Genomic DNA, 144,179 nt, shown 5'->3' on the forward strand with positions numbered 1-144,179 from the left:
GGATTTTTCGACGCACGCTTATTGCTCCCCTCTCACCGCTCGCGCCTTAGCAACGGCGTAACTAAGGAGTGCGACATATCGTCAAGACCATGCGTAATACAAAAGTTATAAGTTATAAGTACTTTAAAATCTTTGAATTTTAAATAATAAATAAATTGCACAAATTTTTAATTTTACAGTACACATACGTTATAATATACGTAATAATAGTATAATAATTATTATTTAATTATGTAATAATAAAATATTACTTAATGTAATTATTAAAATGTAAAAAAAAAATTTCAATAACTTTTGTAGAATTATAAGACATTAAATAATTAGATTGTTTTATGACTCATGATCTTATAACTTTTATATTACGCACGGTCTTGAGACGATGTGTCGCGCTCCTTATTGTTAGTTACGCCGTCCGGCGGCGCCGTTGGTAAGGCGCGAGCGGCGGGAGGGGAGCAATAGGCGTGCGTCGAAAAATCCGGCCGAAAGTTGCAAGTAGCTGACAGCACTGTTCTAAGCTAATCAAAATCGGAGGGGAACAGCTCTATCACTTTCCTTTGAGTGAGATAACTTGAAGTGGGGACACAAAACTTCATGTTATCTTAGTCTGTTATCGCGAACTTTCTTTTCATCGGTTTTAGACTAACATTACTGTTACGGAATCTTGGTAGTATAAAAACGGACACAGTGCAAAACGTTTCTACACAAATTTAATGCTGTATTACTTCATTATTAAGCCGTGTAGTGTAAAATGCTGTCTTCACATACATGAGTGTGATTCGTATATACGTGTTTATGTCTTCGCATACATATGTAAACGTCTTCTTAAACAAAACTGTTTTATTAGAATCAAATTGGCAATAAACTTTTTTAAATTAAAAAGTAACTAAACTGAAAGTAATCTAAACTAATTAATTATATATGGTCTGTCATGTTGAACCATTTATTTTTATTTTAATAATCATTAATCTTACAAATATTTCAAACGTTGACAATGAAAAAAATGGAGATGGACGTATTAATGTTTCTTATCTTTGTGAGCCAAGTATTACTTATTTTTGGAAACGTAATTTTAATGCAGAATTTCTTCCCATTAAAAAATAAGAAGAAATTCATATGTGTCTCTGAAAATGATGGCAGTGCTCTTGTATGGAATCGTCAGCCGTCAACTCAGAAATTTTTCGAGGACGAGGGTAACATACTTACTTTTATTTTATTGGATAACTTTGCTCATAATCAATATTTAATATAATTTCTAAAATATTTTTTTGAAAAATATATATTGCTCGTTGGGTTAAAAAAACATTTCGGTAAATATACAGATAAGGGAAGACAACCCTAATGACCTTGACCATGGCATATGTTGTCAAGGTCATGACCCTGAGTAACAAGTTTTAGCCATCGTTCGCCCTTCGTTAAAAAGTTATAATCATAAAAAGTTTGTAAATATTAAAAGTAATAACTACACACACACACGCGCGCGCGCACGCACACACGCACACACGCACACGCACACGCACACATAAAATAACATACGCACATAATTTAATAACATAAAAAGGCTTTTCTTATTTTTGGAAACATCGAAGTCTTAGAACGAACATAGCAGATCTCCTGTGATAATTTTAGATTTTTTTAAAATTCAGACTAAAGTTTCATAAAGATTTCATAATGATTTCGGGGATACGATAAAATAAATTTAGTAGAAAATTTATTATGAAATCATGCATGCAGTTGTTGAAAAAAATTTTTTTTTGCAATTGGACGTTGTCAAGATTTATTGAGATGAGTTTTTAAACATTGTTTATTATAAAATAAACAAATATTTAGTAATAAATCCTGTATGCAGTGATAGAGGAAAGTCATATTAATAGAAAAATATTAGATGATTTGCTTAATTATAAATATTAGATTTGGTGATAGTAAAACCGTAAATCGTGGAACTCACAATATGAGACAATTAAAAATCCCCATTTATTATTGCATATTCTGACTTCCCAAAAATGCTTCCCAAATAATAAAGTTTTTCATTGAAAACTTTCGAACTATGAGGCTTGAAAGTTATGGTTTTCAGCATTAGCACTGAGTTTTTAAATTATTTTAAATAGAATAGATTTTGGAGAAAAATGTTACGTATAAAAGTTTTGAAATATCAAAAGAGCTACTTTATTGGTCAAGTAGATTTCTTGAGTCTGGAGCCAAATTTGAACCTAGTAAGATCTAAGTCGATAAAACCCATCTCATATGAAAAAATCTTTGTGTCTCATATCAGGAACCCTTTTTTTGAGTTAAAAAAATCGGCAATTTTGATAAAAAATTTTATATACAATAAAAAATAACTATTATTGTTTGCTAACTTTTAACGACAAAACTTAAATATATTTAATATAATTTGGATATAAAAATAGGAGTTAATGGTATAAATTAAATAAATTATAAGCATTTAAAAAAAGTTATCTTATAATAAGCAACTTTACCCTACTAAATAAAATTAATCATAAACCATTTGATGTTATATTACATTTATAAGTAGCAATTTTTTTATTATCAAATAATATTTCAGAGAGATTCAATATTTATGAGTCTAATGGATTTAAAAAGAATGATATAATGTGTGAGATGAATGCAAATAAAGGATGCTTAGAGTCATGGATTAAACGAGACTGGAATCTTACAAATTCTTTATTAACACCTATGGGTCCAGTATTTGATCAACGGTGGGAAGGTAAAAGCCTCGCAGGCAAAATATTCACATATATGTAGAATTTATTTAATGTTATAAACAAAATATACTATTATGGTAACTACAAAAAACATTCACTTAAAATTTTCAGAATTTCAACAGAACGTAACTTCTTACCCTAATGGATTCTATAAAGTTCTTAGAACTAATTTTAGTAACGAAATAAAGCTTTCTTTTTCCATTCGTGCGGTTTACGACGTTGATATATTAATTTGCAACGGCGAGGATATTTACAGAGATTCTTGCTATTGGATCATATTAAATATTGAAGACTATACACAATCTGAAATTCAAAAATGTGTAACAGAAGTCCCCGGATTCAATAAATCTAAGGATTATCCTGAGAAAGATTCAAAATGTTATAATCCAGAATCAGACAATGTAAATAAATTACATAATGTTTTGCTGCTTAAAACTATCTAATTCTCAATTTAGTACTGTGAAAATGTTTTTTAAAGCACATAGTAAATTTAAAAATAAATCAATTTAAAAACTTCCTAGACATATTTAAACATCATTCTAACAAGGGAACACCATAGTGTTATCTTGCAATTTTAATAAACATTAGATATGTCAAAATATAAGTAACAATAAGATATACGTTTTTTTTATAAATACTGAGTCGCTCATTAAAGTTTCGCCTAATGCAAATGGCACTGAACTGCACACAGCAAGCGGCAAGCATCGAGCAGCAGACTTCATTGATTGGCTGTTGCTCGACGCTTACCGCTTGCTGCGTGCAGTGTGCAATGGCATAAGGCAATATTGGATTCCGTACGCCAATTTACATATATATAAAATTTCCAAAGAATTTCTCTTATATTAAAGCTTCTAAACTCATTCTAAAAGCACAGCATTGTTCTATGTTGTAATTTCCAAAGCCAACTGCTTATTTTATACGTATAAAGTCTCAATTTCTTTGCGTAGCAAATGTTGACTAACTATATTTTTATACACCCAGAAAAAAGTTTCTTTAAGTCAAAAAATTTTTGTTTGACTCAAAGAAATTCGTACATTGCTATACGGTTAAAATACTAATAACTAATGTTGTACATGCATTCTGATAACTAATGTTAAAGAAACGATTTTATCAATTTAAACTTTTCTTTGGGTGTAACGTTTTTTTCGTTTTTCATATCAAATTGTAGCCACCACCCTTCGTTATTGTCTGTACTTTTATTCTGTAAGAGAATTTTTCAATCCGTGTCTTCAATAATAAAATTTGTCGATTCACGTATATAGACGACATCAGAATCGCCTTAAGTTGACGGATCAAAAAGGATAACAAATTTGATTTGGATGTTTTGGTTTGGAACAACCACAGATTTCGAAATGGCTCGGAAAAGCTTATATTAAATTCCTATCCAAAATTTTCATCAGGGTTAAACGTCTAAAAATTAGATGTTTAAAATTCAGACATCTAAAATTTAAACATCATTCAGACACCTAAAAATTAGACGTCTGAAAATCAGATATCTAAACATAAGATATCTAAAATTCAGACGTATAAATTTCAGAAATCTAAAATTCCAACTTAAAAATTTTTTTATTAAAAAAAGAATTGAGGTTTTAACAATAATAATAAATTTTAAGACGACATAATTCTCATCATACCAGTTTGTTAGCCATAGAATATATTCTACCAATCACTCTAAAAGTAGAAATTCATTGGATATATACAACAAACATAATTAAAAATTTACTGAAGAGAGAAAAGATGATGAGATAACAGCAAGGTCGTGAAATAATAAAACTAGTAACTAATACTGATAGCATACTGATAACTAATGTCAAAATAAACACTCTAAATTATAAAAATCACAAATTAATGATCCTTTGCATATTATACATACTAATAAGTGCCAAAAGGTTGCATAAACGGTTTATAAAATACATTTTATTTGAAAAAGTTTCCTTTAACAATTCTTTTGCTGCTAATACGCATTATGCAATGTTCATTAGGAGGATACAAAATGCAAGAACAGTCTTATGCTTGTAATGCAAATGGCTCATGATTATTTCACAACTTTTCTCTCTTTTTCTAAATGACAACTTTATATAACAAAATTAGACACACATTACGTAGCACACATCAAATTCAATTACAGTATTTGAGAATAATATTCAAGGCATTCGAGCTAGTTAAAATTAATTAATATCTTTTTGAAAATTATATGTACAAAAAGTATACTTATAAAAATTACTACTACCTGCAAAATTAAAAATCAGTTTTTTATAGAAACACTGATGTACAGTAACCATCTGACAATGTGTAACTGTAAGGAAGTAATTTTAACAGAAACTTTTATAATTTAACACGAATTATACAAGATATTAAGCTATCGCACTACTTCTCACGTACCTCACAAACCCTTTTCTCTACAATTTAAAAAAAAATGTTTTTTTATTTACGTTTGACGGTACTCGCTACAGTTTCGATGATATCCGGGTAAAAGAAAAAAACCTATTTCTTCAAAGGAATATTATATTATCTTATGTGCGACTAAGCACTTACAAAAAAATTTATGTCTCTTGTTTTTATTTATAATCGAAAAAAAACACTTGGTTATGTTCCCTTGAACAGAAACTTTAAAAGTCAAAATCCGCAACAGTTGTTGCGAAATACTTATGCCCCCCCCCGCATCTAAAATTATTGTATAATTAATACAGAACTCAGCGTTTGAATATATATGGCAAACGTTTGTTATTACATGGAACTTTGACATGGGAAAAGTAAATCTGTATGATACTGATAAGATCATTTTGACATATAAAGACGAGAAAAGGCAATTACGCTCAGACAATAATTATTACGTGTTCATTAGAAATGATAGGTCGAAAATGGTAGAAGCGCGATTTCATATATGTAAGTACAAACAATTTGATAAAAAGTTGCTGTTAATCAAAAGATGAATTTATATTAAATATTAAAGGCGTAAGAAAAAAATAATTTTATTCAAGAATATTTGTGTGTCTAGATGACTTTTTGCATACGACTGTTGAGAATGCAACTTTAACGAGTCCAGTTTTTCAAGTTTATGATGAAGTGATATGTGTACAACTATTAATTGGCCTTTGCGTTGAATGCGATGCACAAATAATATTGCGTGATTCCACGAACAATGCAATGTTAGCAATGGCAATAGTAAAAGGCTCAACAAAAAAAGCGGATCATGTCTTACCTATGTGGCAATCTGTCACTATCAAGAATAATTCGATCAACTATAGTAATTATAGTGTGATTATCCAATTAATTCCTAAACTCAATAATCGTAACTTCAATCCGCTGTGGGCGATAGCAAATGTTCGCCAGTGTCCTCTAAATGGTACGAATCTTGTATGTCTTATTATGTTCAAAATCTCCTTAAAGAAGTTATAAATCAAGTACTTTAGACATGCATCCAATAATTGTAACAGTTTTCCAGTAAATTAATTTTTTTATATGTTTAATCATAATACACGTGTATTGATTATTTTTAGAAACCTTGAGGAAAAATGTTATAACTTTTAAAAATTATGACGAATTTGTCGAGGAGCAAAACGTGATGTGTCAAAAATTATTTTATAATGAACATGCTGTCGTGAGTTCTACATCATACATGAAATCAGATATAAATCTTGGTAACTACTAGTATATATAATTGTTACTACATAATCAATATTACATAATCAATATTTATAATACTTCATATTTATTCAGTAAGTTAATTGAATAATTAGAAAAGTGGATCTAGAAAAATTATTTTGAAATAGAAAATAATTTTCCCAGATGCGTCAAGAAAATGCGTCTGTCCTCTAGGAAAAATTGGACCAAAGTGCTTAGTTTCTTGTAAAGATGATCTGTATAATGACTATGATTGCAGCGGAATTCAAATTTGTTACGAAGATGGTTGCATGTGTGATGCAGGTTTTACGGGGGAAGAATGTTTAGACTGTAAGTCCTAATACCAATTATAATGTACTTATTTACAAAATGTTTACCTGTAACTAATAAATTGAAACTTTAGCTTGTGATTCAAATACATACAGTTATAATTGCAAGAAAACATGTGGCTCATGTCTCTATAACGAAACACTATCTGGCAATCGGTGCGATACAAGAACTGGGAATTGCAATAACGGATGTAATAATATTAATACAGAATTTTACATTCCACCTTTATGTCAAACAAGTAAGTAACGATCTTTATGTGACACATTGCTGATGCTGTTTTTACATTGTACTTTCTAAATATCTATCATTGATTAAATACAAATAACAAATATGTCGATTATTTCACAGGCATCCAGAAGCCAAATGCACCTACACTCATCTCAATAAATGAAACAACTATTTGGGCCAATGTTTCTGTAACATGGAAAGGCGAATACGAAGAAATATCGATTCTTTATTCTTTTGTCATTCAAGTAACTCAGATACACACGCAAGCACGCACGTACGCACGCACGCACGCACGCACGCACGCACACGCGCATGCACGGGCGCACGCACGCACGCACGCACACACAGTAGAAAGGATTTGGAGTCAGTAAATACTATAGAATGATGAACCATGAGCTCCTTATCTTTACTGGCACCAACATATGCCGGCGCGCACACACACACTCGCGCGTGCACGCACACGTAGTCATCCACAAAAATTTATACGTAGCAATATACTTATATGAGCAAGCATACAAGTTCAAAATAGTGTGACATATGCGCCGACGTCATGAAAGAGACTTTCAAATATTTTTAATTCTGAAACTAAGCAAAGAAGTGTTCTAAAAATTGAGGTTTTTTATTAGTAATGCAAGTACTACACATATCAAAAATTCAAGCAAATCGACCAAACACGTTTTTCTCATATAAATCGTGCGTGATCCTTTGTGCTCAGCAGACAAAAGTACACAGAAAATAACTATTCACACTTAAAAAAAAAAAAAATGAACAAGTATTTTTGCATAAGGTGTATTACATAAAAAAAGAACAGTCTTTAAATTACTATAACTCAGAAACAAAAAAAAAATAAAAGTACAATTTAAAAATCGATACTTTTGGTGGCTTTAACAAAGTTTGAAAAAGAAAATTTCCCACCGATTCTACAACGTCATAAGCACCGTCAAAAAAATGACGTTTTTTTATGCTAATCTTCTCAAAATTGTGAACCAATTATCAAATTATTTGTACAACAAATTCGCGTCTAGCAAGCAAAAATACATAAGAATCACCATTCAATTGTTAAAATACAGAAATGCATGTTGCCCAATATAATTTAATAAAATTTCCAATCGATATTACAATTATTACAGGTAAAAGTTCACATTAGGAGAGCAGACTCTGACGATCTTGACCTTGACATATGTTATCAATGGGAAGGTACTGAGTGACATACAAAAGGTTTTGAGTAATGCTCACTTCTTATTCAAAAAATATTATGAAAGACAGAAAAAATAGTTTTTCTTAATTATTTCAGCAAATATTCATTTTACAAAAAATGTGTTAAATAAAAAAATGAAGCTTGTGATGAGCTCTACAAATAAGGTTCTATACATATTTTACCTAACTCCAATACTTAAAGGGGTTATAATCAAAAAGCCATTTTTAAAAAAATTTGACAAATTCAAATTTTTACATGTTGTACAAGGAACCCTTGGGCGGGGAAGGGGCTCCGCCCCTTCCCCTGCACCCCCACCCCGTATTTTTTCTAACCTAACCCACCCTGTCTCAGTCGGTCCACTAATAACGTGGTGGATGCGGGAAAGGATGGGCCATATATTCAAATCTAATATCGCAACATGGTCAATTAGATAACCTTGACCAAATTACAACGAAAATAGGATTAGGTTAAGTTAGAAAAAATTCGGGGGGGGGGAGCCTCCCCACCCCCCGCCCAAGCATTTACATTACAAAACAACTCAAACTAAAAAAAATTATTTTAAAACAGTTTTTCTACTATAACAACTACAGTATTGAAGTTAGGTAAAATATGCATATAAGAGCTTATCGCGAGTTTTATTTTTGTTTGACACATTTTTTTGTAAAATGAATATTTTCTGAAATAAGTAAGGAAAATTGTTTTTTTTTCTGTAATAATATTTTTTTAATAAAAAGTGAGCATTACTTAAAATCTTTTGTATGTCACTCAGTACCTTCCAATTGATAACATATGTCCAATTGATAACCTTCCAATTGATAACATGATCAAGGTCGTCAGAGGCGGCTCCCCTAATGTGAACTTTGACCTTATCATCTAATATTAGATAAATCAATAAAAAAGAGGAATAAATTTCATAATTTTTTTACAGGAACATAATAAAAATGTTCAACAATCATGGAACGAGTTATTTCGAAATATGACACAAGTGACAAAATATTTTGAAAACATGGAACCTGGTTTTACTTATCATATTCGTCTAAACTTAAATATTTCAGGTGTACAAATACACAGTGATTGGCAACTAGTTGAGACTAAATGCAATCGTGAGTTAATATTATTTTATTTTATACAATGTTTATATTTATTTGCAATTTAATTATTAGTAATTTATCAATAATTAATAAATAATCCCAGCAAATATAATGACTTATTAATTATGTTCAAAATATTTTTATGGTCATTGACATAAAATGATCCACAATATGTCCACAATATATTTTTACGTGATCTTAACGTTAAAAATAAAAATCGCTTTAAAATGCCATTTGTAGTAACGTAATTTGCATAACAAATTAATTAAGTTGAGTAAAACGGCTAATTGGTCAAAAGCGGATATTAATACTCAATAATAACTCTGGTCGACACCATTTTGGCCTTAAAGAAAACGAAGTCGATTCTGGTAGATTTTGATGCGCTGATTACGAATCTGGTCGCAAAAATGTCGTATCACGTCAAGTTTTTAAGATATTCTAACTTATAGGTGCAAAAAATGAGGTTTTTGCTTATCTTCCACGACTTATAAAATGTCTAACAATTTTTTTTCAGCAGCTTAATGTCATATTAAAGTGTAATTTTTACGCTTTCCAACGCATATTTGATTGCTATGATCCGATTTTTTTTCGCTGAAATAGAGCAAATTAAATTTCTTTCATTTTTTATCCTTTTGTGTCATATTTATTTGTATCGAACCGATTGTTTTGAAAATTTGTATTTGAGGGTTTTTTGAGTTTTATAAATCAACATTTTATAAGTCGTCAAAAATGGCCAAAAACCTCACTTTTTGCACATTTCAATTAGAAAATTTCAAAAACTTGACGTGATGCGACATTTTTGCGGCCAGATTAGTAATCAGTGCATCAAAATCTACCAGAAACGACTTCGTTTTCTTTAAGACCAAAAAAAATGTTGAATTTTTGTCGACCAGTGTAATTTTGGAAAAAAATTTATATATATTTACAAGTTCCCCGTGCTGCGCACCGCATGTTTATCGGACTTTAAAACGTTAGAAAAACAAGAAATGTAACACCACGAATTAAATTACTAGTCAATTTACTAATTTATGCCTTATTTGATGCCTTAAAAAATATTATTATATCAAATTAACATCAATTCGACGTAAATTCGATTTTATCATCATTTTTCACTGAAGTATATTATTAAATATATATTTCAACTAAATTTCAACTTTACTTTGACTTTGAATGACCTTTTAGTGTAGAAACGATAGTTAAATAATCCTTGATACACTTTCATCGTCAAATCGACCAAAATTTAAAAACTCGGTTATCGACATTTGATTCAATTACACATCAACCATACATTTTTGGCTGAGTAAACACAACAAATCATTGTTATCATGTTTGCCGAGACAATCATCATACAATTTATTATACATATAATTAACAATTTCATTATTTTTAACAAAACAAATTGAAATTAATAGACAAAATTATTATTATTTTACATATTTATTACACAGAAGCAGTTTACTTTACCATACTTTTACAAAATGTTTTAAAAAAAGTAGATAATAAAATAATGATAAATTATTTAGCTGCGTTTCTAAAGGCTGTCGCAATTTTATTCTTATCAAATCATAATAAAAATATTATTCTAATCTTTTTATCTAACCAAGTACATAATGCGATTATTCTTTATGCTTATAATGTAGCGGCTGAAAATTTCGATATAAAACCAGAAGAACATAACACAATAATTGATTTGCGAAACATCCCAAATGTATGTAGATATTTTATATTATTTTATTTCATTCAATTAGATTTTATTTAATCTTTGTAAAATCTTATTTTTATATTTATTATATTTAGAAAAAAGAAGTTTGTCTTTATTCTTTCTATTACAGCAAATATATTCATGTCCGGCAAAGTGGTACTATCTGGTAATTCACAAGATAGATAAGAATGAAGAAGTCGTTTCTACAATAGTTTCATCTTTTCTATATAAGTTTCAACCTTTATCATCAAACACTTCTTTTAATGTGATTATATCTCATGAAAATCACACGTTATTTTCCACGAAAATTCGTACGTTCGATGGCGTTACGTACGATTCAGATTACAATTGTATGTTAAAGAAAATATTTATTTCTGTATATGTTACGCATTATTGTGTAAATATTTAAGTTACATACAAATTATAAATAAATTATAAATAAATTTTACAAATATTCACAGACATAGCCAAATATAAAGGTATATTGTCGGCTACACAACTCGCCCTGATTTGGAAGCCATCAAGTACAGGAGAAATAGTAGCATATGAAATAAACTTAAAGGTAATAAATGTAAAACGTATGTAAGAAAATTGATTATATTAGTTAAACATAATTAAAGTCGTTTCATTGCATTCTAATATTTTTCAATACCTGAAGTAGATTTATCAACCATCACACAATTTCATAAAATCTGGTATATAAATCGCGCAAAATTTAAAATCACAAGCATATATTTAATTTCCAAATTACGGATTATTTTAGTTTTAAAATACTTTAAATTACGTGTTTTAATTAGATGGTTGTGTTAATTTAGGTTAATGAATACTATGGCTGTAGAAACTTAAACTTACCTACGCCGGATAATCCCATTATTAAAATGTCCACAACAGAGCCAGCAATCACAATTCAGGATTTACATCCGTACACATCTTATAGTGTGGAGGTTATAGCTCATCACTCACATCATTTCATCTCAATTGTAAAGACAATCTTTACAACAAAACCAACTGGTATATATATATTACATTATTTATTAAAATTGTTAATGCTACCGATAATACTAATTGTAATCCATTTAATTAATTATTTATTAATTTCAAAAATGCTTGTGGTAATACAACGGAGTCTTATGTAATACCTAAATGGATATAACAATACTAAACTTATTTAAATATAACGTTATTTTTTAAAATGTTCATTGTTTAAAAATACGTATACGTATAAATATAAGAAAAAAGGAAAATTAATGTTTTTATAGAGATACCATCAGAAGTATTTAGTCAGTTGAGAGTAGAAAACTGGGAATTATTGTGGAATCCACCCAAAAATTGTATGACAATTTCGGGACCACTAATGGCAAAAATAGTAATACAGGGTATTAGTGACGCTGTTAAAGATTTCAATACGATCAAATATAGTAATTCCTATAAAATCAATTTGAATGAATTATATCCAAAATTAAACGGTCTCGAACGATACTTAGCAACACTTTACGTAGTGAGAAACGACGGAAAGAAAAATACCACCGCTTATCAAAAGTTGGAGTTTGAAACTCCACCAGCAGGTAAATTTTAATATTCGTATATAGCAAAAATATTCCAGCAGAATATTCCAGCACTACTGAAGCAACTTTGCAACGTTTTTGATAAATATTGCAATATTACTAAAATATTCTATGTTGTTTAAGTTATTATATAACATTTAATAACGTTCCCTGTAACTTTAACGTAAACAAAATAACAGCTCCACACAAAGTAAGAAATTTAGAGATTGTCGAAATTGATACTCGTCAAATCATGAGGGCCATGATACACCTGCGATGGCAAAGTCCAAGTCCAACACACAACGGAAAGTTACGTAATTACGGTGTTCGGTTGAATAAATGGTCTGAAAGCTGTTGCCCAATTATTGAAGTTCCATTGAATGGAACATGTGAATTATGGGATGATTATATATGTACAGTTATAGAAAAAAACATAACTCTACGATACTCTACGATTTTTGATGAAATTAAGGTAAAATAACAGAGGAAGGCCGCTAATTACCAATATAAAACTTTTAAAGCAACAAATTGTATTATTGTCGGAAAATAAACATTGTATTTTATTAATGCTAATGAAAATATGATCTACTAAGATAATAAAAGAAATAAAAGTTTATAATTCATATATCCATGACTTGTTTCTGTTATATAAACATAAGTGAAGAACAAATTCGGCAAATGCAATGTTTTTATAATATTCTTATCATTTTCTTTACAAATTGCATAGTTTAAACAACAGTGAATAGAAAGGAAAAATACGAGTCGTAAGATATGAGTGAGATACAATGATGTCTCGTATAATTCGCGTTAAATTTTAAGAGCTACGTTAAAATTACTTCGTTATAGTCGATTTAGACATTATAGAATGATATCTCGTCATTAGTGCTCATAGCATTTACATAAAAGTTAAATTTTAAAATGGTGATTTTTATTGATGGGTACTCTCTATGTAATTTTGAGAAATATGTTAAATATTAATTTTTTTAATTTGTGGTCTAGCTTGAAGTCCTTCATTGTGACTTTCAAATAATGCAATTGAATTTAATATGTGTATAAATTCGGCATATCAATTATATTATGTAAGAGAGAGAAGTCGTTTTTTAAATGTGAGTCATTTGCATTATGAGCGTAAGACCACTATTGTGACTTTACAATTTCACAGTAGATGTTGCATAATGCTTTTTAGCTGCAAGCAAACTATTTTAAAGTTATTTTTTAAGCCAAAGAAATTATTAATAAAAAATTTTTCTTTAATAAAATATATTTTATGAAATATTAATAAAACCTTACTGTATTAGTGTGTAAAATCTATGAATTATCAATAATGTGATTTTTTATAATTAAAAGGGCTTTTTATGACATTAGTATTCCATGACTCACCTGCTACCTCACAAACGTCTAATTTTTTTTATATCGTCTGATAGAACTCAGTTGTATTCACATTTCTAGTTAGTATTTACATTTTCAGAGTGTTTGTTTAAGAAATATAATTCAAAAAAAGTGGTATGTTGGCATCGGCGATCTTCCTCTACTAAATTTCATCTACATACTTTATATACTTATAGTAAATATAAATAATTTATGTGATGTAAAATAACCAACAGAAATTAAGAGATATAAAACTTATTATAATACAAAATATATGTTATAGGTTTTTGCATACAACGTGAACGTCACTGTGCCAGGAGAAATAGATGTCATAATGCCTAATGAAACACCGAATACAAGTAAAATTTCAAGCTTACAAAATAATTTGTAAACTGAATATATTGTGAACTTTCAAATTCGAAATCATAATCGATATAATAAGTTAATATTTCAGATTATTATATATTACGATATGTTCTTCTCCATTTTCTTATTGCGATTAACATCTTTTTACTGAGAGCACTTACTTTAAAAAACAAAAATTGTTCTTTATTGTTATCATAATTGCTCAATCTATATTGTGTCCAATAAATAATTATTTTATTTAGTTTCTTAGTATATATTCACATTAAATTGTAAATTAAAGTAAATATTTTTCATATTACATTGTAGCGCCGGACGCACCTAGGAATTATGCTTTTACGATCAGCAATAACAGTGTGATTGATTTAAATTGGCTTCATCCTTGGAAGACAGGTCGTCATCTGGAGTTTTTTAGAATTCAAATACAAGTAATCTCCTCAAATCTGAGAAGACGCTTTTCTCAATCGTTCAAGAACGAAACAATAGAATATCCAGTGATACAATACATGCGTAAATACAGCAAACGATTGTATTTGTTCCCATCAACACGATACAAGATCCATATTCAGGCTGTAACAGTTGAAAATAAATCTAGCAGCACAAAGTTCGTGGAAATCAATACACCTTCAGCCATAGTTTTTGATGGTACTCTTGAGAGCATAAGAGATGATTCAATTTCCACGATATTATTAAAGATACCATCAGTTTCAAACGATACTCAAAACAGTATGATGCACATCATAGTAAAAGGGTCTAATAATACTTGCAAACAATTGTCTGAAATATCAGAGAATTTACGAGCGCTAGCAAGCGTGAAGACAAATGAAACGGCTTGGAAAGTTGCTGAAGTTTCGGTAAGAATACAAAAAAAATTGTGAATTATACGTATACACAAAAAAAATACACATATACATTATATATATATATATATAAACAAGAATGAGATACATCAAATATATTTGCAGTTTTCATAACACGTAGATAAAGTTTGATCGTAGAACCAAAGATACCGCGGAAAAATAATTTAATTCCCTCCATTTTTGCTTGAAACCATTTTGACGTATCTCTCACCTGTTGAATTATAATGGGGAATGTAAAAACGCTTTTTTCAGTCTGACTTGAAACTACTGGTTCCAAAACAAATCACCCCAACAGAATAAAGCCGTTTTTTAGTCAGAGATTTAAAGTTATGGGTCATGACCCACTGTGGTAGGATAGTAGTTGCGAATCGATGTTTAGTAATCGCAATAAATTTTTCAACTGTGACAAAAATCAAAATTGAATTTCGAAATAAACTATAATTATATTTAAGTCCTTATACATGAAAGTGATTTGTGTCGATATGAATATAATATTAAAAACATTCAATAGAAGTAGAAAATGAATGCAATCTTTACACATTATACCACATATTTTTAAGAAACAGATATATAAAATTAAAAAAGACGTGAAATAATGTAAACAAATAATTTAATTCGTTTATTCGCTTTTTTATAATCTCTAAAGCTAAAAAGATTGTTCGCGAGTGTTTGCCATTTTAATAGATAATTCACGATCGACATAAGATTGAAAAACTCTGATTTAAATAAATATCTAGATAATTATACAGATAATGACGATGATTGTTCAGAACCAAATATCTTTGCTTTTGATTGTGACAGACAAAAGAGTTAGCTGGTGGACAATTCAGGGTTGGCGACAATAAAACTTACGGCAATGGAATCAATTGCCCATTAAAACCTGATTTTTATGAGATAATAGTTATCATAACCGAACAAAATTTAATTATGACTTCAAAATCGATCACTGTTGCATTGATCGATAATGTTCCACCGATGCATTATGAAGCGTGGCTAATTACCGTACCCATTATATTATTCTTCATCCTGACAGCAACAGCATATTATTTGTACCGAAGGTATAATATATTATTGTATATTTTTTGGATATTGTTCCTATATCTGTTTATTAATATCTAGTATGTAAGTGTTTTATATACACTCTTTGACAAATGAGTTACGCACAGCATAGGCCTTCTTTTTAATTTTCCCACTTCACTTTCTATTGTAGAAGCACCTAAAGAAAAATCAGCTTAGGAAGATAAAAATAAAGCTTTCCATTTAGCATCTCTTAAGAGGATGCTAAAGTAACAGAAGAACTTCCTCGACGTTAGTCCTACAGATTATTTTTCGAGCGAGACCAGGCTATCGCTCTTTGTCCATCGCATAGATCTAGCTTTGTTTTTCCATTACTTCGCCATCTGCGAAAAGACCTATTAACTACTGTTTGGTACCATACTGCTCTGTTCATGACAGTTCAGCTTCGCTGAGCGGAATGTGTATGTGGTAAAAGCACATTAACATATCTTTTTTGTTAGGCGTTTAGTCGTATTTTCACATGGTCAGTGTTATTTGTGCATTTTCTGAAGTGCGCTCTACTATCATTTTGTACGTACAAGCTACACAACTTCTGTATTAAGATAAAGTTAACCACAGGTGACAATTATACGAGTGAATTTTTAATGATTTATTAATTTTTGTTCGATTTTCTTGTAAAATTGACCAGAGCGCATCTTCTTTTCACGCATACTTCAATTCTAAAAAAAGTTTTGTGATTCTGTAACGCCAATTCAAATATTTAATGCATTGTAAATGTCGGTAATTCGTGATATTTTAGCATCCTCTTAAGAAAATTAAAACTTATTTAAAAGTTCGATGTACGCATAAACTGTACAAAATAATAAGATCAAAAGTAAGTAAAAATTAGTTAAAAATAAAAATGTTATATATGTCATATATCTGTTAATTTTCATTATATTCATTGTGAGAAAAACGTGTATAGGAAAGTGTTGTCAAATGCGTACCACTTATATTACTTTTTATTATATTTTGCCTTTCGTGATGTTTTGGATGCAAATCAAAGTCCAAAATTGTAGTTCAACCATCAATTATATGTCTAACTTTTCAGCATGTAATAATAAATTAATTTATTATAAGATTTCTGTAACATGCTGCAAAAAATATGATTTAGAAAACTGGTTATCCAAAGCATCCCTGTAGTCTCTTAAATCGTATGGTTTTCGAAAATGTTAATTAAAGTACTTACAAGTATAAGGAACTATTAACTAACATTTATTTTATAAATAATTTATTGAAAAAAAAATCAAATATTCAATATATAACAATAAATGAAAGATAACACTGCACTTAAACTGACGTTAATTTATTTTTATATTATATTTGTATTCACAATTACTAATTTCACTAATATCACTCATTACTCTTACATTAGTATCATTTCTTTATAGTAAAATGTGTGTATTAGGGAAATCGATGCAATTAAAAATACCGATTTAATTTTATAAAAATTATATATACGTATTAGGTATACAATAAATGTAAAATATTCTGCAACAAGTGTTTTTATAAAATTATAACACTTTTAAAAAAAAATTGCATAATATATTATTAGCTATATAAGTTTATGAAAAATTTATATCAGATATATCTTTTCTGAAATGCTGATAGCATGCACAAAACAAAATAAAACCTGTTAAATTTTTGTGTATACTACTTATTTTTCATTTACTATTTATTTTTGTCATTAAATGTTGATGATATAAAGTAAAATGTAAAATGAAGAGATACCCTTTACAATACTGGAACGCATTCAGTAACTCTTTCCTATGTACACACATACATGACGGACACACTTGTCTTTCTTCAGCATGACATGCTACTAGTCGCAAATTACGTCTCATGTAGCATTCAAATATAAAATTAAAAACAAATCATGTATTATATATGTATATAAAAATCATAAAATTAATTTGAAAATAATTGCAAACAGTCCGTTATCTTTCGCAATATTTTATGCGTCCGATTTTGCTATGTTGCAAATTCTTGAAAAGATTGGTGTATTTACAGAGTTATAATATTTAAAAATCAACAATTCTATACCTGTGCGCAACCTTCTTTTGTTAAACAATGTAGAACTTAAGCTGTTGAAAGTATAAATTAAATTATGATAGGACACAAATTGAGTCTGCTACAATTATACATAAAATTTTTGCAGAAAAAGACAACAACGAAATGAAGAACAAAAGAACAATGGAACAGAATTAATGGAAAATTCGCATCATTATGAAAGTATATCTTCGGTGCGAGCAAGTAATCCAGCGTTGGTAATTCCGACCACGCAAGACAAAGAAGAGGAGACGGAAGTGGTATCATTGATAAAGGTGGAAGATTTTGAGAAATATGTCAAACAAGCGATACAGTCAGGATTACTGGATAAGCAATACAAAGTAAGTTCTTGACTTTCATTTTAATTGTTGAATTAAAATAAATTGTCTTCCAAAGATATTCGGAAAATTTTACAATTGTACGATTAATTTTAAATGACGTCAAATTTCAACGAATAGAATTTTCAAATTTTGAGCAGAATGAAATTATTTTCAATACTTTAAATGGCTATGCTAATTTATAATTATGTAACAATATGATAACAAAATTTTGCGATATTTTCTGGAGACGTTTTTAAAAAAAAAACTAACCCAGCCATGTAATAGGTAAATTTTCGCTCAACAAATGTAGAAATTGATACAAGAATCTTATTGCGCATAAGAAATATGATCATGAACTGTTTATCATACTCATGTAGTAACATATTAATATTAAATTAATATAGGCGACAAAACAGGTGATGAAGAAATATACGGATGACACTTCCTCCGATTACATTAACGCTACATACATCACCGTAAGTTCTGAGTCTTAGTAAGGGTAACATAACATTGAAATAACAATTGTTATACTTTTGCATTTATTTGATGTTTAAACTACAATTTTTTAATTTGATTGATAATTAATTATTCTAAAAGGGTTATAAAGAAGAGATACGTTATATAGCGATACAAGAACCTGAATCAAATACTGTCACCGATTTCTGGCGTATGATTTGGCAGGAAAACGTTCTTATTATTTGTATGTTGAAAAACGTAATCGAAAATGGAACGGTAATTCTTTTGCTTGAATAAAATTAAATTCTTATCTTTTTACATAAATATCAAGCTTAATGATTTTTATAGACAAACTGCGAGCAATATTGGCCAGATATTGACAAGAAGATGAAATACGGTGACATTACTGTATTAAACGAAAAGCAAAATATTTTCGCTTATTACTCTTTTAGAACATTCCAAGTGACTTATGGAGAGGAAACTCGAAAGGTACCAATTTTTTAAAATAATTCGACACAAAACTATTATTAAATAATATATCCACATCATATAGATAGAACATTTACATTACATGGCTTGGCCTGACTATGACGTGCCATTAAATACACATTCAGTTGTCACATATTTAAAGAAATTGTTAGCGTTATCACCAAGAGATGGATCCGTGGTAGTTCATTACAGTGGCGTTGAAAAAACAGGGATTATCATTTTGTGCGACATTTGTCTCCGCCGAGCAAAGGCCGAGGAGGTAATAATGAAATTTCGTTTAATAATTTTTGTAGTAATGCCATTTCGATTGATTAAACAAATCAAATATTCACTTTAATATACGGATTGTTTTAATAGTCATAATTAAATTGTAAATGAAATTGTAAGGTAGTCGATGTTCTCGAAGTAACGGAATTCATTAGAAGCAAACGAGATAACATGATTAATATGCAGCAATATCTCTTTGCGCATATGGTGTTAGTAGAATGTTTGTTTCTCATTCCAACTACAGTCCCTTGTAATGAAATGTTAATTACGCGAATCAAAGAATTGAAAGAACAATCACCGGCTCTTCAGCAAAGGTTTGACTTAGATGTTCTATTTTAATCTTTATCTTCGAGCTGATTAAGCTAATGTTAAAAAAGTTGTTTATCATTCCATAATTAGATTACAGGACACTGCATGGCAAGATAAAATACTACGACAAGGTACGTCTCCCTTATTTTTCTTGGAGGGTAATCGAGCCAAAAACAGGTTTCCAAATTTAATTTCAAGTTTTTCTGCATACATTGATTTCTAAACCTTTAAAATACTAAGTTTTGACTATTTCTGTGATGTGCAGATCATAAAATTAAACTAGTATTTTGTGTAGTGATCAATCTTAGAGATAATATTGTAAAAGCTTTGAACGTATTTAGAATGAATTAATCACCTTTTTATAGATAAAATCAGTACAGTATATTTGAAGAAATACCCGGCATCGGACAAAGACAGCGATTATCTATATGTTGTTTATGTAGACGGAGTAAAACTTCAGAATCACTATCTAGCTACACAGCTTCCCATACAATCGACGATTAAAACATTCTGGCGAATGATTGCCGACTACAAGGTTGAACTTATTCTCATGCTACAACCGCCAGATTTGCAGGATCCTGTACGTGCATTTTTTACATATTAATAAAAAACAAAAAATAGACTACAATTGCAGAATATACTCTCTAAATCTAAATCAATGAAATTTTACTCTATTGCAGTGCTAAAATTATGATCAGTAACTAATTATAATAGTCATTTAACGATTTCAATTAAGAACAGGGTCTTCTCACTAAATTGTAGTGTTTCACCGAAAGACGCATATACTATTGATTGATGTAGATATAAGTTTAAAAATCAGACTATTTACTATTTTTCAGTGGGTAATACACTGGTTCCGATTTAGAGAATAAATTATATACTTATCGCAAATATTGTGGTCATTTTTTAATATTTTTGAATTTATGCGTAATTATTTAGAAAAAATAGATAGATAATCGAGAAAATTTATGGATTATATCAAAGTCAAGTACGACAAAGTTATCATAAAAAAAAATTAATCAACATAAATATTTTCATACGTACTGTCTAAATCAGAATGTATTGTTCACTGAAAAACAGTCTAATTTTAATGTTATTTATAACTATAACTATATCAGTCAGTGATATATGCATTTCACGGATTTTGGTCAGTGAGAGTATCCTCTTTTTAATCAGAATCATTGTAGGACACTAAATAGTCACTTGCCGTTATAAATACTGCAAATCAGTAAGATTTTACTGTTTTCTATTTAGAGAGTAAATAAGATTATTTATCTTTAAACTTTTTTTTAGGCTTGTTGTGAGATCGCTCCTACAAGCGGTGAATTTAAACTAATCCCATATTTGCATATTACTGCAAAAGAAATCGTGAAAGAAAAATATTATACATCACAAAAATTATTGCTCGTTGATAATTCCGAGGTACATCAAATCAATACTATAACTTTACAGTTCCTATTTGCCATTACCTACACTACGTGATGATCCTTTATCGCAGGAACCTCCAAGAAAACAATATGTGACTATAATGTGTTTAACGGAATGGAAACCTGGAAGAAATCAACCACTGCCCCCAGTTGGGTCGATGGTGACGTTTTGGCAAGCAGCTGAAAATATAGCGAGAATCAGTGGACCCACTGTTACACTTTGCCAGTAAATAATAAAATTTTATTTTATGTGTACAATGTAGAGATGTGCAAATTCAAATCGATACAAATCATAATCAAAATTTGTTCGGTTCAATTTCGTTTTCCAAATCTAATAAATCTATAATCTCGAATCGTCAACGAATCGATTTTAAATCTTTCTGCTTTTAAATGTTTAACATATTAGTTTATAAAATCTGCATTTTATATTCTGGTCTTCACTAATAATTTATTAATTCATAAATTTTCTGATATTTAATATAGCATCCTTGCGTAACACAAATTCTTTGGTGAAACATTTGTTAAAGTAATAATTTCCTCATTAAAAAAAAAAATTTGCAACATTATTTATAACATATTATTATGTTCAAAACAACACGTAATGTAAATTTGGGAAAATGTGACTAAAATTCGATTCACATTCGAATTGGAAAGATTATGAAGAAATTCATATATGGTTCGATATAAAAATTTCAAATTTAATTCAATTTAATTTCAAGCATATTATAAGAGATATGATTCGATTCGATCACAAAGATATTTGATTGGCACATTATTGGTATAAAATTATTTAAATTTAGGGAAACTATTACACTTCATGTTTGTTTTAAGTAATATAAATTGTTTTATATTTTACTTGAATTTTAATTCTTTTATTTTAAAATAATCAATTCAGAAGTAAATTATTGTACCAATTTTTCGAATTACCTATTTAATTCGTGTTTTCAAATCAATGTTACTTAAAACTTTTAAAAAGCAAAATAATCTTTCAGTGACGGAATAACTGGATGTGGTCTCTATCTAGCATTGAGTTTCTTGTTGGGACGAATGGTTGTCGAAAAAGAATGCGATGTTTATTTAGCGGTGCAATCTGTCAAACGGTCAAGAAGAGATTTTGTTTGTTCTCTGGTAATGTATCAATTTCATAATAGCAAAAGGAAATATTGATAAGAATCTCATCGATACAAAATTGTAATCATTTCTCCGGTGATACAACAGATTATAAACCTGGTATTCATAGTCAATTCTTATATTTAAAACTGACCTAAATACTAATATCTCTTAATATATCATCAACCAATCACGCAGACAAACTATTATCTTCAAATATTACTTGACGATTTTCAAATAAGGTTTGATTATGAACACTAGTCTATTAGGAAACTTCAGAAACACATAAATGGTTAAAAAGTACTTATAAATTTTTTTTTAATCTTTAGGAACATCTGGAATATCTATATGATGCTGTGGAGGCTGTGTTTTAGGAGTTTTTCGTAAGCTATGCAAAATTTTTTGTAAAGCAAAAATAATCAAGCTATATTCTTGCATACACATACAGCAATGCTTCGACATAACATCATGCACAAATCATGTGAATATTCATAATAAAATCTTTCGCACTACGAAGAGGGTGAAACAAGGTTTGTCGAAGACTTTCTTCAATAACTACAAAGATGTAATCGTACTACCGCGACATCGAAGATCATAGTGCAGAATCTGCCTGAGAAAAAAGTCCACCATGTGAAGAAAATAACAATGTTTTAGCTATATTTGAATTATTTTTTAAAGTTTAACATTTCTTTTTATTATATAATCATAATCAATTATTGATATCATCTATACTGATTGTATAATTTACTGAAATTAAGGAAAAGCAATTACATTTCTTAATACATTGTTTCACACAAGAATTGTTTATGAAATTCTTGTAGCAATAATTTAATAAATAATTTATAGTTTTAACAAATCTTAAAAAATAATTGTAAGTCCATAAAAAAGTTATAAACGAAGAAGACAAACATAGTATTTCACAAAAGCATATATGTATAAAGTTTATGTAAATTTTACAAATTTTTCTTATTGGCAAGCTTATCGATGCAATACTGGCAACATTGGAACGATTGTGTTCGATACTTTTCCTCATACCGGGAATGTTTTTGATTAATCAACTTTAGAACATTATCGATTATTGCATTTCTCAATAGTATGCGACAAAATGAACGATCAATATTTGAATAACATCTAAACTATAAGAAGACTAGTGTTTATTGAAACCGATATGAAATCCCCATAAACTTTCCTTAAAATCGTCCTGCAATGTAAGGAATGACAGAGAATAACGCAAAAAATTGACGCGCGTTAAATCTTGTTCAAGCCAATGATAGCTGCAATCCTGGTTATGGGAGATAATTAAATAGAGTTAAATAGATAAAAAAAGATTTAAAAAAATAAAAATAATTATTTTTATAACAATACAATTTCCTCGTTACATGGTTAAGATTGTATATGTGTCATATTTTAAAACTTTATTTTAAAAATTTAAGAATAAAAGTGGGTTTTGATATTGCCATCTTTAAAATGATAAATAATGAATAAAATTTAAGCAAATAATTATAATCTGCTGTATTGATTGTGAAAAACTTGACAAAAAGTTGTTAATAATGCGTTAAAAATGTAATAACAGTCGTTGTTGATGCATTTTCATTAGTACTGCGTTATATTTAGGTATGTATATTACGCCTCAAAACATTACCAAAAATATAAAAAGTTCATAATGTTTGTAATGTAATGTAATATTAGAATACATGTGTAAAATTTGAGAATAATTCTCTTATTGTTTAAAAATTATTCAGTCCTTTATTTACTTTTGACCCTTATGTAAAATCGCGTTTTGCAGTATTTAATACAAATTTGATGTGGAAATATTATTACAAATTAAATCCAAATTTTTATATACTAATAAGACTGTAATACATAAGTATTTCTGCAAACATTTATTTAGATCTATTTACTTGTTTAAAAATTATTTAAACCTACATAAAAATATGATCATTTTTATTACAAATATTGTTCTAATCAACCTTAATTATTTCTTATCTTCTTTGCAGTTGGTTTAAGAACCAAAATTCCGGCACTTGCGACCAATTTTTTTATCGCTGATTAAGAAAAAAGATAATAAACTTAAAAAACTTTTAATTTTTAAATTTCGATAACTCATATTGCATGTCCAAAATAATCTTACATGTTTTAATAAGAAAACAAACGTATTAATACATTATTATAGCTAAAGTCTAGGTATTTAAATTTTTTATTCCACGAATTTTCCAGAATAATTAAGACACAATCGCGCCAAATGATGCGTAGGGAAGAGAATCCGCGTCTCTTTACGCGAGTCAGTGACTTCTGAGCAGCTGATAATTAGCTGACTTTACTTGCTTTTCAAAACATGACTCTTTCACTCAGTATGAAAGTCCCGTTATAATTATAGATTACTCTTTCACATATAAAGCAAACGTATATCAGAATCTTCGCTCATAAGTTAAATTTTATTGCTAGCTGCAGAAAGAAATTGGTTCAGTGCATGACTTTGTCATTGGATCATTTGAAAATTGTTACGACAGAGGATCCCCATAAAGATACGCGAAACAAAAAAAAAACAATGAGCAGTTTTTGATCATTGCTATTCGCATACTATTTTAGAAGAAATATAAAAACGTAATTAGAAATGTTACAAGGTTATTGTGTTGGGTGTTCAATATTTATTGGCAAAACGAATACGGAGGAAAGCTCCTCATAATTCTGATACACGCATTCAAGATGCAGCGCATTAGAACGCATGCTGCACGCTCGCCACTATGATGCCTTCTTCCCTCTTGCACAACCTCGCGCGATAGTCTCTTCCGATCTCAATCTCGATACGATTGATACGATCGATACATCGAGGTCACGCGAGTAACTTAAAGAGATTATACTATATTTTAAGGATCGCATCTTACAAAAAGATAATTCATTCAATGACAGACATTACTTTTTACCTTCAAATATCTTTTTATGATCGAATGAGAAATTATGTAGAAGAATACAGTATAAATTCTAAGAAGACCGGAAATCGTAATACAAATTAAAATAATGAATATGGCATTACTGGTCGAAAACAGTTCTGAATGCTCAATCCTTTCTATGTAAATTTATAAAAATTTACGAAATTCTCCTAAACTGCCCGTGTAATATTGCTAAATTTAAAACACAGCACCAAAGATATAGACACCAAAAATAGTCCTATATTTATGAAGTTTTTTCTCCGAATATATTAAAAGTAGCAGAAGGGTTTGTACTAATGTTTTACACATAATTTTGTTAATAAAATGTAATCATTAAAAAATGTGAAAAAAATTAAGGATATATCGCCTTTGGCATTAGGCATATTACAGCTGCTGTAACTGTTCGCGGTACCAGCTGTAGAATCAATGATTCGAGAAACTATATTTTATTTTAAAAGTATTGATATAAAATAAGTTACATAATACTAACAAGGAAATACAATACGAAGTATTCTTCTCCAATTTTAACAAGTTATAATTTTTCAAAAATTACCCTGCATTTTTTATGTAACTTTGTTCATATATTTGCCAAAATTACATAGTTTCAACCAATTATTACTACTATTTTACTTTTTAATCGTTTAGTAGAAGATAGAAACTAAGGAAAATTCGATTGAAAATCATCTTACGGTGTATCCTTTAATAGAAGCATAAAACGCAAAAGAACCCCACAATATAAAAGAAATAAAAAATTACAATATGGAGTAAGGGTTGGTACTTTTCTATGTAGAATAATTAGAGGATTATTGTGTAAAAAAATCATGTGTTTTAAAAAAACGATGATGACTTTTATCTACAGGGTGTTTAATAATTAATGATTAATCTCTTGCATGTAAGTAGAATGGACCGAACTGAGTCGAAAAGTCCTGTACCATTTTCCAAAATTCGCAATAGTTAACGAGTTATAAATTAATAAAAATAGCCGAATTAATCCCGCCCATCGCCAATAAAAGCGCGCGCTCGACGTTGCTGAGCGCGCGGGGTGTGATGTTTACTAGCGGCGATGGCCTTTACAAGAACGGCGTGTAATGCTGGGCCCCCGCTTTGAGTCGTAAATGTCCTCCGTCATTCTTATCGAAACGAAGATCATCGCCGCTAGGAAACATCACCCCCTCGCGATAACGTCGAGCGCGCACTTGGATTGGCGGGATTAATTCGGCTACTTTTATTAATTTATAACTCATTAATTATTGCAAATTTTGGAAAATGGTAGAGGACTTTTCGACTCAGTTTAGTCCATTTTACTTACATGGAAGAGGTTAATAATTAATTATTAAACACCCTGTATATCCCTAAAAATTAATTTTTTAAAAGAATAATTTTACCACTATTTGATTTGGGACTATACAAATTGGAAAACGGCGAAGCAATTAAAAAAATTAAACCATGGACTTTAGCTTCTAGATTATTTATTCTTGAACTTCAGGCCGTTTCGAGAAAACTGTTTGCGATTTGCGTCAATGTAAAAGTTATACACACTGAAGAAGACTCCGTAGAGTCGAAACGTTTTGTGACAAGTTATTAATAAATACAATTTATTTCTTTATATGAACACCTAGAATTTTTTGCTCGTCTTACTAGCCTCACTCATTAATGTGAATTTATCACTATTTGTTAGAGACTCTTAAGGACTTTCGTCTGAAACATTTTTCTATATTTTTCAAATTTTTCAAAATATTATCTGTAGCAATTAAATTGGCAATTAAAATGTAACACCCTATATAATAAAGTAATAAAATATCAAGAATATTTTCTATTTCTATTAATGACAGCCTTGACATTGATAGCGGTACAAATCATTTTTATATACAAAGTTTTAATAATAGTAGTTTGTTTCAAAATGTGATTTTCGTTTCTACTGTCAATGCAAATTTTTCGTGAACCATACTTTGAGAATCCTTAACATAGAATTACTTTTTCTTCACATGTCTGACACATTTAAATGTAACATCTCCCAAACAACACGAAATCTATAATCTGTAATACGTCCTTAAGACTACTTTTAAAAATGTATTTGAATAAAGACTTCTTTTAGATGACTAAAGATGTCTTATTACTCGACTTCAGGTTATCTGACAAGGAAAGTTACAGATGTGTCCCCCTTCGATTTTGATAAGCTTTGAATATGTTGTATTCTAAGTCAAAATAAGGGACACGTATTTTTTTATACGTGCCCATTAGGGGATGTAACATCCCTTTGAAGAAAATCGATTTTCTTCTTTCGAAGCATATATCGTTGAAATTATAAGAGAAAAAATGTTCTGATTAAAAGTTAAATGGCTTGAGAAGTACCTTATAAAAATAATGAAAAAAATTTTTTGTTAATTTTTTATACTTTTTTCCACCACTTACTTGTTTTTTTCAAAATTTTTATTTCTCTTTATAAGTAAAATAAAGCTTATTTTATTACAAATTCAACGATGTATGGATAAAGTTCTGTCCCGACATTTTCCCAAAATAATTAAAATCGTCTCTATAGGCTGGTTTGCGCACCCGATCGTGCGCTACGGAAGTATTCCTCTCCGATTTTGACGAGCCTTTAATACGTTGTAGTACAGATCAAAATAAGGGATATATGTTTTTTTTTTATACGTGCACAATCTCAATTTTAGGAGGTGTAACATCCTTTTGAAGAAAATCAGTTTTCTTCATTTAAGGCATATAGCGTCAAAACTTTAAGAGATAGAAAAAATATTCTAATTGAAAGATTTTGCTTATTAAAAAAAAAATAATAAAAATTTTGAAAAAAGATAAGTGTTGGGAAAAAACAAAAAAATTTTTTTTAATGTTTTTATCATTATTATAAAATATTTGTCAAGACATTTAACTTTTAATCAGAACATTTTTTTCTATTTCCTATAGTTTCGACAATATACGCTTCAAAAGAAAAAAACCGATTTTCTTCAAAGGGACATATCACCCCCTAAAAGTGAGATTGGGTACGTATAAAAAAAAAAATACATATCCCTTATTTTGATCTGTACTACAACATATTAAACGCTCGTCAAAATCGAAGGACACTTCCATAGTACACGGACGAGTGCGCGTAGCATGCGTTATGGAGTGGTTTTTAATTATTTTTGGAAAATGGAAATGTCGCAACATAACTTTATCACATATCATTGAATTCGTAATAAAATAAGCTTTATTTTACTTATAAAAAAAATAAAATTAAAAAAAATAGGAAGGTGGTAGGGGAAAGTATTTAAAAAATTAAAACAAATTTTTTTATTACTGTTATAAAGTACTTTTACAGCCATTCAACTTTCATTGAGAACATTTTTCTTTATCTATTATAGTTTCGACAATACACGTTTCGAAAAAAAAAACCAATTTTCTTCAAAGGCGTTTCACCCCCTAAAACGGGCACGTATAAAAAAATACGTGTCCCTTATTTTGACCTAGAATACATATTTAAAACTCATCAAAATCAGAGGGGGACATCTCTATCACTTTTCTTTGAGTGAGATAACCTCAAGTGGGGTCATAAGACTTCATGTTATCTGAGTCTGTTATCGCGAACTTCCTTTTCATCGGTTTTAGTCTAACATTACTGTTACGGAATCTTGGTAGTATGAAAACGGACACAGTGCAAAACGTTTCTACACAAATTTAATGCTGTATTACTTCATTATTAAGCCGTGCAGTGTAAAATGCTGTCTTCGCATACATGAGTGTGATTCGTATATACGTGTTTATGTCTTCGCATACATATGTAAACGTCTTATTAAACAAAACTGTTTCATTAGATTCAAATTGGCAATTAACTTTTTTAAATTAAAAAGTAATTAACTGAAAGTAATCTAAACTAATTAATTATATACAATAATTACATATGGTCTGTCATGTTGATCCATCTATTTTTATTTTAATAATCATTAATCTTACAAATATTTTAAACGTTGACAATGAAAAAAATAGAGATAGACGTATTAATATTTCTTATCTTTGTGAGTCAAGTATTACTTATTTTCGGAAAAGTAGCTTTAATGCACAATTTATTATTCAAAAGTAATAAGAAATACATATGTGTCTCTGAAAATGATGGCAGTGCTCTTGTATGGAATTCTGATCGGCTTTATAATTCTGTCTTCGGAAAGGGTAACATACTTACTTTTATTTTATTGGATAACTTTGCTCATAATCAATTTAATATAATTTCTAAAATATTTTTTAAAAAATATATATTGCTTTGCTCATTGGGTTAAAAAAACATTTCGGTAAATATACAGATGAGGAGAGGCAGCCCCGATGACCTTGACCCTGGCATATGTTGTCAAGGTTATGACCCTGAGTAATGTCCAACAAGTTTTAGCCACCGCTTGCCCTTCGTTAAAAAGTTATAATCATAAAAAGTTTGTAAAAAATAAAAGTAATAACTACATATGCCCACACCCACGCACGCACGCACGCACGCACCCACGCACGCACGCACGCACGCACGCACGCACGCACGCACGCACGCACACACACATACACACACATGCATATAAAATAATAAACGCACATAATCTAATAACACTTTTCTTATTTTTGGAAACATAGTTTAAGAACGTAGTTTAAGAACGAACATAGAAGATCTGTGATAATTTTAGATTTTTTTAAAATTCAGACTAAAGTTTCATACAGATTTCATAATAATTTCGGGGATACTGCCCCATGATTACAATAAGTATACCCATTAGTTAAGAATTAAAGCATCGACCGATTTTTGTCTACAAAAGATGCTTTTTCGCCTACTGTATATCGCTTGCTTTGCGTCTAGTAACAACACAGACAAAGATATTGGGCGCTTGATGTTCTGAAAGTTGTTGAGATTTTTCACGCATCAAAAATTAAAAAAAAAAAAAATTTTTTTTCTCAAAAAAAAACAAAATGCATTACAAAATTTTTTTTTAAATGGAAGATAATTATAAGTATTCAAAAACAATTTTTTTTCAGATTTTTTTATTCCTTCCATTTGATCTTTCAATTGTTTAAAAAATTGTTACAAAGTTTATTATTAAATGGATTGAGAAAAGAACGATATTTCTTAGAGCACTATCGGCGTGCAATATTTAAAAAACTTTTTGAGAGATTATTGATCCGCTTTACGTAGAATAGCTCTTATAAGTATATCAAACATTTTTTTTTTTTTACATGTATATTAAAATTGTCATCAAAGTTAACGCTCAGTTTTTATACTGCGTCAGAGTAACGAAGGCTTTTACTTTTTATTTATCGCACATTTTGTTTTGTTACAAAATATCTTTAGTACCACTTTTTCGATTTTCGTATTGGAAAATTCTTTTCTTTTCAGTTTTTAACAATTGATTCTAAAAAATTAATCAAATTTGTTGCATTACAACTTAAATTCTAAGCAGTAGAAAAAAATGCTAGATCAAAAATATCCGAGTGTGAGTAAATACAACTTTTGAAATGCGGTCATTAAAACGTGGGCATTGAGTGATAATATGTAGGATAAAGTCGCCCATTAAGGGATAGGTTCCTAATATAAAATAGTGAGGTTTCTGCTACATGAATAAACGCATATGGTTGGTACAATCGTAAACATATAACTCTTGTAATGAAATAAATTTAGTAGAAAATTTATTATCAGATCATGCATGCAGTTGTTGAAAAAAATTTTTTTGCAATTGGACGTTAAGATGAGTCTTTAAACATTGTTTATTATAAAATATACAAATACGTAGTAATAAATTCTGCATGCAGTGATAGAAGAAAGTCATATTAATAGAAAAATACTATGATTTGCTTAATTATGATTTGCTTAATTATGAATATTAGATCTGATAATAGGGATACCGTAAATCGTGAAACTCATAATGAAACACTTAAAAATCCTTATTTATTATTGCATATTCTGACTTCCCCAAATGCAATAATAAAGTTTTCATTGAAAACTTTCGAATTATGACGCTTGAAAGTTGTGGCTTTCAGCATTAGTACTGGATTTTTAAAATATTTTAAATAGAATAGATTTTGGAGAAAAATGTTACGTACAAAAGTTTTTGAGTATCAAAAGAGCTACTTTATTGGTCAACTAGATTTCTTGAGTCTGGAGTCAAAATTTGAACTTATTAAGATCCAAGTCGATAAAACCCATCTCGTGTAAAAAAACCTTTGTGTCTCATATCAAAAACCCTTTTTTGAATTAAAAAAATCAGAAATTTTGATAAAAAATTTTATATACAATAAAAAATAACTATTACCGCTTGCTAACTTTTGACGATAAAACTTAAATATATTTACTATAATTTGGATATAAAAATAGGAGGTAATGGTATAAATTAAAGAAATTATAAGCAATTAAAAAATATTATCTTATAATAGGCAACTTTACCTTACTAAATAAACTTAATCATAAATTATTTGATATTATATTACATTTATAATTAGCAATTTTTTTATTATCATTCAATATTTCAGAAATCAATACTGATGAGTTTAATGGATTTAAAAAGAATGAGATAATGTGTGAGATGAATGCAAATGAAGGATGCTTGGAGTCATGGTTTAAACAAGACTGGAAACTTACAAATTCCTTATTAACACCTATGGGTCCAGTATTTGATCAACGATGGGAAGGTAAAAGCCTCGCAGGCAGAATATTCAGATATATGTAGAATTTATTTAATGTTGTAAACAAAATATACTTTTACGGTAACTACAAAAAAACATTATAAATTTTTAGAATTTGAACAGTATGAAAGTTATAACGAAGATGAATTCTTAGAAGTTCTTAGAACTAACTTTAGTAACGAAGTAAAGCTTTCTTTTTCGATTCGTGGGTCTTACGACGTTAATGATATATTAATTTGCAACGGCGAAGACATTTACAGAGATTCTTGCTACTGGATCATATTAAATATTGAAGACTATACACAATCTGAAATTCGAAAATGTGTAACAGAAGTACCCGGATTCAATAAATCTAATCCTGAGATAGATTCAAAATGTTATAAACCAAAATCAGTCAAGGTAAATAAATTACATAATATTTTTGATGCTTAAAACTATCTAATTCTCAATTTAGTACTGTAAAAATGTTTTTTGAAGCATTTATTAAAATTAAAAATACATCAATTTAAAAACTTTCTGTCATATTTAATCATTATTCTAACAAGGGAACATCATAGTGTTACGTTGCAATTTTAATAAACATTGGATATGTAAAAATATAAATAAAAATAAGATATACGTTTTTTTTTTATAAATACTGAGTCGCTCATTAAAGTTCTACAGACTCTCATTAAAGTTCAGCAGACTTCATTGATTGGCTGTTGCTCGACGCTTACCGCTTGCTGCGTGCAGTGTGCACTAGGCATAAGGTGATATTGGATTCCGTACGCCAATTTACATATAAAATTCCCGAAGAATTTCTTTTATATTAAAGTTTCTCATTCTCATAGACTCATTCTAAAAGCACAGCATTCTGTTGTGTGTTCTTTGTTGTAATTTCCAAGGTGCCAACTGCTTATTTTGTACGTCTCAAATTTCTATGCGTAGCAAATATTGACTAACATAACTACACCCAGAGAAAAGTTTTTTCCAGTCAAAAAATATTTGTTTGACTCAAAGATATTCGTGCATTGCTATACGGTTAAAGAAAAATTTCTTTGGTCTAAAGAAATTTTTTGATTGCTCTTTTTATTAAAATTGAAGAAACAGTTTTGTTGTGCAACGCAATTTTTTTTAAACAAAAGAAATATATTTTTAAAACCAGAACAACTAAATTATTTTTTACATTTCTGTCAACAGTTTCTTTGAATTAAATATTAATTATTTGTTTGAATTAAACAAATAATTTATTTACTTTTATAAAGGCTAATAACGTCATTTCATGAAATCAAATAAATTTTTATTTTCCGCAAAGGTATTTTCATTTCAACTTAAAAAAATCATGTTAAAGAAACGATTTTGTCGATTTAAACATAACTTTCCTTTGGGTGTAATTTTTCTTCGTTTTTCATATGAAATTGTAGCCACCATCCTTCATTATTGTCTATATTTTTATTCTGTAAGAGAATTTTTCAATCCGTGTCTTCAATAATAAAATTTGTCAATTCACGTATATAGATGACACCAGAATCGCCTTAAGTTGACAGATAAAAAAGGATTACAAAGATTTGGATATTTCAGTTTGGAACAAACACAGATTTCGAACTGCCTCGGAAAAGCTTATATTAAATTCCTATCATCAAAGTTGGACGTCTAAAAATTAGATGTTTAAAGTTTAGACATCTAAAATTTAAACTTCTTTAAAATTTTTTTATTAAAGAAAGAATTGAGGTTTTAACAATAATAATAAATTTTAAGGCGACACAATTCTTATCATACCAGTTCGTTAGCCATAGAATATATTCTACCAATCACTTTAAAAGTAGAAATTTATAGGGTATATAGAACGAACATAATTAAAAATTTACCGAAGAGAAAAAATGATAAGATAACAGCAGGGTCGTGAAATACTAAAACTAGTAACTAATACTAATAGTATACTGATAACTAATGTCAAAATAAACACTCTAGATTATAAAAATCACAAATTAATGATCCTTTGTATATTATATACACTAATAAGTGCCAAACGGTTTAAAAACTATATTTTATTTGAAAAAGTTTTCTTTAATAATTGCTTTGCTGCTAATACACATTATGCAATGTTCATTAGGAGAATACAAAATGCAAGAACAGTTTTACGTTTGTAATTCAAATGGCTCATGATTATGTCACAACTTCTCTCTCTCTTTCTAAATGACAACTTTATGTAACAAAATTAGACACACATTATGCAGCACACATCAAATTCAATTACAGTATATTTAAGAATCATATTCAAGCTTTTGAGTTAGTTAAAATTAATGTTTAATATCTTTTTGAAAATTATGGGTACAAAAAGTACACTTATAAAAATTACTACTACCTGCAAAATTGAAATTCAGTTTTTATAGAAACACTGATGTACAGTAACCATCGAACAATGTGTAACTGTGAGAAAGTAATTTTAACAGAAGCTTTTATAATTTAACACAAATTATACAAGATATTAAGCTATTGCACTACCTCTCACGTACCTCACAAACCCTTTTGTCTACTATTTAAAAAAATATGTTTTTTTATTTACGTTTGACGATACTCGCTACAGTTTCAATGATATTCGGTTAGAAAGAAAAAAATCTATTTCTTCAAAGGAATATTTCATTATCTTATGTGCGACTAAGCACTTACAAAAAAATTTGTGTCTCTTGTTTTTATTTATAATCGAAAAGGAACACTTGGTTATGTTCTCTTGAACAGAAACTTTAAAAATCAAAATTCGCAATAATTATTGCGAAATATTTATGCCCCCCCCCGCACCTAAAATTATTGTATAATTAATACAGAACTCAACGTTTGCATATAACTTGACGTTTAAATATAAATGGCTAACGTTTGTTATTACATGGAACTTTAACATGGAAAAAGTAATTCTTTATGACACTGATAAGATCATTTTGAGAAATAAAGACAAAAAAAGCCAATTACACTCAGACAATAATTATTATGTGTTCATTAGAAATAATGTTTTGAACGGGGTACAATTGCGACTTCATATATGTAAGTACAAACAATTTGATAAAAAGTTTCTGTTAATCAAAAGATAAATTTATATTAAATACTAAAAGCGTAAGAAAAAAATAATTTTATTCAAAAATATTTGTGTGTCTAGATAACTTTTTGCATACGACTGTTGAGAATGCAACTTTAACGAGTCCAGTTTTTCAAGTTTATGATAAAGTGATATGTGTACAACTATTAGTTGGCCTTTGCTTTGAATGCGATGCACAAATAATGTTGCGTGATTCCACGAACAATGCAGTATTAGCAATGGAAATAGTAAAAGGCTCAACAAAAAAACCGGACCATAACTTACCTATGTGGCAATCGGTCACTATCAAGAATAATTCGATTAACTATATTAATTACAGGGTGATCATTCAATTAATTCCTAAACTCAGTAATCGTAACTTCAATCCGCTATGGGCAATAGCAAATGTTCGCCAGTGTCCTCTAAATGGTACGAATCTTGTATGTCTTATTATGTTTAAAATCTCCTTAAGAAGTTATAAATCAAGTACTTTAGACATGCATCCAATAATTGTAACAGTTTTCCAGTAAATTAATTTTTTTATATGTTTAATCATAATACACGTGTATTGATTATTTTTAGAAACCTTGAGGAAAAATGTTATAACTTTTAAAAATTATGACGAATTTGTCGAGGAGCAAAACGTGATGTGTCAAAAATTATTTTATAATGAACATGCTGTCGTGAGTTCTACATCATACATGAAATCAGATATAAATCTTGGTAACTACTAGTATATATAATTGTTACTACATAATCAATATTACATAATCAATATTTATAATACCTCATATTTATTCAAAAAGTTAATTGAATAATTAGAAAAATAGAAATAAAAAAATTATTTTGAAATAGAAAATAATTTTCCCAGATGCGTCATACTGTCCTCCAGGAAAAATTGGACCAAAGTGCTTAGTTTCCTGTGAATCTGATCTGTATAACTTCGATTGCAGAGGAACTCAAATTTGTTATGAAGATGGTTGCACGTGTGATGCAGGTTTTTCAGGAACATATTGTTCGGACTGTAATTCATAATACCAATTACATAATACCAATTACATATCGTACTTATTTACAAAATGTTTACCTGTAATTAATAAATTAAAATTTTAGCTTGTGATTCAAATACATACGATTATAACTGCAGAAAAACATGTGGCTCATGTCTCTATAACGAAACGTTATATAATAATCGGTGTGATACAAGAACTGGAATATGCAGTAACGGATGTAATAATACTAATACAGAATTTTACATTCCACCTTTATGTCAAACAAGTAACGATCTTTTATGTGATGCACATTGCTGATGCTGTTTTTATATTGTACTTTCTAAATATCTATCATTGGTTAAATACAAATAACAAATATGTCGATCATTTCATAGGTATCGAGAAGCCAAATGCACCTACACTCATCTCAATAAACGAAACAACTATTTGGGCCAATGTTTCTGTAACATGGAAAGGCGAATACGAAGAAATATCGATTCTTTACTGTTTTGTCATTCAAGTAACTCATACACACACACACACACACACACACACACACACACACACACATTTAAAATATTATCTTTATAATATTATTTAAAGTTATAATAAGAATTATTAAGTTATGATTTATTTAAAGTTAAAATTAGTTAGATAAAGGAAAGACAGATCAAAAATCGAAATTGATTAAAATAAAAAATAATTTGGGAATTTAGGACTGATAAAAATGTCAAATAAAACATTGTCAAGCCTGTGACAGTCACAGCGATTCTTTATATTCGTATTCATAAAGTTGCGTTCAGCAAAAAAAGCAACTTTGCTACTATTATAAAATTCATTAATATGATTGGTTTTTGCTCTAAGTTTTTACCGGCTCTAAATGTATAAACTAATCATGTTAAAAAATTTTACAGCAATCACAAAGCTGCTTTTACTGCTTATTGCAACCATAGTCTTTCCTTGAGAAACAAGGATTTTTTGTCTCTGTTCAGGCCTGAATTGTGCCGGTGAGTTATTGAGAAAAGCTCGATAGGCTTTAAATAAGGCTGCATGGGCCGGCATAAGCTTAAGAACATTCACAGATCAGTCATTGCAGGTCGACGAAAAGCAAAATGGGAATCGGATATGTTCGGCCACAAACTTGATAAAATTCCATATTTTTTAGAAAAAGTTTGGGTCAGTTCTAGAAACTGATATTTTCCGATAAAAACTAATCTTCTTTTTATGAAAAACGATAGAGTAGAAAATCGATATTTTTTAAATATTTTTTATTTATGTTAATTTTTTTACTTTTCAGTTTTACTGCATTACTAAGAATACAGTACTGGAAATTTATTTTTAAAAGTAATGACATTTTTTTATTCATTGGTTTAATTAAATTAAATTTTAATAATACATATTATTGAGCCGATCTGATACAAACATCAGGCCAAAGATATCTCCCTGTCTCTGTCTGTTGCGTCTTGTGTACGGTAAAACATAATACGCGAAATAAAGACAAGAACAAAAATACTTATTTCTCAAGGAAGAACTACATATATATACGAATATTAGTTCTGTACAATAATGTTTACTCTCTTCAATTCTCTCTTCTCTTCAAAAGAGAATTTTTTAACTTTTGTAAAGTTGGCCACTTTTTTCAAAATTTGAAAAAAAATAAATACAGTTACGGTTACCCCTTGAAAAGTTCTAGAGTTTTCGATCGATTAAAAAGAATTCCGTTGATTAATGCAATAAAAACACCATTTGGAAAAACGGGATCGAGGGAGGGGAGCAACTTCACAATTTTGCAACTTCAGAGGGCTATAACTTCTTCGTTGTCAACTTTAGCACATTAGTTCATTAAAGATAATCAATGGAACTTTTTGGGTGGCTATCAGAATGGCCTAAAGAAATTGCAAAAATTCCCAAAAAAATTTTTCGAAGAATTTTTATTCTCTATTTTTTGAAAATTTGGTGTGCTGCCATGAATTCTGGTAGCCCCTCGAAGAGTTCTAACGATTATCCTTAATAACTGAAGCGCTAAAGTCGAAAACAATAGTTCTAGCGCTGTGAATATTCGAAGAAAGAAATTTTCAAAGTCCATATTGGAAAATTTTTTTGCGGATATCATCAATATCTTCCGAGTTTTGGTAGTTTCTCAAAAGAGTTCTATCGATTATCTTTATTAATAAAGTGTCTTTATTAATAAAGCTCCAGTTGAAAACAAAAAATTATTTTTAATTTGCATAATTATTTAGTTGCCACCCCACCCCTCTCCCGGTTTCGTCAAATGGTGTTTTTATCGCTTTAATCGACGGAACTCTTTTTTTTAATCGATAGAGAACTCTAAAACTGTTCGGAGAACAATCGGAACTGTGCTTATTTTTTTCAAATTTTGTAAAAGGGGAGCCTACTTCACAGAAGTAATATTTTAATGTTAACATTACGTATTCCCATTTAATAAATGTGTTTGTGACCGATGAATATGCGGGACACACAGTTCAAATAAGGAGATTATAAAAATTATCATTCAGCACTAAGAACCGCTATGACTGACATAGGTCTTTTAACCTAAAGTTTAAAAAATGATTTATTATTACGTATAATCAAATTAATACGGTACGTTTCAACTTTACTTAATTATCATCCGCTGATGAACCGAAAAGTAGATACATAAACTTCAAAAACCCAAAAACAGTAAAATATCGGAATAAATAAACAAAGTTATATAAGTTGCTAATAACACTAGACATAAATTATATTGGGCAATAAAATTTTATGATTTCTATGTATAATCGTAAATGTGAAAATCATTTCCGACGTATTTTTGCCCACTGAATACGAAGACATCGACTAAACTTCGCTATAACATCAAAATTTTAAGAGAAACGACAATTTTGAGAGTTGTACTTGGTCTCATAATGCCATTTTTCCTAGGCGATAACCAGAAAATAGATGTAAACCTGATTTCTAGACTTTTCTGGACTTCACTGGACAACATAGACTTCATCGGAATTTATTATGTTTTATAATATAAAAAATTTTTCTTAAAAATAGATAATCAAAAATTTTAATTATATTATTTTTTTTTATATTTTACATAATTTTATCTTTGCAAAACGGTGCAATCAAAATTTTTGATGACGTTTTTTAGAGACAGCATTGTATGATCTCTGACAATTGATTTCAATCAAAAATTCATTACAAGAACTAAAAACTTCAAGTAGCCACGATAGAATTCATTGGATTTCATCGGACTTCACCAGACTTCACCTCAACATTATGATGTAATCTTCGAACAACAAAAAATCACGCACGATTTATATAAAAAAAACGTGTTCAGTCAATTTGCTTGAATATTTATATGTGTAGTTTTATATGTTGCATTCCCAATGAAAAATCTCAATTTTTAGATCATTTCTGTCTAGTTTCGGAATTAAAAATATTTGAAGGTCTCTTTCATGACATCGGTTCATATGTATATCTACACTAATTTAAACTTGTATGCTTGCTCATATACAAGATATAAAAAAATGTTTGAGAAGTACCAATACCTTTTAATTAGGGAATTACCGATACTCTTACATTATATCTTTTATTTTCTTGTAGTCGATTTCGAGAACTTTTTAAAACACTATAAATAAATTTATTTTCGTTAAGTACTTTCCGAGTTATGATGCTTAAAAGTTACAGTATACTGTAGCTTATAAGCCTCACAACTCGGAAAGTACTAAAATAAACTTAACTAAAATAAACTTATTTTTAGGGTTTTGGAAAGCTCTTGACACCAGCTATTAAAATCTTGGAATCAAAAATAGGGTATTCCATTTAAAAAAGTTAATATGATTTTGATGTGACCTTGACGACGCCATCCAAGGTCAAACTGATAAAATCCGTAAATAACTTTCATGATCCTATATAACCTCTCTAAATTTTAATTTTCTATCTAAATTCGTTCAGAAGGAAGGAGGATGTACCCGGACTTGTATCGCACCCTGTATGTAAATTGGTACGTATGAATGTCCGAGCGCGCAGACACACGCAAACGCGCGCGCAGGCTCATGCAAACGCGCGCGCAGTAGAAAGGGTTTGGAGTCAATAAATACTACGTGAATGACAAACCATAAGCTCTTTATCTTTGCTGGCACAAACATATGCCCGCGTGTGCACACGCAGTCATTCACGAAAATTTATACGTACAGTATACATATATAAGCAAGCATACAAGCTCAAACTAGTGTAGAAATATGAGCCGACGTCATGAAAAAGACCTTCAAATATTTTTAATTTTGAAACTAAACAGAAATGTTCTAAAAATTTTTTCATTAAAAATGCAAGTACTACAACATATAAAAAATTCAAGCAAATCGACCGAACACGTTTTTTTTATAAATCGTGCATGGTCCTTTGTGTTCAGCAGACAAAAGTATTCTATTCACACTTAAAATATCTATTCACCAAAAATACCTACCTCTATTAAGCTGGACCCCCCACCAGCGAAAATCAAGTTTGCACTAGGTCAAAAATTTAGTGCTATTTATGTGCTAATTTGTTCCTCTAGTCCGGATTTTTTTGCTCAAGCCGTTTAGCAACATTTAAAAAAAATGGGGGGGGGGGCCAGCTTAATTGCAAGCTGGACCCCCCCATAAAAAAAATGTATATACTATATATATAAAATATATATATAGTAGCCCCTAGGCAAAAATAAGCACGCTAGAATTTGTTGCTAATTTGTTGCTCTCATATAAGACCAAAATAAATATAAAATTGTTTCATAAATATCATTATGCGTGGAGCTCGCGCGCCGCGCTCTATCATCCGTCACCTTATCTCGAAATAATTTGCTGCTTGTATAGTATTATATTAAATGATAATAAGAAATCCTACTACTAAAATAAATGCAACTTCGGAATTAGTTGCTAATTATAACTTGTAAAAAATATATTTGTTTATGCGAGGCGCGTGCTTTCCACGCACAAAGTAATTATTTTCAACAAGTTACAGCTAGCAATAAAATCTTAATCTTATACCAAAATGATCGTTAGACATCCTACTACTAAAAAAAATAGATTTTGGATTTAGTTACTAATTATAACTTGTAAAAAATATATTCGTTTATGCGAGGCGCGTGCTTTCCACGCACAAAGTAATTATTTTCAACGAATTGAAGCGAGCAAAAAAATCAAAATTATATACTAAATGATCGTTAGACATCCTACTACTAAAAGAAATAGGTTTTGGATTTAGTTACTAATTATAACTTGTAAAAAATATATTTGTTTGTGCGAGGCGCGTGCTTTCCACGCACAAAGTAATTATTTTCAACAAGTTACAGCTAGCAATAAAATCTTAATCTTATACCAAAATGATCGTTAGACATCCTACTACTAAAAAAATAGATTTTGGATTTTGTTACTAATTATAACTTGTAAAAAATATATTTGTTTATGTGAGGCGCGTGCTTTCCACGCACAAAGTAATTATTTTCAACAAGTTACAGCTAGCAATAAAATCTTAATCTTATACCAAAATGATCGTTAGACATGTTACTACTAAAAAAAATAGATTTTGGATTTAGTTACTAATTATAACTTGTAAAAAATATATTCGTTTATGCGAGGCGCGTGATTTCCACGCACAAAATAATTATTTTCAACGAATTGAAGCAAGCAAAAAAATCAAAATTATATACTAAATGATCGTTAGACATCCTACTACTAAAAGAAATAGGTTTTGGATTTAGTTACTAATTATAACTTGTAAAAAATATATTTGTTTGTGCGAGACGCCTGCTTTCCACGCACAAAGTAATTATTTTCAACAAGTTACAGCTAGCAATAAAATCTTAATCTTATACCAAAATGATCGTTAGACATCCTACTACTAAAAAAAATAGGTTTTGGATTTAGTTACTAATTATAACTTGTAAAAAATATATTTGTTTATGCGAGGCGCGTGCTTTCCACGCACAAAGTAATTATTTTCAACAAGTTACAGCTAGCAATAAAATCTTAATCTTATACCAAAATGATTGTTAGACATCCTACTACTAAAAAAAAATAGATTTTGGATTTAGTTACTAATTATAGCTTGTAAAAAATATATTTGTTTATGCGAGGCGCGCGCTTTCCACGCACAAAGTAATTATTTTCAACGAATTGAAGCGAGCAAAAAAGTCTAAATCATATACTAAATGATCGTTAGACATCCTACTACTAAAAGAAATAGGTTTTGGATTTAGTTAGTAATTATAATTTCTAAAAAATATATTCGTTTATGCATTGTCAATCGATCTAGATGGGTCGGAAAAATCGGGTAAAGCTAAACAAACCATAAACATTGAAAAAAAAAGCAAAACAAGCAACGGCGCTGCGCACCGGGCCTTACGGCTACGTGGCAACGTACGACACGACAAGTCGCCGCGCAACACGGAACAATAGGAACGCAAATAACAAAAAAAAAAAAAAGTAAATAAACCGTGCCTTGACTACATCTACGAAGACTCCTTAAATAGTGTTAGTACCGTATTCACAAATAAAATTTACTGACAAGTTTGCGATAAATATTACAACACGAAGCACGCATTACACAGATAACTAAATTATCACTAACAATTTCCATTTAGCAACAATTGAAGAAATTACACATTTAATAAGACTTTATCTAAGGAACATTTTAATATAAAATTTATGGGAGCCTCAATTTTGTTAAAGATCGATAAAGCGTGGCGAACATTTTTGGCACATAAAAGAATATTTCTTTACAAGTTATAATTAGCAACAAAAACAAAACGTATTATTTTAGTAGTACAATATCGAACGATTATTTAGTATATGATTTTGATTTTTTTGCTCGTTTCAATTCGTTGAAAATAATTACTTTGTGCGTGGAAAGCGCGCGCCTCGCATAAACAAATATATTTTTTACAAGTTATAATTAGTAACTAAATCCAAAACCTATTTTTTTTAGTAATAGGATGTCTAACAATCATTTTGGTATAAGATTAAGATTTTATTACCAGCTGTAACTTGTTGAAAATAATTACTTTATGCGTGGAAAGCACGCGCCTCGCATAAACAAATATATTTTTTACAAGTTATAATTAGCAACTAATTTCGGAGTTGCATTTATTTTAGTAGTTGGATTTCTGACTATCATTTAATATAATACTATGCAAGCAGCAATTTATTTCGAGATAAGGTGACGGATGATAGAGCGCGGCGCGCGAGCTCCACGCATAATGATATTTATGAAACAATTTTATATTTATTTTGGTCTTATATGAGAGCAACAAATTAGCAACAAATTCTAGCGTAGTTGGTTTTGCCTAGGGGCTACTGTATATATATTTTTTTTTATGGGGGGGTCCAGCTTGCCATTAAGCTGGACCACCCCATTTTTTTTTTAAATGTTGCTAAACGGCTTGAGCAAAAAAAATCCGGACTAAAGTAACAAATTAGCACATAAATAGCACTAAATTTTTGACCTAGTGCGAACTTGATTTTCGCTGGTGGGGGGTCCAGCTTGATAGAGGTAAAATACCTATTCACACTTAAAAAAAAAAGAACAAATATTTTATCACAAGATGTATTACATGAAAAAAGAACCGTCTTTAAATTACTATAATTCAGAAACAAAAAAAAAAAATCAAAGTACAATTAAAAAGTCGATACTTTTTGGTGGCTTTAACAAAGTTTGAAAAAGAAATTTTCCTGCGATTCTACAACGCCATAAACACCGTCAAAAAAATGTCGTTTTTTATGCTAATCTTCTCAAAATTATGAACCAATTATCAAATTGTACAATTTGTACAACAAATTCCCGTTTAGCAGGCAAAAATACATAAGAATCACCATTCAATTGTTAAAATACAGAAACGCATGTTGCCCAGTATAATTTAATGAAATTTCCAATCAATATAATTATTACCTAATATTAGGTAAATCAATAGAAGAAAGGAATAAATTTCATAATTTTTTTACAGGAACATAGTAAAAACGTTCAACAATCATGGAACGAGTTATTTCGAAATATGACACAAGTGACAAAATATTTTGAAAATATGGAACCTGGTTTTACTTATCATATTCGTCTAAACTTAAATATTTCAGGTGTACAAATACACAGCGATTGGCAAGTAGTTGAGACTAAATGCAATTGTGAGTTAATATTATTTTATTTTATACAATGTTTATATATATTTGCAATTTAATTATTAGTAATTTATCAATAATTAATAAATAATCCCAGCAAATATAATGACTTATTAATGATGTTCAAAATACGTATTTTTATGGTCATTGACATAAAATAATCCACAATATATGTCGTTTTTACGTGATCTTAACGTTAAAAATAAAAATCGCTTTAAAGTGCCATTTTTAGTAACGTAATTTGCATAACAAATTATATTTAAGTTGAAGAAAATGGCTAATTGGTCAAAAGCGGATGTTAGTGCTCAATAATAACACTGGTCAACACCATTTCGTCCTTAAAAAAAGACGAAATCGTTTCTGGTAGATTTTGATGCGCTGATTACGAATCTGGCCGCAAAAATGTCGTATCACGTCAAGTTTTTAAAATATTCTAACTTAAAAGTGCAAAAAATGAGATTTTTGCTTATCTTCCACGACTTATAAAATGTCTAAAAATTTTTTTTTCAACAATCAGCTTAATGTCACATTGAAGTGTGATTCTTACCCTTTCCAACGCATATTTGATTGCTTTTGTATAATATTCTCGTTATTATCAAACTCATTTATTTCTATATTATTTTATTTAAAGGCGTTAGTAACATTTTCTGCTTTGATTATTCGCGGCATGTGAAGCCATTTTTGTGTTAACCAGCGCCCCTAGATTCTAGGGGAAGCGACGCTATATAGCGAGCGTTGAGTGAACGCGCGCTCTCTCTTCAGCGTCGTCTCCCGTGTAATGCACATCAACGTTGTCGAGCCAACAATCCGTTGTAAGAAAGTAATGCTCAAATATACTGTTTTTCAAGCTAACGATTGCAGTAGCATTAATCATTTCTTGTACAGCTTTGATCCAATTTTTTTTGCCGAAATAAATTGCCGGTGCCCATTTCAAATGTATCAAATGAAACCGTTGATCAAAACAAGCACACAAATTCGGTACAAATAAATGTGACACAAAAAGATAAAAAACAAAAAAAATTCCATTTGCTCTATTTCAGAGAAAAAAATCGAATCATAGCAATCAAATATGCGTTGGAAAAGGTAAGAATCACACTTTAATGTGACATTAAGCTGGATGCTGAAAAAAATGGTTAGACATTTTATAAGTCGTGGAAAATGACCAAAAACCTCATTTTTTGCACCATTAAGTTAGAAAATCTCAAAAACTTGATGTGATACGACACTTTTGCGGCCAGATTCGTAATCAGTGCATCAAAATCTACCAGAAACGACTTCGTTTTCTTCAAGGCCAAAAAAATGTTGAAGTTTTGTCGACCAGTGTAATTTTGAAAAATAATTTATATATATTTACAAGATTCCCGAGATGCGCGCCGCATGTTTGCCGGACTTTAAAACGTTAAATAGAACAAGAAATGTAACACCACAAATTAAATTACTAGTTAATTTACTAATTTATTTGATGCCTTGAAAAATATTATTATATCAAATTAACATCGATTCGACGTAAATTCGATTTTATCATCATTTTTCACTGAAGTATATTATTGTATTTGAACAAATTTTAACTTTACTTTGATTTTGAATGACCTGTTAGTGTCAAAACAATAGTTAAATAGTCGTTGATACACTTTCATCGTCAAATCGACCAGAATTTTAAAATTCGGTTTTCGACATTTGATTCAACATCACATCAACCATACATTTCTGGCTGGATAAACACAACAAATCATTGTCATCATGTTTGCCGAGACAATCGTCATACAATTTATTAGATTACATATAATTAACAATTTCATTATTTTTTACAAAACAAATTGAAATTATTAGACAAAATTATTATTATTTTACATATTTATTACACAGAAACAGTTTACTTTCCCATACTTTTACAAAATGTTTCAAAAAAGTAGATAATAAAATAATGATAAATTATTTAGCTGCGTTTCGAAAGGCTGTCGCAATTTTATTCTTATCAAATCATAATAAAAATATTATTCTAATCTTTTTATCTAACCCAGTGCATAATGCGATTATTCTTTGTGCTTATAATGATGTAGCGGCTGATAATTTCGATATAAAACCAGAAGAAAATGGCACAATAATTGATTTGCGAAACATCCCAAATGTATGTAGACATTTTATATTTCAATTAGATTTTATTTAATCATTATAAAATCTTATTTTTATATTTAATTATATTTATAAAAAAGAAGTTTGTCTTTATTCTTTCTATTACAGCAAATATATTCATGTCCGGAAAAGTGGTATTCACAGTGGTATCTAGTAATTAACAATATGAAAGAATTCGTTTCTACAATAGTTCCATCTTTTCCATATAAATTTAAAACAGTCGTTTCTACAATAGTTCCATCTTTTCCATATAAGTTTCAATCTTTATCATCAAACACTTCTTTTAATGTGATTATATCTCATGGAAATCACACGTTATTTTCCACGAAAATTCGTACGTTCGATGGCGTTACGTACGTTTCAGATTACAATTGTATGTTAAAGAAAATACTTATTTCTGCATATATGCATTATTGCGTAAATATTTAAGTTACATACAAATTATAAATAAATTATAAATAAATTTTACAAATATTCACAGACATAGTCGAATATAAAGGTATATTGTCGGCTAACACACAACTCACCCTGATTTGGAAGCCACCACATGAACTGAATGGAAAAATAGTACGATATGAAGTAAACTTAAAGGTATTAGAAATGTAAAACGTATGTAAGAAAATTGATTATATTAGTTAAACATAATTAAAGTCGTTTCATTGCATTCTAATATTTTTCAATACCTGAAATAGATTTATCAACCATCTCACACAATTTCATAAAATCTGGAATATAAATTGCGCAAAATTTAAAATCATAAGCATATATTTAATTTCCAAATTACGGATTATTTTAGTTTTAAAACACTTTAAATTACGTGTTTTAATTAGATGGTTGTGTTAATTTAGGTTAATGAATACTATAGCTGTAGAGACTTAAACTTACCTACGCCGGATAATCACATTATTAAAATGTCCACAACAGAGCCAGCAATCACAATTCAGGATTTACATCCGTACACATCTTATAGTGTGGAGGTTATAGCTCATAACTTACATCATTTTATCTCAATTATAGATACAGTTCTTGAGACAGAACCAACTGGTATATGTATATTACATCATTTATTAGAATTGTTAATGCTATGAATAATACTAACTGTAATCTATTTAGTTAATTATTAATTAATTTCAATAATGTTTTTGATAATATATCGGAGTTTTATGTAATACCTAAATGGATATAACAATACTAAACTTATTTAAATATAACGTTATTTTTTAAAATGTTCATTATTTAAAAATACGTATACGTATAAATATAAGAAAAAAGGAAAATTAATGTTTTTATAGCGATACCATCAGAAATATTTAGTCAGTTGAGAGTAGAAAACTGGAAATTATTGTGGAATCCACCCGAAAATTGTATGACAATTTCGGGACCACTAATGGCACAAATAGTAATACAGGGTATTAGTGACGCTGTCAAAGATTTCAATACGATCGAATATAGTGAAAACTATGAAATCAATTTGAATACATTACATCCAGAATTAAACGGTCTCGAACGATACTTAGCAACACTTTACGTAGTACGTAATAGATGGAGTGAGGAAAATACCACCGCTTATCAAAAATTGGAGTTTGAAACTCCACCAGCAGGTAAATTTTAATATCGTATACAGTAAAAACATTCCAGCAGAATATTTCAGCAACTGAAGCAACTTTGCAACGTTTTTGATAATGTTGCAATATTCCTAAAATATTCTATGTTGTTTAAGTTATTATATAACATTTAATAACTTTTCCTGTAACTTTAACGTAAATAAAATAACAGCTCCACCCGAAGTAACAAATTTAGACATTGTCGAAATTGATACTCGTCAAATGAGCATCATGATACACCTGCGATGGCAAAGTCCAAGTCCACCTCTCAACGGAAAGTTACGTAATTATGGTGTTAAGTTGAATGAACTGTCTGAAAAATGTTGCCCAATTATTGAAGTTCCATTGAATGGAACATGTGATTTATGGGATGATTATATATGTAAAGTTATAAAGACAAACAAAACTCGATACGGTTCTAGGATTTTTAATCATATTGAGGTAAAATAACAGAGGAAGGCCGCTATTTACCAATGTAAAACTTTTAAAGCAACACCTTTTATTGTCGGAAAATAAACATTATATTTTATTAATGCTAATGAAAATATGATCTACTAAGATAATAAAAGAAATAAAAGTTTATAATTCATATATCTATGACTTGTTTCTGTTATATAAACATAAGTGAAGAACAAATTCGTTAAATGCTTTTATGTTTTTATAATATTCTTATCATTTTCTTTACAAATTGCGTAGTTTAAGCAATAGTGAGTAAAAAGGAAATATACGGGTCGTAAGATATGAGTGAGATACAATGATATCTCGTATAATTCGCGTTGAATTTTAAGAGCTACGTTAAAATTACTTCGTTATAGTCGATTTAGACATTATAGAATGATAACTCGTCATTAGTGCTCATAGCATTTTCATAAAAGTTAAATTTCAAAATGGCGATTTTTATTGATGATTACTTTCTATGAAATTTTGAGAAGTACGTGAGATATTAATTTTTTAAATTTGGTCTCGCGTGAAAGCCTTCAATGTGACTTTCAAATAATGCAATTGAATTTAATATGTGAATAAATTCGGCATATGAATTATATTATAAAATCTATCGTTAAATGTGAGTCATTTGCATTACGAGCGTAAGACTACTATTGTGACTTTACAATTTCACAGTGGATGTTGCATAATGCTTTTTAGATGCAAAAAAATTATTTTAAAGTTATTTTTTAAGTCAAAGAAATTGTAACGGCTTGTGCCGTTGCATATGTGTATGCGTGTTAATTTGCTGATTGAGACCCGTGCTGTGACAGGAGGCGAAAATGATTGAGACCTTGATGGTTGTTATAGCTGAGTTTTAATTGTATCACCTTTACAATGTCGAATAACGTACAAAGAAAAACGAACAGAAAAATAACTGTGAGAATGCACGCACGCATCGACGCATCGACAAGACGGACGAGACAAGAGAGTTACGTTAGCAGACGAAGAAGGATCCTAATGTTAGCAAGCGAGAGTGGGGGGGCGCAGTGCGCAGGACCATTCAAGCCAGAAAGATTTGAGAACGCAAAAACGGCGCGAAGGAAAACTGAAGAGACACGCGTAGCGAACAGAAATTACTAATAAAAAATTTTTCTTTAATAAAATATATTTTATGAAATATTTATAAAACCTCACTATATTAGTGTGTAAAATTTACAAATTATAATTAATATGTGATTTTTTATAATTAAAAGGGCCTTTTATGACATTAGTATTCCATGACTGCCCTGCTATCTCACAAACATATACTTTTTTTTTATATCGTCTGATAGAACACAGTTGTATTCACATTTCTAGTTAGTATTTATATTTTCAAAGTGTTTGTTTAAGAAATATAATCCAAAAAAAGTGATATGTTGGCATCGGCGATCTTCCTCTACTAAATTTCACGATATTTTTTATATTTATAAATAGTAAATATGAATGATTTATGTGATGTAAAATAACTAATAGAAATTAAGAGACAGATATAACACTTATTATAATACAAAATATATATGTTATAGGTTTTTGCATACAACGTGAACGTCACTGAGCCAGGAAGAAAAATAATCATACTTCCCAATGTGATACTGAATACAAGTAAAATTTCAAGCTTACAAAATAATTTATAAACTAAATATATTGTGAACTTTTAAAATCATAATCGATATAATAAGTTAATATTTCATACTATTATATATTACGATTTATTCCTCTCCCTTTTCTTGTTGCGATTAACATCTTTTTACTGAGAGCACTTTAAAAAACGAGAATTGTTCTTTATTACCTTTATTATTATGTGAAGCTAGCACTCCAAAGTAAAAAAAAAAAATATTTTTTTTAGAGTGCCAGCTTTTTTTCTAATAGTTCTATAGAGCTTGATAATTTTTAGAAATAGTTCCAGCGATTAAACAAAAAAACAAATTTTACAAATGGGGTGCCAACTTCACATTGGCACCCCAGTTTCGAAAAAATTGTGTTTTTTTTTAAGTTCCCAGTAGTTTTTGAATAGTTCTATAGTTCCCTATACTTTTTTTTCAATAGTTCCGTTTTATTTTCAAAATTATGGAACTTTGAAAATTCACTCGGCCCCTACAAAGTACGTAAAACTTTTGTAATTTTCACTTTACAGAAAAAAGTTATTTAACTTTTTTTGAGCACTCAAAGAGTGCTATTCAGCACATTGACAAAAAAAACCGAAACTCCGAATTTTTAATTATTTGGTACTTTGAAATTTTTCGTGGCGGACTCTACTGAGTATGTAAAATTTTTGTAATTTTTACTTGACAGAAAAAAATTATTTAACTTTTTAAGAGCACTTAGGGAGTACTTTAGTTAAAGAAGTAATAACGTTAATGTAAATGTGATAACTTAAACTACACTGAGATAGAATTTTATTATTATTTGTTACTAAAATTTTTAACTTAAATTTCTAATTTTTTCTTGAGTTCTATTTAGCCCTTCCTGAGTGCTCTTAAAAAGTTAAATAACTTTTTTCTGTCAAGTGAAAATCACAAAAGTTTTATGTACTCAGTAGGGTCAGTCACGAAAAATTTCAAAGTACCAAAAAATTAAAAATTCGGAGTTCCGGTTTTTTTCTTGAGTGCTGAATAGCACTCCCTAAGTACTTAAAAAAAGTTAAATAACTTTTTTCTGTAAAACAAAAATTACAAAAGTTTTACGTACTTTGTAAGAGCCGAGTTATAAATTTCCAAAGTTCCATAATTTTGAAAATAAAACGGAACTATTGAAAAAAAGTATAAGAAACTATAAAACTATTCAAAAACTACTGAAAACTCTAAAAAAATATAATTTTTTTTGAAAATGGGGTGCCAACGTGAAGTTGGCACCCCATTTTTAAAACTTGTTTTTTTGGGGTTTAATCGCTAGAACTATTTCTAAAAATTATCAAGCACTATAGAACTATTAGAAAAGAAGCCGGCACTCTAAAAAAAATATTATTTCTTTTATTTTGGGATGCTAACTTCACACGGGTTTCTTTATTGTTATCATAATTGTTCAATCTATATTGTGTCCAATAAATAATTATTTTATTTAGTTTCTTAGTATATATTCACATTAAATTGTAAATTAAAGTAAATATTTTTCATATTACATTGTAGCGCCGGACGCACCTAGGAATTATACTTTTACGATCAACAATAACAGTGTGATTGATTTAAATTGGCTTCATCCTTGGAAGACAAGTCGTCATCTGAAGTTTTTTAGAATTCAAATACAAGTAATCTCCTCAAATCTGAGAAGACGCTTTTCTCAATCGCTCAAAAACAAAACAATAGAATATCCAGTGATACAATACATGCGTATATACAGCAAACGATTGTATTTGTTCCCATCGACACAATACAAGATCCATATTCAGGCTGTAACAGTTGAAAATAAATCTAGCAGCATAAAGTTCGTGGAAATCAATACGCCTTCAACCATAATTTTTAATGGTACTCTTGAGATCATAAAAGAAGATTCAATTTCCACGATATTAATAAATATACCATCAGTTTCAAACGATACTCAAGACAGTATGATGCACATCATAGTAAAAGGGTCTAATAATAGTTGCAAACAATTTTCTGAAATATCAGAGGATTTACGAGGGCTAGTAAGCGTGAAGACAAATGAAATGGCTTGGCAAGTTGCTAAAGTTTCGGTAAGAATACAAAAAAAATAGTTGTGAATTATATGTATAAATAGAAAAAATATATACATATACATTATATATATATATAAGCAAGAATGAGATAAATCAAATATATTTGCAGTTTTTATAACGCGTAGATACAGTTTGATCGTAGAACCAAAAATGCTGCGAAAAAATAATTTAATTCCCTCCATTTTTGCTTGAAACCATTTTGACGTATCTCTCACCTGTTGAATTATAATGGGGAATGTAAAAACGCTTTTTTCAGTCTGATTTGAAACTATTGGTTCCAAAACAAATCACCCCAACAGAATAAAGCCGTTTTTTAGTCAGAGATATAAAGTTATGGGTCATGACCCCACTGTGGTAGGGTAGTAGTTGCGAATCAATGTTTAGTAATCGCAATAAATTTTTCAACTATGACAAAAACCGAAATTAAATTTCGAAATAAACTATAATTATATTTAAGTTCTTATACATGAAAGTGAATTGTGTCGACATGAATATTAAAAATATTCAATAGAAGTAGAAAATAAGTGCAATCTTTATACATTATACCATATATTTTTAAGAAACAGATTTATAAAATTAAAAAAGACGTGAAATAATGAAAACAAATAATTTAATTTGTCTTTTCGCTTTCTCATAATCTCTGAAGCAAAACAGATTGTTCGCGGATGTTTGCCATTTTAATAGATGAACTACAATCCACATAAGATTGAAAAACTCTGGTTTAAATAATTATCTAGATAATTATACACATAATGACGATGATTGTTCAGAACCAAATATCTTTGCTTTTGATTGTGACAGACAAAAGTGTTAGCTGGTGGACAATTCAGGGTTGGCAACAACAAAACTTACGGCAATGGGATCAATTGCCCATTAAAACCTGATTTTTATGAGATAGTGGTTATCATAACCGAACAAAATTCAATTATGATTTCAAAATCAATCACTGTTACAGTGATCGATAATGTTCCGACGCTTTATGAAGTGTGGCGAATTACCATACCCATTATATTATTCTTCATCCTGACAGCAATAGCATATTATTTGTACCGAAGGTATAATATCTTATGTTATATTTTTTGGATATTAGTAATATTGTTCTTATATGTGTTTATTAATATCTAGTGTGTAAACGTTTTATATACACCCTTTGACAAATGAGTTACGCACAGACATAGGCCTTTTTTTTTAAATTTCCCACTTCACTTTCTACTGTAGAAGCAGTAGAAAGTGAAGTGGGAAATTTTTTTAAATTTAAAAGAAAATCAACTTAGGAAGATGAATATAAATCTTTCCATTTAAATGATTTAAAAAAATGCTAAAGTAACAGAAGAACTTCCTCGACGTTGATCCTACAGATCATTGCAGATTATTTTTCGAGCGAGACCCTATCTCTCTTTGTCCGTCGCATAGATCTGTCTTTGTTTTTCGATTATTTCACCATCTACGAAAAGATCTATTAACTACTGTTTGGTACCATACTGCTCTGTTCACGACAGTTCAACTTCGCTGAGCGGAATGTGCATGTGATAAAAGCACATTAGCATATCTTTTTTGTTAGGCGTTTAGTCGTAATTTCGCATGGTCAGTGTTATCTGTTGCATGTTTTCTGAAGTGCGCTCTACTATCATTTTGTACGTACGAGCTACACAACTTCTGTATTAAGATAAAGTTAACCTCAGGTGACGGTTATACGAGTGAATTTTTAATAATTTATTAATTTTTGTTCAATTTTCTTGTAAAATTGACCAAAAGGCATCTTCTTTTCACGCGTACTTCAATTCTAAAAAAAGTTTTTGTGATTCTGTAACGCCAATTCGAAGATATTTAATGCATTGTAAATGTCGGTAATTCATGATACTTTAGCATCCTCTTAAGAAAATTAAAACTATTTAAAAGTTCGATGTACGCATAAACTGTACAAAATAATAAGATCAAAAGTAAGTAAAAATTAGTTGAAAATAAAAATGTTATATATGTCAAATATCTGTTAATTTTCATTACATTCATTGTGGGAAAAACGTGTATAGGAAAGTGTTGTCAAATGCGTGCCACTTAAATTACTTTTTATTATATTTCGCCTTTCGTGATGTTTTGAATGCAAATCAAAGTCCAAAATTCTAGTTCAACCATCTATTATATGTCTAACTTTTCAGTATGTAATAATAAATTAATTTATTATAAAATTTCTGTAACATGCTGCGAAAAGTACTATATGATTTAGAAAACTGGTTGCCCAAAGCATCCCTGTAATCTATTAAATCGTATGGTATATTTTCAAAAATGTTAATTAAAATACGTACAAGTATAAGAAACTATTAACTAATATTTATTTTATAAATAATTTATTGAAAAAAGAATCAAATATTCAATAAATAAACAATAATTAAAAGATAACTGAACTTAAACTGACTTAAATTTATTTTTATATTATATTAGTATTCACAATTACTAATTTTACTAATATCACTCATTACTCTTACATTAGTATCATTTCTTTATAGTTAAATGTGTGTATTAGAGAAATCGATGCAATTATAAAAATACCAATTTAATTTTTATAAATATTATATATACGTATTAGGTATACAATAAATGTAAAATATACTAAAATAAGAGTTTTTTTTATAAAATTAAAACACTTTAAAAAAAATTGCATAATTTATTATTAGCTATATAAGTTTATAAAAAATTTATATCAGATATATTTTTTCTGAAATGCTGATAACATGCACAAAACAAAATAAAACCTGTTAAATTTTTGTGTATACTACTTATTTCGTGTGTGTGAAGCTGGCACATCATTTGGTGGAAAATCACTAAACATTTATTTTTCAGCAAGTGACATCGAGCACCAAAGTCGCAATTAATTTATTATAATACTATGATGTCTAAGGAACATTTTGATATAAGATTTTTATGAGCACCAAATTTTCTGATGATCTGAAGAGTAAAATTAGAGCGTGGCACGTGCCCTCCGCGCATAAACAATTTATTTTTCAGCAAGTGACATCGAGCACCAAAGTCGCAATTAATTTATTATAATACTACGATGTCTAAGGAACATTTTGATATAAGATTTTTGCGAGCACCAAATTTTCTGACGATCTGGAGAGTAAGGTTAGTGCGCGGCGCATGCTCTCCGCGCATAAACAATTTATTTTTCAGCAATTTGCAGTGAGCACTTAATTTAAAATTGATATATTTTTGATACTTCGATGTCTAAATAACATTTTATATAATTTTTACAAGCGTCAAATTCGACGATCAGAGGACTGATTTTTTGCACTATCGGACAGGAATTAATAATTATTATTTTATTAATAACTTTGAATCCTGTGGTATTATGATTATTTTCATTTTCCACGTTATTTTACTACCGAAAACATACAAATTTAGTGGTCTGTAAGTATTGTTCTCCAAGATCGCAATGCTGCGCTGGGTTTATAGTGATGTTTTTTTAAACAATTATTAATTTTTAATTTTTTTTTAGGGGTTTCTTTGAGCACTAAATTAGCACTAAATTCTAGTGTACTTGTTTTGTGTTTGTGACGACTGTATATATTTTTTTTATTATGGAGTGGTCCAGCTTGCCATTAAGCTGCACCCCCCTCCTTTTTTTTTTAATTACTGCTAAACGGTTTGAGCACCAAAATTCGGACTAGAGTACTAAATTAGCACCTAAAAAGCACTAAATTTTTGACCTAGTGCAAACTCGATTTTCGCTGGTGGGGGGTCCAGCTTAATAGAGGTGAACTCTTCGAAAAAGACCTCATCTATATGTGTGGAAAATCGGCTTTTTCGGGAGTTATTAATTTTTTGTTAATTAACTAATATCGGAATCGTCCGGAACTCTTCGGAACGCGCTTTGGTATGTGGAGAACTGTAAGAAAAATATTTTTTCGTACACAGAACTCTTCGAAAAAGACCAGCACCTCACCTATATGTGCGGAAAATCGACTTTTTCGGGAGTAATTAATTTTTTGTTATTTAACTAATATCGGAATCGCCCGGAACTCTTCGGAACGCGCTTTAATATGTTGAGAACTGTAGGAAAAATATTTTTTCGTACACAGAACTCTTCGAAAAAGTCCAGCACCTCACCTATATGTGCGGAAAATCGGCTTTTTCGGGAGTTATTAATTTTTTGTTAATTAACTAATATCGGAATCGCCCGGAACTCTTCGGAACGCGCTTTAATATGTTGAGAACTGTAGGAAAAATATTTTTTCGTACACAGAACTCTTCGAAAAAGACCAGCACCTCACCTATATGTGCGGAAAATCGACTTTTTCGGGAGTTATTAATTTTTTGTTATTTAACTAATATCGGAATCGCCCGGAACTCTTCGGAACGCGCTTTAATATGTTGAGAACTGTAGGAAAAATATTTTTTTGTACACGGAACTCTATTATATAGTATTATAACATAAATGTTTTATAATAATTTAAAAAAATAAATAAATAAACTATGTTAAACGCTGGAACTCTTTCTAGAACTCATATAGAACTATAGATCTTTTAAAATCCTACAAGAATTCGGTCTGGAAAATGTCGTAGGACAAACTGAGGTGCTGCGTGAACCTGGCACCTCACTTTGTCCTATGCGTTTTTTTCGCTTTAAAGGCCAGAACTATTTGTTTTATCTATCAGGAACTGTAGAACTATTGAAAATAAACTCAGAACTGTCAATGTTTAGTGATTTTCCACCAAAGGATGTGCCAGCTTCACACACACACTTATTTCGCATTTACTATTTATTTTTGTCATTAAATGTTGATGATATAAAGTAAAATGTAAAATGAAAAGATACCCTTTACGATACCGGTATGCATTCAATAATTCTTTCCTATGTATGTACATACATACATACATGACGGACACACTTGTCTTTCTTCAGCATGGCATGCTACTAGTCGCAAATTACATCTCATGTAGCGTCTAAATATAAAATTTGAAAGAAACCATGATTTGGTATGTATATAAAAATCATAAAATAAATTTAAAAATAATTGAGCACAGTTTGTTATGTTTTGCAATATTTTATGGTTCGATTTTGCTATGTTGCGAATTCTTAAAACGATTGTTGTACAAATTTCTTTTACAAAGTTATAATATTTCAAAAATTAACAATTCTACACTTGTGCGTAATTTTCTTTTGTTAAAGAATGTAGAACTTGAGCTGTTGAGATTATATATTGAATTATAATAGAACACAAATTAAGTCTGCTACAATTATACATACAATTGTTCCAGAAAAAAACAACAATGGAATGAAGAACAAATACGAAACGAAATAGCTTTGTGGCAGGAATCCGTGAATTGTGAACACGAAACGACATCCACAATATCGAATGGAATAGAATTAATGGAATATTTGCCACATATCTATGAAAGTATATCTTCATTGCAGGCAAGTACTCTGGAAACGTTGGTAATTGCTACCACGCACGGCAAGGAAGAGGAGGCGGAAATGGTATCATTGATAAAGGTGAAAGATTTTGAGGAATATGTCAGACAAGCAATACAATCAGGATTACTGGATAAGCAATACAAAGTAAGTTCTTGACTTTCATTTTAATTGTTGAATTAAATTAAATTAAATTATCTTCCAAAGATATTCGGAAAATTTTATAATTATATGATTCATTTGAAATGTCAAATTTCTACGAATAAAATTTCCATATTTTGTTCAGAACAAAGTTGTTTCCATTACTTTAAATGACTATGCTAGTTTATAATTATGTAACAATGTAATAACATAATTTTGCGATATTTTTTCGAAACGTTTTCAAAAAAATTAACCCAGTCATTATCTAATAGCGGAAAATTTTCACTCAACAAATATAGAAATCGACACGAGAATCTTATTGCCTGTAAGAAAGTTGATTATAAACGCTTTATACTTATGTAGTAACGTATTAATATCAAATTAATATAGGCGACAAAACAGGTGAAGATATATACAGACGACGCTTACTCCGATTACATTAACGCTAATTACATCACTGTAAGTTCAAAGTCTTAGTAAGAATATCATAATATTGAAATGCCAATTGTTATACTTCTGTATTTATTTAAGGTTAAAACAATTTTTTAATTTTATTGATAATTATTCTAAAAGGGTTATAGAAAAGAGAAACGTTATATAGCAATACAAGGACCCGAACCAAAGAATGTCATCAATTTTTGGCGCATGATTTGGCAGGAAAACGTTCTTATTATTTGTATGTTGACAAATGTAGTTGAAAATGGAAAGGTAATCTGTTGCTTGAATAAAATTAAATTTTTATCTTTTTGCATAAAAATATCAAGTTTAATGGTTTTTATAGACAAAGTGCGAGCAATATTGGCCGGATATTAACAAGAAGATGAAGTACGGTGACATTATCGTATTAAACAAAAAGCAAAATATTTTTGCTGATTACTCTTTTAGAACTTTCCAAGTGACTTATGGAGAGGAAACTCGAAAGGTATGTAGGAACATTTTGAAATAACTGGACACAATACTTCTTTTAAATAATATGTCCATATTATATAGATAGAACATTTACATTACACGGCTTGGCCGGACTACGAAGTGCCATTAAATACACACTCAGTTGTCAGATATTTGAAGAAATTGTTAGCGTTATCACCTGAAGATGGACCCGTGGTAGTTCATTGCAGTGGCGTTGAAAAAATGGGGATTGTCATTTTGTGCGACATTTGTCTTCGTCAGGCAGCGACCGAGGGCGTAATGATTACATTTCGTTTAATCACTTTTATAGTAACGCCGTTTGGATTGATTAATCAAATCAAATATTTACTTTAATATACTGATTATATTAATAGTCATATTTTAATTGCAAATGAAATTGTTAGGTAGTCGATGTTCTCGCCGTAACGAAATCCATTAGAAGCAAACGAGATAACATGGTTGATAATAAGCTGCAATATCTCTTTGCGCATTTGGTGTTAGTGGAATGTTTGTTTTCCGTTCCAACTACAATTCCGTGTAATAAGATGTTAATTACGCGAATCAAGGAGTTGAAAGAACAATTGCCGGCTCTTCAGCAAAGGTATAGCTTAGAAGTTCCATCTTATTTTTTTACTTTTGAGCTGATTAAGCTAATGTTAAAAAAGTTGTTTATTATTCCATAATTTTTAGATTACAGGACACTGCGTGGCAAGATGAAATCCTGGGACAAGGTACGTCTCCCTTATTTCTGTCGGAGGGTAATCAAGTCAAAAACAAATTTCGAGATTTTATTTGAAGTTTGTTTGCTTACATTGAATTCTAATTTACAAACTTTTAAATACTAAATTGTGTCTATTATTTTGTATGATGAGTAGATCATGAAATTGAACTAGTATTTTGTGTAGTAATCAATCTTAGACATAATAGAAGAATTGAACGTATTTAGAATAAATTAATCGTTTTTTACAGATAAAGTCAGTAGAGTATATTTGAAGAAATACCCGATATCAGACGAGGACAGTGATTACCTATCCGCCGTTTATGTAGACGGAGTAAAACTTCAGAATCAGTATCTAGCTACACAGCTTCCCATACCATCAACGATTAAAACTTTCTGGCGAATGATTGCTGAATTCAAAGTTGAACTTATTCTCATGTTACAGCCGCCAGATTTGCAGGATCCTGTATGTGCATTTTTTACATATTAATAAAAATCGAGGAAGATAACTGCATTTATAGAATATACCCTCTAAATCTAAATCAATAAAATATTACTAAATTGCAGTGCTATGAATGCCATCAGTGATTATTCTTTGTCTTTTAGTGATTCCAATTAAATAGAAAATCCTCTCATCGAATTGTAATGTATTGCCACCGAAAAACACTGCATACATCACTAATTAATATAGTTATGAGTATCAAAATTAGAATATTCACTGTATTTCAGTAAATAATACACTAATTTAGAGAGTAAATTACACAATTATAACAAATATTTTGTTCATTTTTTAATATTTTTCAATTCATACAATTAATTGGCTAAAATAAATCAGTCATAATTGAGACAATTTATAGAATATATCAAACAATGGTTCGTCAAAGTCGTCATAAAAAAGATTAATTAAACCAACATAAATAAGATAAACCAACATAAATATTTATGTAAGTACTTTCTTAATCAGAGTTAATGTAATATTTACTGAAAGATAGTCTGATTGTAGTGCTGTTTTTGTCTACATCAGTCAATGTTATACGTACTTCAACGATAATACACTCCGTTCAGTGACAGTTATTTTCTTAATTGGTATTATTGAAAGACACTGAATAGTTACTGATGATTACAATTATAAGTATAATATAACACTGCAAATCAATAAAATTTTACTAATTTATGTTTAGAAAGTAAATATGATTGTCTATTCTTGAACTTTTTTAGACTTGCTGTGAGATCGCTCCTACAAGCGGTGAGTTTGACCCAACCCCATATTTGCATATTACTGCGAAAAAAGCCGTGAAGGAGAAATATTATACGTCACAAAAGTTGTTGCTCGTTGATAATTTCGAGGTACATCAAATCACTACCATCACTTTACAGTTTCTATTTGTCATTATCGACTCTACGTGATGATCCTTTGTCGCAGGAACCTCCAAGAAAACAATATGTGACTATAATATGTTTAACGGAATGGGAACCCGGAAAAGATCAACCACTGCCTCCAGTGAGGTCGATGGTGACCTTTTGGAGAGCAGCTGAAAATATCGCAAGAGGCAATGGACCCACTGTCACACTTTGCCAGTAAATAATAAGATATTATTATATGTGTATAATGTAGAGATGTGCAAATTGTTCAAATCCAAATCAATACGAATCAAAATCAAACACAGTTGGTTCGATTTAAATTTGTTTTCCGATTCAAATAAATCGACAATTTTGAATCGTAGACGAATCGATTTAAAATCTTTTGGCTGTTAAATGTTTAATATATTAGTTTATAAAATCTGCATTTTATATTCTTTGTCTGATGTTCATTACTAATTCATTAATTTATAAATTTTCCAGTATTTAACATAGCATCCTTGCGTAACGTGATTTTCTTGGTAAAACATTTTTCCAAAATAATTTCTGTGTGATTGAAGAAAAAAATTTGCAACATTATTTAGAATATCTTATTATTATATTTAAAACAACACGTAATATAAATTCAGGAAAATGTGACTTAACATTGATTCATATTCGAATTAAAGAGATTCATATACGGTTCGATATAAAAATTTCAAATTTGATTCAACTTGATTTCGAGCATATTGTTACGACCGGACAAGTCAGTTTGCGCACTACGGAAACACACGCGCGCTCGTCGAATAATAATACAGACTTTATAAAATTACGGACTTTAATTAAATCGTGACAAACGTTCAAAAAATCCGGGAACAAAAAAAAGACAGATGAGAGCCGATCGTCAATCTAGTATCGATACGATTCACACGCCGAACTGTCTATATCGGACGTAACAATATTATAAAAAATTTGATTCGGTTTGATTACGGAAATGTTTAATGCACCCATCATTAGTATAAAATTATTTAAAATTTATAAAAAAACTATTACACTTCACGTTTGTTTTAAGTAATACATTTCTTTCTTTTTCTACATTTTACTTATTTGTATTTCCTTTATTTTTTAAATAATCGCCTTAAAAGTAAATTATTGTAACATTTTTCCAAATACCTATTTAATTCGTGTTTTCAAATCATTGTAACGTAAAACTTTCAAAAGTAAAACAATCTTTCAGTGACGGAGTAACTGGATGCGGTCTCTATCTAGCATTGAGTTTCTTATTGGAACGAATGACTGTCGAACAGGAATGTGACGTTTATTTAGCGGTGCGAGCGGTCAAACGATCAAGAACAGATTTTGTTCGTTCTCTGGTAATGTATCAATTTCATAATAACAAATAGAAAAATCGATAAGAATCTTATCGATACAAAATTGTATTCATCTCTCCCGTGACACAAAAGAGTTTCTAGAGCTGGTATTCGTAGTCGATTCTTATATTTAAGGTTGGCCTATATAATAATATCTTAATATATCATCAACCAATCACTAAAACAAACTATTATCTTTAGACATTGCTTGACGAGTTTGAACTAAGATTTGATTATAAATACTAGTTTATTAGGAAACTTCAAAAACATATAAATGATTAAAAAGTACTTATAAATTTTATTTAATATTTAGGAACATCTGGAATATTTATACAATGCCGCAGTGACATATACGGAGTTTTTCGAAGGCTATGCGAATTTTGGGTAAAGCAAGAATAATCAAGCTATATTCTCGCATATACATACAGCGATGCTTCGACATAACATCATGCAAATATCCACTATGAAACCTTTCACACTAGGAAGAAAGTGAAACAAAATATTATCGAATATTTTTATCAACAACTACAGGGATTTTATTATATTACCGTGACATCGAAGTTCGTAATAAAGAAACAAAATCTGCCTGAGAGAAAAGTCCATCATAAAATAAAATAGCAATGTTTTAGCTATATTTGAATTATTTTTTAAAGTTTAACATTTATTAAATAATAATAATCTATTATTGATATCGTCTATACAAATTGTATAATTTACTAAAATTAAGGAAAATCATTAACATTTCTTAATACACTATTTCACAGAAGCATTGTTTGTGAACTCTTTAAACTTACTGAAGCAGTAATTAAATTAATAGTTATAGCTTTTAAGAATCTTAAAAAATAATTTTAACTATATAAAAAAAATTGTAAACGAAAAAGACAAATATAGTATTTCACAAAAGCATATATAAGGCGTATGTAAATTTTACAAAATTTATTTTAAAACAATTAGAAATTGGAAATGAGGCTAATGAGAGTCAGCGCGGGTTTAAGTGCGCAATCACAAATGTTGATATTATACAAAATAGTTGTTCATTTTAAATTACAAAAACAAACGTTTCAAATCACTTTGGAATCATCCTCATTGTATTAAATAAACAAATCTTGAAAAATATCCAACCGGTATCAGTCTATGGATCTGTTTGAAAATAAGTTTAGTTACTGCCAGTAAAAGTAATGCAGTTGGCAGGAGTAAAAATTACTGGCGTTGCGTTTCGTTTCTTCTACCAGTAAAAGCAATAGACGATCTCATGCAAATAATCCGACACGTCACAAAAATTTTTAGGTTTTAAATTGCGAATATTTCAATATTACCACAAGCTTGCAATAACGTTGCAAAAATCTTTCGCAGTGTTTCTTCAATCTTTCAGTGCTAGGTTTTTATGATTTTAACCTTCACCTTTTATAACAAATGTTAAATATTTTTAATTAATATTATTAAAATATGGATTATTATAATAAAGTAATATCATTATGAGGACGATTATACACTTTTGTTGGTACTTGTATAACATTTTACGTTTGTCTTAAATATAATTTTAACCTTCACTTTTTAAACAAATGTTGTATTTATAATATTATTAAAATATATTATTAATATTATTAAATCTGTTTTCTCTGTTAATTCCTATTCTGATGTTTATATCCTTTGCTCATAAAAAATTTAAATCTTCGATAAATTTAGGGCAAGGTTTAAATGTGAAGAAGTTGATAAAATAAAAAGGATATTCTCTTGAGATTATTGTAAATATCGCAATAATTACAATTCTTTGAATTATTTGGGATAAGATTCAATTCGGGTTTAAATCTCTAGACATTCAAATTCAAACTATATTTAAAAATTTCGAATCTAAGAGAGTTAAATATGAATCACATATTGATAATTTTTATCAATCATATTTAAAATGACTTTATATCATATAATCAATATTATTTTTCTTACAATATAGAAATCTTCTGTTGTAATTTATATATTTATATTTAACTTGATAATAATGTTGCCAATAAAAAATTATATATTAACTATTTGATTTGATTTAATTTGAATTCAAACAAAGAAATAAAAAATTTGATTCAATTCGATTCAGAGTTAAAAGACCCTGATTTACCCTAATTCTCTATTCTAAAGCAATATTTAGAGAAATATTAATGTAGGAAGACGAAAAAGAAATAAATTTTTAGAATTTTTTATTACAATTATTATTTTACAATTAATTTTGTTTTTTCTATTAAATGAATCTAGTATAAATAAATAATAATTTTTTAGGTTACAAGAAACGAGCACTTTAAAAGAAAAATGGCAATGAAGTCACTTAAAAATTGCTTCATCTGTACGATTTCTATAAAAATTTTCGATATATTACCAAGAAGATTCAAAGTCAATTAGAAATCCGCTTTTTTTTACAAAAATTCAAAGCAAATTGTAAATGGTTAAAATTTTTTTAATTTCTACGTTCTGCTTTTTGTCAAGATAAAACAAACTAGGTATAAATCTCATCATCAGATTTCATCAGACACATAAAATTATTAATAGAATTCTATTTGTTAAATTCTAACATAAATTGTTTATTATCGTATCATCTAAAGTGGACATTAAATTTATTTTAGCTGATTTATAAATTCGTGTCAGAATTTAAAAGATAGAATTCTATATATAATTTTATATTTAGTAAGTAAACATTTAAAAAATCTGACTACGCATATGTATAAAGTTTTTAATTAAAATTAAGTCATATATTTTAATGCATGAAAATATGTGACACATAAAATTATAAATGAAAGTCTATCTTGTGACTTTGTGACGCAAATTACATATCGTTCGCTTTAGATCTATAATTTGCATTAAACAAGACAAGAAAATCTGATGTTTCTATTTATGATTTTTTTATAAAGCCACTTAAAATGGATTTGAAGTGAGCTTCAGCTCATAGCAGCATTATAATACAGCTTAATCAATATAATACGCGTCAATTATCCTTTTTTTCTTTACATTGAATTAAAAAAACATTAGAGGACAATGGAGCAATGATAAAAAATGAAAAAACTTTTAAGGATAAACTATTGAAGATTAAGATAAAATCGGCGCTTTATACACATACATATATAATAAAAATAAACAAAGTTAATAATTATTAACTAATTTATATAAAATAGACACAGAATTTGTGATATGTATATTAAAATATACATTGATTTATTGCGCCAATTTACGTAATATTTAATCCTGGAGGAATAGAAAGAAAGATGAGATTGATAGAAAGAAAGAGAGAGGAAAAATATGTACATAAATATTTTATTACTGTAAAAAAAATCTTGATTTGTTTCGTATGTTAGCTCAATGTATAATTACAAGAGAATACTGCGGTTCCGTAAGCACAATAAATTTATAATTGATGATCCAGGATTAATTATTTATCCTAATCTGATTTAGTCTACCCATTATAGGACAACAAATCTACAAAAAATATTCCCATTACTATTTTGTTAATATAATACATAAATATATATTCAAAATAAATTTCATAGATTCGTTATTCTATTATAAAAAATGTGTCACTCACCGACATGATGCGCAACGAGCGGAGTTATTCAGCTACGAAGCTGCGATGATACTGTAACACACAAACATAAGATTTAAAAATTAAAACTGCGATCAAAATAATAAAAAAAAAAATGTTTCAAAAGTTAATTCTTACATGTACATCAAATTTTCAAAATTTGACTTCAACTGAATATTTAGTAATACAATAATATCCAAAAAATATCTTTACAAAATTTAATTTGTATAAAATTTTATATAAATTATTCTTTCTAAGTATTTTTTAATTTTTTAGATAAAATTAAATAAAAAGAAAAAAGATTATTAATTTTATATAAATAAGAAGATATATTTACCCCAAGGATGCTCCGCTGAGGTCTGATGCCTTTCCCAGACCTCCTCCTCCTCTCAGAAAATCTGGGTTGCTGGTTTGTCACGTCTGATGATACTGTAACACAAAACACAAAATTCAAATTGCGATTTTACATATGAAATAAGAGTATACAAAAAATTAAAAAACTTTTAAACCAATAGTAAGTAAATTATGCTTAAATTTTACAAATACTCTAGTGTATTTGAATCCCCCAGATGTTATTTTATTCTTGTCTAACATTTAGTAATGTTTTGAGATATGATCCATTTAAGATACATTCTCAACTCTTTTGTACCTGGTGACATGTATATGTGCCAAATCTTCAAAAACTTGTATCTGCCACAAAAATGAAGATAGCAACTTCTTCCTAAATTTTAAACATAAAGAATAAGACTCTTGAAAAAAATGAACATTCTTAGGAGTTTCCCCTCTTAGTCTGTATACTTTGTCAAAAATTCATATTAATAAACTTAAAATGAAAAACATATGTTTCCTTCACAAAAAGTAAGATAACGAGACCTTTCTGGGCTCATTTTGAAGATCAATGTAAAAACTATTCATTAAAAAAAAATCTTGCTATTTACTTTCAAAATAGTGAATCCAATATAACAGACCAAAATGTAAAATTGTTTTAAAATTTTAATAAACTTTTACTTCAAACCAGACCTGACAAACTGTGACTCATGAACTGTTCCCCTCCAGGTGTATGTTCGCATTCTTTCCTAAGTGTCCCCCAGATGTCATTTTATTCTTGTCTAACATTTAGTAAACAATAAAGTTAATGACACCTAGGAAACACTCCACAGGGAATCCAAATGTATTCCTGGAGAAGAATGGCTAACGCGCCACAGTTTGCCAAGCCTGCTTCAAAGCTTTTTAGGGTCTGATTATGCATCTATAATCAAACTTTTAAAATTCAATATGGCAAGACAAAAATATTAAATCTTGTTGGATTTGAGTAATGTTTTAATCTGCTATATGAGATCTGCCATTCTGCATTTTGAAAGTTTGATTATGGATTTATCATCAGCGACCCTAAAAATCCCTACTAAGATGTGAATTAAATAATAATTACTCCCAGAAAAGTCAGGCACAAAAGGGTTAAGCAACATTTTAGTTTAGAAAGAATCTTTTCTAATATATTAGCATAAGCATTGACAGATTTAACTGCAATAGGTAAGGATATTTCTTATATACAGTTTAATAAACAAGTAATTTGCTTCTGGAACCATATAGTCATGTAGATGATCAAATATGATAGGCTGCATTTCAATATACACTGCTAGTACTAAAAATCTATAGTTTTTGTCACTTACACTATTTCAGTATTGGCAGTAAATTTCGGTGTGCAGTCAAAATAGATTATATCATTTACAATTCTCAAGTATTTATATACAGTGCATGTTTCATGAAATGTATAAATACAGTGTACGAATATGCATGAATTACAAATGACATAATTTACTGTGACTGCGTACTGAAATTCACTGCCAGTATTGAAAATCTAGAGTATATGATTTGAACTACATATTTTCAATACTGGCAATATATCAAAACGTAGCCTGTCATATTTGATACACATTCTACACAACCATATCTTGATTCCAAGTTACTTGTTTGTTCACATGTTTTCTATATAAAATTATAAATAGAATTTGAACTCTGTCACAAATTATAAATCATCTAAAAAGGGCTCTATACTTTAATTACAAAAATACGAATGTAAAAACGTAGAAATACACAACAATTAATAAAATATTTACAAAGTTGCTCCACGGATCTCATCTTTTAAGTAAAAGTCTGCTGACAACTCGTTCGTTGTTATTGAACCGTACACACAACCGTATACACGACCGGCCGATTCGACACTCTTAATATTACGCTGATAAATACATTACACACGAACGCGAACACGAAACACACGCGAAAGTATCAACAGGCATTAAACTTGCAAAAAAAGAACAAGCGGCCAATGCGTCACGTCATCCGAGACAGCGGCGAGAGTCGTTTGAATAGATGCACGTGTAAATAGAAACGAGACAAACTCACTCCCGATTGCAAATCTTATATGATCGACAAGTAACGCTTCACTTGACATTCGCGATATTTTACTGCGTGATGAAGTATCCTATTCCACGAACACGTTTGCGTGCACAAACTTGACGAAAGTACGCAACAAGCACACACGATACTCGCTATAACCTCTCGTGCGACGCTACGGTTGACTGCGTGTCAGAATACTTATTCGCAATCACATCGATACTCTCGAGACCGTATTTGTACACAATTCGGGTTTAGAACACGCGAGAAGCACGGAAACGCTTTGTTGTAACGTCCGACAACCGGCGAAACAGTATAAACGCACATGGCGCAGTTGAGCGCAGTACAGTGACGGTAACGTTGGTAGTAGTGGTGCCGCGACGCCATAGCAGCAGCAGCTCGACGACGATTGCCGAACAGCGGCGGAGATGGCCGAGCCGCCACGCGCCGAGCGTGAGTAGTGGGGGTAGTGAGGGAAGGTCTGGCGAACTAGACTAGACGTCACGTGATGCGTCGCGGGTCGCAGCGTGGCCTTGTCGGACGTTGACCTTGCGCCGCGATCAACAGCCCGTTCGTCAGTTAGCAGCGTGCGTCGCAGCTAACACAGTCTCAACTCAAATATTTTATACTGCTAGTGAGCTTACTTGCGTCGCATCGAATTCTCGTATCATTACAGACTCTTGTATCATTTGTTGAATCTGCTTACGCGTACCGATCCCAGTGAAAATAGTATGCTTATTTAGCTACTAAAACATTTATTGCAGCGTTTATGAGATGTTTTCGTTGATAAAATCTCGCGTATCATATCTTTTAGTTTCGGTTTCAATAGTGTAGTGCAAAATACTATCATGATTTGCTTTCGCGAGTGTTATATAAAAAAAGATATTGTGTCTTTGATACTAAAAAATATCCGGACAATCTGACAATGGGAAAAGGAGGAGGCCTAGTAGAGGCAACGAGCGTCGGCAGAGCAACATGTGGTAAATATAATTTATTTATATATTATATCTTACGCACGGAAGCGTTAATCATTTTTTAATTGAATATTTAGAATAAAAATTAGAAAAAGAAATTTTACAAATAAAATTTTATTTTTTATTCACAAATCTGATATGCAACAGAGCAGAGTTATTTAGCCACGAAGCTGCAATGATACTGTAACATATAATACAAATATAAAATTTAAAAATTATAACTACGCTCAAAATAATCAATATTTGAAAAGTTTATTTTTACAAGCACGTCAAATTTTCAAAACTTGTTTTTTAATTAGATATTTAATAATGCAATCATATTCGAAAAATACCTTTATAAAATTCAATTAATTTTATTTAAATTTTTTTTCTTTAAGTATTCATTTTTTTATTAAAATGAAATATATAAGGGAATAAAGGGATAAAAGGGAAAAAGACTATTAATTTTAAATAAAAAGTTATATTTATCTCAAGGTTGCTCCGCTAAGGCTTGATGCCTCTCCCAGACCTCCTTCTTTGAAATCCGAATTATCGAGCCTCTTCGTCCTGTTGCACTCGCGGAACACTCGCGTTAAATAGACTAAAATTGCGCCCGAGGACTAATTAACTATTACTTAAACAGCACTCCCGGAACAAACACGCGACGCGACGAACCGGTTGCGATTCGTTTATTTAAATCATCGACAAGTATACATCAGCTTTATGTGTGGAAAGAATAAGTTCGCTGAAGCAAATAAAAAATTAATTGAAGGTATGTATTTGAAAATAGATTTGTATGAAAACAAAATAATTAGAATTAGAATATAATACTTTGTACATTATATAGAAAATAACGTGTCTGCTAATATAAAAGTGATTAATTATTTTATTTTTCTTTTTTCTTAAAAAACAGTAATTTTTATCACAGTATATTTTCTTGATAATTATCATAAAATACTTATTACAAATTTTATGAAAATTATTTACTTTTATATCTACAGAAAAAAAATATTTATATTCTTTGGTTTAAAATTATAAACCTGCCTTGAAGGTAAATCAAACTAATAAACAAATTGACATTTTGTTTTAACTTGTTCTTTAATTGGCATCAACGATTTTTAATGATTTTTTTCTTTCTTTTGGCCAGATTGATCGTGTGTGTGAAGCTGGCGTATCATTTCGTGGAAACTCACGAAATGTTGAGAGTTCTGGCTTTATTTACAATAGTTCTATAGTTCCTGATAGATAAAACAAATAGTTCTGGCCTTCAAAGCGAAACAAACGTATAGGACAAAGTGAGACGCCAGGTTCACGCAGCGTCTCAGTTTGTCCTGCGTCATTTTCCAGACCCAATTCTTGTAGAATTTTAAAAGATCTATAGTTCTAGATGAGTTCTAGAAAGAGTTCTAGCGTTTAACATAGTTTATTTAATTAAAAAAAAAAATTATTATAAAATATTTATTTTATAATATTACATAATAGAGTTCCGTGTACAAAAAAATATTTCTCCTCCAGTTCTGAACGTATCTAAACGCCTTCCGAAGAGTTCCGGTCGATTCCGTTATTTAATATTTAATAAAAAATTATTAACTCCCACCAAACACGTATTTTGTCATATATGGGTGAGACGCTGGTCTTTATTCGAGAGTTCTGTGTATCAAAGAATATTTTTCCAATAGTTCTTAACGTAACAAAGCGCCTTCCGAAGAGTTCCGGTTGATTGCATAATTTATTAGTTAATAATAAATTGTTAACTCCCGCCAAACACGTATTTTGTCATATATGGGTGAGACGCTGGTCTTTATTCGAGAGTTCTGTGTACCAAAAAATATTTATCCAATAGTTCTTAACGTATTTTGTCATATATGGGTGAGACGCTGCAGCGTCAACTAATAAATTATGTATGGTAAATTATGTATGGAAAAATACGTGTTTGGCGGGAGTTAATAATTTTTTATTAAATATTAAATAACGGAATCGACCGGAACTCTTCGGAAGGCGTTTAGATACGTTCAGAACTGGAGGAAAAATATTTTTTTGTACACGGAACTCTATTATTTAATATTATAAAATAAATATTTTATAATAATTTTTTTTTTTATTAAATAAACTATGTTAAATGCTAGAACTCTTTCTAGAACTCATCTAGAACTATAGATCTTTTAAAATTCTACAAGAATTGGGTCTGGAAAATGACGCAGGACAAACTGAGACGCTGCGTGAACCTGGCGTCTCACTTTGTCCTATAGGTTTTTTTCGTTTTAAAGGCAAGAACTATTTGTTTTATCTATCAGGAACTATAGAACTATTGTAAATAAAGCCAGAACTCTCAACATTTCGTGAGTTTTCACGAAATTATACGCCAGCTTCACACACACAGATTGATCTTACTTTTTATTTAAACCTGATCAAATCAATTCATCTGGCTGTATGTTAGAGCCAAATAATTCGAGTAATGACGAATCGATTACAATTGAATTAAAAAAATAAAACATTTTTAATATGTTTTATTATCGAGGAGATATGAATATTTTAAAGAAAGAAAGTTCCAAAAAATTGTGTTTAATAATATAATTAGAACGTTAAATTTAATTTTTTTAAATAATTACTTGCTTCCTCAAGATTTCATGTTAGTCAATGTAGGAGTCGGGTCTCCTAAGTTCTATCTACTTGAGCTTGTATAATATAAGTTGAAAATATAACTAGGACAGCTTATTCATATTTGTAGCTCATAAAAATGTGATACATTAAAAATAAATAAATAAATAAAAAGTATTCACAAAATTTTATATTCTTGTTTACAACAAGAAAAATAATCTAATTATATTAAAAAAACTTGAATGATTGAGTGTTTCTAGTAAAATCAGAAGTAGAATTTCTGATAATTATAATAGAACTTGGTTAAAATAATCTGACCATTTGATGGATTTAACCATAATTTGGTAATTCCTACAAGATTTCTGATTTGTCCGTTCTTAAATAGACGTTTGGTTGAATCTACCAGATTTCTAAATGATGTAACACCTCCTTTTTCCAGTGATAAAGTTTAACTTCAAAAAAATTGTATATCTTTGCAAGTATCTTTTTCGTAGTACGTGCAAGAGATATTGCTTATTACGCGATTAGCAAAATAACAATTTATTAGTAATTTGGATAGTAATTTGGATCGATAGTGAGCTAATACCGAATGAGTTCTGCCTTTTAATGAGCTCTGTCACGTTTAATGCATATCTAATGTTGACGTTAGAGCTTTATAATTTGTACGACACTTGTATCAGCATGTTACAAGCCATAGTCGCATGGCAGACAAGTCACTTAAAGGAAACTGCACTTTCTAGGGTGCTTTGTCAACCCGCGACAAGCTCAAAAATTATAGTTATTTCAGCTGATCAGTCAGTTAGACGTTAGGTCCAATGAGACATGGTCTCATTAAACCGATAACATAACGAGAAGTCAGAGTGCACATTGCAACGTTCTCCGATACAGAATCGTACACCGTAATTGCACATGTGCTCAATCAAACGCGAAAATTAACGCTGAGAAAAAGAATTCCCATATTTTAATAAATATTTATTCGAATAGTATTAATGAAATATTTACTTACAGTACATAAATACTTATTGTAGTGGAAAAAATAAAACTTAAATTAAATTAGTGTTTTTTTCTATTAAATAAATACGTATTTACATTTACTAAATATTTCAGTATTACTATTAAATTTTCATAAATATTGAAAATTGAATAACTCTTCTCTCAGTATACGAAAAGCTGTAAAAAATATGAATTTTACATAAAAAATCAAAGAATTTTGTCTTTTAAAAACATTATTTTATGTTTATGCAAGCATCTACTTTGTGACACGTGCAAGAGACATTGCTTGTTACACGATTCGCAAAATAACGATTTAGTAATTCGAACGCGCTGGATACGGGATCGATAGTGTTCTCGTTGCGAATGAACCTGCCTTTTGTGTCACGTTTAACGCACGTCTAACATCGACTAAGCTTTCTCAACCATGATTTGTACAACACTTGTGTCTTACAAGCCATAATTGCATTGCAGACAAGTTGCTTAAAGGAGACGCACTTTCTGGGGTGCTTTTGTCAACTCGCGACTTGCTCAAAAATCCAGCTGATCGGTCGGTTAGACGCTAAATCCGATGAGCCATGATCTCATTAAACCGATAACCGTGACGCGAAGTCAGAATGCACATTGCAATGATCTTTAATGCCAAACCGTACCCTACAGAAAAAAAGTGTCAAATCAACCATTTATTACTCCGTATATAAGCAAGAATATAAAATGTTTATGGCAGAATTTATAAACAGACATAATTTGCTTACATAAAAAAAAAATATTTTTTATTTAACCAAATTATGTCTGCTTAAATTTGTAAAATTTTCCAAGAAAATTTGATATTCTTGCTTACACTGAAAAAGTAATATGATTATATTAACAAAGCTTGTATAATTGAGTACTTCTGATAAATCCAGAAGCAGAATTTTTGCTTTTATTTTATTCATTTTGATTATGGGATTATTTCTAAATATTAGACTTTAATTTATGCCTGTACCAAATTAATACAATTTATTGCTTCCTTTATTAAAGTATAAACAAATATTTCATTTCTTATATTTAAGTTAATTATAATCCTTTACAAAAATTTAATACTGTTTGTACATTTATGTTTGAATACTAATGTATTCTAGAAATATAAATAACCTGTAGTTAGAATTTATATATTGCACAGCATAAATCTGTTGTGGATACAATTTATGTATTCACTAACGTGAGTTCCAGATGAAATAGGCAAACAAATTTTTAATATTACGTTTCTTCAAAATATCTGTACTGTATTGTATACCAAAGTTTTATATTTTTTTCAATTCGCCATTAGTCATTTTTAATGTAATATAAATATTGAAGTCACCAACGTTTTGCCAAATTTGTAGTGGCATCTGTATCACAGTGTCGACGGAACGGTGTGTGCTTTTTTTGGATGACATACAATTTCATTAACGCTGATGTAGTGACTCACTCATTGAAGCTGATGAAGATTTGGTGAAGCTTTGGATAATGTTTTTCAATCAGAAATAATTTCCTGTCAAAAGTATCTAATCAAGAGATTTCCGCTCCGCAACGAAACGTGTTCTTCGTTTCAAGTAAAACTATTTAAACTTACTGGAGTATACTTAAAAAGACTTTAATTTTTAAGTTTTGATTTTTTAGCTCGTATTGCATAATTAAAATGTTCTTAAATGTTTTAATAAGAGAATGAGCATGTTGTAATAATATATTATTGTAGTAAAATTCTAGGTATTTAAGGTTTTTAATTTGATAATTGATCTCACTTGCCTCTCACCAAAACATGATTCTTTCACTCGGTATGAAAGACCCGTTATAATCGAAGATTACTCTTTCAAAGAGCAAACATATATCAGAATGTTCGCATGAGTCAAACTTTATTGTTAGCTGCAGAAACAAATGGGTTCAGCGCATGACTTTTTCAATGAATCATTTGCAGATTGTTACGACAAAGAATTTCCATAGAAATACGTGAAACAAAAAAGAAAACAATAAAGAATCGGTTTTCGATCGTTACTACTTGCATACTATATTATAAAAAATATAAAATTATTTTTTTAATGACAGATATTACTTTTACTTTCGAATACTGTTTTATGATCGAATGAAGAAATTAAGTAGAAGCAATTTTTAAAAGTTAATTTAATATTAATGCCACCTACTGTAACATATTATTGAATATAGGCAAATTGATCATCATAATTATTGATGATTTTAAGTTAGAGTAATGTTTGAATTAATATTCGTTGCTTTTATTACAGAGAAATTTTTATTTTTATAGTCAATTTATTCGTTAAAAATTATGAATTTTTTTACAGCAAATCTTCTTATCTCTAGCCTTTTATTCTAAATTATACATATAAATATCAATGTTCCATTTGCGGGATAATCTCAACGTTACCAAAAGTGTATAAAGGTAGCGAAGATAAAGAAATAAGACGCAATTATTACATCTCTTCCAAGATTTCTCCACGATATTATTATAATTACGGATATATAAGGTGTATAACTGTCTAATGTAAATTAGTCCTAACAGGAACGTCATTTCTAATGCTGTTGCGTAATTAGGAGGACGATTGTGAAAGTGTAGCTTCCAATGGCTGCGACGAATAATCTGTACATTGCACCATAACGGTGTACGTACATCTCAACGGATTGTAAAAATCCGTTAGATCGGACTTTCACGGTGTTACAGCAAAATCATTCTACCTTCAATAAATTATTTATACGGAAATTATGAAGCGTTTTCAAGATCGAAAGAGAAGAAGAACGTCGCATCGCAATTTACGGTAAAATCGATCAAACCGCAAACTTGCTCAAGCAAACAAATCGCGTTTTAGAACGACATGAAAAAAAAGAATAAAATTCTAATGCGTGACTCCGTACTATGTGGAGACAACCGCGATCATTGCGATCCGTTGTGAAGCAAGCCCGGAAGACGTGAGTGCATCAGTGTATAGTTGGACGTAACTGCTTGCTGTGTTCGATAATACTAATTGAAATGAGCAAAAAGTTTAGTTTTTGCTTATTAAACAACATAATATCTGGCATCGCATTTTATTGATTTCATCTGAAATCACGATAATCACAAGATTAGATAGTCATACGTACGTAGATCTATTTGAAGACGTTATCTATGTGAATATGGAAAGCAAGCATTGTCAACCAGCTGTTTCTCACTTATGTGTCCCTTGAGACGTGATGATTTGATGCGAAAATAAAGAGATGTGTCTCTAGAAACGTTTCGAAAGTAAAGAAACGTTATTCAATAAAGTAATCTTCTGAGTCACCGATCGTAAGTAGGCAACGATGCGATTGACAATTCGAGCGTGAAAATATGCCGATTAGGGGGTCAGTCTGGTTTCTCTCTATCTCGCGATATCGCCGCTTTTCTCTGTACTTTCACGCGAGTGTGCGCCCGTAAAAGGCTCCGAAAAAGTGAAGAAAACTTTCGGCGCTCCCGTCGTACGGGCCACGCGCGCCGTTTCGAATCCTTTCATTAAAATGACTTTTCGGCCGTTAACGTGCCGGTATGCCTAAGAGTACGACAGACATATATTCGGTGATCGGTTAGAGTGAGCGAGGCAAACGTGTTTGCGACTGAAATGCATTCGTGTTGGAGCAGCTGTTATTCTATCGGGGCACGCGTCTCAACGGTCGTGGCAGCTGCCCAGAAAATCGGCTATGGTATCCTCACTCTGAGTTCTCCTTTCACGTCCATCTAAATTGAAGCCGTTTTTATTTTATATTAATTGTATCATTCGTACATTATTATAAAATAAGAAACTGTTTATCTGCATATATTATATAATAAAATAAAATAAAATAAAATAAAATAAAGTAATTTGTGTAAACGATAGAGATTAGAATGTAACAAACATTAACAAATGCATCGCAAATAACGGTGCTTATTTTTAACATCGCTTCTCTTAGAAAATATCTTATTCTTTTCCTTTTCAAAAAGAAAAACGCTTGTTATCGTTATTTTCATATACTTTTCGTTTATTTACTGGAAAGCAAATTTATTTAATATAACGCACAAGAACATCATCATCTTTGCGTAATTATAAATAAATATTTACGTTAAGTAGCGCAAGACTCGTAATTTACTCTGATGATAGGCGCATTCTTCCGTAGGCATTTAAAGTTTAAATTACTCCGGTCAGAAAAGTTGCGCGAGTAACAGAAGCAACGGTCGAAACCCTGGGCGAAGTACATTATAGTTGAAGGGCCCCCACTCCGCGAAGGGACACCGGGCCCGTATTACGTGAAACTCCGTGACAACCCCCCCGAGTAACCGCGCATACCCGCGCAGACACGAGGGAACGCATGAAGAAACGCCCTTTGCGCATCTGCTGTTAAGGGAACTCGCGAGACAGTTAAACGAAGGCAACGGTCGTGAGCACATCGCGTAGCGAATGGAAGTGCGCATCCTTGACGAACATTTTTTTACACGCCGACACATCGCACATCGTATTCCGTTCGGAAGAAATTTAATTTTCTTAATTTTATATCACAATTATATTTAAATTTAAAATTTATTATTAAACTTTGATCAAAAAATTATAAACGCATTCTTGAATACGTGTGATTGCTAAAAGTACATCATTACAGACGAGACATTTGATTTTTATTTAATTACATTGTTCTCTGAAGAAGGCGAGTGATCGATTAAAAACTGGTGTGTGGAGTAATGCAATTTATTTAAACTGTTAAGATAAAAGAACAAGGAAAGTAACTCTTCCCGATGTGTTGAAACGTTTTTGCGCTCAAAGATGTGTAAAAAGAATTACAGATCAATATACGAAATTGATTCGCCACCGATGCAAATAGTGAATTTTGCATTGGAAACTTGGCGGGCTCCCATTTATGTCAGTAGCATGCTGGTAATACTCATCAATCGATCTTAGATTCTGGTGATTCTGGAGTTTTTTTTTCTTTCTTTTAATTCTTGGAACGTATAACACTGCTTAGAAGATTCGCCAATTTGTGCGTGTTTGTGATTGGAAGAAAGATTATCAGCAATAACAGTGTGACTCATCAGTGCTTTAATAATTTCTTCTAGAAATCTTGAAGATCTGACATTTCTGTGATCACTTCTTAATATTCAACAGAAGTTATCGCGAAAAGTTCAACTCATAATTTTTCATCGATAAAAAGTGCCAAACAAAATTGTCGTGCATAATATTTAGTTTTTAAAGAACGTTTTACTTTCAAATCGCAATAGTCCGCAGAAATTCACGAGGAAGTCCTTCAAATCTTGTTAAACGTACTGCTTGTTTAGCTAATAACGTCTCAGACTTGACCACTTGACTCTCAATTTATCTCTGCGATTTAATGCCAGATTTACTCGTTTGAATCAAACTCAAATAGTTCAACCTAATTATTTTCTTAATCATTTACAAGCTTTTATCTACAAGTATCTTTACACCCATCGCGAAGACTGCATCGTAAAAAATATTTCGTCTATTCTTCCGCTTTATCGAAAAAGCGAGAGAAGATACACATCGTTCGATGAGATAGCCGCGAACAGCAATCATGTCTCAGCCACCTGCATCGGTACCAGTGCATTGCTACACGAATCCATCGTTCTGTCGTCAATCAGAGTACATCCCGGACGATCATGTTAACGACCTGCCGCCGCCGCCGCAGCAGTTTCAAGGAAGCGACGATTTACCGCCGCCTCCGCCGCCGTTGCAATTGCAATGTCACGCCGCGGGTCAGAGCAATCCGGCCTTCCAAGCCCCACCAGAGACGACGTTGGACGTCCGCGAGTCGCGAGACCGGTATTGTTATCTGGAGAGTAACAGGGCCCCCACGCACCGGAGATACGCCAGTCTTCCGGTGGAGGAAGCTCGCGTGACTTACAGCCAGTCCTCGCGATACGAATACATAGAGGACGAGGCGGAGAGGAGCCAGTTGACGCGCAGGAACTCGTCGAGGTACGAGTTCATTCCACACCAGCAGGTGCAACAGTGTTCCGCGCCGGCGACCAACCAAGACGATCGAGGAGGGCTGCAGACACGAACGTGTCGCAGCAATGCCGGTAGATATGCTCTTATACCGGGTGATCAAGATTACCAAGAAGACCGACCGCAGTGGAGTAATGCGAAATCGACGCCACGGCATATCAATACTCCGCAAGGTAATCATTTAATCTCTATCTTCAGTTACGCATGAAAAGAATTTTATCAAAGTATCTAAAAATTTAGTTAGATACAGATTTTAAAATCACTTTGTTGGACTATTAAAATAGCTATGTAGGACGCTTAAGCATGACGAACAATGTTGCAAAGTTTTGATATTCTAGTTACCAATTTGTGTGTTTTGCATTATTATTTTGAGATCTGAATCTAAATAAATTTTTAGACAAAAACTGTTCTTTCCGTGAAGAAATATAAAATTTTCCTTCGTGTATACTGTTTAGTAAAAATTGATTTTATTTGATTATAAAGTACGGAAGCTAAATAATTATTGAAATTTGTGCAACTTACAACAGGTCGTTACATCAGAGTGCCTATGCAAGAAGAAATTCCACCGGCACTTCCCGAGAGAAATATGCAAGAGTTCTCGGTGTCGCCGAAGAATAACTTAGCTACGCAGAAATTACACGAAATATTGTCAACGCCTAGAAAACCAAGATCTAAATCCGAAGAGAGGACACTATCGCCAAAGAGACAACAATCATTCAATCAAACCAGCACACCGCAACGAAGGGCACTAACTCCTGGCGGATCGCCAAATGGTTTGAAACTTATTATCGTATATATTGTCTTCTTTAATGCGCATGATATAAAAATAATCTTTTTTATTACATATTAATAAAAATTATTATATAATAATAAATAAGTACTGTGTGAAAATTAAGTCATATAAGTTAATCAAATCGTCAAACAGTACAAAAATTTAAAAAAATATGCTTGCTCAAGAATTAAAACCATTATCTTTTAAATAATATTCTCTTATATTATGCCGTTTATTATATTTCATTAATTTTCAAATAATTTTCCAACAAAGTATTTGGTGAATAGAAAAGTTTACGGCCGACTTATTATTCAAATTCAAGCAGTAATTTAGTACGTAAATTTTTTTTATTAATTACAATGAAGTAATAACCATTTGTATTTTACAATCTTTTTCCAACGTTCCGGTAGCTTCGATCATAATATAATTTTGTGTTAAAGAATGAAAAAGTATGGTTTCTTTACGATTTCAAAGTTGCAAATTTTTTTTTATTTAAAATATTTTGCAATGAGTGAAATAAGTAATAACTGAATAGTGCAATATTAAGAAAATACGATGTAACACGATATTCCGTTTCGATTTTTTCAGTTTGCGCAAGATCTGTTTTGTAGTAATTGCTTTTCATTATCGTAATGAAAAACGACTTCTTTACGATTGGCCAGAATTGAATGCTTCTCCTGGATTAATGTCTTTAAGTTGTCTAATTGTCTAAATGTTGATAGTACCTATCAGAATTAATTATTTGGTCAACAAAGAGCAGCTCAAAATAAATTATTTTTTTGCAAGCCCACCAAACAGAAAGCATTATTTTCTCAGAGTGCAAATTGGCTTTTGCCTTGGATTTTGCACATTTACCTACTAGTTTTTAAATACGTTTGCGTTAAAATTATTATACAGAATCCAATTTTCATTGCTAACAAAAAACAACTCTATTTATTCGGTAAAGCAAAAAAACGTTTACAGATGTCCGATGTAATTTGTTAGCTTTGAATAGCAAATTTGGCACCCATATAGAACTTTAAAATGTACTCTACCGAAATGCGATTGTTCTGTCAATGTTGAGTTTCTCAATAATCTTTTTTTGTTAAAATTTGTGAATGATTTTGCATTAAATTGCGCGCAATGTCTTTATCTAAAAGGTCGGCCAAAGCGTTGACTGGTCATCAAAGTGGAAATCATCACGTCTAAGTTTCATAAACCACTTCTTAATAGTTTGAATTGCACTATCTTGAGACATCTTGAATGCATTTTACGTCAGTTCCAATTGTTACATCGTTCCGAAATTCCTAAAACATATACCGTAAATTTTCTTCACTTATTTTCAAAATTTTTGCTTACAACATAAATTCAATCAGAATTCACAAGTTTTTCAAATAACCATTAAATATGTCATTTTATAATAGATATACTTTTAAACTCGCACAATAAAATACTTTCTTCTCTGTCATTTTTCTCAGGTCGCACCTTCAGTCCGACGCGCACAACTCCTCAAGGCACACCTCAACGAGCCTTCTCGCCGACGGGCCCTCAGACTTCGACGCCTAACAAGGAATCATCAGCTCGCAGATGTCTTCCTCTGCTAGAAAATTCGTCTCGGCAGCAGGACCTTTGTCCAGCCAGCAACTGTGGCCGGCTTCGTTACGTTGGTACAGCTCCAGTCGATTTAATAAACATGAATCATGAACCACCACCTCGCTACGCTTACACGGAAAGCACTCTCGAGTCAATGCCGATGATGTCCGGCTCGCCCAAGTATCAGGTGGTGCCCGCTGAACAGAAGAACTACCAAAGCGTAGAAAGCGCGTTTATGGCTCGAACTGCCGTCGTAAGTAATAACGCACTAAGCGGATAATAATGCGACAGGCAACAAGAAATCTAATTAATCTAACGACGATTTCTCCATTAAATAGGTACCACCATTGTCTCCACCGAATAGCGACGCGAATACGACTATGGCGAGCGGCATGGAAAAGAGTGACAGAAAGAGTGCACCGATACTTTTGATATTAGTCGGTCTCCTTACGTGCGGTCTTGCTCTATATCTATCCTGGTCCCAAGGAAGAAGGTACAATTTTATGACATGTTAGTTTCCATTTGTTGAAAAACGTTTCTGAGAATAAGAAAATATATTTTTTTAGTTTCATTCAAATAATAATTACTTGAAATTTTAGAGATATAATTTTAAAATTTATATTTTATGTACACGTTATTAATTATTAAATAGGAAAAATTATTTAATAGGAAAATATTTAATATAGAATAAACATTATTTTTAGATACTACTTCGACAGTGCAGTCGGTTGCGGTGCCTGCTGCGCTCTAGCAGGTGCATGCAGAAGTCTGCGAAGGACCTGGACAGGACTCGGCTTAGCTGGACTGTCAGCATTGAGCTGTGCTGGTCTTTTGCTGCTTGCAGCTAAGTCCCCGAAGGATGGCACACCTCTTCATGATGTCACGGCTGGCGCCCTGTGCGGCGTATCGGTTTTAGGCGCTGGTTTAGCCTTGTTAGCTCTTTTAAAGCCAAAATGCAATCTCGGACGTCATAGACGAGTGCATTCTTGGATACCACGGTTCTCCCCTTAGATTCTATGCTATTCTAATGACCGTATACATAACGATATTTACAATTACTTTAGAATTATCCTTACAAAGGGAGGTATGTAAAAATGCTACTATAAGATAATTGAAGTACATATAATAAACATTCTTGCCACAATGTCGAAAAATTATATTTTATTTTAAATATAAATGTTAAATAAAGTAAGTTGTGCAAAAAGTATCTATTAAATCATTTTTATACTTTAGAAAATTGTGCTGCAAATAAAAAATATATGACATTTTTTCAAATGATATATTCTTTGAAGTTAATTAATTGTTTTCTAATATTGTGTTATTTTATAATTGTCTTCACTTTGATCAAATATACATGCGCGAGATCTCAGCAAAAAATTCAAAATGTATAAAAAATGGATTATTATCGTTTATATGTACTACTGGATAATATTGCTTATCAAACTATTATTGCTCATACTCTTGAATTAAGATATTATTCTATTGAGGTTTATGAATTCTTCTGGAATACATTTTTCATGTTTACATTTTTTTTTAATTTATTCTTACATGTCACTTATTTAGAGCGGATACAACTGAGATTTTTATATTTTCATAGATATGAATAATTTAATAGTTTACATTTAAGATAAATCATGATTACTCGTCTCATAATAATATAAGCTTTATAAACATGACGTGCTCTATTTCTACGGTCAATCTTTAAATCGCATAAAGATTTTAGATTGAAGATATGAGAGGAGCGACTTACTTTTCAAAATAAAATAAAAATTATTTTGTATTTTGCAGAAAATAAAAATTATGTAAAAATATACTGTATAATAAAGTTTAAAAAAATATTGATAATTTGTTATTATATTTGCTTGTTTCAAGCAAATATTAAATTTTTATGCGACATAATTATTTATAAAATTTTGTAGCAAATAACAAATTTCTCAGACAATAGAAATAATTTTGAATTATATTAATTTAAGGGAGGAAAGCTTTTAGTTTAGATGGATCAAATAGCACGCCGTGCGCGAAATCTGCTTCTGCACGCTTGACTATCTGGGTGCAGTGATATAGTTTTGTAATTTCAAAAATACATAGCGTGATTATTATTATGTGCACTGATGAAAAGTTATCTGTTTTGTAACTGTTTCTTTAAAATGTTATAATTTTAATATACTACAAATTCTAAACGTGTATAGTCAGGAGTATTAAGACACTTTTTTTCGATTAATTTAAGAACGCGCGATCAAATTCAGGACGCGAATTCCTGTCATGCGCTCATTTGTACAAATTTTAAATAAAGAGTCAGCAGCTTTCGAGATGCACATAAATCGATCTTACGGAAGTATTCGTGGCACATTTGTATACAAACAGGTAACGTGTCCTGACATTTTTTTTCCAAGTAGCACACAATGTTTATGATAAATATTTCTAAATATTATTTATCTTTTAAATATTAAATAAATATTTTATATTATACTTATAATAGGTAAAATAGTAAATATTTAAGATATTTTATACATATTTTATAAATATTTTTATTATATAATTAATAATAAATCTTTACTGCTTCTTAAATTTAAGATCACAAAAATATTTATGAAATGTTTTTGTAAATATTTATAAAAATTTCAATTATTTTAAATTTAATTATTTTAAATCTTATGAATATTTTGTGCTATTTGAATTATTCATATTTGCTAAATTCAAGAAATTAAAAAATTTAATATTTGTCGTATTAATATCTACTAACATTATATTTCATGAATATAAAATTTATTACAGATTTCACGAGCGGCACGTGACATATGTTTAAATTTATTTATGTTACATATTGTACACGCAAATTTGACTTCATTCTTGCTCATGAAAGCATGACATGGATTCGCATTCTAAATTTGATCGCGCGTTCTTATATTTATCGGAAAAAAATATATCGCAACCTCAGTGCTCTCGACTGTATTTATCTCGACCATCGTGTACAATTCATACTTTTTATTATAATTTCACAAAAAGCGTGAATTGTGCGCGATAGGTTTATTTTTTTTTATTATCTTATCGTTCAAATTATATGGTACAAGTAAGTATCTTTAAATAAAAGAGAGTGATTTGTTTCGCAGGTTTTATTTAACCCTAACTAGCCAACTTTATATTTGATAATATTCCATAATATATGCTGAGAAAATCAGCGTGTTCATACAAAATCGCCCAAATCTGTAACATCTTATGGTGCTGACAACTTGACTTATATATAATTTGTCTAAATTTATTGACGTTAATAACAACGTACAAACAATGTACAATATGTATTGCCAGCAAATTATTATGGTAATATAACCGCAACGGCATAAATTTTAATGATAATGATTACAAAGTTACCAGCAAGTTGCTATCCAAAGTTGTGATACTCTAAAGGTATCAATTTGAAGGAAAGTCACATTTTACCGTGAAGGTATCAATCAAGTAATAATTTAACAAATGCGGACTTGGTTGTTGCATTTCTAATAACAACATATTTCATATATTTGTGAACATGCCAACAACAATTTATACTTTTAAGCATGTATCGTGAAAATTTAGAGGTACGCATTAAAATAAAAATGTTTGTACCTGTTTATTTTGCATCTATTGAACGGTAAAGATAAACTTAAACCCTGCACACAGTAAAAGAATATTAAATATTAGAAATGGGAATTTAAATTTTAGGATCAGTTTTCTCAATAAATTCTATGGATAAATAATAAGTTATGTGGTATCTTGTACAGCACATTTATGCCTTACGTTTTCTTCTTATCCATTATGTATCACGTTTAAAATATTCATTGAAAAAACCGATTTAAAAATTTTAATTCCTATTCCAAATATCTAACATTACTCTACTCTGTGCACAGAGCCTTATGTGATAACACAGTGACTACACAGCGATGACAGCGTATTGTTCGAACGCGCTTTTAGTACAGATACATGTCATCTCATTTGATGATTTGTAACACTACAGTTATTGAAAGACTTGCGTCAGGCTCTGTTCGAATCTGGTAGTAGACTACTGACATTTGATTTTGAGGGTATATAATATTTATTCTATTATATTCAGAGATGGGAAATAAGTTACGAGTAACGAGTAATCGTTACTTTACTTTTTTATAATAAATATTTGATAACGACGTTACAATTTGTTATAACGTTAATGGTAATATGGCTTTGATATAAGCACTTTTGATAAGTAACCCATTACCATTACGTATTATTTATTGTAAAAGTAACTAATTAGTTGACTTGTTACATGAAAAATATAAATAATGCGTTACATGCGTGACTAATGCGTTACATTCACACGTCACATAAAAAGTAAAGTTAATAAGTTACTGTTGTCAATGAGTAAGATGTAATATTATAATAATGAATTTATACTTATCAAAAGTGACTATTCAAATCCTGATTATACCATTACCATTATAAAAAATTGTAACATTTGTTTATTGTTATTATCAAAAAGTAACAGTGACGATAACGTTAATTGTAACATTTTCTAACAAATACTAATTATTTTATTTTATTTATCTCAATTCTAATAATCGTTACTCTTATAAACAGTTCGTGTATTTTTATTGACAATGAAAAAAGCAGCAATAAATACGTTAATGTTCTTCATCTTCGCGAATGAAGTGCTACATATTTTCGCAAAAGTAACCGTATTGCGTGGGCCGTTAATGTCTGAGTCCGATAACGTAAAAATGATATGCCTCTCGGAGGATGATGGCGGCGCTCTTGTGTGGAACTATGATGTAATCATGGACAACTACACAGGTCTTCAACGATTCCTTAATATCTACTTACTACCGACTAAATAGACTCGTTCGCAAGACATTTAATATTCTCACATTTATTTGTGGCAGCAAACTTATCATATACATATTCATTGTTTCAGTTTTTCATGATTTAAATAATTTCGAAAATCATGAAATAGATTGCAAAATGAACACAAATGAAAATTGTCTAAAGTCATGGATGAAGGACGGATGGAACATTACAAATTCTTTTGAAACACCTATGGGTCCAGTATTTGATAGACGATGGGAACGTAAGAATCTGCATCTGGATAAAAAAATATGATATACATATATAAATGCTGCATTCTAAAACTACAGTGATTAAAACATCTTACATATATACTATAGATATTAGTAACTACAGATTACTAATATCTATAGTATATATGTAAGATGTTTTAGATTAAATTGATTATTATAGCCCAAACAAAATGTACTTTTATAACAACTTCAAGAAATGTAATATTAAAATAATATATATTAAAATTTTCAGAATTTAAACAGTACGAAATTGTTAATGATACACATGTGGATTTTAATCTTACTACGGAAGTAAAGCTTCCTTTTTCGGTTCGGTCCATAAAACCTTTAATATTAATTTGCAACGGTGAAAATAGGAATAACATCGATGTTTGCTATTTCATCGAAATAAACATTGTGAGCGATTCTACTAAATTAGCTTCCATATCCTTGGATAAGTGTGTGAATGATAGAAGTTCTGAATATTTTCAATGCCATGATACTTTTCAAGAATACCACTTCAAGGTAAATAGATGTACAATGTACTTTATGCTTACAATGATGAGCGATTTTTTATTTTAATATAGTACGAGTAGAATCTTTTTAGTATAATAGAGTAAGTTTGTTCGCGTCGCATGCTCCAAGAAGACTTGGATAATTCGGATCAATTTTATCAATAATTGCAACATTAGTTTGAACATATTGGGGCACGTTGGAGTAAGAAGGAGTTAAAGAATGTTAAAGGATGCAACGCGAACAAACCTCATTTGAAGTATATTCCGAACAAAGAAATAAATTAAAAATTTTTACGTTTCTTATCATTTAAGGCACTGTTCTTGTTTATAAAAAAAACTTTTAAAATCAAAATTTGCAAAAACTGTTGTAAGATCTTTATATTGCTTTTAAAATTACCTAATAATTAATACAGCACGAAGCACTGCTCGAAGAAGAGAATCAATGGCAAACGTTTGTACTTACATGGAATTATAAAATACAAGAAATAAAAGTTTATACTACTGATGAGACTATTTTGACATATACAGACATGCAGTGGCCATCAAACAATAATTATTTCATGTGGATTAGAAGCCTTAATAAGATGTACTTGCGATTTCATATATGTAAGTATAAACAATTTGATAACAAGTTTCTATTAATCAAAAAATTAATTTATATTAAATATTAAAAGAGTAACAAAGAAACAATTTTCTTAAATAACATTGTGTTTCAGATGACTTTTTGCATACGACTATCGAAAGTGCAATTTTAACGAGTCCAATTTTTCAAGTTCATGATAAAGTGATATGTGTACAACTATTAGTTGGCCTTTGCGTCGAATGCGATGCACATATAGTGTTGCGTGGTTTCACGAACAATAAAGTATTGATAATAGTAATCGCAAAAGGCTCATCAAAAGCAAGGATTCATGGCTTACCTATGTGGCAATCTGTCACTATCAAGAAAAATTTATCAAATACGGAATATAATGCTTATAATGGGATCATAATTCAATTGATTCCTAAACTCAGTAATCATAGCTCAAATCCGTTATGGGCAATAGCTGACGTTCGTCAATGTCCTCCAATTGGTGGGAATCTATTTCTTGATTATTTATATTCAAAATTTTTGTAACGTACCAATTACGTACTTAACACGTTTGTCCAACAATTACAAAAGTTTTTTAATAAAATAATTTAATTTGTATGTACAACCGTATTTTTAGGAGCTTTAAGGCAAGGTATTACAATTATTAATAAACCTTGGCTAAAATCACCGGGTTATTATTCGAGTGAGACGTGTCAAAAATTATTTTATGATGAACACGCTATTGTAGATCCTTTCTTTAAAGGCACACCAGATATAAATCTAGGTAATTATTATCAAATATGAATCATATTATATAAATAAAAAATGTCGTACCTTAATGTTAAGTAACAAGTTAAAAATTATTTCAAAGCACATGTAATTTTTTTCGCAGACGAAAACTGTTCTCAAGGAAAAATTGGACCAAAATGTTCGATTTCCTGTGAATCTGATCTAAATAGTAACGTCGAGTGTAAAGGAATCGAAATTTGTTACGAAGACGGTTGCACATGTGCTCCGGGTTTCGTAGGAGAAAACTGTTCTACACGTAAATAATTATCTAATATAATAGCATTATTTTTACTTTTATGCATGAAACTTTCGAATATGTAAAATTTGAGCTTTCAGCTTGTGAATCAAACAAATATGGACCTAGCTGCAAAAATACATGTGGCTCGTGCCTGTATAAAAATAACGGAGAGTGTAATAAAGCAACTGGAATTTGTAATAATGGTTGCGACAATACTAAAAAAATATACTTACCACCTTTATGTCAAACGAGTAATAATCTTTTACATAGTTTGCTGCATTCATAATAAAATTATTAAATATGTGTTGCCAATTAGGTGAAAATCTATCAATTATTTTACAGGTATAGATAAACCCCACGCACCTACAATAGTTTCAACAAACGAGACGGCTATTTGGGCAGTTATTTCCATACCATGGAAAGAAGAATACGAAGGAATATCGATTCTTTATTCTTTTGTCATTCAGGTAATATTTAATGTTTTTATTTTTAATGCTGTTTAAAATAATATGATTTATTATTTAAGTTATTAGTCATTATACAAAATTTGTGCTCGATAATCTTTAAATATCTATATATTCTTAAAAATCTCTAAATATTATATTTATATATTCCAATCAATAACAAAATAAAAGGAAAAGATTAATTTAATAATAAATAATAGATAAATTTTATGATTTCTTCTAGGGACACTACAAATACGGTCAACAACAGTGGAAAAAATTATTTCAAAATATGACACAAGTAACAGAATATTTTGTGAACATGGAGCCTGGTGTTACGTATCAGGTTGGTTTCAGCTTAGATTTTGATGGTGCACTACTACACAGTGATTGGCAATTAGCAGAGACTAAATGCAATTGTAAGTCAATATTAATTACATTTATACAATGACTTTATTAGTTACAACATGATATTTAATAATTCTAATAACAGTTATCTCATAATTTATATTTAGTAAAATGATTATTTTAAATAAAGAGTATAAGTTGAAATTTTAGTCAAAATATTTATCATCATTAAATATAATTCTAGTTCTTCATTTAATCTAATGGTTCATTTTGTATGATAATTCTTTTTGCTTAATGATGTAGTAATTAAAAACATTGATGTAACATCTGAAGAAAACAGCATAATAATAGATTGGCGTATTAATTCAAAGGTATGTAAATGTTTTATGTTTTAGTTTTGGTTTAGATTTTCTTTCAATTTTTACGTAAAGTAACATTTATACATTTTATCACATATGGTAGACCGAGACGAATCGGATTAAGGGCAAATCAGACCATTATAAGTTTCAAACAGTTAAGTATCAGTTTCTTATTTCATACGATCTATTCAATTATGCTAGTTATTTCCCTGTATAGCAGAAACAACAGACAGCAATTCTGTACTGCGTATGAATCAGTGTATCAATGGCAAAAACACGTAAAGTTTGAGTGAGCAAAGAAATTTTATTTCTCGTATAAAATCACTTTTGTGAGTTTGAATGAATAATAAACTCTTTCCAAAAGTTTATTAATATATTTTTATTTTTGTTAGATTTTATTTCTTTTAAACTGGTGATCCGCTTTGCCCTTAATGATGGGCTGAAAATGATGGAAAATTTGCTTTTCTTCTTTTAGTTGTACAGTAAGAAATATTATGTTTATGTATTATTTAATATAAAACACAAGCCAAAGATCTAAAAGATAAGAATTTATAGTAAAACTAAATAATGAAATTAACTCTTTAGTTTTTTACCTATTATTTTTTATTTATTGCTTTATCTTTTGTTATCTATGTAATATTGATCCAATTCGTCTTGGTCTACTTTAGTTTAAAAAACAATCTCATATCTACTTTTTCTTATAACAGCAATTAAATTCATGTCCAGCAAGTTGGTATTATCTGGTAATTCGCAATGCAAATTCAAATGATGTAGTTATTTCTAAATCAGTACCATCTTTTCCACATAAATTACAAAGCCTGCCGTCATATACTCTTTTTAATGTGATCATATCTCATAAAAGTCACAAGCTATTTTCTCAGGAAGTTCGCACGCTTGAAGGAGGTGAGTTCTATTACATTTTAAAAATATGTAAAGTAAAAGGTTTGAATATAGATGCTTCTTTACATATATATTATATTTTGATTATAAATATCTTTTATTTACATAAATATTTACAGTTCCATATAGAGTAGTACAGCTTCGAAGTACGTTACTAACTAGTACACAAGTCACCCTAACTTGGAAACCTCCATATCAACCAAATGGAAAAATAGTAAAATATGAAATAATTTTAAAGGTAATAAAATTGTAGGTACATAATAAAATTACACGGAAAAATAATCATAACTGAATTAATAAGATATATTTGGTTAAACAAACTTTGATAAAAGTAAACAGAATTTCTGTTATAATCAAATAGTTTGATATGCAATCAAAACATTTTGATTTAACAACTCTAAGTTTTAGTTAACAATTTCTAGTTGTATCTATAAAACTGCTGCTATAAGGTAGAGCCAAATAAGGCTCAACACTAAACAAGGCCAACCTTTGAATCTACCTTTGCATTTAAAAACGCGCTTTATCTAGAATATATATAACTTGAAGTGTATCATAGGAAGTAGATAAAGAGGAACAGAGAAATTACAATAAAATGTATCATAGGAAGTAGATAAAGAGGGATTGGAAATTAAAATAAAACCTGCAGAAATACGTTTAGTGCTACAAAAAACTTGTGATGCAATCAGCCATTTTTATAAAAAATTCAATTTGGTCCTAACTATAGAAAAAAAAGAAAAAAAATTATAAAAAATTATATATATTGATTTTTTGGAACATGTATACGTTTTATAAATAATATAGTTATTAAATAAAGCCTACTTATACATCTATTGCCACGCCATTGTCATTTGTTTGTTATATATGTGGCTTGCATATATGCTTACAATAGAGGATAACGAATTTCACTAACTTTTGAGAAGTTAAAGTTGCATTAAAATGACCAAGAATTTATAAGTAAAAAGGTTAATTAGAAATAAAATTACAAATAATTGATGTTTAACAGTAGAATAGATCATAAAGGTACTTTGTTTTTGCAATTAATAATTATTTTAAATGTAATGTTCAATTTATTTTTTATTCGGGCGTTATAAAAAAAGCAAGCGTTTTTATAAGACCCAATGTCACATTAAAAAAATTTCGTTTATTTAAGAACGTTTGATACATATAAATAATTTTATTTTGTTGAGTGATTGAAATAAACATTTTATTTTCACTTTGTTTACTTTTAATTTCAACATCTTGATAAATAGAGTTTATAAAAAATAAAATAAGTTAGGTGGGCCCTATTTAGGTCAGATACCTTACAGCATCAGATGATGGTTGTAGAGTTATATTTTTTGTATATATACTATAATAAAAATTTTCATTGTAAGTACCTAACATTGGGTTCATTAACAAACGCAAATCAGAGATGTATCTTAACAATAGAAAAAAAGAGAATAATATGATACTAATTTTTCTTTTATTGAATAACTTTGTTAATAATTAATATTTTATTAAAAAAATAATTCCATAAACAATTGTTAGAATTCATTATAACGGAGATAAAAGTTGTCATAACGTCTACAATACTACTCTTCCTTATATAATTTTTAATTCTGTAATAATTTAAAGCTAATCAGAATTATTCTATGAATTTAGTAATTTCTACAACAATTCTGATTTATTTTGAAGTCATGTGCGCTGATCGAATCTACTATACAGACTTCCAATTGATATAACAAGTTTTTTTTTTTAGTCGGAATTAAATGTATGCAATAAAATTTGTCTGATTATTTTAATCAAAATGAATGAATTGTTCATATTCCACCAAACTATCGTACCGTTATATCCATATTTTAAAATTCTTAAGTAATTAGTTAATTTTCTTTTACCGTAATTATTCAGTAAAATTAATTAAAATTGTTCAATTTCATAAACTAGTCTATCTTACATTTTATAGAATTTTATAATATCCGAAATAACGTGATATATTGTCAACATCGAATATACATAATTACAACTATTTTAAATATTAGATTTCTAATATTGCATGCTTTATTTTAATATGTTGCAACTTATTATGATTTGTATTGTTTTCAGGTTGTGGAGTATTATGGTTGTAAACATTTAAAGTTATTTACACCAGATCATCACACCATTACAAATTCTACAGCAGAGCAAACAATCACATTTTCAAATTTACATCCGTATGCATCTTATAGCGCGCAAGTTATAACTCATAATACACGTCATTTTAGCACAGCAGCGGAGATAATTTTTAACACAACACAATCTGGTACACATACATTGTATTATTTACTAGAATCATTATTACAGATAGAAATAACGCCAATTATGTTAGTTAGTTAATTAATTACACTGAGCAACATGATTTTGATGTTTAAATAAAATTTAACATTTTCTATGTATTTGTGCGCGTTGAATGTAAATCCGTCAAATTGCTTCATCACGTTAAGTTTTTGAGAAAAGTGATGTTAAAAATATAAAAAATGGCAACGTGATTTTTTTTGACACCTTTACTTTTTTCAAAAGCCTGTGGTTATAGAGCAATTTACTTGCCGGATTCGTATTCAGAATTCGTACTCACGCCAAAATACATAGTAAATAATAAATTTTATTCAAACAACAGAAAAAAAGTCTAAAAACGACTTCCTCTGTTACTGTATTTATCAACTTCTAATAACATTTGTATTAATATGACTCAAATGTCAAAGTCATAAAATATTAAATTTATTTATATAATCTTATTTCAACTAAAAGAATGAACAAAAAATACCTTCAAAAATTTAAACTTTTGAGTTAATAGAAGTCGGTGATAGGCAAACGGAATAATAGAAGTCGGTGTGATATTTATACGCAAGTAGAGGAAAAGATGGTCTTAACCTCATCCATATATATGTATGTATTATAAGCATTGACTTTGTTAATAATCAATATTTAAATTGAAAACTTAATAATTATATTCATCAAATTGTTCTTCGATAGATTCTATATTCATAATTATAGCATATATCTTATAATGAATATTATTTTGAAAAATGTAGCTACATTGTATTATGAGTTGGAAAGAAACAAAAGTGGTAATGTCTCATCATAAAAAAAATTTCAAAGATTGGTTTTAATTTGAAAAAGTGGCTTGTTATTATTTATAACAATACACTAAATATTCTGTTATAAATAATAAAGAGATACCAAAAGAGCTTAAACAAATAGTTACTCTCACACCGCAAATATATATAAACTGTGGTCTCAATAATAAAACTTTCCGTGAAAAGTGATGGAAATTTCAAACAATAAAACTTACAATTAGTCAAAACTTGAACGGATTACATCGTTCTGAAAAAATTAAAATGATAAGTTGATACGATGACTTTTCATCTAAGTGTCGATTAAGTTTTTATTATTTCATTTCTACATTTATACACTAAATTATTTACTTTTACTGAAATTTACGACATTATATCTAACTGTTAGTTTTAATGAATATACCAATCTATTTTACTGAGAATGGTCAAAATTTTGAGCCAAAAAATATAAACGATTTTTCAATATAAATGTTTTATATTTTAATTAAGATTTATTGCGCAAATTAAGATTTATTGCATAAATACCGTGCTGACTCCTATTAAACCATTTTTTTTTTTTACTAGTTGTCATTTTTTAGAATACATACATAATATTTTAAAAGAAACATGTTAGAAATAACAGTGATTAATCGTTTTATAGAGGTACCATTAGAAGTATTTAGTCAGTTAAAAGTACAAGATTGGAAACTATCATGGCAACCACCGGAAGATTGCACAACAATTTCTGGACCAATGAAAGCCAGGATAAAGATACGCGGAATTAGTGATGCTGTTAAATCTTTCAACATCGTCCAAACAACTTCCTTCAATTTTCTCAATTTAGACAAATTAAAACAGAAATTAAATGGTGTCGAGCGATATATGGCAACGGTATATGTAATAAGAGATTATTCAAAAAAAGAAAATGCCTCCGCTTATCAAAATTATGAATTTGAAACTCCACCGACAGGTAAAACTTGATGGTATTATTATTGCAAGATTGATAACCTTTTTTACACTATTATTAACATAATCAAAATAACAGCTCCACCCAAAGTAACCAATTTAGAGGTAGTCGAAATTGATACTCGTCAAACTCCTGCCTTGATATATTTGAGATGGCAAAATCCAGTTCCACCACTCAACGGAAAATTGCGTATTTATGGTATTCATTTATGTGGCAAATATGAAGGATTTTGCTCAATTATCGAAGTTTCATTGAATGAAACTTGTGATTTATGGGATGATTACTTATGTAAAGTTGTTCAAAAACCACCTATGCACTCTTTAACAATTAAGGTAAAATAATAATAAATTCTACAGTATATTAATATAATTTAAATAAACATTAATAATGTATGTGGCGTAACAAACAGAAGAATTTAAGAGAAGGATATAAACATCACATAATGCAAAATGCATGTCGTAGGTTTTGGCATATAACATGAACGTTAGTGAACCAGGATTGCCAGATGTCGTGACTGATGTTATGCTTCGTAATACAAGTAATACAAAAAATTTCTAACTTAACAAATAATTTTTATAACTTATAAAAGTTAATAATGGTACACATTTTTTTAAATTTTAACTAATTATAATCAATATAATATACACGTTGCACATTATAATCTTTTTACAATCTCTTTGTTCTCACTTTCTTTAGCTGCAATTAAAATATTTTTGTTATATGTATCTACTATAATCTTCAAAAACGTTAATAAAAAACAATTTCTTTTATTTGTTATATATACACAATTGTTTAGTCTATATTGTATGCAATAAACCATTATATAGGTTTGTTAAAGTTTTTTACAATATGTTGCAAATTAAAGAAATTATTATTCCAGAACTATAATTATAATCTGATTACGTTTTTAGCGCCGGACGCACCTGAGAATTATACTTTCACGATGAATAACAACAGTGTGATTGATCTAAAGTGGCTTCATCCCTGGAAGACAGGTGGTCATCTTGAATCATTTCGCATTCGGATAGAAGAAATCTCCTCAAATTTAAGAACACGCTTTTCCCAATCGCTTAAGAACGAAACAATAGAATATCCAGTGACACAATACATGCGTAACTATAGCAAACGATTGTATTTGTACCCATCAACGCAATACACGATTCAAATTCAAGCTGTAACAGTTGCGAACGAGTCTAGCAGCACAAAGTTCATAAAGATCAATACACCTTCAGCCATAGTTTTTGATAATACTCTAGAAGTCATGGAAGATGATTCGAATTCCACGATATTAATAAATATACCATCTGTTTCAAACGATACACAAGACAGTATGATGCACATCTTTGTAAAAGGTCCTAATACCTGCGAAAAATATTCGGAAATACCAGAGAATTTACAAACGCTAGTAAGTGTGAAGACGAAGGAAATCGCTTGGCAAGCCGCTGAAGTTTCGGTAAATATATAAAATAATCATAAATTCTATATGTAGAAATACTAAGTAATAAATAAACTTTAATTAATAATTAATATATATAATTATAATTAAATAAGTCGAGTTATATGAAAACTGTAATAGTTGCGTAATTATTTTATGTTTATTAAAATAAGAATAATGTTACATAAATCACTGCAGTATTAATAACATAACATCTTTTTATGTATCTGCATAATCGAATATTTTTGCTTTTACTTGCGACAGACCAATGAATTAGCTGGTAAACGATTCAGGGTCGGCGACAATGAAATTTACGGCAATTCGACCAATTGCCCTTTAAAATATGGAGAGTTTTATGAAATACTAATTATAGTAGTCGAACAAAATTCAACTAACCTGCCGATCATTCTTGCAAAATTGGTTTACGTCGGTGATATTTCGAATCTATCGATACATTACATAGCATGGCCAATATCTGTAATATTACTCCTCGTAACAGGAGCAGTTTTCTATTTTTACCGAAGGTAATATTTTTTTAATATTACGTGTGTTCATAAACTCAAACAATAAAAACAATAATATCTTTTCGTTTTACTTTTTAGAAGAGCAGCAAAGATCATAATACTTCTGGTCTTATCTATTTATCAATAATTTTAAACCTTTTAAATATATTTAAAGCATTTAATTTTATAAATAATATAAAGTATATTTTGGTCAAGTATAAATTAAGTCTTCTGCGTGTAATTTTAGGAAAAGACAGAAGTCGAATATGTCTCAAATACGGAACGAAATACCTTTATCTCAGAACAACTATGAACACGAAACGAAACCTATAATACCGAATTCGAATGAAGCAATGGCGGAACTTCAAAATTTGGACCCGTGAGCATGACCTTATGAAGACTCTTTCATTGAAAAAAATAATTGTAATACTTTTTCTTTAGTAATTACATTAAGTTTAGGCGCTCTAAATATCGTAAAATAAAAATCCAGTTATGTAACTATACACTATATTTTTTTAAAATAAGAAATAATACGGAAAGTATTATACTAACACTTTCGAGTGCAGTGGGTTAAAATTCTATAAGCGCTATAAATTACGAAATATGTAAAGTCATAAAAGAGAAAAGTAACACTTTCTCTTACAAACTATCACAAATAAGCAACAGACATTTAATTTTCTGCTTAAAAAAAAGAATAAAGAAAATAAATAACAAAAATGTTAATAATTAGTTTGAAATTTAAAAAAAGAAAAGTGGCATGATCTTGCTTTACAGCTTTCTTATCGTCTTTGCATTAACGAACGACTGAATTATTTCATCTATAACAAGATTCTTCGCCCTGCGTTTTTCGATAGATATAATACTTAGATTTGACAGGCGATGTTGAAACATGGTGCTTCTTAGATAATTTTTTAATAATTTTTAATTTGGAAAATGTTCGCTCTGCGTGAGCATCTGTCGCAAGAAGAGTGAGAAACAATATATACGCTGTACAAAAATCAAAAACATTCGCAGTTAGTAGTAGTTCTCTACTACTAAAAATTTTGTTAAATCATATATGCGCGGGCGCGGATTCAAGTTCACCAAGGAATCATCAGCTCGCAGATGTCTACCTCTGAAAATTCGTCTCGGCAGCAGGACCTTTGTCCAGCCAGTAACTGTGGCCGGCTTCGTTACGTTGGTACAGTTTCAATCGATTTAATAAACATAAATTATGAACCACCATTTTGCTACGCTTACACGGAAAGCATTCTCGAGTCAATGCTAAGTCAATGATGTCCGACTCGCCCAACTATCAGGTAGTGCCCGTTGAACAGAAGAACTACCAAAGCGTAGAAAGCGCGTTTATGGCTCGAACTGTCGTCGTAAGTGATAATGCACTAACTAACCAATAATGCGATAGGCAACAAGAAATCTAATTAATCTAACAACGATTACCTCATTAAATAGGTACCACAATTGTCTCCACTGAATAGCGACGCGAATACGACTATGGCGATCGGCATAGAGAAGAGTGAGAGAAAGAGTGCACCGATACTTTTGATATTAGTCTCCTTATGTGCGGTCTTGCTCTATATCTGTCCTGGTCCCAAGGAAGAAGGTACAATTTCATGACATGTTAGTTTCCATTTGTTGCAAAACGTTTCTGAGAATAAAAAAATATAATATTTTTTCAGTTTCATTGAAATAATAATTACTTGAACATTTTAGAAATGTACTTTTAAAATCCATATTAATTTATCTTGAGTAATTAAATGATTGTCTTTACTTTGATCAAATATACATCCGCAAGATCTCAGCAAAAAATTCAAAATGTAAGAAAAATGGAATGTTATCGTTTGTATGTACTGTTGGATAATATTACTTATAAAACTATTATTGCTCATACTCTTGAATTAAGATATTAAAGTTTTTGAATACTTCTGCAACACATTTTTTTGTTTTTTTTTAATTTATTATATTTTTACTTTTTACTTATTTAGAGCGGGTAAATACAACTGAGATTTTTATATTTTTGTAAATATGAATAATTTAATAGCTTACATTTAAGATAAATCATGATTACTTATTGGCATCGTTTCATAATATAAACTTTATAAACATGACGTCTTTAAATCGCATAAAGATTTTAAATTGAAGTTATGATTGGAGCGATTTACTTTCCAAAATAAAATAAAAATTATTTTGTATTTTGTAGAAAATAATATTTATGTAAAAATATACCGTATAATAAAATTTAAAAAAATATTAATAATTTGTTATTATATTTGCTCGTTTCAAGCAAATATTAAATTTATATGCTACATAATTATTCATACTATACAATTTTGTAACAAATAACTTTCTCACACAATAGAAATAATTTTAAATTTGATTAATTTTGTAAGAGATAACTTTTTAGTTTGGATGACTTGTTTGAAACTTTTTCAACAACTTTCGAGCCGCAGCATCCTCTGAAAGATGTGTAAATTATCAATGGACTATATCGCGTACATTATATACTTTTTATAACGTGACTGTACGCGAGAGATTCATTGGTCAAATTTCTAATCCAGCCGCTACTCGCGGCTAAAAAAATCAAGAGCTGCCATTGGAATGTACTAGCGACATGAGCAAAGTTGCCTGACTAATATTCTGGTTGATAACAGTGCAGATACTGTTTAATTATGGCTGCAATCCTGGCTGCAATGACATTTGCATACTCTGCTGAAGGTATACATAAGTAACTGCAGCCACAATTAAAAGAACCATTTTTATAAAAGCTATGATTTTGCGTAAAGCTTCATTTTAAGAAATGAGCTTTCGTCGAATCTGAATTAGAGTATAGTATTTAGTTTCTTGTCCATTGTTTACTAATATAAAAGTAAATCGCATCATAATAAAATACGTAACATTTTTCTAATTGATTCTAATAATTGATACAAATGTATAAAATTATTATATAGGATATTAGCAAAACAGGCGCGCGCTACGCGCGCGCTACACAGTTTTCGTAATTTACAAATTACAAATTTATTTGATACACAAATTAACCCTTGAGACACATAATTGTCAAACTCTTCGCAATGACAGTAGCACACAAAAAAGAATAGCGAGAGAACCAATCAGCATTACAGAAAGTTGAAAGCGTATTCCTCATATGCGTTTTTATGTAAATACATATCATCTCATTTGATGACCTGTAGCACTGCAGTTATCGACAGATACTGCAGATCGACAGTTTGCGTCAGGCTCTGTTCGAATTTGATAGTAGACTACTGACATTTGGTTATGAAGGTATGTAATATTTATTCTATTATATTCAAAGAAGGGAAGTAACAAATTACAAGTAACGAGCTATCATTATTTATTCTTTTATACTAAATACTTTATAACGGCGTTAAAATTTGTAATAACGTCAATGGTAATACAGCTTTGAAATAGTCACTTGTAATAAGTAACTCATTACCAATACATATTATACATTGCAAAAGTAATTAATTAGGTGATTTGTTACATAAAAAATACAAATAACGTGATACTATGCGTTATATTGACACGTCACGTAAAAAATAAAGTTAATAAGTTTGACAATGTAAGGTGTAATAATAACAAATTATTTATCAAAAGTGACTATTGAAATCATGATTTTATCATTACCGTTATAAAAAAGTAATAGTGATGATAACGTTAATTGTAACATTTCCTAATAATAATTGTTTCATTTTGTTCACCTTGATTTTGATAATCGTTACTCTTAGAAGCAGTTTGTGTGTTTTTATTGATAATGAAACAAGCAACAATGAATATGTTAATGTTCTTCATCTTCGCGAGTGAAGTGCTACATATTTTCGCAAAAGTAACCGTATTGCGTGGGCCGTTAATGTCTGGGTCCGATAACGTAAAAATGATATGCCTATCAGAGGATGATGGCGGTGCTCTTGTGTGGAACAACGATTTGGATGTAAAAAACTATACAAGTCATACACGAATCCTTAATGGATCCACCTTTGATGGTAAGTCAAGCATCAAAGATAAAGTAAAAATTTTTACAACTTACTTGCAAGAACAAAATATGTACTTGCAAGGCCAAAAAATTATTTTTTTTCTTTTATATACCATATATGTATTTTAGAAGTCTTATTCTAAAAGTTCTTATTGAAAAGTTAATATTTACTTACTATCGATTAAATAGACTTACTCATAAAATATTCTCACATTTATTTGTAACAGCAAACTGATCATAAACATACTTATTATTTCAGTTTCTCATGACATAAATAATTTCGAAAATGATGAACTAGCTTGCAAAATGAACAACACAAATGAAAATTGTTTGAAGTCATGGATAATAGATGGATGGAACATTACAGATTCTTTTAAAACACCTATGGGTCCAGTATTTGATCGACGATGGGAACGTAAGAATCTGCATTTGGATAAAAATTTGTGATATACATATTGTTATACCCGGTGTTGACATTCCGGCGTGTGAACGGTTAAGAAAATCGATGTGGGACGATCGGTTGACGTGTGAATATATTAATGTCTTTGCCCTGTCTCGTTTTACGCTTTGAAATTAAAAGCTAATACTAAACTAAAGCAGCTGTGTCATTTCTTGTGCGCGAGTAAGCTTGTGAGCGAGTGGACTTTCCCGGTCATAACAATATATAAAGGCTACATTCTCTAAAATTACAGTGATTAAAACACCTTATGTACTATAGATATTTGTATCTATAGGTATAGATTACTACGGTTTTAAAATACAGCTAAAATTGATTACGATAGTACAAACAAATTTATACTTTTATAACAACTTCAAGAAACACATAATATTAAAATAATAAATATTAAAATTTTCAGAATTTAAACAGTACGAAATTTACGCTATGAACGATACATATATAGAACTTTTTAATCTTACTACCGAAGTAAAGCTTTCTTTTTCGGTTCGGTCCGAAAAATTAAGCATATATATTTGCAACCGTAAAAACATGTATAATACCGTAGATGATTTTTGCTATTTGATCCTAATACAAACTCCGAGCGTATATGTTAACAAAGTTTCCATTATCTTCTATAAGTGTCTAGAGAGAACGGAAACATTTTTACACTGCAGGCGTCTTTTATCTTCAAGAGACTTCGAGGTAAATAGATGTAGAAAATGAGCAATTTTTCATTTTAGTATAGTAGAACCTTTTTAGTATGATAGAGTAGGTTTGCTCGCGTCGCATGCTCTAAGAGGACTTGGATCACATGGATCACTTTTATCACCAATTACAACATTAGTTGTAATCAGTTGAAATCAAATCTATTGGAGCGAGATGGAGTAAGAAAAAGTATGTTAGAGAATGCAACGCGAATAAACCTCATATTTGAAGTATATTCCGAAAGAAGAGATAAATTTAAGATCTTTACGTTTCATATCATTTACTGCATTATCCTTTTATGTAAAGAACCTTTAAAATCAAAATTCGCAAAAATTGTTGTAAGATCTCTTATACTACATTTAAAATTACTTAATCATTAATACAGAACGAAGCACTGCACAAAGAACATAATCAATGGCAAACGTTTGTGATTACATGGAATGATAAAATGCAAGAGATAAAAGTTTATAATAATACTAATGAGATTTTGGCATATACAGACGAAGTAAGGCTATTATACCCAAACAATAATTATTACATGGACATCCAAAGCACTGAAAAGACCTACTTGCGATTTCATATATGTAAGTACAAACAATTTGATAATAAGTCTCTGTTAATCAAAAGATCAACTTACATTAAATATTAATAAAGGAGTAACAAAAACATTAAACATTATATTACATTAAATATTATAAAAGAGTAACCAAAAGAAAATTTTATTCAAAATTATTTTTGTTTCAGATGACTTTTTGCATACGACAATTGAAAGTGCAATTTTAACAAGTCCAATTTTTCAAGTTCATAATGAAGTGATATGTGTACAACTATTAGTTGGCCTTTGCGTTGAATGCGATGCACAAATAGTGTTGCGTGATTCCACGAAAGATGTAGTATTAGCAAATGCAACAGTAACAGGCTCAACGAAAAAAGCGGATCATGGCTTACCTATGTGGCAATCTGTCACTATCAAAAAAAAATTATCCAATACGGAATATAATGCTTATAATGGGATTATGATTCAATTGATTCCTAAACTCAGTAATCACAGCTCAAATCCCTTATGGGCAATAGCTAACGTTCGTCAATGTCCTCCAATTGGTGGGAATCTAGTTTTTATTTCTTGATTATTTATATTTGAAATCTCCTTAATATTGTACCAATTACGTACTTAACACGTTCCTTAACCAACTACAAAAGTTTTTTAATAAAATAATTTAACTTGTATGTACAGCCGTATTTTATTATTTTTAGGAGCTTTAAGGCAAGGTATTACAATTATTAATAAACCTTGGCTAAAATCACCGGGTCATTATTCGAGTGAGACGTGTCAAAAATTATTTTATGATGAACACGTTATCGTGAATCCTTTTTTGGAAGTCACACCAGATATAAATCTAGGTAATTATTATCAAGTATATATAAAACACATTATACAATTAGAAAATGTCGAACCTTAATGTTAAATAACAAGTTAGAAAATTATTTCAAAGAACATGTAATTTTTTTCGCAGACGAAAACTGTTCTCAAGGAAAAATTGGACCGAAATGTTCGATTTCCTGTGAATCTGATCTAAATAGTAACGTTGAGTGTAAAGGAATCGAAATTTGTTATGAAAACGGTTGCACATGTCCTCCGGGTTTCGTAGGAAAAAACTGTTCTACACGTAAATACTTATCTAATATAATAGCATTATTTTTACTAAAACGTGTGAAACTTTTAAATATATAAAATTTGAGCTTCCAACTTGTGTATCAAACAAATATGGACATGGCTGCAAAAAGACATGTGGCTCGTGCCTATATAAAAATAAAGGAGAGTGTAATAAAGCAACGGGAATTTGTAATAATGGTTGCGAAAATTCTAAAAAAATATATTGGGCATCTTTATGTCAAACAAATAATAATTTTTTACGTAGCTTGCTGCATTTACATTAAAATTACTAAATATGTGTTGCCGATTAGATAAAAGTGTAAAAATCTATCAATTATTTTACAGGTGTAAATAAACCCAATGCACCTACAATAGTTTCAATAAACGAGACGGCTATTTGGGCAGTTATTTCCATACCATGGAAAGAAGAATACGAAGGAATATCGATTTTTTATTCTTTTGTTATTCAAGTAACATTTAATGTTTTTATTTTTAATGTTGTTTAAAATAATATGATTTATTATTTAAGTTATTGGTTATTATACAAAATTTGTGCTCAATACTCCTTAAATATCTATATATTCTTAAAAATCTCTAAATATTATATCTATATATTCCGATCAATAACAAAATAAAAGGAAGAGATTACTTTAATAATAAATAATAGATAAATTTTATGATTTTTTCTAGGGACACTACAAATACGGTCAACAACAATGGAAAAAACTATTTCGAAATATGACACAATTAACAGAATATTTTGTGAACATGGAGCCTGGTGTTACGTATCAGGTTGGTTTCAGCTTAGATTTTGATGGTGTGCTACTACACAGTGATTGGCAATTAGCCGAGACTGAGTGCAATTGTAAGTTAATATCAATTAAATTTATACAATGATTTTATTAGTTACAATATAATATGTTATTAACTCATTAATAATTCTAATAACAGTTACCTGATAATTTATTTTTAGTAAAGGAATTATTTTAAATAGAGTATAAGTTGAAATTTTAGTTAAAATAATTATCATATTTAAATATAATTCTAGTTTTTTAGCTAATCTAATGGCTCATTTTGTATAATAATTCTTTTTGCTTAATCATGTAGTTATAGAAGAATTCGATGTAACACCTGAAAGCAACAGCTTAATAATAGACTGGCGAATCAATCCAAATGTATGTAAAGATTTTATGTTTTATTTTTGGTTTACATTTTCTTTTAATTTTTACGTAAAATAGCATTTATACATTTTATCATATAGGGTATACCGAGGCAAATCAGATCAAGAGCGAATCAAACAATCATAAATTTTAAACAGTTATCAGTTTTTTACCTTGTACGATTTATTTTATTATGCTACTTATTTTCCTCCATAGAAGAAACAACAGACAACAATTCTGTATTGCGTGTGATTCAGTGTATCAATGATAGAAGTACGTAGTTTCTGAGTGCGCAAAGAAATTTTGTGTCTCATATAAAAACACTTCTGTGAGTTTTAACAAAAAGGATTAATAGGCTCTTTCCAAAAATTTATTCAATTATTTTTATTTTTTATTTTTTTTAGATTTTAATTCCTTTAAACTGGTGATCCGCTTTGCCCCTAATAATGCGCTGAATCGGAAAAATTGTTTTTTTTTTTTTAGTTGTACAGTAAGAAATAGCATATTTATTTATTATTTTATGTAAAACTCAAACCAAAGATGTAAAGATTAAGAATTTATAGTAAAACTTAATAACGACATTAATACTTTACCTTTTTACCTATTATTTTATCTTTTATTGCTTAAGAAACATTGATCTAATTCGTTTTGGTGTACTTTAGTGTGAAAAACAATCTTATATTTGGTTTTTTTTACCACAGCAATTAAATTCATGTCCAGCAAGTTGGTATCATCTGGTTATTTTCAATGGAAATTCAAACGACGTAATTGTTTCCAAATCAGTTCCATCTTTTCCATATTATAACAACTTACTAAGCCTGCCGTCATACACTCTTTTTAATGTGACCATATCTCATAAAAGTCACAAGTTATTTTCTCAGGAAGTTTGCACGCTTGAAGGAGGTAAGGTCATATAAATTTTAAAAGTATGTAGAGTAAAAGGTTTGAATATACTTATGCTTCTTTACATACACAATATTATACTTTGATTATAAATGTTTTTTATTTATATAAATATTTACAGTTCCATTTAGAGTAGTAGAGCTTCGAAGTACGTTACCAACTAGTACACACGTCACTCTAACTTGGAGACCTCCCTATCAACCGAATGGAAAAATAGTAAAATATGAAGTAATTTTAAAGGTAATAAAATTGTAGGTACATGACAAAATTACATGGAAAAGTAATCTTAACTGAATTAATAAGATATGTTTGGTTAAACAAATATTGATAAAAATAAATTGAGTTTTAGTTACAATCACATAGTTTGATATGCAAAAAACTTGTGATGTAGTGGGTAAATCAGCCATTTTTATAAGAATTTGCTTAAAAATTTAATAATTATATAATATTTTATGGTTTACTATAATGTGTTATAATATTATTCAATTTGATCCTAATTATGAAAAGAAACAAAAAAAATTTATAGAAAAAAAAATAAATGCATATCGATGTTTGGAACAAGTATACGTTTTATAAATAATATAGTTATAAAATAAAGCCCACTTATATATTCATTGCCACAGCCGTTGTCATTTGTCTGTTATACATGTATATGCGGCTTGCAATAGAGGATAACAAACTTCACTAGCTTTTGAGAATTTAAAATTGCACTGAAATAGCCAAGAATTTTTAAAGTAAAAGGATTAATCACAAATAAATTAATAGATAATTGATGTTTAACAGTAGAATAGACTAGATAAGATATTTTGTTTTTGCAATTAATAATTGTTTTAAATGTAATTTGGAAAATGTTTAAACTTTTTAAATTTTTAATTTACTGTTTATTTGGGTCTTATAAAAAATGTTAGCTGCATTTTATAAGATCCAATGTTACATTATAAAAATTCCTTTCTGTTTATTTAAAAATGTTCTATACATATAAATAATTTTATTTTGCTGAGTGATTGAAATAAACATTTTATTTTTACTTTGTTTACTTTTTACTTTAACATCTTGATAAATAGAGTTTATAAAAAATAAAATAAGTTTGGCGGGCCCCATTCGGGTCAGATACCTGCAGCATCAGATGATGGTTGTACAGTTATATTTTTCGCATATATACTATAATAAAAGTTTCCATTGTAAGTACCTAACATTGGATTCATTGCGGAACGCAAATGAGAGATGTATGTTAACAATAGAAGAGTAGAGAATAATATGATACCAATTTTTTTATTGAATAACTTTGTTAATAATTAATATTTTATTAATAAAATAATTTCGTGAACAATTGTTAGAATTTGTTATAACGGAGATAGTAAGGGTTGTTCAACGTTCACAATACTACCTCTTCCTATATAATTTTTAATTTTGTAATAATTTCAAGCTAATCAGAATTATTCTATGAATCTAATAATTCCTACAACAATTCTGATTTGTTTTGAACAATCATGTGCGCCGATCAAATCTACTATACAAATTTCCAATTAATATAACTACTTAGTTTTTTTTTATTCAGAATTAGATGCATGCAATAAAATTTGTCGGATTATTTTAATAAAAATGAATGAATTGTTTACATTTCACCAATCTATCGCATTGTTATATCTATTTTAGAATTTTTAAGTAATCCGTCAATTCTTTTCTTTTTAGTATGATTATTAAATAAAATTAATTAAAATTGTTCAATTTCATAAACTAGTCTATCTTACATTTAATAGAATTTTATAATATCCAAAATAACATGATATATTGTCAACATCAAATGCACATACTGCACTATTTCAACTATTTTAAATATTAGATTTATAATATTACATACTTTATTTTAATATGTTGCAACTTATTATGGTTTGTATTGTTTTCAGGTTGTGGAGTATTATGGTTGTAAACATTTAAAGTTATTTACACCAGATAATCACATCATTACAAATTCTACATCAGAGCAAACAATTACATTTTCAAATTTACGTCCATATGCTTCTTATAGGGCGCAAGTTATAGCTCATAATACACGTCATTTCAGCACAGCCGCGGAGATAATTTTTAACACAACACAATCTGGTACACATACATTGTATTATTTACTAGAATCATTATTACAGATAGAAATAATGCCAATTATATAAGTTAGTGAATTAATTACACTGGGCAATGTGGTTTTATTGTTTAAACAAAATTATCATTTCTTTTGCATTTTTGCGCGCTGAATGCAAATCTGGCAAGCAAATTGTTTCATAACGTAAAGTTTTTGAGAAAAGTAATGTTAAAAGTGTAAAAAATAATGATCTTTTTTGACCGCAGATTTTTGAGAAAAGTAAAGGTGACAAAAAAGGAGCAATTTACTTGCCGGATTCGTATTCAGGATGCTAAAATACATAGGAAATAATAAATTTTATTCAAACAACAGATAAAAAGTCTAAAAACAGCTTTCTGTGTTATTTATCAACTTCTAATAACATTTTTATTAATACGTCTCCTATATCAAAGACATAAGATATTAAATTTATTTATACAATCTTATTTCAACTAAGAAAATAAAGGAAAAATACCTTCAAAAATTTAAACTTTTGAGTTAATAGAAATCGGTGATAGGCAAGCGGGATAATAGAAGTCAGTGTGATATTTATATGCAAGTAGATGAAAAGGTGGTATTAACCTCATGCATATATATGTATGTATTATAAGCACTGACTTTGTTAATAATCAATATTTAAATTGAAAACTTAATTATTATATTCATCAAATTGTTGTTTGATAGATTCTAAATTCATAATTATAGCATATTTCTGATACTGAATATTATTTTGAAAAATGTAGCTACATTGTATTATGAGTAGGAAAGAAACAAAAGTGGTAATATGTCTCATCATAAAAAAAATTTAAATGATTGGTTTTAATTTGAAAAAGTGGCTTATTATTATTTATAACAATCACTAAATATTCTGTTATAAATAATAAAGAGATAGCAAAAGATCTTAAACAAGTAGTTACTCTCGCGCCGCAAATATATATATATAAACTGTGGTCTCAATAATAAAACTTACCGTGAAAGGTAATGGAAATTTCAAACAATAAAACTTACAATTAGTCAAAACTTGATCGGATTACATGGTTTTGAAAAAATTAAAATAATACGTTGATACGATGACTTTTCATCTAAGTGTCGATTATATTTTTATTATTTAATTTCTACATTTATACACTAAATTATTTAATTTTACTGAAATCTACGACATTATATCTAACTGTTAGTTTTAATGAATATACCAATCCATTTTACTGAGGATGGTCAAAATTTGGAGCTGGAAAATATAAACAATTTTTCAATACAAATGTTTTATATTTTAATTATGATTTATTGCGCAAATTAAGATTTATTGCATAAACACCCTACTGACTCCTGTTAAACCATTTGTAGTTTTTACTATTTGTCATTTGTTAGAATACATACATAATATTTTAAAAGGAACATGTTAGAAATAACAGTGATTAATCGTTTTATAGAGGTACCATTAGAAGTATTTAGTCAGTTAAAAGTACAAGATTGGAAACTATCATGGCAACCACCGGAAGATTGCACAACAATTTCTGGACCAATGAAAGCCAGGATAAAGATACGCGGAATTAGTGATGCTGTTAAATCTTTCAACAGCGTCCAAACAACTTCCTTCAATGTTCTCAATTTAGACAAATTAGAACAGAAATTAAATGGTGCCGAGCAGTATATGGCAACAGTATATGTAATAAGAGATTATTCAAAAAAAGAAAATGCCTCCGCTTATCAAAAATTTGAATTTGAAACTCCACCGACAGGTAAAACTGGATGGTATTATTATTGCACGATTAATAACCTTTTTTACACTATTATTAACATAATCAAAATAACAGCTCCACCTAAAGTAACCAATTTAGAGGTTGTCGAAATTGATACTCGTCAAACTCCTGCTTTGATATATTTGAGATGGCAAAGTCCAGTTCCACCTCTCAACGGAAAGTTGCGTATTTATGGTATTCAGTTATGTGGCAAATGTGAAGGATTTTGTTCAATTATTGAGGTTTTATTGAATGAAACTTGTGATTTATGGGATGATTATATATGTAAAGCTGTTCAAAAACCGCCTATGCACTCTTCAACAATTAAGGTAAAGTAATAATAAATTTTACAACTATTTTTAATTTAATTCAAATAAACATTAATAATGTATGTGGCGTAACAAACAGAAGAAATTAAGAGAGGGATATTTCATCACATAATGCAAAATGCATGTCCTAGGTTTTGGCATATAACATGAACGTTTGTGAACCAGGATTGCCAGATGTTGTGACTGATGTTATGCTTCGTAATACAAGTAACACAAAAAATTTCTAACTTAACAAACAATTTTTATAACTTATAAAAGCATGATACATATTTTTTTTAATTTTAACTAATTATAATGGATTTAATATACACGTTGCACATTATTAATTTTTTACAGTCTCTTTGTTCTCACTTTTTTAGCTGCAACTAAAATATTTTTGTTATATGTACCTACTATAATCTTCAAAAACGCTATTAAGAAATAATTTTTTTTGTTTTTATTATATATACACAATTGTTTATTCTATATTGTTTGCAATAAGCCATTATTTAGGTTCGTTAGAATTTGTTGCAAATTAAAATAATTTTTATTCCAAACTATAATTATAATCAAATTACGTTTTAGCGCCGGACGCACCTGACAATTATACTTTCACGATGAATAACAACAGTGTGATTGATCTAAAGTGGCTTCATCCCTGGAAGACAGGTGGTCATCTTGAGTCATTTCGCATTCGGATAGAAGAAATCTCCTCAAATTTAAGAACACGCTTTTCCCAATCGCTTAAGAACGAAACAATAGAATATCCAGTGACACAATACATGCGTAACTATAGCAAACGATTGTATTTGTACCCATCAACGCAATACACGATTCAAATTCAAGCTGTAACAGTTGCGAACGAGTCTAGCAGCACAAAGTTCATAAAGATCAATACACCTTCAGCCATAGTTTTTGATAATACTCTAGAAGTCATGGAAGATGATTCGAATTCCACGATATTAATAAATATACCATCTGTTTCAAATGATACACAAGAGAGTATGATGCACATCTTTGTAAAAGGTCCTAATACCTGCGAACAATATTCGGAAATACCAGAGAATTTACGAACGCTAGTAAGTGTGAAGACGAAGAAAATCGCTTGGCAAGCTGCTGAAGTTTCGGTAAATATATAAGATAATCATAAATTTTATATGTAGAAATACTAAGTAATAAATAAACTTTAAGTAATGATTAATATATATAATTATTATTAAATAAGTCGAGTTATATGAAAACTGTAATAGTTGCGTAATTATTTTATGTGTATTAACTAAAATAAGAATAATGTTACATAAATCACTGCAGTATTGATAACATAACATCTTCATATGTATCTGCATAATCGAATATTTTTGCTTTTATTTGCAACAGACCAATGAATTAGCTGGTAAACGATTCAGGGTCGGCGACAATGAAATTTACGGCAATTCGACCAATTGCCCTTTAAAATATGGAGAGTTTTATGAAATACTAATTATAGTAGTCGAACAAAATTCAACTAACCTGCCGATCATTCTTGCAAAATTGGTTTACGTCGGTGATATTTCGAATCTATCGATACGTTACATAGTATGGACAATATCTATAATATTACTCCTCGTGACAGGAGCAGTCTTTTATTTATACCAAAGGTAATATTTTTTTTTATGTTACGTGTGTTCATAAACTCAAACAATAAAAACAACAATATTTGTTTGTTTTACTTTTTAGAAGATCAGCCTAGATGATAATACTTCTGGTCTTATCTATTTATTAATAATTTTAAACCTTTTAAATATATTTAAAGCAATTAATTTTATAAATAATATATAGTATATTTTGGTAAAGTATAAATTAAATCTTCTGCGTGTAATTTTAGGAAAAGACAGAAGTCGAATATGTCTCAAATACGGAACGAAATACCTTTATCTCAGAACAACTATGAACATGAAACGAAACCTATAATACCGAATTCAAAAGAAGCAATGGCGGAACTTCAAAATTTGGACCCGTGAGCATGACCTTATAAAGACTCTTTCATTGAAAAAAATAATTGTAATACTTTTTCTTTAGTAATTACATTAGGTTTAGGCGCTCTAAATATCGTAAAATAAAAATCCAGTTATGTAACTATACACTATATTTTTTAAAAATAAGAAAAAATACGGAAAGTATTATATAAACACTTTCGAGTGCAGTGGGTTAAAATCCTATAAGCGCTATAAATTACGAAACATGTAATGTCATAAGGGAGAAAAGTAACACTTTCACAAACTATCAGAAATAAACAACGGACATTTAATTTTCTGCTTAAAAAAAAATAAAGAAAATAAATTACAAAAATGTTAATAATTTGTTTGAAGTTTAAAGAAAGAAAAGTGGTATGATCTTGCTTTACAGCTTTCTTCTCGTCTTTGCATTAACGAACGACTGAATTATTTCGTCTATATCAAGATTCTTTGCCCTGCGTTTTTCAATGGATATAATAATTAGATTTAACAAGCGATGTTGAGACAAGGTGCATCTTAGATAATTATTTAATAATTTTTAATTTGGAAAATGTTTGCTGTGCGTGAGCATCTGTCGCAAAAAGAGTGAGAAACAATATAAAGGCTGTACAAAAATCAAAAAGTTTGCAGTTAGTAGTAGTTCTCTACTACTAAAAATTTTGTTAAATCATATACGCGCGGGCGCGGATTTAAGTTCACCAAGGAATCATCAGCTCGCAGATGTCTTCCTCTAAAAATTCGTCTCTGCAGCAGGACCTTTGTAAAGCCAGTAACTGTGGCCGGCTTCGTTACGTTGGTACAGTTTCAATCGATTTAATAAACATAAATTATGAACCACCATTTTGCTACGCTTACACGGAAAGCATTCTCGAGTCAATGCCAAGTCAATGATGTCCGACTCGCCCAAGTATCAGGTAGTGCCCGTTGAACAGAAGAACTATCAAAGCGTAGAAAGCGCGTTTATGGCTCGAACTGTCGTAAGTAATAACGGACTAACTAACCAGATATTAATGCGACAGACAACAAGAAATCTAATTAATTTAACAGCAATTACCTTATTAAATAGGTACCACCATTGTCTCCACTGAATAGCGACGCGAATACGACTATGGCGAGCGGCATGGAGAAAAGTCAGAGAAAGAGTGCACCGATACTTTTGAGTTGGTCCCCTTACGTGCGGTCTTGCTCTATATCTGTCCTGGTCCCAAGGAAGAAAGTACAATTTCATGACATGTTAGTTTCCATTTGTTGCAAAACGTTTCTGAGAATAAAAAAATATAATATTTTTTCAGTTTCATTAAAATAATAATTACTTGAACATTTTAGAAATGTAATTTTAAAATCCATATTTATTTATCTTGAGTAATTGAATGATTGTCTTCACTTTGATCGAATATACATGCGCCAGATCTCAGCAAAAAATTCAAAATGTATGACAAATGGATTGTTATCGTTTGTATGTACTGTTGGATAAGATTACTTATAAAACTATTATTGCTCTTGAATTAAAATATTAAAATTTTTGAATACTTCAGCAACACATTTTTCTTGTTTTTTTTAAATTTATTTTTACTTTTTACTTATTTAGAGCGGATAAATATAACTGATATTTTTATATTTTCGTAAATATAAATAATTTAATAGCTTACATTTAAGATAAATCATGATTACTTATTGGCATCGTGTCATAATACAGACTTTATAAACATGACGTCTTTAAATCGCATAAAGATTTTAGATTAAAGTTATGAGTGGAGCAATTTACTTTTCAAAATAAAATAAAAATTATTTTGTATTTTGTAGAAAATAATATTTATGTAAAAATATACTGTATAATAAAATTTAAAAAAATATTAATAATTTGTTATTATATTTGCTCGTTTCAAGCAAATATTAAATTTATATGCGACATAATTATTCATACAATACAATTTTGTAACAAATAACTTTCTCACACAATAGAAATAATTTCAAATTTGATTAATTTTGTAAGAGATAACTTTTTAGTTTGGATGGCTTGTTTGAAACTTTTTCAACAACTTTCGAGCCGCAGCATCCTCTGAAAGATGTGTAAATGATCAATGGACTATATCGCGTACATTTTACACTTTTTATTACGTGACTTGTACGCGAGAGATCCATTGGTCAAATTTCTAATCCAGCCGCTGCTCGCGGCGAGAAAAATCAAGAGCTGTCATTAGAATGTACTACCAACATGAGCAAAATTGCCTGGTTGATATTCTGGTTGATAACAGTGCAGATATTGTTTAATTGTGGCTGCAATCCTGGCTGCAATGACATTTGCATACTCTGCTGAAGGTATACATAAGTAATTGCTGCCACAATTAAAAGAACCATTTTTATAAAAGCTATGATTTTGCGTAAAGCTTCATTTTAAGAAATGAGCTTTCGTCGAATCTGAATTAGAGTATAGAATTTAGTTTTTTTGTCCATTGTTTACTAATATAAAAGTAAATCGCATCATAATAAAATACGTAACATTTTTCTTTTTATTCTAATAATTGATACAAATGTATAAAATTATTATATAGGATATTAGCAAAACAGGCGCGCGCTACTCGCGCGCTACACGGTTTTCGTAATTTACAAATTACAAATTTATTTGATACACAAATTAACCCTTGAGACACATAATTGTCAAACTCTTCGCAATGACAGTAGCACACAAAAAAGAATAGCGGGAGAACCAATCAGCATTACAGAAAGTTGATAGCGTATTCCTCATATGCGTTTTTATGTAAATACATGCCATCAAATTTGATGACCTGTAGCACTGCAGTTATCGACAGATACTGCAGATCGACAGTTTGCGTCAGGCTCTGTTCGAATTTGATAGTAGACTACTGACATTTGGTTATGAAGGTATGTAATATTTATTCTATTATATTCAGAAAAGGGAAGTAACAAATTACAAGTAACGAGCCATCATTATTTATTCCTTTATACAAAATATTTTATAACGGCGTTAAAATTTGTAATAACGTCAATGGTAATACAGCTTTGAAATAGTCACTTGTAATAAGTAACTCATTACCATTACATATTATACATTGCAAAAGTAATTAATTAGGTGACTTGTTACATAAAAAATACAAATAACGTGATACTATGCGTTATATTGACACGTCACGTAAAAAATAAAGTTAATAAGTTTGGCAATGTAAGGTGTAATAATAACAAATTATTTATCAAAAGTGACTATTGAAATAATGATTTTATCATTACCGTTATAAAAAAGTAATAGTGATGATAACGTTAATTGTAACATTTCCTAATAATAATTGTTTCATTTTGTTCACCTTGATTTTGATAATCGTTACTCTTAGAAGCAGTTTGTGTGTTTTTATTGACAATGAAACAAGCAACAATGAATATGTTAATGTTCTTCATCTTCGCGAGTGAAGTGCTACATATTTTCGCAAAAGTAACCGTATTGCGTGGGCCGTTAATGTCTGGGTCCGATAACGTAAAAATGATATGCCTATCAGAGGATGATGGCGGTGCTCTTGTGTGGAACAACGATTTGGATATAAAAAACTATACAAGTCATACACGAATCCTTAATGGATCCACCTTTGATGGTAAGTCAAGCATCAAAGATAAAGTAAATATTTTTACAACTTACTTGCAAGAACAAAATATGTACTTGCAAGGCCAAAAAATTATTTTTTTTCTTTTATATACCATATATGTATTTTAGAAGTCTTATCCTAAAAGTTCTTATTGAAAAGTTAATATTTACTTACTATCAACTAAATAAACTTACTCACAAAATATTCTCACATTTATTTGTAACAGCAAACTGATCATAAACATACCTATTATTTCAGTTTCTCATGATATAAATAATTTCGAAAATGATGAACTAGCTTGCAAAATGAACAACACAAATGAAAATTGTTTGAAGTCATGGATAATAGATGGATGGAACATTACAGATTCTCTTAAAACACCTATGGGTCCAGTATTTGATCGACGATGGGAACGTAAGAATCTGCATTTGGATAAAAAATTGTGATATACATATTGTTATACCCGGTGTTGACATTCCGGCGTGTGAACGGTTAAGGAAATCGATGTGGGACGATCGGTTGACGTGTGAATATATTAATGTCTTTGCCCTGTCTCGTTTTACGCTTTGAAATTAAAAGCTAATACTAAACTAAAGCAGCTGTGTCATTTCTTGTGCGCGAGTAAGCTTGTGAGCGAGTGGACTTTCCCGGTCATAACAATATATAAAGGCTACATTCTCTAAAATTACAGTGATTAAAACACCTTATATACTATAAATATTTGTATTTATAGGTATAGATTACTACGGTTTTAGAATACAGCTAAAGTTGATTACGATAGTACATACAAAAATATACTTTTATAACAACTTCAAGCAACATATAATATTAAATTAATAAATACTAAAATTTTCAGAATTTAAACAGTACGAAATTTACGCTATGAACACTGCATATATAGATGTATTTAATCTTACTACCGAAGTAAAGCTTTCTTTTTCGGTTCAGTCCGAAAAAGTGAACATATATATTTGCAACCGTGAAAACATGTATAGTGCCCAAGATGATTTTTGCTATTTGATCGAAATAAAAACTCCGAGCGTATATGTTAACAAAGTTTCTATATTCTTGTATAAGTGTCAAGAGAGTATGGAAGAAACGTTATACTGCAACCGTTTTTTATCTTCAAGATACTTCGAGGTAAATAGATGTACAAAATGAGCAATTTTTCATTTTAGTATAGTAGAACCTTTTTAGTATGATAGAGTAGGTTTGCTCGCGTCGCATGCTCTAAGAGGACTTGGATCACATGGATCACTTTTATCACCAATTACAACATTAGTTGTAATCAGTTGAAATCAAATCTATTGGAGCGAGATGGAGTAAGAAAAAGTATGTTAGAGAATGCAACGCGAATAAACCTCATATTTGAAGTATATTCCGAAAGAAGAGATAAATTTAAGATCTTTACGTTTCATATCATTTACTGCATTATCCTTTTATGTAAAGAACCTTTAAAATCAAAATTCGCAAAAATTGTTGTAAGATCTCTTATACTACATTTAAAATTACTTAATCATTAATACAGAACGAAGCACTGCACAAAGAACATAATCAATGGCAAACGTTTGTGATTACATGGAATGATAAAATGCAAGAGATAAAAGTTTATAATAATACTAATGAGATTTTGGCATATACAGACGAAGTAAGGCTATTATACCCAAACAATAATTATTACATGGACATCCAAAGCACTGAAAAGACCTACTTGCGATTTCATATATGTAAGTACAAACAATTTGATAATAAGTCTCTGTTAATCAAAAGATCAACTTACATTAAATATTAATAAAGGAGTAACAAAAACATTAAACATTATATTACATTAAATATTATAAAAGAGTAACCAAAAGAAAATTTTATTCAAAATTATTTTTGTTTCAGATGACTTTTTGCATACGACAATTGAAAGTGCAATTTTAACAAGTCCAATTTTTCAAGTTCATAATGAAGTGATATGTGTACAACTATTAGTTGGCCTTTGCGTTGAATGCGATGCACAAATAGTGTTGCGTGATTCCACGAAAGATGTAGTATTAGCAAATGCAACAGTAACAGGCTCAACGAAAAAAGCGGATCATGGCTTACCTATGTGGCAATCTGTCACTATCAAAAAAAAATTATCCAATACGGAATATAATGCTTATAATGGGATTATGATTCAATTGATTCCTAAACTCAGTAATCACAGCTCAAATCCCTTATGGGCAATAGCTAACGTTCGTCAATGTCCTCCAATTGGTGGGAATCTAGTTTTTATTTCTTGATTATTTATATTTGAAATCTCCTTAATATTGTACCAATTACGTACTTAACACGTTCCTTAACCAACTACAAAAGTTTTTTAATAAAATAATTTAACTTGTATGTACAGCCGTATTTTATTATTTTTAGGAGCTTTAAGGCAAGGTATTACAATTATTAATAAACCTTGGCTAAAATCACCGGGTCATTATTCGAGTGAGACGTGTCAAAAATTATTTTATGATGAACACGTTATCGTGAATCCTTTTTTGGAAGTCACACCAGATATAAATCTAGGTAATTATTATCAAGTATATATAAAACACATTATACAATTAGAAAATGTCGAACCTTAATGTTAAATAACAAGTTAGAAAATTATTTCAAAGAACATGTAATTTTTTTCGCAGACGAAAACTGTTCTCAAGGAAAAATTGGACCGAAATGTTCGATTTCCTGTGAATCTGATCTAAATAGTAACGTTGAGTGTAAAGGAATCGAAATTTGTTATGAAAACGGTTGCACATGTCCTCCGGGTTTCGTAGGAAAAAACTGTTCTACACGTAAATACTTATCTAATATAATAGCATTATTTTTACTAAAACGTGTGAAACTTTTAAATATATAAAATTTGAGCTTCCAACTTGTGTATCAAACAAATATGGACATGGCTGCAAAAAGACATGTGGCTCGTGCCTATATAAAAATAAAGGAGAGTGTAATAAAGCAACGGGAATTTGTAATAATGGTTGCGAAAATTCTAAAAAAATATATTGGGCATCTTTATGTCAAACAAATAATAATTTTTTACGTAGCTTGCTGCATTTACATTAAAATTACTAAATATGTGTTGCCGATTAGATAAAAGTGTAAAAATCTATCAATTATTTTACAGGTGTAAATAAACCCAATGCACCTACAATAGTTTCAATAAACGAGACGGCTATTTGGGCAGTTATTTCCATACCATGGAAAGAAGAATACGAAGGAATATCGATTTTTTATTCTTTTGTTATTCAAGTAACATTTAATGTTTTTATTTTTAATGTTGTTTAAAATAATATGATTTATTATTTAAGTTATTGGTTATTATACAAAATTTGTGCTCAATACTCCTTAAATATCTATATATTCTTAAAAATCTCTAAATATTATATCTATATATTCCGATCAATAACAAAATAAAAGGAAGAGATTACTTTAATAATAAATAATAGATAAATTTTATGATTTTTTCTAGGGACACTACAAATACGGTCAACAACAATGGAAAAAACTATTTCGAAATATGACACAATTAACAGAATATTTTGTGAACATGGAGCCTGGTGTTACGTATCAGGTTGGTTTCAGCTTAGATTTTGATGGTGTGCTACTACACAGTGATTGGCAATTAGCCGAGACTGAGTGCAATTGTAAGTTAATATCAATTAAATTTATACAATGATTTTATTAGTTACAATATAATATGTTATTAACTCATTAATAATTCTAATAACAGTTACCTGATAATTTATTTTTAGTAAAGGAATTATTTTAAATAGAGTATAAGTTGAAATTTTAGTTAAAATAATTATCATATTTAAATATAATTCTAGTTTTTTAGCTAATCTAATGGCTCATTTTGTATAATAATTCTTTTTGCTTAATCATGTAGTTATAGAAGAATTCGATGTAACACCTGAAAGCAACAGCTTAATAATAGACTGGCGAATCAATCCAAATGTATGTAAAGATTTTATGTTTTATTTTTGGTTTACATTTTCTTTTAATTTTTACGTAAAATAGCATTTATACATTTTATCATATAGGGTATACCGAGGCAAATCAGATCAAGAGCGAATCAAACAATCATAAATTTTAAACAGTTATCAGTTTTTTACCTTGTACGATTTATTTTATTATGCTACTTATTTTCCTCCATAGAAGAAACAACAGACAACAATTCTGTATTGCGTGTGATTCAGTGTATCAATGATAGAAGTACGTAGTTTCTGAGTGCGCAAAGAAATTTTGTGTCTCATATAAAAACACTTCTGTGAGTTTTAACAAAAAGGATTAATAGGCTCTTTCCAAAAATTTATTCAATTATTTTTATTTTTTATTTTTTTTAGATTTTAATTCCTTTAAACTGGTGATCCGCTTTGCCCCTAATAATGCGCTGAATCGGAAAAATTGTTTTTTTTTTTTTAGTTGTACAGTAAGAAATAGCATATTTATTTATTATTTTATGTAAAACTCAAACCAAAGATGTAAAGATTAAGAATTTATAGTAAAACTTAATAACGACATTAATACTTTACCTTTTTACCTATTATTTTATCTTTTATTGCTTAAGAAACATTGATCTAATTCGTTTTGGTGTACTTTAGTGTGAAAAACAATCTTATATTTGGTTTTTTTTACCACAGCAATTAAATTCATGTCCAGCAAGTTGGTATCATCTGGTTATTTTCAATGGAAATTCAAACGACGTAATTGTTTCCAAATCAGTTCCATCTTTTCCATATTATAACAACTTACTAAGCCTGCCGTCATACACTCTTTTTAATGTGACCATATCTCATAAAAGTCACAAGTTATTTTCTCAGGAAGTTTGCACGCTTGAAGGAGGTAAGGTCATATAAATTTTAAAAGTATGTAGAGTAAAAGGTTTGAATATACTTATGCTTCTTTACATACACAATATTATACTTTGATTATAAATGTTTTTTATTTATATAAATATTTACAGTTCCATTTAGAGTAGTAGAGCTTCGAAGTACGTTACCAACTAGTACACACGTCACTCTAACTTGGAGACCTCCCTATCAACCGAATGGAAAAATAGTAAAATATGAAGTAATTTTAAAGGTAATAAAATTGTAGGTACATGACAAAATTACATGGAAAAGTAATCTTAACTGAATTAATAAGATATGTTTGGTTAAACAAATATTGATAAAAATAAATTGAGTTTTAGTTACAATCACATAGTTTGATATGCAAAAAACTTGTGATGTAGTGGGTAAATCAGCCATTTTTATAAGAATTTGCTTAAAAATTTAATAATTATATAATATTTTATGGTTTACTATAATGTGTTATAATATTATTCAATTTGATCCTAATTATGAAAAGAAACAAAAAAAATTTATAGAAAAAAAAATAAATGCATATCGATGTTTGGAACAAGTATACGTTTTATAAATAATATAGTTATAAAATAAAGCCCACTTATATATTCATTGCCACAGCCGTTGTCATTTGTCTGTTATACATGTATATGCGGCTTGCAATAGAGGATAACAAACTTCACTAGCTTTTGAGAATTTAAAATTGCACTGAAATAGCCAAGAATTTTTAAAGTAAAAGGATTAATCACAAATAAATTAATAGATAATTGATGTTTAACAGTAGAATAGACTAGATAAGATATTTTGTTTTTGCAATTAATAATTGTTTTAAATGTAATTTGGAAAATGTTTAAACTTTTTAAATTTTTAATTTACTGTTTATTTGGGTCTTATAAAAAATGTTAGCTGCATTTTATAAGATCCAATGTTACATTATAAAAATTCCTTTCTGTTTATTTAAAAATGTTCTATACATATAAATAATTTTATTTTGCTGAGTGATTGAAATAAACATTTTATTTTTACTTTGTTTACTTTTTACTTTAACATCTTGATAAATAGAGTTTATAAAAAATAAAATAAGTTTGGCGGGCCCCATTCGGGTCAGATACCTGCAGCATCAGATGATGGTTGTACAGTTATATTTTTCGCATATATACTATAATAAAAGTTTCCATTGTAAGTACCTAACATTGGATTCATTGCGGAACGCAAATGAGAGATGTATGTTAACAATAGAAGAGTAGAGAATAATATGATACCAATTTTTTTATTGAATAACTTTGTTAATAATTAATATTTTATTAATAAAATAATTTCGTGAACAATTGTTAGAATTTGTTATAACGGAGATAGTAAGGGTTGTTCAACGTTCACAATACTACCTCTTCCTATATAATTTTTAATTTTGTAATAATTTCAAGCTAATCAGAATTATTCTATGAATCTAATAATTCCTACAACAATTCTGATTTGTTTTGAACAATCATGTGCGCCGATCAAATCTACTATACAAATTTCCAATTAATATAACTACTTAGTTTTTTTTTATTCAGAATTAGATGCATGCAATAAAATTTGTCGGATTATTTTAATAAAAATGAATGAATTGTTTACATTTCACCAATCTATCGCATTGTTATATCTATTTTAGAATTTTTAAGTAATCCGTCAATTCTTTTCTTTTTAGTATGATTATTAAATAAAATTAATTAAAATTGTTCAATTTCATAAACTAGTCTATCTTACATTTAATAGAATTTTATAATATCCAAAATAACATGATATATTGTCAACATCAAATGCACATACTGCACTATTTCAACTATTTTAAATATTAGATTTATAATATTACATACTTTATTTTAATATGTTGCAACTTATTATGGTTTGTATTGTTTTCAGGTTGTGGAGTATTATGGTTGTAAACATTTAAAGTTATTTACACCAGATAATCACATCATTACAAATTCTACATCAGAGCAAACAATTACATTTTCAAATTTACGTCCATATGCTTCTTATAGGGCGCAAGTTATAGCTCATAATACACGTCATTTCAGCACAGCCGCGGAGATAATTTTTAACACAACACAATCTGGTACACATACATTGTATTATTTACTAGAATCATTATTACAGATAGAAATAATGCCAATTATATAAGTTAGTGAATTAATTACACTGGGCAATGTGGTTTTATTGTTTAAACAAAATTATCATTTCTTTTGCATTTTTGCGCGCTGAATGCAAATCTGGCAAGCAAATTGTTTCATAACGTAAAGTTTTTGAGAAAAGTAATGTTAAAAGTGTAAAAAATAATGATCTTTTTTGACCGCAGATTTTTGAGAAAAGTAAAGGTGACAAAAAAGGAGCAATTTACTTGCCGGATTCGTATTCAGGATGCTAAAATACATAGGAAATAATAAATTTTATTCAAACAACAGATAAAAAGTCTAAAAACAGCTTTCTGTGTTATTTATCAACTTCTAATAACATTTTTATTAATACGTCTCCTATATCAAAGACATAAGATATTAAATTTATTTATACAATCTTATTTCAACTAAGAAAATAAAGGAAAAATACCTTCAAAAATTTAAACTTTTGAGTTAATAGAAATCGGTGATAGGCAAGCGGGATAATAGAAGTCAGTGTGATATTTATATGCAAGTAGATGAAAAGGTGGTATTAACCTCATGCATATATATGTATGTATTATAAGCACTGACTTTGTTAATAATCAATATTTAAATTGAAAACTTAATTATTATATTCATCAAATTGTTGTTTGATAGATTCTAAATTCATAATTATAGCATATTTCTGATACTGAATATTATTTTGAAAAATGTAGCTACATTGTATTATGAGTAGGAAAGAAACAAAAGTGGTAATATGTCTCATCATAAAAAAAATTTAAATGATTGGTTTTAATTTGAAAAAGTGGCTTATTATTATTTATAACAATCACTAAATATTCTGTTATAAATAATAAAGAGATAGCAAAAGATCTTAAACAAGTAGTTACTCTCGCGCCGCAAATATATATATATAAACTGTGGTCTCAATAATAAAACTTACCGTGAAAGGTAATGGAAATTTCAAACAATAAAACTTACAATTAGTCAAAACTTGATCGGATTACATGGTTTTGAAAAAATTAAAATAATACGTTGATACGATGACTTTTCATCTAAGTGTCGATTATATTTTTATTATTTAATTTCTACATTTATACACTAAATTATTTAATTTTACTGAAATCTACGACATTATATCTAACTGTTAGTTTTAATGAATATACCAATCCATTTTACTGAGGATGGTCAAAATTTGGAGCTGGAAAATATAAACAATTTTTCAATACAAATGTTTTATATTTTAATTATGATTTATTGCGCAAATTAAGATTTATTGCATAAACACCCTACTGACTCCTGTTAAACCATTTGTAGTTTTTACTATTTGTCATTTGTTAGAATACATACATAATATTTTAAAAGGAACATGTTAGAAATAACAGTGATTAATCGTTTTATAGAGGTACCATTAGAAGTATTTAGTCAGTTAAAAGTACAAGATTGGAAACTATCATGGCAACCACCGGAAGATTGCACAACAATTTCTGGACCAATGAAAGCCAGGATAAAGATACGCGGAATTAGTGATGCTGTTAAATCTTTCAACAGCGTCCAAACAACTTCCTTCAATGTTCTCAATTTAGACAAATTAGAACAGAAATTAAATGGTGCCGAGCAGTATATGGCAACAGTATATGTAATAAGAGATTATTCAAAAAAAGAAAATGCCTCCGCTTATCAAAAATTTGAATTTGAAACTCCACCGACAGGTAAAACTGGATGGTATTATTATTGCACGATTAATAACCTTTTTTACACTATTATTAACATAATCAAAATAACAGCTCCACCTAAAGTAACCAATTTAGAGGTTGTCGAAATTGATACTCGTCAAACTCCTGCTTTGATATATTTGAGATGGCAAAGTCCAGTTCCACCTCTCAACGGAAAGTTGCGTATTTATGGTATTCAGTTATGTGGCAAATGTGAAGGATTTTGTTCAATTATTGAGGTTTTATTGAATGAAACTTGTGATTTATGGGATGATTATATATGTAAAGCTGTTCAAAAACCGCCTATGCACTCTTCAACAATTAAGGTAAAGTAATAATAAATTTTACAACTATTTTTAATTTAATTCAAATAAACATTAATAATGTATGTGGCGTAACAAACAGAAGAAATTAAGAGAGGGATATTTCATCACATAATGCAAAATGCATGTCCTAGGTTTTGGCATATAACATGAACGTTTGTGAACCAGGATTGCCAGATGTTGTGACTGATGTTATGCTTCGTAATACAAGTAACACAAAAAATTTCTAACTTAACAAACAATTTTTATAACTTATAAAAGCATGATACATATTTTTTTTAATTTTAACTAATTATAATGGATTTAATATACACGTTGCACATTATTAATTTTTTACAGTCTCTTTGTTCTCACTTTTTTAGCTGCAACTAAAATATTTTTGTTATATGTACCTACTATAATCTTCAAAAACGCTATTAAGAAATAATTTTTTTTGTTTTTATTATATATACACAATTGTTTATTCTATATTGTTTGCAATAAGCCATTATTTAGGTTCGTTAGAATTTGTTGCAAATTAAAATAATTTTTATTCCAAACTATAATTATAATCAAATTACGTTTTAGCGCCGGACGCACCTGACAATTATACTTTCACGATGAATAACAACAGTGTGATTGATCTAAAGTGGCTTCATCCCTGGAAGACAGGTGGTCATCTTGAGTCATTTCGCATTCGGATAGAAGAAATCTCCTCAAATTTAAGAACACGCTTTTCCCAATCGCTTAAGAACGAAACAATAGAATATCCAGTGACACAATACATGCGTAACTATAGCAAACGATTGTATTTGTACCCATCAACGCAATACACGATTCAAATTCAAGCTGTAACAGTTGCGAACGAGTCTAGCAGCACAAAGTTCATAAAGATCAATACACCTTCAGCCATAGTTTTTGATAATACTCTAGAGGTCATGGAAGATGATTCGAATTCCACGATATTAATAAATATACCATCTGTTTCAAACGATACACAAGACAGTATGATGCACATCTTTGTAAAAGGTTCTAATACCTGCAAACAATATTCGGAAATACCGGAGAATTTACGAACGCTAGTAAATGTGAAGACGAAGGAAATCGCTTGGCAAGCTGCTGAAATTTCGGTAAATATATAAGATAATCATAAATTCTATATGTAGAAATACTAAGTAATAAATAAACTTTAATTAATAATTAATATATATAATTATTATTAAATAAGTCGAGTTATATGAAAACTAATAGTTGCGTAATTATTTTATGTGTATTAAAATAAGAATACATAAATCACTGCAGTATTAATAACATAACATCTTTTTATGTATCTGCATAATCGAATATTTTTGCTTTTATTTGCGACAGACCAATGAATTAGCTGGTAAACGATTCAGGGTCGGCGACAATAAATTTTACGGCAATTCGACCAATTGCCCTTTAAAATATGGAGAGTTTTATGAAATACTAATTATACTAGTCGAACAAAATTCAACTACCCTGCCGATCATTCTTGCAAAATTGGTTTACGTCGGTGATATTTCCAATCTATCGATACATTACACAGCATGGCCAATATCTATAATATTACTCCTCGTGACAGGAGCAGTTTTTTATTTATACCAAAGGTAATATTTTTTTTATGTTACGTGTGTTCATAAACTCAAACAATAAAAACGACAATATTTGTTTGTTTTACTTTTTAGAAAATCAGCGAAGATCATAATACTTGTGGTCTTATCAATTTATTAATAATTTTAAACCTTTTAAATATATTTAAAGCAATTAATTTTATAAATAATATAAAGTATATTTTGGTCAAGTATAAATTAAATCTACTGCAATTCATGTCTTCTGCGTGTAATTTTAGGAAAAGGCAGAAGTCGAATATGTTTCAAATACGGAACGAGATACCTTTATCTCAGAACAACTATGAACACGAAACGAAACTTATAATACCGAATTCAAATGAAGCAATGGCAGAACTTCAAAATTTTGACCCGTGAGCATGACCTTATGAAGACTCTTTCATTGAAAAAAACAATTGTAATACTTTTTCTTTAGTAATTACATTAGGTTTAGGCGCTCTAAATATCGTAAAATAAAAATCCAGTTATGTAACTATACACTATATTTTTTTAAAATAAGAAACAATACGGAAAGTATTATATTAACACTTTCGAGTGCAGTGGGTTAAAATCCTATAAGCGCTATAAATTACGAAACATGTAATGTCATAAGGGAGAAAAGTGACACTTTCTCTTACAAACTGTTGCGTCTGTATCCATAGTGTCTCGCTTATCATATCGCGTTCATGCGCATGCGTCTTTTAATTTATGTCTCAAGGACTCTATAAGGGCTCCTTTCTTGACTTTATATACTCTGAGTTCTTTGGTGATTTCGGCGAGACCGGAACTCGAGGGTAGTAGCCGTACGTTTTTTGGACGACGGAGCGCTCCGCTAGTGCGCGTGTAATATTATACTAATTCTTAATAAAGCATTTATATTTGTAACGAGTTCAAGTATCCATTCACAAACACAAACTATCACAAATAAGCAACAGACATTTAATTTTCTGCTTAAAAAAAAGAATAAAGAATTTAAATTACAAAAATGTTAATAATTAGTTTCAAGTTAAAAGAAAGAAAAGTGGCATGATCTTGCTTTACAGCTTTTTTCTTGTCTTTGCATTAACGAACGACTGAATTATTTCATCTATAACAAGATTCTTCGCCCTGCGTTTTTCGATAGATATAATACTTAGATTTAACAGGCGATGTTGAAACATGGTGCTTCTTAGATAATTTTTTAATAATTTTTAATTTGAAAAATGTTTGCTCTGCGTGAGCATCTGTCGCAAGAAAAGAGAAAAACAATATATAGGCTGTACAAAAATCAAAAAAATTCGCAGTTAGTAGTAGTTCTCTACTACTAAAAATTTTGTTAAATCATATACCCGCGGGCGCGGATTTAAGTTCACCAAGGAATCATCAGCTCGCAGATGTCTTCCTCTGAAAATTCATCTCGGCAGCAGAACCAGCCAGTAACTGTGGCCGGCTTCGTTACGTTAGTACAGTTTCAGTCGATTTAATAAACATGAATTATGAACCACCATCTTGCTACGCTTACACGGAAAGCACTCTCGAGTCAATGCCGATGATGTCCGACTCGCCCAAGTATCAGGTAGTGCCCGTTGAACAGAAGAACTACCAAAGCGTAGAAAGCGCGTTTATGGCTCGAACTGTCGTCGTAAGTGATAACGCACTAACTAACCAGATAATAATGCGACAGGCAACAAGAAATCTAATTAATCTAACAACGATTACCTCATTAAATAGGTACCACCATTGTCTCCACTGAATAGCGACGCGAATACGACTATGGCGAGCGGCATAGAGAAGAGTGAGAGAAAGAGTGCACCGATACTTTTGATATTAGTCGGTCTCCTTACGTGCGGTCTTGCTCTATATCTGTCCTGGTCCAAAGGAAGAAGGTACAATTTCATGACATGTTAGTTTCCATTTGTTGCAAAACATTTCTGAGAATAAACAAAATTAATATTTTTTCAGTTTCATTGAAATAATAATTACTTGAACATTTTAGAAATGTAATTTTAAAATCCATATTAATTTATCTTGAGTAATTGAATGATTGTCTTCACTTTGATGGAATATACATGCGCAAGATCTCAACAAAAAATTCAAAAATGTATGAAAAATGGATTGTTATCGTTTGTATGTACTGTTGGATAATATTACTTATAAAACTATTATTGCTCATATTCTTGAATTAAGATATTAAAGTTTTTGAATACTTCTGCAACACATTTTTCTTGTTTTTTTTTTAATTTATTTTTACTTTTTACTTATTTAGAGCGGATAAATATAAGAGATTTTTATATGTTCGTAAATATAAATAATTTAATAGCTTACATTTAAGATAAATCATGATTACTTATTGGCATCATCTCATAATATAGACTTTATAAACATGACGTCTTTAAACCGCAGAAAGATTTTAGATTAAAGTTATGAGTGGAGCGATTTACTTTTCAAAATAAAATAAAAATTATTTTGTATTTTGTAGAAAATAATATTTATGTAAAAATATACTGTATAATAAAGTTTAAAAGAATATTGATAATTTGTTATTATATTTGCTCGTTTCAAGCAAATATTAAATTTATATGCGACATAACTATTCATACAACAAAATTTTGTAACAAATAACTTTCTCACGCAATAGAAATATTTTTAAATTTGATTAATTTTGTAAGAGATAACTTTTTAGTTTGGATGGTTTGTTTGAAACTTTTTCAACGACTTTCGAGCCGCAGCATCCTCTGAAAGATGTGCAAATGATCAATGGATTATATCGCGTACATTTTACACTTTTTATAACGTAACTGTACGCGAGAGATCCATTGGTCAAATTTCTAATCCAGCCGCTGCTCGCGGCTAAAAAAATCAAGAGCTGCCATTGGAATGTACTAACGACATGAGCAAAGTTGCCTGATTGATATTCTGGTTGATAACAGTGCAGATAATTATGGCTGCAATCCTGGCTGCAATGACATTTGCACACTCTGCTGAAGGTATACGTAAGTAATTGCAGCTACAATTAAAAGGATCATTTTTATAATAGCTGTAGTTTTGCGTAAAACTTCATTGTTTACTAATATAAAAGTAAATCGCATCATAATAAAATACGTTTAGAAACATTTTTCTTCTGTTTTTAATAATTGATACAAATGTATAAAATTATTATATAGGATATTAACAAAACAAACGCGCGCTACACAGTTTTTGTAATTTACAAATTACAAATTTATTCGATACACAAATTGACCCTTGATACACATAATTGTCAAACTCTCCGCAATGACAGTAGCACACAAAGTAAGAACAGCGGGAGAACCAATCAGCATTACGGAAAGATGATAGCGTATTCCTCATATGCGTTTTTATGTAAATACATGCCATCTCATGATCTGTAGCATTGCAGTTATCGACAGACTTGCGTCAGGCTCTGTTCGAATTTGATAGTAGACTACTGACATTTGGTTATGAGGGTATGTAATATTTATTCTATTATATTCAGAGAAGGGAAGTAACAAATTACAAGTAATGAGCCATCATTATTTATTCTTTGATACTAAATATTTTATAATGGCGTTAAAATTTGTAATAACGTTAGTGGTAATACAGCTTTGAAATGGTCACTTTTAATAAGTAACTCATTACCATTACATATTATACATTGCAAAAGTAATTAATTAGGTGACTTGTTACATAAAAAATACAAATAACGTGATACTACGCGTTACATTGACACGTAAAAAATAAAGTTAATAAATTTGGCAATGTAAGGTGTAATATAACAAATTATTTATCAAAAACGACTACTCAAATCATGATTTTATTATTACCGTTATAAAAAAGTAATAGTGATGATAACGTTAATTGTAACATTTCCTAATAATGATTGTTTTATTTATTTTATCTTGATTCTGATGATCGTTACTCTTAGGAGCAGTTCGTGTGTTTTTATTGACAATGAAAAAAGCAACAATGAATATGTTAATGTTCTTCATCTTCGCGAGTGAAGTGCTACATATTTTCGGAAAAGTAACCATATTGCGTGGGCCGTTAAAGTCTGGGTCCGATAACGTAAAAATGATATGCCTATCAGAGGATGATGGCGATGCTCTTGTATGGAACAATGATTTGGATGTAAAAAACTGTCCAAAGCACTGTACACGAGTCCTTGATGGATCCACCTTTGATGGTAAGTCAAGCATCAAAGATAAAGTAAATATTTTTACAATTTACTTGCAAGAACAAAATATGTACTTGCAAAGCCAAAAAATTATCTTTTTTTCTTTTATATACCATATATGTATTTTAGAAGTCTTATCCTAAAAGTTCTTATTGAAAAGTTAATATTTACTTACTATCGACTAAATAGACTTACTCACAAAATATTCTCACATTTATTTGTAACAGCAAATTGATCATAAACATACTTATTATTTCAGTTTTTCATGATATAAATAATTTCAAAAATGATAAACTAGATTGCAAAATGAACACAAATGAAAATTGTTTGAAGTCATGGATAAAAGATGGATGGAACATTACAAATTCTTTTAAAACACCTATGGGTCCAGTATTTGATCGACGATGGGAACGTAAGAATCTGCATTTGGATAAAAAAATGTGATATACATATTGTTATACCCGGTGTTGACATTCCGGCGTGTGAACGATTAAGAGAATCGATGTGGGACGATAGGTGATTGACGTGTGAATACATTAATTGCCCTGTTACGTTTTACGCTTTGGAATTAAAAGCTAATACTAAACTAAAGCAACTGTGTCATTTCTTGTGCGCAAGTTAGCTTGTGAGCGAGTGGACCTTTCCGGTCATATAAAGGCTACATTCTCTAAAACTATAGTGATTAAAGCACCGTATATACTATAGATATTTGTAACTATAGGTATAGATTACTACGGTTTTAAAATACAGCTAAAATTGATTACGATAGTACAAACAAAATTATACTTTTATATCAACTTCAAGAAACATATAATATTAAAATAATAAATATTAAAATTTTCAGAATTTAGACAGTACGAAATAGTTAACAGTGTATATAATACAAATTTTAATCTTACTACCGAAGTAAAGTTTTCTTTTTCGGTTCGGTCCGAAGAACCGAAAATATTTATTTGCAACCGTAAATACAGATATAATATCCAAGATGATTTTTGCTATTTGATCTTAATAAAAACTCCGAGCGTATATGTTAACATATTCTTGAAAAAGTGTGAGAGAGCAGAAACATTTTTAAACTGCAGCCGTGTTTTATTATCAAGATACTTCAAGGTAAATAGATGTATTATACAAAATAAGCGATTTTCCATTTTAGTATAGTAGTCTAAACCTTTTTAATATGACAGAGTAGGTTTGTTCGCGTCGCGTGCTCCAAGAGGACTTGGATCACTTGGATCACTTTTATCACCAATTACAACATTAATCAGTTGTAATCAGTTGTAGTCAAATTTATTGTAGCGAGATGGAGTAAGAAAGAGTATGTTGGAGAATGCGACGCGAATAAACCTCATATTTGAAGTATATTCCGAAAGAAGAGATAAATTTAAGATCTTTACGTTTCATATCATTTACTGCATTATCCTTTTATGAAAAGAACCTTTAAAATCAAAATTCGCAAAAACTGTTGTAAGATCTCTTATACTGCATTTAAAATTACTTAATAATTAATACAGAACGAAGCACTGCACGAAGAACATAATCAATGGCAAACGTTTGTAATTACATGGAATGATAAAATGCAAGAGATAAAAGTCTATAATAATACTAATGAGATTTTGGCATATACAGACGAAGTAAGGCTATTATACCCAAACCTATTATACCCAAACAATAATTATTACATGGACATCCAAAGCACTGAAAAGACCTACTTGCGATTTCATATATGTAAGTACAAACAATTTGATAATAAGTCTCTGTTAATCAAAAGATCAACTTACATTAAATATTAATAAAGGAGTAACAAAAACATTAAACATTATATTACATTAAATATTATAAAAGAGTAACCAAAAGGTAATTTTATTCAAAATTATTTTTGTTTCAGATGACTTTTTGCATACGACAATTGAAAGTGCAATTTTAACAAGTCCATTTTTTCAAGTTCATAATGAAGTGATATGTGTACAACTATTAGTTGGCCTTTGCGTTGAATGCGATGCACAAATAATGTTGCGTGATTCCACGAAAGATGTAGTATTAGCAAATGCAACAGTAAAAGGCTCAACGAAAAAAAGCGGATCATGGCTTACCTATGTGGCAATCTGTCACTATCAAAAAAAAATTATCCAATACGGAATATAATGCTTATAATGGGATTATGATTCAATTGATTCCTAAACTCAGTAATCACAGCTCAAATCCCTTGTGGGCAATAGCTAACGTTCGTCAATGTCCTCCAATTGGTGGGAATCTAGTTTTTATTTCCTGATTATTTATATTTGAAATCTCCTTAATATTGTACCAATTACGTACTTAACACGTTCCTTAATCAACTACAAAAGTTTTTTAATAAAATAATTTAATTTGTATGTACAGCCGTATTTTATTATTTTTAGGAGCTTTAAGGCAAGGTATTAAAATTATTAATAAACCTTGGCTAAAATTACCGGGTCATTATTCGAGTGAAACGTGTCAAAAATTATTTTATGATGAACACGCTGTCGTGAATCCTTTTTTGGAAGTCACACCAGATATAAATCTAGGTAATTATTATCAAGTATATATAAAACACATTATATAATTAGAAAATGTCGTACCTTAATGTTAAGTAACAAGTTAAAAAATTATTTCAAAGCACATGTAATTTTTTTCGCAGACGAAAATTGTTCTCAAGGAAAAATTGGGCCAAAATGTTCGATTTCCTGTGAATCTGATCTAAATAGTAACGTTGAGTGTAAAGGAATCGAAATTTGTTACGAAGACGGTTGCACATGTGCTTCGGGTTTCGTAGGAGAAAACTGTTCTACACGTAAATAATTATTTAATATAATAGCATTATTTTTACTTTTATGTGTGAAACTTTTAAATACATAAAATTTGAGCTTCCAGCTTGTGAATCAAACAAATATGGACATGGCTGCAAAAAGACATGCGGCTCGTGCCTATATAAAAATAAAGGAGAGTGTAACAAAGCAACGGGAATTTGTACTAACGGTTGCGAAAATTCTAAAAAAATATATTTGCCATCTTTATGTCAAACAAATAATAATTTTTTACATAGTTTGCTGCATTTACATTAAAATTACTAAATATGTGTTGCCGATTAGATAAAAGTGTAAAAATCTATCAATTATTTTACATGTGTAGATAAACCCAATGCACCTACAATAGTTTCAATAAACGAGACGGCTATTTGGGCAGTTATTTCCATACCATGGAAAGAAGAATACGAAGGAATATCGATTTTTTATTCCTTTGTCATTCAGGTAACATTTAATGTTTTTATTTTTAATGCTGTTTAAAATAATATGATTTATTATTTAAGTTATTGGTCATTATACAAAATTTGTGCTCGATAATCTTTAAATATCTATATATTCTTAAAAATCTCTAAATATTATATCTATATATTCTATCAATAACAAAATAAAAGGAAGAGATTAATTTAATAATAAATAATAGATAAATTTTATGATTTCTTCTAGGGACACTACAAATACGATAAACAACAATGGAAAAAATTATTTAGAAATATGACACAAGTAACAGAATATTTTGTGAACATGGAGCCTGGTGTTACGTATCAAGTTGGTTTCAGCTTAGATTTTGATGGTGTGCTGCTAGACAGTGATTGGCAATTAGCCGAGACTAAGTGCAATTGTAAGTTAATATCAATCAAATTTATACAATGATTTTATTAGTTACAATATAATATGTTATTAACTCATTAATAATTCTAATTACCTCATAATTTATATTTAGTAAAGGAATTATATTAAATAGAGCATAAGTTGAAATTTTAGTTAAAATAATTGTCATATTTAAATATAATTCTAGTTTTTTAACTAATCTAATGTCTCATTTTGTATAATAATTCTTTTTGCTTAATGATGTAGTTATTGAAGAATTCGATGTAACATCTGAAAGCAACAGCTTAATAATAGACTGGCGAATCAATCCAAATGTATGTAAATATTTTATGTTTTATTTTTGGTTTAGATTTTCTTTTAATTTTTACGTAAAATAGCATTTATACATTTTATCATATAGGGTAAACTGAGGCAAATCGGATCAAGAGCGAATCAGACAATCATAAATTTTAAACAGTTATCAGTTTCTTACTTTGTACGATTTATTTTATTATGCTAATTATTTTCCTCTATAGAAGAAACAACAGACAACAATTCTGTATTGCGTGTGATTCAGTGTATCAATGGTAGAAGCACGTAGTTTCTGAGTGCGCAAAGAAATTTTGTGTCTCATATAAAAGCACTTCTGTGAGTTTGAATGAAAAGGATTAATAGGCTCTTTCCAAAAGTTTATTCAATTATTTTTATTTTTTATTTTTTTAGATTTTATTTCTTTTAAACTGGTAATCCGCTTTGCCCCCAATAATGCGCTGAATCGGAAAATTTGTTTTTTTTTTCTTTTTTTAGTTGTACAGTAAGAAATATCATATTTATTTATTATTTTTTGTAAAACTCAAACCAAAGATGTAAAGATTAAAAATTTATAGTAAAACTTAATAACGACATTAATACTTTTTTTACCTATTATTTTATCTTTCATTGCCTAAGAAACATTGATCTAATTCGTTTTGGTGTACTTTAGTGTGAAAAACAATCTTATATTTGGTTTTTTTTACCACAGCAATTAAATTCATGTCCAGCAAGTTGGTATCATCTGGTTATTTTCAATGCAAATTCAAACGACGTAATTGTTTCCAAATCAGTTCCATCTTTTCCATATTATAACAACTTACTAAGCCTGCCGTCATACACTCTTTTTAATGTGACTATATCTCATAAAAGTCACAAGTTATTTTCTCAGGAAATTTGCACGCTTGAAGGAGGTGAGTTCAAATAAATTTTAAAAGTATGTAGAGTAAAAGGTTTGAATATACTTATGCTTCTTTACATATACAATATTGTACTTTGATTATAAATGTTTTTTATTTATATAAATATTTACAGTTCCATTTAGAGTAGTAGAGCTTCGAAGTACGTTACCATCTAGTACACAAGTCACTCTAACTTGGAGACCTCCCTATCAACCGAATGGAAAAATAGTAAAATATGAAGTAATTTTAAAGGTAATAAAATTGTAGGTACATGACAAAATTACATGGAAAAATAATCATAACTGAATTAATAAGATATGTTTGGTTAAACAAATATTGATAAAAATAAATTGAGTTTCTATTACAATCAAATAGTTTGATATGCAAAAAACTTGTGATGTAGTGCGTAAATCATCCATTTTTATAAAAATTTGCTTAAAAATTTAATAATTATATAATATTTTATGGTTTACTATAATGTGTTATAATATTATTCAATTTGATCCTAATTATGAAAAGAAACAAAAAAAATTTATAGAAAAAAAAATAAATGCATATCGATGTTTGGAACAAGTATACGTTTTATAAATAATGTAGTTATAAAATAAAGCCCACTTATATATTCATTGCAACAGCCATTGTCATTTGTCTGTTATACGTGTATATGCGGCTTGCAATAGAGGATAACAAATTTCACTAGCTTTTGAGAATTTAAAATTGCACTGAAATAGCCAAGAATTTTTAAAGTAAAAGGGTAGAAAGTAATCACACATAAATTTACAGATAATTGATGTTTAACAGTAAAATAGACTATAAAATACTTTGTTTTTGTAATTAATAATTATTTTAAATGTAATTTGGAAAATGTTTAAATTTTTTTAATTTTTAATTTACTTTTTATTTGGGCCTTATAAAAAATGCTAGCATTTTATAAGATCCAATGTCACATTAAAAAAATTCTTTTATATTTATTTAAAAATGTTCTATATATAAATAATTTTATTTTGCTGATTGAAATAAACATTTTATTTTCACTTTGTTTACTCTTTACTTTAACATCTTGATAAATAGAGTTTATAAAAAATAAAATAAGTTAGGCGGGCCCCATTCGGGTCAGATACCTGCAGCATCAGATGATGGTTGTGCAGTTATATTTTTCGCATATATACTATAATAAACGTTTCCGTTGTAAGTACCTAACATTGGGTTTATTGCGGAACGCAAATGAGAGATGTATCTTAACAATAGAAGAGAAGAGAATAATATGATAACAATGTTTTTTATTGAATAACTTTGTTAATAATTAATATTTTATTAATCAAATAATTCCGTAAACAATTGTTAGAATTTGTTATAACGGAGATTGTAAGGGTTGTTTAACATTCACAATACTACCTATTCCTATATAATTTTTAATTTTGTAATAATTTCAAGCTAATCAGAATTATTCTATGAATCTAATAATTCCTACAACAATTCTGATTTGTTTTGAACAATCATGTGCGCCGATCGAATCTACTATACAAATTTCCAATTAATATAACTACTTATTTTTTTTTTATTCAGAATTAGATGCATGCAATAAAATTTGTCAGATTATTTTAATAAAAATGAATGAATTGTTCATATTTCACCAATCTATCGCATTGTTATGTCTATTTTAGAATTTTTAAGTAATCAGTCAATTCTTTTTTTTTTAGTATGATTATTAAGTAAAATTAATTAAAATTGTTCAATTTCATAAACTAGTCTATCTTATATTTAATAGAATTTTATAATATCCGAAATAACGTGATTTATTGTCAACATTAAATGCACATAATTTCAACTATTTTAAATATTAGATTTATAATATTACATACTTTATTTTAATATGTTGCAACTTATTATGATTTGTATTGTTTTCAGGTCGTGGAGTATTATGGTTGTAAACATTTAAAGTTATTTACACCAGATAATCACATCATTACAAATTCTACATCAGAGCAAACAATTACATTTTCGAATTTACATCCGTATGCTTCTTATAGCACGCAAGTTATAGCTCATAATACACGTCATTTCAGCACAGCCGCGGAGATAATTTTTAACACAACACAATCTGGTATACATACATTGTATTGTTTACTAGAATCATTATTACAGATAGAAATAATGCCAATTATATTAGTTAGTGAATTAATTACACTGGGCAATGTGGTTTTATTGTTTAAATAAAATTATCATTTCTTTTGCATTTTTGCGCGCTGAATGCAAATCTGGCAAGCAAATTGTTTCATAACGTAAAGTTTTTGAGAAAAGTAATGTTAAAAATGTAAAAAATAATGATTTTTTGCAATTTACTTGCTGGATTCGTATTCAGGATGCTAAAATACATAGGAAATAATAAATTTTATTCAAGCAACACAAAAGAAATCTAAAAACAGCTTTTTGTTTTATTTATCAACTTCTAATAACATTTTTATTAATACGTCTCCTATATCAAAGACATAAGATATTAAATTTATTTATACAATCTTATTTCAACTAAAAGAATAAATGAAAAATACCTTCAAAAATTTAAACTTTTGAGTTAATAGAAGTCGGTGATATGCAAACGGGATAATAGAAGTCAGTGTGATATTTATATGCAAGTAGAGGAAAAAGTGGTATTAACCTCATCTATATGTATGTATTATAAGCACTAACTTTGTTAATAATCAATATTTAAATTAAAAACTTAATAATTATATTCATCAAATTGTTCTTCGATAGGTTCTAGATTCATAATTATAGCATATTTCTTATATTGAATATTATTTTGAAAAATGTAGCTACATTGTATTATGAGTTGGAAAGAAACAAAAGTGGTAATATGTCCCATTATAAAAAAAAATTTAAAAGATTGGTTTTAATTTGAAAAAGTGGCTTGTTATTATTTATAACAATACACTAAATATTCTGTTATAAATAATAAAGAGATACCAAAAGATCTTAAACAAATAGTTACTCTCGCGCCGCAAATATATATAAACTATGGTCTCAATAATAAAACTTTTTGTGAAAAGTGATGGAAATTTCGAACAATAAAACTTATAATAGTCAAAACTTGAACGGATTACATCGTTTTGAAAAAATTAAAATGATACGTTGATACGACTTTTCATCTAAGTGTCGATTAAGTTTTTATTATTTAATTTCTACATTTATACACTAAATTATTTAATTTTACTGAAATCTACGACATCATATCTAACTGTTAGTTTTAATGAATATACCAATCTATTTTACTAAGGATGGTCAAAATTTTGAGCCGGAAAATATAAACGATTTTTCAATATAAATATTTTATATTTTAACTAAAATTTATTATGCCAATTAAGATGTATTGTATAAACACCATGCTGACTCCTATTAAACCATTTTTATTTTTTTACTAGTTGTCATTTTTTAGAATACATACATAATATTTTAAAAGGAACATGTTAGAAATAACAGTGCTTAATCGTTTTATAGAGGTACCATTAGAAGTATTTAGTCATTTAAAAGTACAAGATTGGAAACTATCATGGCAACCACCGAAAGATTGCACAACAATTTCTGGACCAATGAAAGCCAGGATAAAGATACGCGGAATTAGTGATGCTGTTAAATCTTTCAACATCGTCCAAACAACTTCCTTCAATTTTCTCAATTTAGACAAATTAGAACAGAAATTAAATGGTGTCGAGCGGTATATGGCAACGGTATATGTAATAAGAGATTATTCAAAAAAAGAAAATGCCTCTGCTTATCAAAAATATGAATTTGAAACTCCACCAACAGGTAAAACTTGATGGTATTATTATTGCACGATTGATAACCTTTTTTACACAATTATTAACATAATCAAAATAACAGCTCCACCCAAAGTAACCAATTTAGAGGTAGTTGAAATTGATACTCGTCAAACTCCTGCTTTGATATATTTGAGATGGCAAAGTCCAGTTCCACCCCTCAACGGAAAGTTGCGTATTTATGGTATTCACTTATGTGGCAAATATGAAGGATTTTGCTCAATTATTAAGGTTTCATTGAATGAAACTTGTAATTTATGGGATGATTATATATGTAAAGCTGTTCAAAAACCGCCTATGCACTCTTCAACAATTAAGGTAAAGTAATAATAAATTTTCCAACTATTTTCAATTTAATTTAAATAAACATTAATAATGTATGTAGCATAACAAACAAAAGAAATTAAGAGAGTGATATAAATCACATAATGCAAAATGCATGTCCTAGGTTTTGGCATATAACATGAACGTTAGTGAACCAGGATTACCAGATGTCGTGACTGATGTTATGCTTCGTAATACAAGTAATACAAAAAATTTCTAACTTAACAAATAATTTTTATAACTTACAAAAGCATGGTACACATTTTTTTAAATTTTAGCTAATTATAATCAATATAATATACTCGGTGCATTTAATATTTTTTTACAATCTCTTTGTTCTCACTTTCTTTAGCTGCAACTAAAATATTTTTGTTACATGTACCTACTATAATCTTCAAAAACGCTAATAAGAAACAATTTCTTTTATTTTTGTTATATATACATAATTGTTTAGTCTATATTGTATGCAATGAGCTATCCTTTAAGGGTTTGTTAGAATTTTTCACAATATGTTGCAAATTAAAATAATTATTATTCCAAAACTATAATTATAATCAGATTACGTTTTAGCGCCGGACGCACCTGAGAATTATACTTTCACAATAAATAACAACAGTGTGATTGATCTAAAGTGGCTTCATCCCTGGAAGACAGGTGGTCATCTTAAATCATTTCGCATTCGAATAGAAGAAATCTCCTCAAATTTGAGAACACACTTTTCCCAATCACTTAAGAACGACACAATAGAATATTCAGTGACACAATACATGCGTAACTATAGCAAACGATTGTATTTGTACCCATCAACGCAATACACGATTCAAATTCAAGCTGTAACAGTTGCGAACGCGTCTAGCAGCACGAAGTTCATAAAGATCAATACACCTTCAGCCATAGTTTTTGATGACACTCTAGAGGTCATGGAAAATGATTCAAATTCTATGATATTAATAAATATACCATCTGTTTCAAATGATACACAAGACAGTATGATGCATATCGTTGTAAAAAGTCCTAATACCTGCGAACAATATTCGGAAATACCGGAGAATTTACGAACGCTAGTAAGCGTGAAGACGAAGGAAATTGCTTGGCAAGCTGCTGAAATTTCGGTAAATATATAAGATAATCATAAATTCTATATGTGGAAAAAATACTGAGTAATAAATAAACTTTAATTAATGATTAATATATATAATTATTATTAAATAAGTCGAGTTATATAAAAACTGTAATAGTTGTAAAATTATTTTATGTGTATTAACTAAAATAAGAACAATGTTACATAAATCATTGCAGTATTAATAACATAACATCTTTATATGTATTCTTCATAATCAAATATTTTTGCTTTCATTTGCGACAGACCAATGAATTAGCTGGTAAACGATTCAGGATCGGCGACAATGAAATTTACGGCAATTCGACCAATTGCCCTTTAAAATATGGAGAGTTTTATGAAATACTAATTATAGTAGTCGAACAAAATTCAACTACCTTGCCGATCATTCTTGCAAAATCGGTTTACGTCGGCGATATTTCGAATCTATTGATACATTACATAGCATGGCCAATATCTGTAATATTACTCCTCGTGGCAGGAACATCTTTCTATTTATACCAAAGGTAATATTTTTTTTATGTTATGTGTGTTTATAAACTCAAACAATAAAAACAATAATATTTTTTTGTTTTACTTTTTAGAAGATCAGTGAAGATTATAATACTTCTGGTCTTATTTATTTATTAATAATTTTAAACCTTTTAAATATATTTAAAGCAATTAATTTTATAAATAATATAAAGTATATTTTGGTCAAGTATAAATTAAATCTACTGCAATTCATGTAATCTGCGTGTAATTTTAGGAAAAGACAGAAGATGAATATGTCTCAAACACGGAACGAGATACCTTTATCTTAGAACACCTATGAACCCGTAATAAAACCTATAATACCGAATTTAAATGAAGCAATGGCGGAACTTCAAAATTTGGACCCGGGAGCATGACCTTATGAAGACCCTTTCATTGAAAAGAATACTTATAATACATTTTCCTTAGTAATTACATTAGGTTTAGGCGCTCTAACTATCGTAAAGTAAAAATCCAATTATGTAACTGTATACTATATTTCTTTTAAATAAGAAACAATACAGAAATTATTATATTAGCACTTTCGAGTGCAGTGGATTAAAATCCTGTAAGCGCTATAAAAATTACGAAATACGTAAATGTCATAAGGGAGGAAAGTAACACTTTCTCCCATAAACTATCACAAATAAGCATTTTTAATTGCGAAATCACTAGATTCATTTTTTAATAAAAAATCTGTGTTTAAAAATATTTTTTTGCGTCCAATAATCTTTCGTCAGAACTTAATTCGACTTAATTCGTAGCACTCCGTTGTAACATTTTGCGTAAAATATAAGTTTTACATAAAAGTGTTTCAGATAAAAGCTACTGGACATGAAATGGTTTCTTTCCTGATTATACCAGTTTAACATCAAGAGATGTCGCTAAGACTAGGCAGAGAACAAATAAATTTTTTTAAATGACTTGCCTTATTTTTTATTCCAGAATCTAATAGCTGGAGTCAACAGTTTTTCAAACAATAAATAAAATTAGTTTTTTTAACTACTTTACGAGATATGAAATTTAACATTTCTAGGGCCCTAGCGAGAACTGTACACGATCACATTTCTCGAAAAATATAAGTTTTACAGAAAAGTGTTTTAAATAAACGTTATAAGACATAAAATGGTCTAATTTAATCAATCTAATATAACTAATCAATTTAATATTGTAAAAGAACTATTGCAGAATTATATTATAATATAATATAATTATATTATTTATTATAATATAATATAATTATATTATTTATTATAATATAATATAATTATATTATAATATAATAATAAATCTGTAATATAATTCTATAATAATTCTTTTTTGATATTCAATTGGCTAGGGACTAATTACTTATTTTGAGTATTAAATGTACTGTTATACTCAAAATAAATAGTTAATTATTGTTCAATTTAATTTTGACACTAATTTACAAGAATGTTTTTGGATTCTTTCCTATCGTATAATTTCTTTTCGTACGGTTAAAAATTTAAAAATATAATTTTTCACATTGTTGTTTTATGAAAAATAGTTTTACAAAATAAGGAAGAATTGTTGGATGTTGCGTAATCTAATTGCGATTTCAGTAAAAGAAAGTAATTATTATTTAAAAATTATTTATTATTAAAATAAAATAAATAAAATTTTTAATTTAATTTTAATTGCTAATTTTTATTTAATTTAAGTTTATGTTACCGTTTTTAGATTATTCATTAGTCATAATGCACGAATATTTAAAAAGGAGCGCGCGTCTTGAACTTGCCACGATACTTGCCTAAATTCAAATAGCTAGGCATTTTTGTCCACGTGTGTACCTTATAATTTGAATGGTAAAATAATGATTTTAAACATAATTTGCGCAAAATTCTTTCTTTAATTCCATAACAGCATTTTCGCCGTTCAAATCGAACAAATCTATGATTGCGACTGCCTGTAATGTGTAATTATTAACACAATTATTAAAATATATCTAGATATGCAGAGAAATATTAGTATTAAACTATAACTAATGTATTATATTTAACAATCATTACTTCATCATTATTTTATATAAGCAAGAATAACTTTTTGTTTATATGTACATAAAATAATGATAATCTTGTTTATATATAATCTAATCTTCTTTACAGAATTTGATTTAATTTTAAATTTTAGCAAAATATGCTTTATACTTTTGTTTCAATATTATAAATTATTTAAAAAACACTATAAGTTTGATAATAATCTTAGCAATAATAGCTACGTATTTTCGAAATTACAAAACTGCAAGACTACAAGAATTCATGTATCAAAATATGCCATATCATATCACTCTCTTCTACTTCTTATATTTCGTTTCGTCGAGCAAATTCTGTCCACGTTTCTGACCGTATTGTTAGTATTAAACGCTGTCTTGTGTAGAAAAGTTATTATGGCAGATACTCGTGATGTTCAATATTTTGGATGGATGTAGGAACATTGCACAAAAAAAAAATCGGGAGTCAATTAAATGTAATTATTGTGGAAAAAGTTTTTGTAATAAAAGTGAATATTGTCAAAAGCTATTATTGAAAAATCACTTATGCGATCTGCATAATATAACAGAACTAAACAGATACCCATGCAGAGAGTGATATTATATTGCGACGTTACAAAGTATCACGACACACAGGAATATATAACTATTGTAAAAAAGAGATTATTTTTGTACGTGGTGCTTATCGTTTAAAAGCTCATTTGAAAACTGATGATCCGGATAAATGTAATTTAATTCGCAGAAGTATGACGAGGACATCAAACATATGGAACGAATACAATGTAACAGGCACTTATGCGACATGCAAAGTATGTAAAATAAAAATTCTATTAAGTGATACATCTCCAACAACATATTTATGGAACCACGTAAAAATTTGTCACTCAGATAAATATAACTTAATTTCTAGATATCGAACAAACATATGGAACGAATACAATGTAATAGACGACCATGCGACGTGCAAAGAATGTAAAAAGGAACTTAACTTACCTATCCTAAGGCAAGCAAAATATTTATGGAAGCATTTTAAAACTGATCATCTGGATAAATATATTTTATTTAATAAAACTATGTCATTATCTTTACGTTCAAACGTATGGGACCAATACATTATAACGGGCAACATTGCAACGTGCAAGAAATGTAAACAGATACTTAAATTTAATTCTGCGTGTCAAGCAAATTTGTGGCAGCACATGAAGACTAAAAGTTGTCAGTAAGTATTCGTTCAAAAAATATTTGAAATACTAACAAACATACTAATAAGCATGTCCCAGCTTAACTAGTAAGTGCGTGCGTGTGCGTATATTATTGTTATATATAAATATTGTAAATATATACATACCTACATACATGCCAAAATAATAGGTAATTTTTATGACAACTAATCGATTTGTCAAGATAGGTTAAAAACAACAAATTTACGGATGTTATCTGTCAAAAAGTTTTTTATATATAAATAATTAAAAAAGTCTAAATATATATAATTATCAATATAACGGAAAATAAGGCGGCGAGTACTAGTCGGTCGCGGTAAACGGTGCGCAATGAGTAGTAATCTTAAATAATTGTTTAAAATTGCATAAGTAATTTACATTGACGAACGTTTCGGCTCTTGCTTCAAGCCATCTTCAGCGTAATATTATATTCAATATGACATGGAATAGTAACAATGGTAGCTGCCAATAGCGTAACAAATGCAAAAATATAGCTTAACTCTACAGAATGACACAAATGTACTCGATCTTTATATTTATTTACATAATTATTATTTATCAACTAATTATGCACTTCATTTTACTGCGAGGATTTTAAACGCTGTGCATTGTTCACACTTCACACGGTTAATTCATTTTTTTTATCCCGATTTCCAAGGGAGACTGTAACAAATAATTAACGTGCTATCGGTTTTGATGTTTTCCAGATCAACACAGACACGGATAGCCACCGGCGGCAATTCCTCTCCAGTAATCACTCCGTTGGCACTTTTGGACTCCAATTCCGATATCCTACCATTGGTTCCAGCTTCAAACGCCATGAAGAATAACGTTGGAACTGCGCCGACCTTGCCATCTCCCGTAGCCATACTGCCGGATCAACCTTGTGTTGAAGATGATGTTAGTTTGACTGCACACAA

General features: G+C 29.3%; 9 protein-coding genes and 1 long non-coding RNA gene across 13 annotated transcripts in view; 9 read left to right on the forward strand and 1 right to left on the reverse strand.

Annotated features, from left to right (window-relative positions):
- Nucleotides 1-490: 490 nt before the first annotated feature.
- On the forward strand, nt 491-23,141 carry LOC113004551 (receptor-type tyrosine-protein phosphatase F-like). The gene is made up of 31 exons (XM_039453464.1): nt 491-1,190; nt 2,561-2,722; nt 2,832-3,121; nt 5,411-5,606; nt 5,719-6,066; nt 6,221-6,361; nt 6,510-6,674; nt 6,748-6,912; nt 7,023-7,147; nt 9,029-9,203; nt 10,832-10,899; nt 11,024-11,243; nt 11,355-11,455; nt 11,709-11,904; nt 12,153-12,458; nt 12,638-12,909; nt 14,089-14,164; nt 14,478-15,022; nt 15,830-16,086; nt 18,243-18,474; nt 18,858-18,929; nt 19,051-19,185; nt 19,258-19,398; nt 19,463-19,657; nt 19,786-19,979; nt 20,065-20,105; nt 20,340-20,554; nt 21,268-21,396; nt 21,473-21,627; nt 22,394-22,529; nt 22,841-23,141. Exons 1-31 carry the CDS (start codon nt 992-994, stop codon nt 22,883-22,885), a joined length of 5,697 nt encoding a protein of 1,898 aa, XP_039309398.1. The 5' UTR covers nt 491-991; the 3' UTR covers nt 22,886-23,141.
- Nucleotides 23,142-29,049: 5,908 nt separating this feature from the next.
- LOC113005587 lies at nt 29,050-62,633 on the forward strand. Its single transcript, XM_039453259.1, has 32 exons — nt 29,050-29,602; nt 31,931-32,089; nt 32,196-32,482; nt 34,888-35,101; nt 35,214-35,561; nt 35,715-35,855; nt 36,004-36,156; nt 36,246-36,410; nt 36,520-36,644; nt 44,091-44,265; nt 45,320-45,342; nt 46,079-46,387; nt 46,501-46,765; nt 46,874-46,983; nt 47,241-47,436; nt 47,685-47,993; nt 48,169-48,437; nt 49,988-50,063; nt 51,587-52,131; nt 52,936-53,189; nt 57,390-57,690; nt 58,075-58,143; nt 58,258-58,392; nt 58,466-58,606; nt 58,675-58,869; nt 58,998-59,194; nt 59,284-59,324; nt 59,563-59,777; nt 60,530-60,658; nt 60,735-60,889; nt 61,887-62,022; nt 62,333-62,633. The coding sequence occupies exons 1-32, from the start codon at nt 29,410-29,412 to the stop codon at nt 62,405-62,407; spliced, it is 6,105 nt and encodes a 2,034-aa protein (XP_039309193.1). The 5' UTR covers nt 29,050-29,409; the 3' UTR covers nt 62,408-62,633.
- A 2,948-nt stretch (nt 62,634-65,581) lies between these two features.
- Nucleotides 65,582-68,312, reverse strand: LOC120358644. Its single transcript, XR_005575550.1, has 3 exons — nt 67,696-68,312; nt 65,916-66,007; nt 65,582-65,632 (listed from the first exon to the last, which is right to left on the reverse strand). It is a non-coding gene; the product is annotated as an uncharacterized LOC120358644 (long non-coding RNA).
- An 8,537-nt stretch (nt 68,313-76,849) lies between these two features.
- LOC105194031 lies at nt 76,850-82,104 on the forward strand. 2 transcript variants are annotated; one of them, XM_026138174.2, is made up of 5 exons: nt 76,850-78,655; nt 79,010-79,255; nt 80,712-81,079; nt 81,165-81,336; nt 81,531-81,786. In XM_026138174.2, the coding sequence occupies exons 1-5, from the start codon at nt 78,049-78,051 to the stop codon at nt 81,575-81,577; spliced, it is 1,440 nt and encodes a 479-aa protein (XP_025993959.2). In that variant the 5' UTR covers nt 76,850-78,048; the 3' UTR covers nt 81,578-81,786. The 2 variants fall into 2 exon arrangements, with proteins under 2 accessions (XP_025993959.2, XP_011157044.2); XM_011158742.3 differs by having other exon boundaries at nt 76,854-78,655; nt 81,165-81,319; nt 81,531-82,104.
- Nucleotides 82,105-84,758: 2,654 nt separating this feature from the next.
- LOC105194037 lies at nt 84,759-96,739 on the forward strand. Its single transcript, XM_039453472.1, has 21 exons — nt 84,759-84,881; nt 85,411-85,623; nt 85,745-85,897; nt 86,140-86,411; nt 86,815-87,007; nt 87,118-87,474; nt 87,610-87,756; nt 87,865-88,017; nt 88,098-88,250; nt 88,342-88,466; nt 88,687-88,861; nt 89,094-89,161; nt 89,857-90,052; nt 90,169-90,287; nt 92,132-92,327; nt 93,779-94,087; nt 94,163-94,416; nt 94,547-94,622; nt 94,996-95,537; nt 95,784-96,043; nt 96,270-96,739. Exons 2-21 carry the CDS (start codon nt 85,431-85,433, stop codon nt 96,403-96,405), a joined length of 4,077 nt encoding a protein of 1,358 aa, XP_039309406.1. The 5' UTR covers nt 84,759-84,881; nt 85,411-85,430; the 3' UTR covers nt 96,406-96,739.
- A 557-nt stretch (nt 96,740-97,296) lies between these two features.
- LOC120358614 lies at nt 97,297-111,250 on the forward strand. The gene is made up of 23 exons (XM_039453260.1): nt 97,297-97,386; nt 97,472-97,622; nt 98,005-98,009; nt 99,208-99,298; nt 99,763-100,017; nt 100,267-100,422; nt 100,865-101,148; nt 101,537-101,735; nt 101,896-102,252; nt 102,406-102,552; nt 102,666-102,818; nt 103,151-103,275; nt 103,496-103,670; nt 103,913-103,980; nt 104,667-104,868; nt 104,990-105,108; nt 106,776-106,971; nt 108,415-108,723; nt 108,799-109,052; nt 109,184-109,259; nt 109,617-110,158; nt 110,409-110,668; nt 110,896-111,250. Exons 1-23 carry the CDS (start codon nt 97,297-97,299, stop codon nt 111,029-111,031), a joined length of 4,350 nt encoding a protein of 1,449 aa, XP_039309194.1. The 3' UTR covers nt 111,032-111,250.
- Nucleotides 111,251-111,354: 104 nt separating this feature from the next.
- LOC120358643 lies at nt 111,355-112,554 on the forward strand. Its single transcript, XM_039453483.1, has 2 exons — nt 111,355-112,002; nt 112,092-112,554. The coding sequence occupies exons 1-2, from the start codon at nt 111,913-111,915 to the stop codon at nt 112,329-112,331; spliced, it is 330 nt and encodes a 109-aa protein (XP_039309417.1). The 5' UTR covers nt 111,355-111,912; the 3' UTR covers nt 112,332-112,554.
- A 1,276-nt stretch (nt 112,555-113,830) lies between these two features.
- Nucleotides 113,831-126,155, forward strand: LOC120358642. Its single transcript, XM_039453479.1, has 20 exons — nt 113,831-113,908; nt 114,373-114,627; nt 114,877-115,032; nt 115,475-115,758; nt 116,147-116,345; nt 116,506-116,862; nt 117,016-117,162; nt 117,276-117,428; nt 117,761-117,885; nt 118,106-118,280; nt 118,523-118,590; nt 119,277-119,478; nt 119,600-119,718; nt 121,386-121,581; nt 123,025-123,333; nt 123,409-123,662; nt 123,794-123,869; nt 124,227-124,768; nt 125,007-125,266; nt 125,509-126,155. Exons 2-20 carry the CDS (start codon nt 114,399-114,401, stop codon nt 125,642-125,644), a joined length of 3,987 nt encoding a protein of 1,328 aa, XP_039309413.1. The 5' UTR covers nt 113,831-113,908; nt 114,373-114,398; the 3' UTR covers nt 125,645-126,155.
- A 2,279-nt stretch (nt 126,156-128,434) lies between these two features.
- LOC120358615 lies at nt 128,435-140,737 on the forward strand. Its single transcript, XM_039453261.1, is given in 21 exon segments — nt 128,435-128,709; nt 129,168-129,425; nt 129,676-129,828; nt 130,261-130,526; nt 130,928-131,141; nt 131,302-131,480; nt 131,482-131,659; nt 131,813-131,959; nt 132,073-132,230; nt 132,536-132,682; nt 132,902-133,076; nt 133,313-133,380; nt 134,067-134,268; nt 134,390-134,508; nt 136,165-136,360; nt 137,752-138,060; nt 138,136-138,389; nt 138,520-138,595; nt 138,966-139,507; nt 139,762-140,021; nt 140,264-140,737. Coding segments are annotated over 20 exon segments (3,930 nt in total). The 5' UTR covers nt 128,435-128,709; nt 129,168-129,193; the 3' UTR covers nt 140,319-140,737.
- Nucleotides 140,738-142,247: 1,510 nt separating this feature from the next.
- LOC105194030 overlaps nt 142,248-144,179 on the forward strand; it is a 2,985-nt gene continuing 1,053 nt past the window's right edge. Inside the window, exons 1-4 of one of the 3 annotated variants that reach the window (XM_039453482.1) lie at nt 142,249-142,710; nt 142,782-142,848; nt 142,950-143,258; nt 143,967-144,179. The exon at nt 143,967-144,179 is cut by the window's right edge and continues 40 nt beyond it. In XM_039453482.1, the coding sequence (XP_039309416.1) occupies nt 142,835-142,848; nt 142,950-143,258; nt 143,967-144,179 (536 nt within the window). In that variant the 5' untranslated portion in view covers nt 142,249-142,710; nt 142,782-142,834. Of the gene's footprint in view, nt 142,849-142,927; nt 143,259-143,966 lie in introns of all 3 variants that reach the window. The other 2 variants (XM_039453481.1, XM_011158740.3) reach the window with 2 other exon arrangements.

Source organism: Solenopsis invicta, chromosome 9, assembly GCF_016802725.1.
Source record: "Solenopsis invicta isolate M01_SB chromosome 9, UNIL_Sinv_3.0, whole genome shotgun sequence".
Lineage (NCBI taxonomy): Eukaryota > Metazoa > Arthropoda > Insecta > Hymenoptera > Formicidae > Solenopsis > Solenopsis invicta.

Bases quoted from the DNA above. Each gene is read 5' to 3' on its own strand.
- LOC113004551 (XM_039453464.1), top strand. From the start codon at position 992: ATGAAAAAAATGGAGATGGACGTATTAATGTTTCTTATCTTTGTGAGC. The intron at 11,244-11,354 runs GTATGTTAAAGA...AAATATTCACAG, and splicing joins GTACGATTCAGATTACAATT to ACATAGCCAAATATAAAGGT. The intron at 22,530-22,840 runs GTAATGTATCAA...TTTAATCTTTAG, and splicing joins GAGATTTTGTTTGTTCTCTG to GAACATCTGGAATATCTATA.
- LOC113005587 (XM_039453259.1), top strand. From the start codon at position 29,410: ATGAAAAAAATAGAGATAGACGTATTAATATTTCTTATCTTTGTGAGT. The intron at 60,659-60,734 runs GTACATCAAATC...CCTTTGTCGCAG, and splicing joins TGCTCGTTGATAATTTCGAG to GAACCTCCAAGAAAACAATA. The intron at 62,023-62,332 runs GTAATGTATCAA...TTTAATATTTAG, and splicing joins CAGATTTTGTTCGTTCTCTG to GAACATCTGGAATATTTATA.
- LOC120358642 (XM_039453479.1), top strand. From the start codon at position 114,399: ATGAAACAAGCAACAATGAATATGTTAATGTTCTTCATCTTCGCGAGT. The intron at 117,429-117,760 runs GTAAATACTTAT...ATTATTTTACAG, and splicing joins AGGAAAAAACTGTTCTACAC to GTGTAAATAAACCCAATGCA. The intron at 118,281-118,522 runs GTAAGTTAATAT...TTAATCATGTAG, and splicing joins AGCCGAGACTGAGTGCAATT to TTATAGAAGAATTCGATGTA.
- LOC120358614 (XM_039453260.1), top strand. From the start codon at position 97,297: ATGTCCGACTCGCCCAACTATCAGGTAGTGCCCGTTGAACAGAAGAAC. The intron at 99,299-99,762 runs GTATGTAATATT...CGTTACTCTTAG, and splicing joins ACTGACATTTGGTTATGAAG to AAGCAGTTTGTGTGTTTTTA. The intron at 109,260-109,616 runs GTAACACAAAAA...ATTACGTTTTAG, and splicing joins TGTTATGCTTCGTAATACAA to CGCCGGACGCACCTGACAAT.
- LOC120358643 (XM_039453483.1), top strand. From the start codon at position 111,913: ATGATGTCCGACTCGCCCAAGTATCAGGTAGTGCCCGTTGAACAGAAG. The intron at 112,003-112,091 runs GTAAGTAATAAC...CTTATTAAATAG, and splicing joins CGTTTATGGCTCGAACTGTC to GTACCACCATTGTCTCCACT.
- LOC105194037 (XM_039453472.1), top strand. From the start codon at position 85,431: ATGAAAAAAGCAGCAATAAATACGTTAATGTTCTTCATCTTCGCGAAT. The intron at 85,624-85,744 runs GTCTTCAACGAT...TCATTGTTTCAG, and splicing joins AATCATGGACAACTACACAG to TTTTTCATGATTTAAATAAT. The intron at 90,288-92,131 runs GTAATAAAATTG...TATTGTTTTCAG, and splicing joins AATATGAAATAATTTTAAAG to GTTGTGGAGTATTATGGTTG.
- LOC105194031 (XM_011158742.3), top strand. From the start codon at position 78,049: ATGTCTCAGCCACCTGCATCGGTACCAGTGCATTGCTACACGAATCCA. The intron at 78,656-79,009 runs GTAATCATTTAA...AACTTACAACAG, and splicing joins GCATATCAATACTCCGCAAG to GTCGTTACATCAGAGTGCCT. The intron at 79,256-80,711 runs GTTTGAAACTTA...CATTTTTCTCAG, and splicing joins TCCTGGCGGATCGCCAAATG to GTCGCACCTTCAGTCCGACG.